This window comes from Phocoena phocoena, chromosome X, assembly GCF_963924675.1.
Source record: "Phocoena phocoena chromosome X, mPhoPho1.1, whole genome shotgun sequence".
NCBI classification, from domain to species: domain Eukaryota; kingdom Metazoa; phylum Chordata; class Mammalia; order Artiodactyla; family Phocoenidae; genus Phocoena; species Phocoena phocoena.
Window position 1 is genome coordinate 36,181,461 of NC_089240.1, and position 144,179 is coordinate 36,325,639.

The 144,179-nt window shown below is 37.9% G+C and overlaps 1 protein-coding gene and 2 pseudogenes across 5 annotated transcripts; 2 read left to right on the forward strand and 1 right to left on the reverse strand.

Annotated features, from left to right (window-relative positions):
- Nucleotides 1-15,865: 15,865 nt before the first annotated feature.
- Nucleotides 15,866-107,655, forward strand: USP9X (ubiquitin specific peptidase 9 X-linked). 5 transcript variants are annotated; one of them, XM_065901194.1, is made up of 45 exons: nucleotides 15,866-15,961; nucleotides 20,265-20,410; nucleotides 22,613-22,692; nucleotides 24,778-24,890; nucleotides 26,406-26,624; nucleotides 29,188-29,303; nucleotides 29,748-29,999; nucleotides 30,076-30,214; nucleotides 32,678-32,830; nucleotides 33,741-33,845; nucleotides 37,951-38,157; nucleotides 39,526-39,662; nucleotides 40,845-40,978; nucleotides 48,781-48,868; nucleotides 51,550-51,892; nucleotides 54,043-54,138; nucleotides 54,958-55,169; nucleotides 57,099-57,339; nucleotides 57,699-57,848; nucleotides 58,656-58,776; nucleotides 66,314-66,444; nucleotides 66,644-66,922; nucleotides 70,836-70,961; nucleotides 71,920-72,045; nucleotides 72,380-72,382; nucleotides 73,102-73,268; nucleotides 78,450-78,558; nucleotides 78,789-78,935; nucleotides 79,514-79,660; nucleotides 80,414-80,636; nucleotides 83,144-83,364; nucleotides 85,910-86,100; nucleotides 89,637-89,810; nucleotides 92,214-92,355; nucleotides 93,599-94,352; nucleotides 94,745-94,868; nucleotides 95,725-95,950; nucleotides 96,470-96,599; nucleotides 99,246-99,431; nucleotides 99,902-100,122; nucleotides 100,351-100,439; nucleotides 104,254-104,410; nucleotides 104,731-104,943; nucleotides 105,308-105,403; nucleotides 107,110-107,655. In XM_065901194.1, exons 1-45 carry the CDS (start codon nucleotides 15,866-15,868, stop codon nucleotides 107,245-107,247), a joined length of 7,668 nt encoding a protein of 2,555 aa, XP_065757266.1. In that variant the 3' UTR covers nucleotides 107,248-107,655. The 5 variants fall into 5 exon arrangements, with proteins under 5 accessions (XP_065757266.1, XP_065757265.1, XP_065757267.1 ...); XM_065901193.1 differs by lacking the exon at nucleotides 72,380-72,382 and having other exon boundaries at nucleotides 40,830-40,978; XM_065901195.1 differs by lacking the exon at nucleotides 72,380-72,382.
- Nucleotides 81,678-82,137, reverse strand: LOC136142701 (large ribosomal subunit protein eL33 pseudogene; annotated as a pseudogene).
- Nucleotides 107,656-143,163: 35,508 nt separating the features above from the next.
- LOC136142080 (GTP-binding nuclear protein Ran-like) overlaps nucleotides 143,164-144,179 on the forward strand; it is a 2,728-nt pseudogene continuing 1,712 nt past the window's right edge.

Genomic DNA, 144,179 nt, shown 5'->3' on the forward strand with positions numbered 1-144,179 from the left:
AGCGGCCATGGCTCACGGGCCCAGCCGCTCCGCAGCATGTGGGATCCTCCCGGACCGGGGCACGAACCCGTGTCCACTGCATCGGCAGGCAGACTCTCAACCACTGCACCACCAGGGAAGCCCTCTTCTTTTTAATTATTATTATATTTTTGCCCACACTGTGTGGCATGCGGGATCTTAGTTCCCTGACCAGGGTTCAAACCTGTGCCTCCTGCGTTGGAAGCTTGGAGTCTTAACCACTGGACCTCCAGGGAGGTCCAGTATGTGTCTTTTGATGGTCTCTTTGGTATACACCCAGAAGTGAAATTGCTGGGTTATAGGGTATATGTGTGTTTAGCTTTAGTAGATGCTGCCAAACAGATTTCCCAGAGTAGTTGGTTATATTAGTTTAGAATCCTATCAGCCCTGTAGTTTGATGTCATTGTTCCTTAGCAGCATTTAGTATTGTCGGGCCTTTTAAGTTTAGCCATTTGGGTGGAGATTTAGGAATATCTAATTGTGGCTTAAATAACCATTTACCTGTGTTTAATGCCGTTAGAACCTTTTCATATGCTTATTGGTGAATACATCTGGAAAGATCTTTGCACTTGAGAGATTCAATACTTCAAATTAAAATATGGCCTTTAGAAATAAACCAAGAAGACAAGATATAACAAGTGTTGGTGAGGGTATGGAGAAAAGGGAACCTTTGTGCAGTGTTGCTGCTGGGGTGTAAATTGGTGCAGCCACTGTGGAAAGCAGTATGGAGGTTCCTCAAATTAAAAATAGAAGCTATAGGGCTTCCCTGATGGCACAGTGGTTAAGAATCCGCCTGCCAATGCAGGGGACACGGGTTTGAGCCCAGGTCTGGGAAGATCCCACAGGCCGCGGAGCAACTAAACCCGTGCGCCACAACTACTGAGGCTGCACTCTAGAGTCTGCAAACCACAACTACTGGGTCCACGTGCCGCATCTACTGAAGCCTGCATGCCTAGAGCCCGTGCTCTGCAACAAGAAAAGCTACTGAAACGAGAAGCGTGCGCGCTGCAACGAAGAGTAGCGCCCGCTTGTCACAACTAGAGAAGGCCCACACGCAGCAACGAAGACCCAACTCAGCCAAAAATAAATAAATAAAATAAATAAATTTTTAAAAAGAAAGAAAGAAACTGGTATGATCTATCAATTCCACTTCTGGTGTTTGTCCTAAGAAAGGGAAAACACTAACTTGAAAAGACATATGCACGCCCATGTTCATTGCAGCATTACTTACAATAGCCCAAACAACCTAAGTGTCCATTGATAGATGAATGGATAAAGAGATTGTGGTATGTGTGTATATGTTACTCGGCCATGAAAAAGAATGAAATTTTGCCATTTGTGACAACATGGATGGACTTCATAGACATAAAGACAAATATGATCTCTTGTATGTGGAATCTTAAGCAAACCAACCCAAGTTCATAGATACAGAGAACAGATTGGTGATTGACAGAGGTAGGGGGTGGAGTGGGAGAAATGGGTGAAGTGGGTCAAAAGGTAAAAAAAAAAAAAAGTAACACGTTCATTATCAAAAAAGATATAAACCAGGGCTTCCCTGGTGGCGCAGTGGTTGAGAGTACGCCTGCCGATGCAGGGGACACGGGAGCGGCTGGGCCCGTGAGCCATGGCCGCTGAGCCTGCGCGTCCGGAGCCTGTGCTCCGCAACGGGAGAGGCCACGACAGCGAGAGGCCCACATACCACCAAAAAAAAAAAAAAAAAAAGATATAAACCAGGAAGCTTATTCCATTCTACATTCGTTTCACTCTCCAGGACTTTTTTTATGTATCCCAACAAATGTCTCTAAGCTTAGCTCTCATTCTTTTTTGTGTGAAATTCACGGTTATGAAATACATTTTAAAGAATATACTTGCTTTTCTGTTCCTTTGGTAGTGAGGGGGCTAGACAGGTGAATTCCTTAAGGGCAGAAACTGAGTGTTGTTTACTGTTCTATCTCTTCAGGGTCTGGTGCAGAATCGGTATTCTATAATGTCACCAAGATAAACAGGTTTGCATAGATTTTTTTTTTACCCTACCTTTAATTATTTAACTAGATTTCACCTATATAAACATGCTTTAAGGGATGGGCAAGGATAGAGATAACTATTGAACACCCTTAAGAATATCTGATTTGTTTAAATAAGATTGCATATGTTTTTACTACCAGTGAACTTTTTGTATAGGCCAATTTTTTTAATATGTATGTATAAATTTATTTATTTTTGGCTGCATTGGGTCTTTGTTGCTGCACGTGGGCTTTCTCTAGCTGCGGCCCACAGGGGTTACTCTTTGTTGTGGTGCGCAGGCCTCTCATTGTGGTGGCCTCTCTTGTTGTGGAGCACGGGCTCTAGGCACACGGGCTTCAGTAGTTGTGGCTCGAAGGCTCTAGAGCACAGGCTCAGTAGTTGTGGCACACGGGCCCAGTTGCTCCGCGGCATGTGGGATCTTCCCGGACCAGGGCTCAAACCCGTGTCCCCTGCATTGGCAGGCAGATTCTCAACCATTGCACTGCCAGAGAAGCCCCTAGGCCAAGTTTTCTTTGTTAATATTTTACACTTGGGGACTTCCCTGGAGGTCCAGTGGTTAAGATTCCTTGCTTCCACTCCAGGGGACACGGGTTCGATCCCTGGTCAGGGAACTAAGGTCTTAGATCCCACATGCACTGCGGCACCCCCCCCCCAAAAAAAAATAATTACAATGCCAGAGGTGGGAGAACCAAGGTTATGGATGCCACCCAGTTATGCATACCATCAACCTTACTTGGTAATTGGTGCTGGTCTTCTGTTATTTTGAACTACTGTCACATTGACTGCATTAGGCTATTCCATACTGTTTCTTATGCCTTTTTTGCTCCATCCCTACACACATTTACTTGGCGTACTACTCATCTTTATTCTGTAAGATGCAGCTCAGATATCGTTCTTCTAAGAAGCTTTTGTAGATATTCTCTACTCTCAACTAATTTATTTTCCCACCTTCCCAAACTTTTTATTAAGGAAAAATCAAACATACATAGATGTAGATAAACTCCCATCAACTGGCTTCAATTCATGGCTTTTCTTTTTATGTACCCCCTCCATTTTGAAGCAAATCCCAGGCAGAATTTCATCTTAAATATTTTAATATATTCCAGTTTAATTTAGATGTTTTTCCTTGGTGCTCACATTGCCCTTCTGTGTTGTAAATTATAGGTTTTTAATTTAGTTCTTAGATATTCTTGTTTTCTACTTTGTAAACCTCTCGTAGCAATAGCTAATACTTAGTGCCTATATATTATGTATGCATAAATTCTTTATGTTCTTACAGCAGTCTTGAAAAGGTAGCTGCTATTTTCCTCATTTTATATTTAAGGAAAACAAGATATAGATGTTAAGGAACTTGTCCAGCTTGGACACCTAGTAAGTGGCAGAACAGGAATTCAGACTGAGGCAGTTTATCTTCATTCTGTACTCTTATTAACCACTACCCTGTATAATGTCTGAGTAAATGAGTTCTGTTAGTATTTTCCCCTTGTTATTAATTCGGCCTTCTTTTGCCTTGCAGTTGCCAACAGCACGTAGACATTAATTGCTTTTTCATAAAACATAGCTAAAGGGACCTTAGCGTGCAGCTCTCCCATTTTAAAAACGAGGTTCCCTTGCCTTTAGCACTTCTGCTTCTCATTTCATTTGTGATCTGTCAAAAATACTGCTGATGTCTGGCCTCTTTTTTTTTTAGTTGTGTCTCAATATACTAAGGGGGGTGCCATAATTGAATTAGAATGTTTTAGTTTTATATTTTGTATACCACATTTAAAAAAAACAGTTTATTTCCTTTCCCTCCCTCCCTCCCTCCCTCCCTCCCTCCCTCCCTCCCTCCCTCCCTCCAGTCTTCGTTGCTGCGCCGGCTTTCTCTAGTTGCGGCTTTCTCTAGTTGCGTTGGTGAGTGGGAGCTACTTTTCGTTGTGAGGGGCTTAGTTGCTCCACAGCATGTGGGATCTTCCCGGACCAGGGCTCGAACGCGTGTCCCCTGCTTTGGCAGGCGGTTTCTTAACCACTGTGCCACCAGGGAAGTCCCTATATACCATATTCAAAGTTTTTAATGTTTTCATTTTCAGTAACTTCATATAGCTTTCACTTTTGATTTGAGCATCAGCCTTCATGGTATATTGTAGTGTTATTTTGAACCTTTAGGATTAATTGTACACAGACATACAGAGTTGGAAGGATAGCTCTTTTTCATACATCTCTCTTAATGGAGTCTACATATATAAAATCATATTGCAGAATAATGTAAATGTCCAGCTAATGAATGCCTAAATAAAATGTGTACCATTCAATGGAATATTTTTCAACTATAAAGAGAAATGAAGTGTACTGATACATGGTACAATTTGGATGAGCCTTGAAGATAGTCATGCTAAGTGAAAGAAGACAGTCATAAAAGACTCCATGTTGTATGATACCATTTATATGAAGCGTTCAGAATAGGCAAATCTATAAAGACAAAAAGTAGATTAGCTTGGGGCTGGGGGTGAGGGAGGAGGGAAGGGGGAATGATTGCTGCTAATAGGTATGGGGTTTCTTTTCTTTTTTTTTTTTTGCGGTACGCAGGCCTCTCACTGTTGTGGCCTCTCCGGTTGCGGAGCACAGGCTCCGGACACGCAGGCTCAGCGGCCATGGCTCACGGGCCCAGCCGCTCCGCGGCATGTGGGATCTTCCCGGACCAGGGCACGAACCTGTGTCCCCTGCATCGGCAGGCGGACTTTCAACCACTGTGCTACCATGGGGTTTCTTTTTGGGGTGATGAAAATATTCTAAAATTGATTGTGGTGATAGCTGTACAACTCTGAATAAACTAAAAGCAGTTGAATGGTACACTTAGAGTGTTTTATATGGTATGTGAATTATATTTCAAGACTTATTTTAAAACTATAATATGTAACTTCAAACATTCCTTCAACGACTAGAAGGAATTTCAAATTCTTGGTTTCCTTTTCAAATTCTTTACATTTGTGATTCAGTCTCATTGGAAGTTTCAGGCAAAAAGAGTGCCTACTGGATGCACATTGAAAATGGTAATTATCAATAATGTGTCTGCCTTGCTTAAAATATTGATTAAATGAAATGAAGTCTCTCTTTTCAATGTGTTAGATCAGCATTTCATGATTGGATTAGTTAACTTCTAAAAGTGTTAACTAATTTTGATAAAGATTGGTAAGAGCTATTAATAAATAACTGAGTTTATCTTAATCTGTCCTTTAACAAAGAGTAGACTGATAAGTAGGCATACCTTCTGTGACATTTGGTATGTGACTGTGTCTAATATTTTAAGTCAGTGTTGCTCCATTTTATGAGTAGGTTGCTTTGTTTAGGGACTAGAATTTATTGAGACCTTGCACCCTTTGTAAAGATTTAGTAAATAAAGGAATATTTAAGTAAAAGTATATCTTTTCTTGAAAAGTGACCTGGGTGTGTGTACACTATAAATCTCAGTATTTTGAAGGATTGTAATTTAGAAAGTGGTGGATATTAACTTTTGTTTCTGTGGGCAGAACTATAAGCTGTAGGTATCAGTGACAAGGGAAATAGAGTTTAGACTCAGTAAAAGAGAGACCTTCTTGCTGATAGCAATGAGCTTCACAGTGTTGTAACCAAAAACCTTTAAAGGGAAGATTTAAATGTAGAATTTCCTATAATTGGAGCAGTTAATTTCCAAATCTTAATAGTCTTTGAACACCTCTCCCTGATTGCCTCCAAGATTCTAGCCTTCAGAGTATCTCTGGTGCCCTTTTTGTGCTCAAGTTAGAACAAGTATTTTCTTTTTAAAACAAGTCTTTTCAATTTTATGATATTCATAAACGTTAGTACATGTGCTTTTGAGTACCTGGATGATTGTCTCATAATCAGGAGCCGCCACACCATTTCAACCACTGATGTTAGCTTTGTGTTTTTAACACGTTGATGCTCAGTTATACAATTTAACTTGTCAGATGAGAGCAACAGAAGCAGACTTAACACAAAAATGATGTGTTGGTATGAAGGAAAAATGATGTCATGGCAAACCACGTGTACAGAGTGATGTAGTAATTCAAGTAGGAAAGCTGTGTTTCCCACATGGTACATGATAGTAGTAGGTTAGCCGTGCAAAACTCAAAGGAACCTATACCTTAGCAGTCAGCAGTATGCTGCCATCTGTCACATATTATTAATATTAATAGTTTTGTTTGTATTTAGTTTGCAAATTTGTAGAAGAGCAATAAGCATAAGGAGTTGAATTCTGATTTCATTTATGCACATATTTAAGCAGCATTAAAATAGAAAGTAATTTAAGTTTTTAAAATGCTGTTAAGGTAGAACCAGGTTTGGCAAACTTGAGCCAGCTTAGTATACTGTTGATAGAAACCTGGTGCTTGGAGTCAGATGACTGGAACCAGGACTCCAATTCCATATTTACCAGGTTATTTCCCTATTTGTTGAATGAAAAATATACTTATATTTCTACCTAAAAGGGTGGTTCATTTGTCCATTCTTTTACTCAACAGATAATTAGTTTACTTACTGTGCAGCACTGCATAATTTTGATGTCTCTTTGTTACTGGTTTCTTTTTATTTTTTAAATTAATTAATTTTTGGCTGCGTTGGGTCTTCGTTGCTGTGTGCGGGCTTTCTCTAGTTGCGGCGAGCAGGGGCTACTCTTTGTTGCGGTGCGCGGGCTTCTCATTGCTGTGGCTTCTCTTGTTGCGGAGCACGGGCTCTAGGCACACGGGCTTCAGTAGTTGCGGCTCTCGGGCTCTAGAGCGCGGGCTCAATAATTGTGGTGCACAGGCTTATTAGTTGCTCCACAGCATGTGGGATCTTCCTGGAGCAGGGCTCGAACCCGTGTGCCCTGCATTGGCAGGCGGATTCTTAACCACTGCGCCACCAGGGAAGTCCCTACTGGTTTCTTTAGTCTTCCTATTGTCACGTTTTCTTTAGAGCCAGCACAAATTCTGATACGAACGCTGTGCTGTGAATCGTCTTACAGATGGTAAGATTTGAGTTGAAACTTTTTAAAAAGTAGGGCAAACTTTCGAGATATGGTAGGATTCTGTGTTAATGTAACAGAATAATAAAAGCAGCTATATTAATATAACTGTTGAGGCTGTTCATTCATTTTAAAGTTCAACCTGTGCAAGTATAATATGTATGTCAGGAGCATAGAATCCTGGTAATTTATAATTGGGAGAATACTTTTCCTCTGGACTGATTTGGAGATCATAGGGCGCCTGGGAATAAGAATTGTTGAGCATACATAGTAATCTAATTAGCATTTCAAGGGAGAAAAAACCAGCACTTGTTAGAATATCTATTATTTGTTGTGTGCCTTCTGTGTACGTGGCACTTCACATACATTCTTCCGTTGAAGCTTCCCAGCAATCTCTGAAGGTATTAGCCACCTTGAAAGAGAGAAGAAGATACTTGGAGATTAAATATGATCTGTTATAGGTATATCTGTTACATTTCAATGGCTGAAAAGCCTCATGTTCTGCAAAAATCATGCACCAAAAAGTAACAGGGCTTATGGGGGAGACAGGATTGAGAGCAAACTGATCACTCAGAAGCTATGTAACTTTGTAATTAGAGCACTAACAAAAACAATAAGAATTTCAATAAAATAAACAGCACAGTTTAAAAGATCCTAAACTCCTGACAAACTATGGTAAATGTAGGACTTTTTTTTTTTTTCTTTTTTAAGGTAACCTAATAAAACCCTTCCATATAGGGAATGGTTGAGGTTACTGAGTTAGGGACACAAGGCTGAAATAAAATTAAAATGCACAAAGGTCAGGAGGAACAGTATACATACTTACAAGACAGAGCATGCGGCCAGACCGAGCCAAGAAAAATGTAGGGTGATGGCTATCTGGTCCAGACCTTTATCCCCAACACTCATGCTGCATTCAGCTGCTGTTACTTGGTGCAAAACATTCATGTGTTGAGGGGGAAATTGCTTATGAAGTAACATGATTTGCAGGCGTGTTTACTGGCCAGTGAGCTAGCCATTTTTTTGTTTGTTTGCCAGTGAGCTAAATACCATTACAAAACTACAGGTATACCTTACTTTATCACGTTTCGCTTAATGCTCCTGGCAGATAATGTGTTTTTTGCAAATTGGAGGTTTGTGGACACCTTGCATCGAGCAAGTCTGTTGCCATTTTTCCAACATCATTTGCTCACTCTGTGTCTCTGCCACACTTTGGTAATTCTCAAAATATTTGAAGCTTTTTCATTATTATATTTGTTACGGTCATCTGTGATCAGTGATCTTTGTTACTGTTGCGAGAAGATTATGACTTGCTGAAGGCTAAGGTGATGGTTAGCATTTTTAGCAATAAAGTATTTTTGAATTAAGGTATGTACATTGTGTTTTTAGACATGATGCTGTTGCACACTTAATAGACTACAGTATACTATAAACATAATTTTTATGTGTACTGGGAAACCAAAAACTTGGTGTGACTCGCTTTGTGATATTTGCTTTATTGTGGTGGTCTGGAACTGAACCCACAGTATCTCCAAGGTATGCCTGTACATGTTTTGTAGCAGAACAGACTTCATATTTACCAAGTCTTTTTTCACCCAAAACCCTCACACATGTTCCATCCTCAGTACTAAATTACAAATAGTTGTCTTTAAAGTGTCTCCCCTCCAGTGGAATGTTATTTGAGAGGAAAGAGAACTAATACTTAACTGGACAGCTCTGTCTGACATTTAAAGATAATCATTACCTCATTTAATCATCAACAACCATAGCCTTGTATCCTCAGGTGAGGAGACTAAGTCCCAAAGAGGTTTGGGAACTTTGCCTAAAGTCACACAGTTAAGTACTAGAGTAGAAATTTAAGTTCATATATTTCTGGTTAGAAAATTGGTTTTGTATACCACACTGCTTCTGGCAAAATAAGTTTGAGATCTTTAACAAGAGTGGTTGACTAACACACTTAATAGGATTGATGAAGTACCTCTTTCTCCCCTCTATGGTCTCTCCTCCTATAGCACTGAAATAGAAAGAGCAATGTAGCATAGCAAGGGGATAAGCAGAACGGTTGGTACCAAGGTATCTAGATTTGAAATTTGATTTGCTAGCTTTGTCCCCTGTTAGTTACTTCATTTTAGTTAGATTATCTTTCTGTACCTCAGTTTTTTGTCTGTAAAATGGTAATAATGAGTACTTACCTTTTGAGATTGAGTATTAAGTGAGTTAATAGATGAAAACTTCTAAATGGTACCTGGCACATGGTGACTGCTCAATAGGTGTTAACTGTGTGTCACTCCTAATTACTTCTCTCATTTCCTTTTTGGTTCGTTCTTTTTCTACTGTAATTCTATACCGTTTTCCTCATTTCTCTCTTCCCCTCCCCATCTCTTCATATCATTGATTTGAAATAGATTAAATATAGTTTGTACTTATGACTATTGATGTTTCCATCACTTCCTAAGTTTTCATTGATGTTTTGGGTGAATATGTTTGGATGCCTGTTGTTTGTAGGGCTGGACAGTTTTTAAAAATAGTGATTGTGAGGACTTGTTTTGTTTCTTAAGGTAAGTGCCGTGGAGCTATTTTAGTCTGACCTTTTTGTGTGCCGACGTTTTTAACATTAAGCAAGAAAAGAAGCAGTGTTACGGTATATTTCAGTGAGAACATCTTACCTTAGTTTTGTTTTTGTTTTTGTTTTTTTGCGGTACGCGGGCCTCTCAGTGTTGTGGCCTTTCCCGTTGCGGAGCACAGGCTCCGGATGCGCAGGCTCAGCGGCCATGGCTCACGGGCCCAGCTGCTCCACGGCACGTGGGATCTTCCCAGACTGAGGCACGAACCCGTGTCCCCTGCATCGGCAGGCAGACTCTCAACCACTGCCCCACCAGGGAAGCCCCCCTTAGTTTTATCTTTAAGGAGAATTCAGAATTTTTATTATTTGTAGATGGCAGGATTTTATACCAGGAAAATCAACTGAGGAGCTAGTAAGTGATTTAAATGATTACCATGGCAAAATATATCTATTTAATTTTCACATGCTTGTGAAATTTCCTTTGGATGAATTCTAATTTCATTCCACTGTGTTCAAAGAATATACTTAACTTTCAATCCCTTAAGTTTTTTGAGACTTAATTTGCAGCCTAGCATATGGTCAGTCCTGGAGGATGTTCATGTGTACTCAAGAAGACTGTTTATTCTTGCTGTTGGGTAGAGTGTTCTATAGATGTCTGTATGATCTAGTTGGTGTATAGTTGTTAAAGTTTCCTGTTTACTTGGTGATCTTCTGCTTAGTTTTATCCATTATTGAAAGTGGGGAGTTGAAGTCTTCTCTTTTTTTCGGCCCGCACCGTGCAGCCTGTGGGATCTTAGTTCCCCAACCAGGGATCGAACCCGTGCCCCCTGCAGTGGGAGTGCAGTGTCTTAACCACTGGACTGCCAAGGAAGGCCCTGAAATCTTTTAACTATTATTGTTGGATTGTCTGTTTCTCGCTCCTCTGTCATTTTTTGCTTCATATGTTTTGAGGCTCTGTTAGGTTGTGTGTATATATATATATATATAATTGTCATATTTTCTTCATGAATGGACCCTTTTATTATTGTAAAATGTTCCTCTTTACCTTTAGTAATATTTTTTTGTCTTACAGTCTTTTTTCTCTGATAAACATATAGCCACTCCAGCTTTCTTATGGTTGCTGTTTTGCATGATGGATATTTTTCCATCCTTTTAACTTTCAACCAGTTTATATCCTTGAATCCAAAATCTGTCTCCAATTGACAGCATGTGGTTGGATCTTTCTTTTTTTAAAAAAAAAAATTTATTTATTTCGGCTACACTGAGTCTTAGTTGTGGCACGTGGGATCTTCATTGTGACATGTGTGATCTTTTAGTTGCAGCACGTGAGATCTTCTTTTAGTTGTGGCATGTGGACTCAGTTGTGGCATGCATGTGGGATCTAGTTCCCCCACCAGGGGTTGAACCCAGGCCCCCCCTGGATTGGGAATGCAGAGTCTTACCCACTAGACCACCAGGGAAGTCCCTGGATCTTTCTTTTTAAATCCAGTCTATCTCTGTGTTTTGATTGGATTTTATGAGCCATTCACATTTAATGTCATTATTGATATAGGTGGATTTACATTTGCCATTTTACTTTGTTTCTATATCTCATGGCTTTTTTCTTCCTTTCTTCTTCCGTTACTGATTTCTTTTGCCTTAAGTGAATGTTTTCTAATGTATTTTAATTCCTTTTAATCATTTTTTCCACTATGTTTTTTGTTAATATTCTTTTAACAGATTTATTGAGACATTCACATACCATACAATTCATCCATTTAAAGTGTACAATTCAATGTTTTTGTCCTATCATATCAATAATTTTTTTAAATTGTGTTGAAATATATATATATCACAAAACTTGCTACTTTAACCGTTTTAAGTGTACAATTTAGTGGCATTATTTGCATTCACAGTGTTGTGCAACCATCACAACTATTTCCAAAACTTGTTCATCACCCCAAGCAGAAATTTTGTAACTGTTATCCAGTAATTCTTCATCTTCCTTTTCCCCCAGCCCCTGGTAACCTCTACTTTCTGTCTATGAATTTGCCTATTCTGGATATTCATATAAGTGGAACCATACAGTATTTGTTCTTTTGTATCTGGTTTAATTCACTTAGCATGGTGTTTTCAAGGCTCATCCATGTTGTAGCATGTATCAGAACTGTATTTATTTTTATGACTGAAAAATATTCTTTTGTATGGATACACCACATTTTGTTCATTCATTGGTTGATGGACATTTGGGTTGTTTCCACATTTTGGCTAGTATGATTAATGCTGCTATAAACATTTGTGTACATGTTTTTGGTGTGGACATATGTTATTTCTCTTGAATATATACATAGGAGTGGAATGACTGGGTCATTTGTTAATTCTATGTTTAACTTTTTGAGAAATTGCCAAACTGTTTTTCAAAGGTGCTGTACCATTTTGCATTCTTGCTAACAGTGTATGAAGGTCCCACTTTCTCCACATCCTCGCCAACACTTGTTATCTGTTCTCCCCTTTTTTGGGTGGTAAAATGTACGTAATGTAAAATTTATCAGTTTAACTTCTGTTTTTGTTTTTTGGCTGCACTGTGCAGCACATGGGATCTTAGTTCCCCAGCAAGGGATCGAACCCGTGCCCCCTGCATTGGGAGCTTGGAGGCTTAACCACTGGACTGCCAGGGAAGTCCCCTCATGGCATTTTTGTGGGTAGCATTGTTTCAGTTTTAAAGACCTAGAAAATCAGAGTAGTTGTTACTGGCCTTTAAGATAGGGCAGCTTGTAAGTGGCAGAGGTGAGATTTTGAACAAGAGTTATGTTTGAATCCAGAAGTTATTTTTTCTTGCTCTTAATCTCTCAGCCTAGCACATTAAGGAAAAAGTATCCAATTCTTATGTGATGGTAGAGAGATGACTGTTAAAAACAGCAGAATAGAGCAGAGTATGCTATGCTGAGACCTGCTGTACCTTCCCAGCAGCATTGGATATCTAGAAATATGGGGAGCTTAGAGGTAGAAGAAACTGAGAAACCAAGAGACAGAAAGGTGAGAGTATATAAGGGATATGGATGGCAAGCAGCTTGAGGCTTTGCCAGTGGAATACTTTGCAAGAAGCAGAAGGTGATTTAGTTCTGTGGTCTGAGAGAAAGGTATTTTGTTTGGGGAGAGGTTTCATTTAGACTGCCACCTTTTCCATTTACTTTAATGTTATTTTGTTGAAAGGGACAGTCCCTTAGTTATCCACAGAATGCTTTTGTCTAGAATAATTTGTCCTTTGACTTTTGCCAGATATTTTTGATTTGTCTGTGGATGGAGAGTTATTGGGATGCATATAGATGGAACAATGTTGAGCATAAACAAAACAACACGAGAATATAATTTTAAGATGTTTTAACTCAAATAATCTAATGTTAAAGAGTGCAAAGCAAGAGAGCAGTTAGTGCCGTGTGTGTGTGTGTATGTATGTTTTTTATTGTGGGAAAAATATATAAACAATTTTCAATTTTAACCATTATTATGTATAGTTCGGTGGCATTAAGTGCATTAACATTGTGCAACCATCACCACCATCCATCTCCAGAACTTTTCATCTTCCCAAACTGCAACTCTGTACCCATTAAATGATAATTCCCCATTTTCTGCTCTTCCCAACCCCTGGTAACCACCCTTCTACTTTCCTTCTCTGACTGTAGGTACCTCATATAAATGGAGTCATGGAATATTTGCCCCTTTGTGACTGGTTTATTTCACTTAGCATTACATCCTCAAGGTTCATCCAAGTCAGAATTTCCTTCCTTTTTAACACTAAATACTATTACATTGTATGTATATACCAAATGTTTATCCATTCATCCTTGGGTTGCTTCCCGGAAATAATTTTTGAAGAGCGATAGGATTGGTTTAGTGGACAAAGTAATAGAATTAATTTTTTAGACTTACTTTCTATCTGTGCTTTGGTCAAGTCACCTCTTAGAGCTGTGGTTTTCTAATTTATAGGAAAATGCCACATTCTGTGTAAAGTGTAAGGATTTACCTTAAAAACACCACTTTAATTTTGGTGCGCCTCAGGGTTTCGTCCCCCCTCCCCAACTTGCGCGACACTTGAGAATATATTATGCTATTTCTTCCCACCCCCCAAGATTGTGACCCCCTCACTTTCAGAAGGAGGTGTGTATTCGGGGGGCTCCCAGATGATGCTAATGAATCCGTCTCCCACTCCTGTGAACATTAACGTTCTGTTCAAGACCCCCAAGTTCTCCTTCAATTCCTGACTTACAGAGTCGGTTGTCTAGTGGAGGTTTTCACCTCTGTTTCAGTATCGAAAACTGTATTTGTCACTGACATCACTACTACCTACTATTCTCTACCCTCCCCTTTGAAAAGAAGTAGAAAGGAAAGGGAACTTAAGTCCAGGATTGTATAAGCCAAGAAAGCTCAGAGCTTCAAGAAGGGAGGTGGGGGTAGTGGCAGCCAGTTGTGGCTAACCCTAAGAAGAGGGCAAACAGGGTGAACGGCAAGGGGCAGTCATTTGATTATCAGTTAATTGTCAATTAGTAGAGCATTGATGATCTGTGAAGCAGACCTCCCCCACCCCCAAATGTACATATTTACAAAGCTTTGCATGTAATTTTAGGGGAGTTAATCCTCAAACCCATCCGTAGACCTCAGTTAAGACCCAGTGGCTTAAAACAGTTTTGATAGCTTAGATACAGCTAGATGATGAGAGAGTGGAAGGAGTGAAAGGGAAGGGAGAAGTAGAGGCATTCTTTTTAAGATTTGGGGGGAAAGGGAAGGACAGAGGTTGGTGATTTTTCATTTCAGTAACAAAGATTCAAGCATATTTATAGGCTAAGAACAAAGTTTCCGGGAAAAGATTGAGGGAGTATCATTCACTGGGGATCATGAGCAGTGGGATCAAAAGAAAGAGATTGGAGCAAATTTGAAGTAGAGAGAATGAAGTTGAATTGGTTAGCTGATATTTTGAGTGGTAAGAAAAAAAAATTTAAACAATTTGCCAGCCAACCCAAAGTGGCTGAAGATTTTGATAGGTGGGTTTTTCTGGGTTTTAAAATTGTCTACTTCACATAAAATTTTTTGTTATTGTATGTAGGTTGTATAAAAATGGAAAACAAAAGTGAAAGGGAGGGTGTTCAAGCATGTTATCTTTTAATTGTTTTTCCACTTTATGTATTAAAGATTTTTCTGTTTTTAGCCTCCCCGGTACCGGATGTTATCAGTCTTAAGCTTTTTATTATGCCAATTTGATAAGTGAAACAAAATCTTGTTAGAACGTCATCTCTGGGTTAAGTGATTATATTTAAGCTTGAAGTAAATACCATGGACTAAATGGAAGTGTAGTTGCCTTATAACCAAAGATCTATAAATCAGTCAGCTGAGGTTCTCAATCTCGTGGTACATTAGAATCAGTCATGGGGGAGATTTTTTGAAAAGTACTGATGCCTAGGCTTAACTCCCGAATATTGTAATTTATTCAGTCTGGAGAGGGGTTTGGACGTCAGTGTTTTTAAAAGCACTTTGGATGATTTTACTACACAGCTAAGAATATAGAATTGAGGGTTTGGTGGTATTCCTCTATACACCTTTGCTAGATTTCCGCAAAGAGGAATTCCATTGTTAAACAGTTTGGGTCTGTAGCCCTGTCATGGCTCTGGGAGTGCCTGTGGCCAAAACCTTCCCAAAAGGGGAGAGTCAAGGTCATTTGACAAAATAGGTCGTATTGGAGGAGTAGTATACAGTTAACAGTCAGATTTTATTACTTGGTTTATGTCTTAAATACATTGTAGGAATGTGTATATTCAAGGCATTGGCAAATTGAAGACAGTTTTGCCACTCCATAATTGAATTGAAATGACAACTAAGTGAATACCTTGATAATGTCTTTGGAATCCCAGGAAGAAACTGAAATATTATAAAGCTATACTTGTATGTTTTCTTGACATAACTGCTGATGTACTATTTTATCAGTTTATTAAGTTAAATATAGTATTAATGAAACTTTTCAGCTTTGTCCTCTCTCTCATTTATATAGCCACTTTCTCCTGACTAGATTCACTGGTAATATTAAATTCGAACAATTCCTTAGTTCATGTTTTTTATGTCTAAAACAATGTGCTTTTTTTCTTCTACTTGTAGGTTATGCAATGGTCTCTGCAAGATGGTTTATTCTTGAATTGGAGCTTTTTAAGACTGACAAATGCTGGTACTTCATCTTCTATAAGTGGACTATAATTTCTTTTTTCAAGACAACTACATAAGCAGACAAAATTGCAAAGATCTGCCCTGTGTCGAGTATGACAGCCACGACTCGTGGCTCTCCAGTAGGAGGGAATGACAGCCAGGGCCAGGCTCCTGATGGACAGTCTCAGCCCCCCCTCCAACAGAATCAGGTAGGATGTTTAAGATACTAGTTAAAGCTACATTGGTGTGTCTATTATGGGATATTAAATAATGGAGCATGTTCTGAATAATTTGTGAAGTAACCATAAAACTGTTATTTTAAGAAATATAAACATAGGTCTTACATAGTAACAAGAAACTCAAGTGCTATAGATGGTGATGCTTGGGTATGCAGGTCTCCCCCCCCCCGCTTTTTTTTCCCTGGTGTCTCACACTATCAGTAATCATTAAAATCAAGTATTTAAGCCCTGTGTCAGTTCCAGAGCAAAGCATTAAATCATTTGATGTAGCCTATGGTTAGAGTATGGACTCAAGTCATATTGCTTGTGTTCAAATTTTAGCTTTGCACCATGCTAGCTTTATGACTTTGGGTAAATTATATGACCTTTACACCTCAGTTTTTTAGCTATAAAATAAGGATAATAATAGTGTAACTACTTCATAGGATCATTAAGAGGATCAAATGAAATAATGTTTGCAAAGAGCTTAAAATAGATTTTGGTATCTAGATTTTTATGCTGGCCTCAAAACTCATAATATTCTTTCTTCTTCTATTCTCTGGATGAATTTGTATAAGACTTCAGTTATTTCTTCATTAATTATTTAGATTTTACTGGTGAAAGCATCTGGCCTGGGGCTTTATTTGTGGAACGGTTGTAATTGCAGATCCAGCTTTTTTTTTTTAAATAGGGGGATTTTCTGATTTTTTTGTTTTTCTGGTGGATTTTGGTAATGTGTTTTTCAAGGAATTTGTCCACTTCATCTAGATTGTCAAATTATTGGAGTAAAACTTTATAATATCCTTTTTTGTTATCTTTTTAATGTCTTAGGGCCTGTGGTAACATCTCCTTTTTCATCTCTGATCCTGCTAATTTGTGTTCTCTCTCCTGATTACTCTTTCCTAAAGGATTTATCAATTGCATCAAACCTTCCCCCAAACTAATTTTTGGCTTTAACTCTCTTAGCCCTTCCCACTTACATGCTTTTTTTTTTTTTTTTTTTTTTTTTTGTGGTGCGCGGGCCTCTCACTGTTGTGGCCTCTCCCGTTGCGGAGCACAGGCTCCAGACGCGCAGGCTCAGCGGCCATGGCTCACGGGCCCAGCCACTCCGCGGCATGTGGGATCTTCCCGGACCGGGGCACGAACCCGTGTCCCCTGCATCAGCAGGCGGACTCTCAACCGCTGCGCCACCAGGGAAGCCCCCACTTACATGCTTTTAACTCTTACTTCTTGTTCCCTTAACTTCTTTTGGGTTTGGATTGCTGTTCTTTTTCTCATTTCTTGAAATGTAAGTTTAGATAATTAATTTTCAGCTTTCTATTGTATGTAATTTTATACTGGGACATATTAAACCACATAAGACAAACATTAAAACTTGTGATATGCGGCTCAAACAGCACTTAGAGGTGAATTTGTAGCTGAGGTGCATGCATGTGAATCACAAACTTGCTGCTTACAGTTGGTACATGTTTGTGTAGAATTCTGTATGGGTAAGTTTTTAGGCAAAAGTACTGTTATTGTAGAGTACTTACATTTGTCATTTGTGGTTAAGTTCTTATTGTCCAGCTATTATAGATTACGTATTCTCTCTCTTACAGGTATGATAGGAAAGAGCTGCGTGTGTGTGTGCGCGCGTGCGCTGGTGCACTGGTGCACTTTCCCTCCCTCCCCCCTTCCCCCCTTTCATCCTCTCCCTCTGCCATTTTAGAGAAGTGAGCAAGTCAGGTTTTAATGTTTTTTTTTTTTTTCCAAATAAATGTCAACTTTATTCCTTTTCCTCTCCAGTTCCCACTTTTGGGACATGTAATACTTAAGAATATGGCCACGAGTCTTGGACAGAGTTGTTAAGTCTTTCCTGTGTCATAAATTTGTTAGCCAGTACTCATGTTTCTTTAAACATAGTCTAAAGTTTGTGTTGGATGCCAGAGATTTATATTTTTAAACCAGGAGCTTGTAGCTTGAGTTCCAGTATCTTGCTCTCTTCTGTTTCATACCTGCATCGTGCATGGACTTTTAACATCTTCTGCAGTGTTTGTGGTTTGCATGGCTTTAGACAGAAATTAAACCTCTAACCTTACTTTTATTTTAAGGTGTACTTGATAATTCTAAGAGCTCTTAGGTTTGTGATACTCAGCTTAATATTATGTATCTGCATTATGTCCTCTTCCTTTAAATAGCTCTTTACATTTTTGAGGATGAATGATAATTAAAAGAAAAAAAGGAACAAACAAATTGCATTCTTTTGGTGGAGGGGGCACGCGCCACTCGGCTTGTGGGAACTTAGTTCCCCAACCAGGGAATGAACCCGGGCCCTCAGTGAGAGCATGGAGTCCTAACCACTGGACCGCCAGGGAATTCCCACAAATTGCATTCTTAACTATCTGTAGAATCCCTCTTTCACTTTCTTATTCTCTACTTTTTAATGTTAGGATTTTAGTTATTTCAGAAGATTTGACACTTACTGGACCAACAGGAAGCAACCATAGCATTAATCACTACCCAACTTACGGCTTACTTTGAAAATGCTTTTTCATATTGGCATAAAGGGAATTTCTAAAACCAATCAGATTTTTCACTTAATCTATAATAGTTTTTAAAAGAGTGTTCCCATAGGAGAGAATTTTAGGCTCTAGTATATATAATAGTAAAGCCCAGTGACAAATGAAACAGCCTTGGCAAAGGCCCTATGGGATGAACAATCTTGGGAGATGTTCATGGGAGGGTGCAGACTTTCTGGAATGGAATTTAGTAAAATATATGTCAGTAGCCCTAAAAGAAAAAATTTATACTGTTGTTGTAGTAATTATATTTCCAGGGTTCTGTCCTAAGGAAAAATTGAAGTTCAACACAAAGATTTATATATAAAAGATTCAGTATAGTTTTGTTTTATGTTAGCAATAAAAATTGCAGAATGCTAAATGTCCCTTAATTTTGTTTAATTAATACTATGTGGCCATTAATCAGCTCTTTAAAAAAGATTGTTTATGATGTGGGAAAATACTCAAATGTTGAATGGAAAAGGACACAGACTTAAGTATAATCCCAATTTTATTGAAAATTTATACATATATATAGACAGGATTTTGGGGGGGTCACATAGAAGAAAAACTGCAAGGAAATAACTGAAAATGTCATTGGTGCTTATCTGTTGGTGTGGTATTGCGGGTATCTTAATTGTTATTTTTGTCTTTAGGATTTCTGTGAGCATGTATATAATACATATATACCAGGGGAAATGGGCCTTTTAAAAAAGTAATGAAGCAGACTTCCTAAGTTACATACTTGAAATGCAAATATTTTTATTGGGCTTCTGAAAAAACTTGAATTCTGTTCTACAGATTTTTGCCTTGAAACTAGCCCTATAGCACCTGCGTAGTGTTCGCCATCTTAAGTAAAAGTTTGCTATTTACTTGCAAATTGGCTCTGAGTTCATATATAAACTTTGTAAGTAGAATATATTAATGGTGGTATACCCACCTGTCTTCAATACAAGTACTTATTTATGCACCTGTTCAATAAATGCTAAAATGATAGGGAAAGGGGCCTTCTTTAAAAGGGCCATCAACCTACAGTGGGTAGAAAATTCAAGAATATACGAGTAAAAGTCAGCTTAAAATTTAGATTAGTCTCAATTTGAAAGAGAAAAATACTATCTGCTTTCAAAATTAATAAGGGTCATAAAAGTTCATTCACTTAATTGTGGAAATATTGTACACAGCTAAAGTATGGGGGGAAAGAAAAAGAAGCACAAAGAATGAAGAATGAAAGAATAAAATGAGCCTTATTAGTTGAAAATGGTGTGACTTATTTAGAAACCACAATGAAGTTTTAATAATTATTTGGATAATAGTTGGAGACTAGGGGAATTGTGGAATAAAATCTATTTTTTCTCTTCAGAATGAAAAATACATGTTATATCAGAAACTTTTTAATCTGTAAAATGTGTACAATAATTTCTATCATGAAGGGCTCATATAATGGGAAATGTAGGCGGAGAAGCAGTATACACTGTGGATAAGAACTCAAACTTTAGAATTAGACCTGGATTCAGATCCTGACCACAGAATTGGAGCTCTGTGACCTAGGGCTAATTACTTATTGTCTGAGTTTGTTTTTTTCATCTGTTAAGTGGCAGAAGAATACTTCCTTAGGCTCTTGAGGATTAAATGAAATTATTTTAAAGCATAGTAGCACAGAGACTGCCTGAAACATCATAAACTTACAATGATCATATCTTCTTTAAAAGCTTACATTATTTCCCCCTAATCTGTGTTGGTGTTTGAATTTAATTAAGACTTCATCACCTGATTCTTCCAATGAAAATTCCCCGGCAACTCCCCCAGATGAACAAGGTCAAGTTGATGCCCCACCACAGCTTGAAGATGAGGAACCTGCATTTCCACATACTGACCTGGCAAAGTTGGATGACATGATCAATAGGTGAGTTGATTTTGTTTTGCTTTTTAATGTGTGTCATACACAGGAAAAACAAAAGTATTTCAGCTCAGTGATTAGTACTAAGAAAAGAGGAAGAGTGGATAGGAATATCCCAGTAACCATACTGCCTCCTTAAATAGCCTTAACATCTTAGTCATTGCCAAGTACTTTGCAACCCATGATTCTTAATGGATTTAAAAAATGAAAGGAAGTAACAGTGTCAATAAAGTGTTCAGTTTAATGATGATCACCCTAGCTGGTGTGTTACTGAAGTAGAACCGTATGTGTGATTTCCCGTTTTTTTTCTTATTAGCATGTGGGTTACTGGATGACTTTAATACTTTTTGCATGGCCCTGAGGTAAACCAGGTCATAAGAAGATTGAGTTCCTCAGAGCCTGCCCCTTTGTGAACCCTTGATTAGTTTGAGACATTTAACCATCTCAGCTATTTGTTTCTCCTGATCTTCATCTCATGGGGGTGGTTCAGAGTATACATTTTCATACTCATAGTACAAGCATTCACCCACACCCACCTCCCCGCCCCATGCTTTGATTATTTGGAGTAAGACTCTGAGAGTGTGAAAGTTTAAACTTGTGTGTATGGGAAGGAAAAGATTTAAAGAAGATAAGGGAAGAGCGTTTCAGGGAACCATCCTGCATGTCTGTGGTCTTCACCAGGCTGTGAGCTCAACAAGTGAGTCCTAGGGAGGTGTGACACCTCCCTCCAACCCCCCAAAAGAAAAGTAAGGAAAATACACTTATAGGCACTTACTTGCCTTAGTAAGTTTACTTTTTAAAAATCAGTTAACACCATTACATATATAATGTCAGGGGAAATAGAAACCCTTTGCGTTTTTAAAAAAACATTCTGATTACATAAGTAATATAATGTAAGTACATCTTGTTAAACATAGAAATATATTATGTCAATAATGTTCTTTGTAATTTCCTCTGTAGATACACACCTCCCAACCAAAAGTTGCTACTAACAATAAGGTGTACATTCTTCCAGGTTGTCTTTGTGTTTATTATCATATGTGCTGCTTTCTGTACAAATATGGAATTCTTACTATAATACCACTTTATAACTTGTTTTCCTCACTTCATTTATTTTAAATATTTTTCCTATTAATATATATTTAACTCATTGTTTTTAAAGGTATATTTGAAAGAACACATTAAATGTGATTCTTTTGGCGGTTGCCTGTAGTAATGGCATATAATGAATTAATCAAACAAACAAACAGTTGTATAAAGTTGTAATGTCCCTGCCCATTCTTTGTAGCAGAGTTATCATAGCAAAAAGTTGTACTGTTACTTTTCAATTTTTGTCTGGTGGTTGCTGATGATAAAGTGTACTTCTTACGCTCACTCAAGGGCAAAGTTGCATGTTAGCAAATCTGCAGGGGGAGAGAAACACAAGTGATGTTTTTTTATGTAAATAAAAACAATGAGAAAGGGTGGTATACATTGGTTTCTAATAGATTATGTGGTCATGGAGCACTTTTTATCAAAATGGGGTTTTTTGGAGCACTGGGTAAGTTGGGTGGTAGTGAGGGATGAAGGGGTGGGAAGAGGATGGACTCCCAGATGGTTGGGCCGCTGGCACTGGGAGCAGAGAAAGCACCACCTGGGTGTATGCTGCATCGTTGTTTGAGGGAGGAGGGTGCCTGTGGAGGCATAAAGACTTGGAGACCTATGTCTAACTTAACCTTCAGGAAAAGTTGAGGCAGAAATTAGTCATTTGCCACCTAGATTTTTTCTTCTTTGTGAGGAAGTGGATCGACAACTAAGAGGTTCATCATGTCTCCTTTAACCTGAATCCTGAAAGAGCACTTTCCTATGAACTCTAACAATAGGTATCCATTTAAGTGATACTTGATTATTATAGTAGTTTTATATTCTAGTGATACTTGATTATTATAGTAGTTTTATATTCTGTTATTAAAATAATTTTATTTTCCCTTCTCTCATTGCTATATCTTTTGATTGACAGTTCCTTAAAAAAATTTTGTTTGTAGAGACAACAGATGATGCTTAGTCCCACAAAGCAGATGTTCTGCCAACCTTGTGGTTTTAATATTTTAGTTTCATTTTAATATTTTCATGGTGCGCTAAGTGAGTAATTGTAATTAGTAACTCATTTATAGTGCCTCGTTCAGTGTTCAACCAATAAACATCTTTTTATGTTATTAAAACTCTTAGGCCTCGATGGGTGGTTCCAGTTTTGCCGAAAGGGGAATTAGAAGTGCTTTTAGAAGCTGCTATTGATCTTAGTAAAAAAGGTAAGTTTAAATGGTCTTATGCTTTCCATAATGTATGCTACTAGCTAATAGTTTCACTTCATGCCTGAAGACTTTTTCTGTGTATTCCTAGACTAGAACATTTAACTAAGTTTTCTTGCTATGGCTTATGATTTGTCCCTAGAGCAAGGGTTCATATCCTTCGGACAGCCTTCAAGGATATTTGTGAACTCTCTGAAGTTATACGTAAAATTTGTATATATTCATATTTAAACTGTTTAGCTTATGTGTTGATTATTCTTTAATACACAGAAAAGGTTTGGATTTTCTCTAAAAGAAAAAAAGACCTGAAAGATGAGGTCCTGTGTTTTTTTTTAAAAAGTAACCCAATTAAAAGGAGTCATGCTGTTATTCTTGTCTAGAAGAAAAAGCTTAATTTTGGAATTAATCATTTTTTTTTTCAGTGACTAGTTTTCTTTAGGTGCAATTGAATTCTCTTAGCAAAGGGCTACTATTGTAATATCTACTCATTTTTAAGGCATTGGAGATTAAAATAAACAGCAATAACATTTCAATTTCTGAAATAGGGTAGCCATGGATGTGTTCTAATTATCAATAGGAATCATCACAATTGAAATTAAATGTTGTAAAAATTATTGTCTTTAGTACCTTGCTTAAGTCTGTCTCATTCCACGGCAAGGGTAAAATTTCCTTTGTCTTAGAGTAATTACCCTCCTTCATTTAAGGAACATGTCGTTACACCTTACTAATCTTAGAAAACCAATCTAATGAGCTATGAAAATGCATTATGAGATAACCATTGTTTTCACCACTCAGATTTCTTTCGTTCATTTACACATTTATTCATCAATTCAGCAGATTTTTGAAGGCTTCTGTCCTAGACATGTTTTAGGTCCTGACTGTACAGTGATAGGTAAAAACACACAATGGTATTTCATTTAATATCATTGACATTCATTGGAAATGCAGTCCCCTCCTCCTCCCCATATTTCTTTGGGATAATGGTTTATTTTAATTTTAAGCAAGGTTCAGATTTTTTAAACTACAGTACTGGGCTTAAATGTCATGTCTGTTGTACAGCCAAAATCGAATAATACTCGTATGTTCAAACTGAATGGCTTTTCATTTTGTCATCAAGAGTTAAAGTTTATTTTGTGTGTCTGGGGGCATGTAGCTCTGTTGCCTTTCTGAAATCAGGTGAAATTAAAAGAAAGATATAAAGAAGCATAGATGTTGAGCCAGTGGAAGAGACTAATACGGAAGATGATAATTTATCTTTTATCGATGAAACTCTTCTGTAGAATAGGAGAATAGTATGTGATGTCAAATGGATAATGTACAACCAAAATGAGATTTTAATAATAGTTAAGAAACGTCATTTTTTAAAAAAAATTTATTTTATTTATTTTTGTCTGCGTTGGGTCTTCATTGCTGCACGCGGGCTTTCTCTAGTCACGGCAAGCCGGGGCTACTCTTCATTGCGGTGTGTGGGCTTCTCATTGGGTTGGCTCCTCTTGTTGCGGAGCACAGGCTCTAGGCGCGCGGGCTCAGTAGTTGTGGCTCGCGGGCTTTAGAGCACGGGCTCAGTAGTTGTGGTGCACGAGCTTAGGTGCTCTGTGGCATGTGGGATCTTCCCGGACCAGGGCTTGTACCCGTGTCCCCAGCATTGGCAGGCGGATTCTTAACCACTGCGCCACCAGGGAAGTCCCCGAGAAACGTCATTTTAAAAATTTTAAGATTTGTTGTCAGGGAGTAAAATACTGTGAAGTATTTAAATCCCCTATCACGTGGTACTCATAACCATTTTGTATTTAAGGTCGGTCCAGTGTCATAATTTGAAATAGTTTTGATTCATCTTAATATTACTTGGATTAATGTACTCTTATACAGTTAAGTATTTTTGAAATTCATTGAAGATTATTTTTGTTTCTGAATCTGTTACCTTTTTGACCTCTTATACATAATGCTGTGAGTTTTGTTCCAAATCTAGTCGGCATTTGTTAGCTGTTACTGAATATTTTACAATTATTTTTATCTTATAATTGGACACTGTAAGACAACCAGAGAAATACTTTGTTTACATTAATTTTTCTCTCCTTTTCTTAGGCCTTGATGTTAAAAGTGAAGCATGTCAGCGATTTTTTCGCGATGGGCTAACAATATCTTTCACTAAAATCCTTACAGACGAGGCAGTGAGTGGCTGGAAGTTTGAAATTCATGTGAGTCTTTCATTTAAATTTTGAAAATCAGATTTATATAGTGATGAGTGTGTTTTCTTATATAGTATATTTGGTTATATATTTGATCCATTAATTAAAGGATTTTAAAATGAGAAACTTTAAAAATTTATTAGTTATAATTTCTGTTGAAAGAAGCATGATCATTTAGAATGAGTGTGAGATTTAGAGTTAGAAAACATTGGTTTAATCTGTCTCCTTGGTTCTCAAGTGCCTTGTGACTTTTGACAAGTGACCGTATTTCACTGAAAATACGACAGTTGTGAAATGCACCACTCACTCACTTTATGTACCACTGAGGAAGGAAAACACCCAAGATGGGGAATCTGTTATCTGAGACACAAAGGGTCAATGCAGAGAAATAAACTTAACATACAGAAAGAAACACCAAAGAAACCTGCACATTTCAACCTTGGCACCTGGTAGAGGGGGAAAAATCTCTTAAAAGCTTAAACCACAAGCTAGTATTCAAACAGTTTTGAAGCCTGAATTCAAATCAGAGTTGTGATACAAAAAATATCAGGTGGGGAACTTAAAGTGGTCTCAGGTTGGTGGTGTCCCCAGATGACTGGCAGAAACCAAGACAGATCTCTACAAATACCTTCAGTCTAGGGAAATGCACTATACATTGATTATGTGATACAATCAGATTCCAGAGATCTTAAAAAGTGATAAGAAATGTGCATTTTTAGATTGAAGTACCATAATTACTCCAAGTCTCTGTTCTTGTTTATAATATGGAAATATGGTTATAAATTGTGAAGCAGGGCATATTTTTATGTCCTGTGAACTATTTCTCAAATATAACCATAGCATAAAGATACCAACATCTTCTAATTCAACATGTAAGTTTTTAAGTATAGAATGGAAAGTTTGGGAGTGGTATCAGACTTTTGCATTGAGGCGTAGATAGCAAACCTACTCCACCTGGGATATTTGATGATACATTGTTTAGATTTTAGAATTGTTGCCTCTAGTCAGAAAATTGCATAGAGAAAGCAGTGGTAATTTGCATCGTCTGGGGACATAGAGCAGTGCCTACTTCATTTTGTAAGTCATTGCAAATAGCTTTTGAAATTAGGTACTATATAAATTATAAAGTAAATGCTCATTTCTTTTTTGATATATAAATTTGATCCCAATATTAGTAAAATTAAACATAACTCAAAAATGATCGGTATAGCACAATTGAGAGGTCATTATTAAGATATAATTAATCAAGGGCTTCCCTGGTGGCGCAGTGGTTGAGAGTCCGCCTGCCGATGCAGGGGACACGGGTTCGTGTCTCGGTCCGGGAAGATCCCACATGCCGTGGAGCGGCTGGGTCCATGAGCCATGGCCGCTGAGCCTGCGCGTCCGGAGCCTGTGCTCCGCAACGGGAGAGGCCACAACAGTGAGAGGCCCACGTACAAAAAAAAAAAAAAGATAATTAATCAAGATCAGAAGATATTTCTGTTTGGGATGGTTTGATCTCATTAATTATTCTTTATATAACAGAGGTGTATTATCAACAATACTCATCGCCTGGTGGAGCTATGTGTGGCCAAGTTGTCCCAAGACTGGTTTCCACTTCTAGAACTTCTCTCCATGGCCTTAAATCCTCATTGCAAATTCCATATCTACAATGGTACACGTCCATGTGAATCCGTTTCCTCAAATGTTCAGTTGCCTGAAGATGAACTCTTTGCTCGTTCTCCAGACCCTCGATCACCAAAAGTGTGTTGGTTTGTTCTTTTCAAAGTTAAATATTACAGTTGTTTTGCTCTGCTATAGAACTTTAAATGATCTGAACCTACTGTTAACATGGAGGAGGGTAATTTCACATTGCTCTTAAAGGGATTTTGCATTATTTTGTAATTTTTTTTTAATTTAAAAATATTTTTGGCTTTCTCCATGTAGTTAGTCCCCATTGTCTTCTGCCCAGCCTCTTGGGAAATAGTCATAATTTGGGTTGGTATGAAACAGAGCATATTTTTCCTTTTAAATAAGAGTAGAGTAGGAGATTACTTCTTTGACCAAGGCCTGGCTAATGTGTCATAAAACTATAGAAATTACAAATGAAAGCAAAATAGCAAAACTTACAAATATCAATGAAATATATATAGTATACATAAACGTAAAAGTTCTCCAATGTAAATTTTCTATGCCAGCATAAACAGAATGTACATTAAAAAATGCATCCCTAAGCTGTACTTCTTTTAATTAAATAATTAACCATATATAATTTTTAAACTTTAGAATTTAGGAAGACTTTTTAAATATTGATGACCTTATTTTTTAAAAAAAGGAAAATTTGAACATATATATATATTGTTTGGTTTATTCTGTTAAAAGTGGAAGTCATCAAAACTTATTGAACTGCGAGCTGAGAGTTTCTGGTATTTCCCAAGGTTCCTATTGTTGCCACTTCAGGCTTTTTTTGTTTGAGTAAATCAAATTAATATTTAAATAATGGCAATCTCTAAAAGACACCTGTATTTTTTTTAAATTTTACCTAATTTTTTGCTCTGTAGGTCAATAGTAATCTATAAGAGTCTCAAAGAGAACAAGTTGATTTAGGATGGCTTCTGGTTGAAGACATTTTTAAATATCTTTCTTTGAAGCCTAGCTTTTCTTGAGTATTATTAATTTTTGAGTATTCCTAATTGCATAAGTGTACAATGCAGCTGAAAATATATGAGATTAGCTTTAGCCTGATTCTTTACTTTGTGCACATATATATACTGTGTTATATATACATAACTGTTGAGTATATCAGCCTAATTGTCTCATTCCAGTTACTGGAGAAATAAAAATACATTACATAGTAAGTATGTACTTTCTTAGAATTGCTGAATGCTAAAAGGGACCTGGTGAATTAAATGCTCAGATTTTTAATTTTTTTTTTTTAAATAGCTTAATGATTTATTGCAAAATGAGCATCCACGTAACCCACTCAGGTCAAGAAATAGTACATTGTCACTCCCTGGAGGCCCCCTTCCACACTCCCTCCCAATCATTGCCCCCTCTGGCCTTCCTAACGTTAAGTAATGTCCTAACTAATAAAATCATTTCCTTGCTTTTCTTTATAGCTGGACTCAAGCACATGTCCATAATCCCTGTAGTTTAGTTTTGTCTATTTAAAATACCTTATGAAAATTAAATTGACATAAATTCTTTTGTATCTGACTTTATCTCAACAGATTTCTTTGTAAGAATCAGAGTTTTAATTGTTTTGATTTAGCCTTTTAAGGCCAAATAAAAAGGAAAACATTATAATGAACTTACATAGAAATATATGGTAGTTGATTTATTTGAGAATTTAATTGATTTAGAGTCTCATAAAAATCATATCAAAACTACCATAGTGTCTCTTTAAAGCAGTTACCTTTTACTTAGCGTTTTCCCTTTGTCCTGAACACTGCTTTTTGTTTGTTTTTGAAGAGCTGTAGAAATTATTTTTGCTTAAGACTTAAGTAGAGAAAGTGCCCCTTTTTCCCCCTCTTGTTTTTCTTCCCTCAGTGACTTGCAAAATGTGGCCTTTTAGAAGAAGGCAAGGAATTAAACGTTGTCTTAAGTACGTGACTTTTTAGATACATTTGATTCTTTTATCCGTATAAGCTTTTGATTCCTTTTTAATTTGCCTATCCCAGCTACACTGTACTTGTGAGTTACTTGCTATCCCTTAGAGAAGAGGTTGAAAGATAATTCTTACTATTGTATTGTGGTACCTCTAAGATGAGAACTGGGTGTATTCACATGAGTCAAAACAAAGCATCAACCAGCATGTTCTAGTTAGGAACAAAAAATAGAATACCAGGGATAAGTTTTTCTTTGGCTTTAAGATTATTGTAGTTTTAGGGTGTTTGTAGTTATTCACAACTACAACAAAAAATAAATTCAAACAGTATCTTAGGTTACCAGATATCTTTTTTTTTTTTTTAAAGAGTCTTTTTACCCCCTTAAATGTTTTAAAATAGACCTTCAGATAATAAGGTATTCACCTATGGTGGAATCTCTGAGATAGAAGCGTGGCTTCTAATTCCTGTTCACCAGCTATATCGTTACAAACAAACAACTGTGCCCTAGTGATCTATACTACTACTTATGCTTTTCTCACAGACAGGATTACTGTGAACAATATGCAATATTCCGTGTCTTTTTTCAAAGATGGTTTTACATAATAATTTTATTGAATTTCCTGTTTCTAGTATGTTTCAATCAAGAAATTACTTCAGATAGCATTCCCCCCCCCCCCAAAAGCAGGAAGTTAACTTTTTTATTAACTGTATTGTTGCAGGGTTGGCTCGTGGATCTTCTCAACAAATTCGGCACTTTAAATGGGTTTCAGATTTTGCATGATCGTTTTATTAATGGATCAGCATTAAATGTTCAAATAATTGCAGCCCTTATTAAGTAAGTTATGTTTTAAAATTAATCTTCAGTGCATTATAGAAATTGCTACTTAATTGCTTGATTAAAAATTGTTGCTTTTTTCAAATGTGGTTTCTTCTCTTTAGCTGGTAACTTGGATTTTTTATTTTTTAAAGGAAATTACTCTGGTTTATTTTTTTATTATTATTATTTAAAAAAATATTTATTTGGCTGTGCCGGGTCTTTGTTGCGGCTCGTGGGATCTTTGGTTGCAGCATGCGGGCTCTTAGTTCCAGCATGCAGGATCTAGTTCCCCAATCAGGGATTGAACCCGCACCCCCTGCATTGGGAGTGTGGAGTCTTAACCACTGGACCACCAGGGAAGTCCCTGGATTGTTTTAAAGTAATAGGTACAGTCTGAGTTCAGTCCTAGTTGAATTGTAAGACATTGAATATTAAAAGAGATTTTTGTCTCTCTTGTTTCAGACCATTTGGACAATGCTATGAGTTTCTCACTCTTCATACGGTGAAAAAGTACTTCCTTCCAGTAATCGAAATGGTTCCACAGTTTTTAGAAAACTTAACTGATGAAGAACTGAAAAAAGAAGCAAAGAATGAAGCCAAAAATGATGCTCTTTCAATGATTATTAAATCTTTGAAAAATTTAGCTTCAAGGGTTCCAGGACAAGAAGAAACTGTTAAAAATTTAGAAATATTTAGGTTAAAAATGATACTTAGGTAAGATATTTACCTCTTGAAATAATTATTTATGTGAATGTTTAGAATTGTATTTAACACTGAATTTCTCTTACAGATTATTGCAGATTTCTTCTTTTAATGGAAAGATGAATGCACTTAATGAAGTTAATAAGGTGATATCTAGTGTATCATACTACACTCATCGGCATGGTAACCCTGAGGAGGAAGAGTGGCTCACAGCTGAACGAATGGCAGTAAGTCCTTTGATTCTACTTTCATGAATAAGAATCTATCTAAGGCAAAAATCAGAATAGCTCTACTTAAAGTTAGTAATGTTAACATTTTAAAGTAAACTTTGAAATTGGGAGGTGTTTGGATTGATCTACAATTCTGTTAATCCTGAGAACTTTTTGTGATAACATGGTTTATTATTTGGTATATTTGGTGATATGTAATTGTTTGATGATAATGGGTAGCTTAGCACATCTTTGATAAGCTTACTGCTGAATGTAGGTGTTCTGAAATAATTATTAGCTTGTCAGGTGGGGGGTTGAAATTGAGTAAATAAAGGTGATTTGGGAAACAGATTGGGTAGTATCTGGTAGCTATTGAATGAAGTGGCCTATTCATTTGATGAATTCAACTTAAAGATTTTAAAATAGGAAATAGAATTATTGGAGTAAGATACACATGAGTTAATGTTTTGTCATCATTGTAAGGACTTCGCTTAAGCACTTATATTTACATCATTTTGATGTTGAAGGTTTAGGAAACCTTACCCTAGATAATTTGCATATATTATAGTTTAAAAATGAATACGAATGCTACTTAAATATTGGTTGAATAACTTTAGTGCATACTGTCTGACAGTACTGAGGAGACATCTGTAAAAGAACCGTCCTTGACCTCAAGGAGGCCTCAGTTTAATAGGAAAACAGTGATTAGAATGTGATAAAAGGTATGTGGAGGATGCCTAGACACATTGGCCCTGTGTTAGGGGGTCAGGTGGTAGACATCTAGTTTTGTGTATCTGATTTGTCTGTTCACCTTGTGGAAAGTCGAGCACAGAGCTACTCCGTGTGGTCTGAGGTCTGGTTCTGGTCCTTGAGCTGTTGCCAAGGCTAGATGAATACGGCAGATGGCATTGAGTGTTTAGGAACTTCTGTAGCAATTTCATATTGCCACATTTTAATGGTATTCTACAAAAATATCTGTCTGTAATAGATTAGAAGTAAAAAAGGGCCTTTACCAGCTGAGAAGTGTACTTCTTTTCTCTAGCACATTTTGGGGCCAAATACTTTTTATTCTCATTAAATTGAATAGCGTAAAATCATACAGTGTGGACTGTTACCTTTGTATTGTATCATGAGTTAGTTTTCTTTTGTTGATTTAAATATTAAATAAATACCTGTCGAGCAATATAGCATAGTGTTAGAGAAACACAGACTTCGGTAGCTTTCAGCCTTGATTCAGATTCTGGTTCCAACACTTCTGAGCCTGTTTACTTTTCTGTAATAGGGTAATACAGCCCTCATTAGGATTGCTGAGAAGATTAAAAAGCTAATGGATAAGCAATAATAGTGTAATTGGTTAATAAATAAAAGTAAAAAGTACCTTTTCACCCAAATCAAAACTGGTATAAAAAAATCTAAAGATCCAAAAATAAGTCCTATAACCCACCATACCTAAACCATGGTGATCGCTACATTTATTTATTTATTTTAAAATTATTTTATTTATTTATTTTTGGCTGCGTTGGGTCTTCGTTGCTGTGCATGGGCTTTCTCTATTGTGGCGAGCGGGGTCTACTCTTTGTTGCGGTGTGTGGGCTTCTCATTGCGGTGGCTTCTCTTGTTGCGGAGCACCGGCTGTAGGTGCGCAGGCTTCAGTACTTGTGGCGCGCAGGCTCAGTAGTTGTGGCGCACGGGCTTATTAGTTGCTCCGCGGCATGTGGGATCTTCCCAGACCAGGGCGCGAACCCGTGTCCCCTGCCTTGGCAAGCGGATTCTTAACCACTGCGCCACCAGGGAAGCCCAATTACTACATTTAAATAATAATTTTCTGAGTAAATGCTGGAGTAAAATCTTTTTAATGATTTCACTGTTTCTAACTCATGGAAACATTTCTGTATGTGCAAAATTAAGTTCCATGAAATTATTGTGATTTTTCATAATTTTGTATCAAAAGAACACATAACCATGTTCCATTAGTGCATTATATTTTGAGTTGTTTTGTTTTGTTTTTTGTTTTGTTTTTGTTTTTTTGCGGTACGCGGGCCTCTCAGTGTTGTGGCCTCTCCCGTTGCGGAGCACAGGCTCCGGACGCGCAGGCTCAGCGGCCATGGCTCATGGGGCCTAGCCGCTCCGCGGCATGTGGGATCTTTCCAGACCAGGGCATGAACCTGTGTCCCCTGCATCGGCAGGTGGACTCTCAACCACTGTGCCACCAGGGAAGCCCATATTTTGAGTTTTTTAATTCCTGCTAATGTTTAAAAGTGTGAACAGGGACTTCCCTGGTGGTTCATTGGGCAAGACTGCGCTCCCAATTCAGGGGGGCCCGAGTTTGATCCCTGGTTGGGGAACTAAATCCCACATGCATGCTGCAATTTAAAAAAAAGAAAAGAAAGAAAAAAAAAAACCCTGGAAGCTAAAAGTGTGAACAATACTTTATGTATATATTTTTAGAAGCTTTGAAACAAGTGTTTGAATTCTATTTAGGAGTGGATACAGCAGAACAATATTTTATCCATAGTCTTGCGAGATAGTCTTCATCAACCACAGTATGTAGAAAAGCTAGAGAAGATTCTTCGTTTTGTCATCAAAGAAAAGGCCCTGACCTTACAAGATCTTGATAATATCTGGGCAGCGCAGGTAAGGAATTTAAGATGGTGGCTCTTTGGTTTGTAAAAGAAATGTACTAAAAACTAAAGAAATGGTAGTAGTTGTAGTTAAAAGGGATGAAGACTTACGCTGTTTGACTTTCAGTATAGGTAAATGCTTATTGTTTACAGAAGTCCTGTCAAGAATCCTTTTGAGATGGCCAGTAATATTTTTAAAATAAAAAATATTCCAACATCTACTGTATGTATTTGGTAAAGGTTGGCAATTTGTAGGTTTTAAATAAGAGGCAAACGTAAAATAATAAGAAATGTCTATTGAAAGAGTATAAGACATCCATAATTGGTTTCTTCATATACTGAAAACAAAGAACTCCGATGTCAGGAAAGTTAAATCACTAGATGATTTATAAAATCCTGTAATAATCCGAAAGATTAATAGCTTTTAGAAGGATAAGTGATCTTTGGTCTCAGAGATAGAAACTATGTGATTCCTTTGATTATCTTAATGACAAGTTTCTATTCATGGATCACTTAGGAAGTATTGATGAGTTCTAGATTACAAAGCTTTGTTCATTGAGTCTGTAGAAACCAAGAAAGCATTCAGTTTTGCCTTTGAGTGCTTAAGGTTCCAGTTTTGAAACAGTACCACTGGTGGGCCTTATTCTCCTATTTGCAATGTTAGAGCTGGCATGTTAAATTCAATAAACTGTAATAAAAGTTCACATGAATTCCCAAAGTCTACATTAACTATGTATGTCAAGAAATTGAGTTGTCAGGTTTTAGATGGCAGTTCTAAAACATGTAAAATATTAGGAATTTTCTTAGGTTACACAGTTAGTCGGAGATGGGAATACTTTATTAATAGTTTTCCACAGACAGTGTATGCTACTTATTGCTGTTCAAATTTTAGTATGCTCTGATTTTCTTTGGTTTTTCAATAGGCGGGGAAGCATGAAGCCATTGTGAAGAATGTACATGATCTACTGGCAAAGTTGGCATGGGATTTTTCTCCTGAGCAACTTGATCATCTTTTTGATTGCTTTAAGGTAATAGTTAACATAATAGTACAGTTTCATTTTTAATAGAATTAATTCATTAAATCTATGAATGGTTCTTACCCAGTAAGTACTTAAATGGAAATCATTAAACAGTTTCTAGTGTAAAGGAATTGACCACTGTTTTCTTTTTCAATGAGATCTTGATGTTCATTTTTATAATAATAGTCCTCATAAATAAGGATTTTTTTTTAATTCAGTTGTCAATTTGGATTCCTTTCCCCTAGCAGTTTGTGTTTTTATTATAGGTTAAAGTGAACTGTAGGACTGCAGGGAAGGATTAGTTGGTGGCAATGAAAAATAAAGAATCAACAGCAAGGACTACCAATACCTTAATAGTCTGGGGTGATATGCACAGGCGAATTGGAAATGTAATTCATGGACTTAATGGAAATGTAATTCAAAAGGTAGCCCAAGAGCTCCTACAGTCATATCTGCATTGGTGCCATGATGCACTTTTTAAAGCCATATTGTGTAGTGGTCTCTCTCCAGTTACTAGTGCTGGGTTTGTAAAAGCCAAGCGTTTGGTGAATTTGTGGATTAAGAACACAAGATGTTATGGCAGTGTTCACATAGGGGCATTCTGTTAACAACTGGCATTAGATCACGAAGGTATCTTGTTAAAAATAACAGTTATAACAGTTATACTGACTGCTGGTGGGAACATAAGTTCCTATAACCACTTAGGAAAATAGTTTGGTGTTTCTGGAAAAGTGTAAGATTTTTCATGACTTAATCGGTTTGACTTCTGAACGTATACTGTAGAGAAATTCATGCATATGTACACCAGTATACACCATCAACATTTGTGGCAGAATTATTTATAATAGCTAAAAATTGCTATGTAAGATGGATACATTGTGGAATGTTCATATAATGAAACATACCAATGAGAATGAGCAGATTTGAGCAGCTCAACCACAAGAGTGAGTCTAATAAAGAGAAGGTTGAAGAAAGGAATGAAGGCACACAAGAATTTCATATACCTTGATTGCATTAACATAAACTTCAGAAATAGACCCAGCTAGCTTCTGGAGTGCTGCTTACCATATTATATTTGACCTGGGTAATAGTTACATAGGTGTTCACATTATATAGTATAATGTGTATGTTTGTACCTTTCTTGATGTGTATTTCACAATTGAAGAAAAAATAATACCAATTACTGGCTTCTACCTAAGACCAATTAACTCTGAGTTGCTAGGAATGGGGCCTGGGAGTCTGTATTTTAAGCAAGATTCTCAGATGAATCTTAAGTACATTAAAGTTGTAAATCACTGCCTTATGGAAAAATTAAGTTTGAAGTACAACAAAAGCAGCTAAGGAAATAACAGAATCAGTTACGGTGGGGTACTCTAAAGTTAATTGCCATTCATTTTTAATTTTGAGATGACTTATGAAATGATGGTACATGACCAGTGATGGCCATGATGGGAGGAGAAAGAAGAGGTTGATTGTTATTACATTCTCTGGACCCTCCACCCCCTCTTCTAAGAGTGGTCTAAATACAATAATAGTCTAAATATAAAAATAATTCCATCATCTATGCTCCCCCCCTTTGGATTAATAGATGTTTATTGAGCACTTACTATTTGGTAACAAGCACTGTTTTTTGAGGTGTTGGTAAAACTAACGTTCTTATGGAGTGTGTCTTGAAACTTTCTACTAAAGATGATTCAAAAGAAGCATGAAGTCCAGGTCACTTTGCAGTTCTTTATAGAGTGCAACCAAATGATCTCAAAGCTTATTGATTAGACTTATGTACTTGCCTGGTCTAGCTGGTCTAGTTTTTCAATGTTTGAGTTCTAATTAGGTCTTCGTTCTTCAAAGTGGTTATACCAGTTTACAGTCCCATTGAGATTTTCACATCCTTGCCAGCACTTGTTTTTGTCAGAATTTGGGAGTTTTGACAGTCTGCTTGGTATGAAATGTTACTTCATTGTCGTATTGGTTTTTATATCCTTGATCACTAATGAAGTTGAACATCTTTTCATATGTTTCTATTCTCCTTTTATGTGTGTGTGTGAAAAGCCTGTTCAAGTCTTTTGCCTAATTTTTCCCTTTTGAGTTGTTTGTACGTATTGGTTCTTAGGAATTCTTGACGTATTCTGAACGCTAGTCATCTTTATCAGTTCAGGTGTTGCAAATTGTGGTGGTTGTTTTTTTTTTTTTTTTTACTCACCTTATGGTGGCTTTGGATGAACAAATATTTATTTTTTTAAGGAAGGAATTTTTATTTATTTATTTGGCTGCGTTGGGTCTTTGTTGCTGTGCGTGGGCTTTCTCTAGTTGTGGCAAGTGGGGGCTACTCTTCATTGTGGTGCGCAGGCTTCTCATTGTGGTGGCTTCTCTTGTGGAGCATGGGCTCTAGGCGTGCAGGCTTCAGTAGTTGTGGCACGTGGGCTCAGTAGTTGTGGCTCGCGGGCTCTAGAGCGCAGGCTCAGGAGTTGTGGTGCACGGGCTTAGTTGCTCCATGGCATGTGGGATCTTCCCAGACGAGGGCTCGAACCCGTGTCCCCTGCATTAGCAGGTGGATTCTTAACCACTGCGCCACCAGGGAAGCCCTGAGCAAATGTTCTTAATGGATTCTCCTTTTCATATTTAATGACTCTAGTATATGTCTGTTAGAGATAAGTACATGAAGAAAAACTTGACAATATCGTTGTCATACCTAAAAACTAATAATTCCTTAATATTCTCAAATAGTGATGAAACTTCAGTTGCCTCAGATTATACCTTATTTTTGGAGTTTGTTTGAGCTAGGCTCCATAGTTTGTAATCAGTTGCATATGTCTTCTAAGTCTCTTTGAATCTACAGTTCCCCCCTTTGTCTTTACTTTTTCCTTGTAAATTATTTGTTGAGGAAACTGGATTGATTATTGCTTTGTTGTATATCAAAAGTATGGTACAGAGCCTTTTTTGTTGTTGTTTTGCTAGAATATATCATAGGTGGTGATGTGCTCTTCTTTAGGAGGCACATAATGTTTGCTGGTCTCTCTCTAAAATGTTCTTAATTGTAATACAGTCTAATATTTCAGTCTTGTCTTATATTCCTAGCAGCTTTCTCTTATTCCTTTCATAATTTTAAGGCGTCTAGGAGGAATTAGAAGTATGCACTCCAGTTGACTTATGACATACCCTGTATTTATCACATTGTAAATGTCTGAGTAATAATTCCATTAAAAGGATCCTCTGTAATTTACTTAATCATCCTTCTGCTATTTGCCATTAGGTTGATTTCAGTTTATTTTCCAATAAACACTGATTATCAACTTTATACATACACCTTTTCTCATGTTTAGCAACATCCCTGACCTCTACCCACCAGATGCCACCAGCCTGCACACATACCCCATTGTATAAACTGGGCATTTAAAAAGTACCATTTTAGAGAGGGTTTGTTTTTTTGTTTTTTGTTTTTCCATTTTAGAGTTTTTAAGTGAGTATTCTGTCTTCTAAATTGAAATAGCATTGTATCATTTCTGTTCTGTGTAAGTCTTGGATAATAACAGACTTTGTTATAGACTTCTGTTTTTAAATGCGTGTAATGCACATTGCTCTATAAAAGGCTTTTTTCATTTATTATGAAAATCTTTGTATATCAAGTTGTCTTTAACATCTTTTAATATAATTTTAAAGGTGCAAATGACAGACTGAATCTAAGGCAGTAGTTTTCAACAGGAGGCTGTTCTGCTTCCCAGAGATGCTTGGCAATATCTGGAGATATTTTTCGTTGTCACAGCTAGGAGGAGGAGTTGCTACTGGCTTCTAGTGGGGTAGAGGCCAGGGGTGTTTTTAAACTTCCTACAGTGCACGTGACAGCCCCCCACCAAACTGGAAAAAGAGTTTTCCAGTCCAGAATGTTTGTAGTACTCATGGTTGAGAAACTCTGATCTGCGGTATTTAACTGTAAATGGAGATTCTTTTGTTTTTCCTGGAATTTAAATCTGTCCTGTCTTATCGCTCAGATACCACTTGAATAATGCTGTGCTTAGCTGTGTTGTTTTTCTGATGAATATAGTTTATCCAGTGACAGTTTTAAGCAGTGACCAATAAATATGTGTTGTTTCCATATCATTTAAAAATTTTTTTCTAGGCCAGTTGGACAAATGCAAGTAAAAAGCAGCGAGAAAAGCTACTTGAGCTGATACGTCGTCTTGCAGAAGATGATAAAGATGGTGTGATGGCACACAAAGTGTTGAACCTCCTGTGGAATCTGGCCCATAGTGATGATGTGCCTGTAGACATCATGGACCTGGCTCTCAGTGCCCACATAAAAATACTAGATTATAGTTGCTCCCAGGTGAGGTTGTGCTGCCTTGCTCACTTTTTGTGACCCTTCTCGTTCACCATGAGGATGGCTTAGATATAGAATAGTTCCAGATTTTTCTGACATTGTTATTTTTGAAGTGATCTTCAAGAATTGACATACTTTGTTCATGTAAGTCCACCTTCCTCTTAGGTCTCTATGTCTAAGTTTTGTGCATCATCTAAAAGCAGTTTAGTCTTCTTAGTAGAAAGACAGTATAAACAAAACAAGTAATATAGTGGTGGTAGTGTCAGATGTATGGTGCTGAAATACCAGTTTCAAATATCAGTAGATCATATAAGATATTAAAGTTGATTGTGGACTTTAGAGGTAAGAGAAGTTAGGTTTTCTTTGCTTCTTACAGAAGTTAAGAATTAGTAGAACTTGCTAAACACTAAAACATTTAGTGCCTTCCCTATGAGCAGATCACACAACAGCTTCCCTACATTCTAACTTCTAGCATGTGTATCTTTTTAATTCATGGTAAAATGAATATTGCTGAGTAACTAATTTCCTACTTGTTAAAACTATTTCCTATACTAATGAACTGAAATTTAGATAAGAACTAATAAGCTCACATAGGTGTTTCTTTTTTTTTTCCTGCACTTGTACTAGTAGTTCATTAAGTATTTAGTATACCAAATAGTAATAAGAACCTTGAGTTTAAATTATTTCATTAAAGAGAGACACAAACACAAAATAAAAATAATCTGTACTTAAAATTGTTAGGTACACAAACCTACATTTCTGATTATTATTGACTCAGGGAAGGAGTAAAGTGAAGTATGAGAAGTAAAATATATCTGAAGTTATTTTGATTTTATAACATTAATTTTTAATTGCTTATACCTGTTTCTGTCTCTTTCTCTCCTTGTGTGTGAATTTATTTTTGGTGAATTTTTTTCACTCGGTTGCCGTACTATTTTCTTGGTAAAACATAAATTTTCAATGTTCCTTACTATGCTAAAAACAAACCCATACAGAGTAACAATTGGAGTTACACGTTATTGCTGGATTTTATTATGTGGTAGACTCTCTTAATACATTGGATAAAGCTAAATGTCTACCTCCTGGCAACTTAAAATCAGACTTTTCAGTGTGCTTAATACCTTTCTGTAGATATATCTGAATCCATGTCATGTTGAGTTTTTATAATAGTGTTTTACTTTTGGGAGTTTTGGTAGTATATGTGGAATAAAAATGTACTTAAAAGCAGCTTTTTATTATTATTCTTTACTGCAGTTACAGCATAATGTGTATGATGCTAATCTTAAAAGCTCTATTTTGTAATTCTCAAGCTAATTTGAAGGTGGAATTCTCCTGAGTATTGACCTATATAAAACATTGAAATTGTTTTTTAAGGACCGTGACACACAGAAGATACAGTGGATAGATCGCTTTATAGAAGAACTTCGTACAAATGACAAATGGGTAATTCCTGCACTGAAACAAATAAGAGAAATTTGTAGTTTGTTTGGCGAAGCACCTCAAAATTTGAGGTAAGGCTTTTAGCAGAAAATTTCAATACTTTTATTTATGTATTTTCTTGAAAAGAAACGGCATTGTCAGTTGGTGAAAGCGAGTTTTAAAAAAGAAAATTACAGTGGGGTGACAGGACGCTTACACATGGATTAAATTTGAACAAAAGAAGATTCCTTTATAATATCCACCTCTTTTATTGATGAGGAAGTAAGACACAATTTAGTGATAAGTATCAGAATAAAGATGATAATATTGCTTTCATGTTATCTTTTCCAACTCTTATAACCAGAAAGTACAAGAACAGGTTATTCCAGTAACTAAAGTTTGGCATGTAAGATATTTAAAGTCGGCTATTTAACAAACTTTAGCTAAAATAAATCAGAAAGTATTTTTAAACTATACTTGTCATCTTTCATCATTTGAACATACCTGAAATCTAGTGTTTGAAATTAACTTTAAAAACTATTTAAAAAGCCAATAGGTTTATTTTACTGTGAAAACTTCTGTAGTATGACATTTCAAAGTTAATAAAACGTTAAAACATTGCAAAGTAAACCAATTACGGAAATATAATGTCTGTAAGAAATATATAATACGGATTAGGATAGATACAGGCAAAAAGGGAAACAAAGCAGGAAGGATAAAATGCAGTGAGGAATGAGATTAATAGATACAACACATGCCACTGAAATTATCTGGCATACTTGATGGAAATAAGAGATAATTCTGTACTTTGAATGCCTAATAAATAAAATTTTAACAAAAGCACTTTCTTTGATTAAATTCTCCACTACATTTACAACATAATCTTTGTGGTGCTAATGTTACAAGAAATGTTTCTATTTTATAATTCTGGAAATAATCATGTAAACTTGTAAGTGCTTTGGTACTACTGTAGTATGGGAGAAGAAATCAGTCATTGATTTTCCCATAGTGTGAAATTGGAGAATATTAATGCATAGTTTTTGTATGAAGGAAGAATAGTGGAATTAATGTCTTATTTTTGAGGCATTGATTATTTTCCTTTAAATAGCTTAATATTGTCATTAAAGAAAATAAATGGCCCAAAGTTAATTCTCTTATAAAGGAAACCATTTTAAGTGTTTAAATTAGTATCTTGGAATTTAGATTGTATAAGCTCTTTCAATTACAACAGAGTTTAATTGCCTAATTATATTGTTAAGTTCTTCTCGTTTCAGTCAAACTCAGCGAAGTCCCCATGTATTCTATCGCCATGACTTAATCAATCAACTTCAGCACAATCATGCCCTAGTTACTTTGGTAGCAGAAAACCTTGCAACTTATATGGAAAGCATGAGACTATATGCTAGAGGTATGTATTGTAAGCTAACATGAACTATGAAAAATAACAGCAGTTTCCCTTACCAGCGTTTTTTTTTTTCATCAGTTACCTTAGAAGTGACAACAAATGTATTTTTAAAGATGCGAGGTAGTTGATTCTATAAACTGTATTCCTTTATGAACTTGTGATCCACTTTTACTCCCAAATCTTACACACTCTAAACTCCAGGCCAGCATTTCAAGGCTCTTTACTAAGTGCTTGCCTTACCCACTCTCCTTGTTTAAATTGATTTATTTTTCTTCCCTGCCTGGGAGCTCTGCCTGCCTATACTACAATTGGTTGTTACCTTCCTAGGTATGTACCTGACTCATTTTCATCCTTTGTTTCCTTACTACCACCACCTTTATCTTTTCAAGAAAACTTTTGTCTAAGTCTGTTCTTGCAAATACTATAGTTCTTTCGTAATCCTAAGTCCATGTTTCATAAGTTCTTCAGACTTTACGAATTAAAAGTTTATAAGAAAGAGATCCGAGGCTACTAGAATCCACATGTTTACATTGGTTTCAAAGTGTGAATTTGTTTTAACATGTTAAGGTAAAGATTTCTGTGGTGTCAACAGTCCGTTTTTAAGCGCCTGCTGTATGTGGAGCTCTGTTTCAATGTGCTTTTGCCCTCTGACAGTTGTGTCTGAGTCTGTGTGCTAGGGTACAGATGGGTTCTTAGTACATATTCCTCTGTCTTATGCCAAACTCATAGACCCCAAAATAAACCCCAGAACTATCTTGTAGGTTTAAGTTTCTTCACATTGCCATAGAAAGAAAACTTTATATTACCACAGAGATAGAATTGAACATAATGGTTACTGAACATACCACTCCTTTAACATGTTATAGTAGAGTCTGCAGAAGCCAATATACGTATTAAAAATGAGGATATTTCTAATACTCATTATTTGAAGAGTTAGACTCTTGGCATTGTTGAATAAAATCCCAACCAAGGTGCTTATAAATCACAAGGTTTTTGCTTTGCTTAACACTTAAGGTACATACATACATTCCCATATATAAAACTCAGATAAACATAATTGAAAAACTAAGCAGCTCTCAAGATACCTGAACTGATTTTGTTGACTCTGTTCTTCCATTTACCACTCTGGGCCAGCTGAGTCCTCCTAGTTAATAGATTGCATAGCCAGTTTAAGCATCAGGCAACTGATAGGCACCAGGCAATAATCTTTTATCATTTCAGTCCTAAGTTCCATCTAAGTAGCATGATAGAATAATCAGGGCAACATAGGCATGCAACCATATGATTTATGTTATATACCAAATGCAAACAAAATCTGAGAGAGGCAAAAGAGGTTTGCATGTAGTACTCCCAAGCATTCAAACATCTTGGCTCAGTTTAATGTAACTCACATTCTGTTATGATGCCACCTCTTCTTGATGGTACAAAGCCCTCACAGATGCCAATGCAGGCCTTCCCCCCAAATGAAGCCTTAATATAAACCACATGTGTTGCATTGCTAATTTTTACTTAATTTATTTGCATGTGGTATTTCATTTAATTTCATTGTCAGAGGTTGAGAATCCTGCTCTCGAGGCTATCAGGAGATGATACATGTACAGTTCAGCCTCACTAGGGTTTTCTTTTCCTTTGTAGTCAAATTCTACATGAGTCATTGCTTCATCTCAATTTCATGGACTGAATGTCTTCAGGCTTCAGTTTCCCTTCTTATATTGTCTGTATCTTCACAAAGTAAGAGATGTGAATCTGCATAGTAAGATTGCCTAGATTTGAAACATGACCTAACATATTAGGTGTATGACCTTGAACAAGTTATTTATGCTAGAATAATGCCTGGTACATAGTAAGCCCTTGAATTCTTGTTGCTACTGATATGTTCCCCTGACTTAATTGACACCATACCTTCTAACTATCTTTGATACTTTTTCTTCCTCTATTGTAGTAATCTTCTGATTAATACTGATCAGTCTCTAGATACTTAAATATGGGGGAGAAAGTAATTTTTAAAGCTAGTAAAATTTTCCTTGTTAAAACAAACTTTTCACACCATTTGGAAATCGATCAACCACCGATTTCCAAATTTGCAATTCAAAAATAAATTACGTTTTAGCCTCTATATAATAAAAGTGTTGCATGGATCCCATTAGGTATGAGACATTATTCAGCAGGATAACATCAGGCTTCTAGTTTACTGATATTCTCAATTTCTGATAAGTATTTCACCAGTAGTATTTGTCCTGCCAGTGTTTCATCTGTACTAGTATCTTAAGCTTTGGCGGGGTGGGGTGGGGTGTGTGGCGACATTTCCTCAATAGTATGGTCAGCCGATTCTGCCTCCTGTTTTAACATTATTTAGATAAAGTAATGAACTTACTAAAATTATCTTCAATATTTACTCATGTGTTCTTATTGCCTTCAAGCATTGGTGCTTACCAAGTCATTTTTTAAAAGTTTTTTATATGCATACAGCACAGTATAAAACCATCTCTCAGTTTTCACTTAAAGTTTACCTTATTGGTAGGATAGACTTTGTACTGGCTTGAGCACTTATAAAAGTTTTATTTACCATTTTTCCTGGTTTCTGGATAGAGTTGGAGGACTTGTCTTTATTGTAGATCACATTTTTGCATTCTGTCTTCTGAGGACTGCCACTTTCAATTACCTCCTCATATACAAGGAAACCCCAATAAAATTGACAACTGATTTATCAGAATATTGGTGGCCAGAAGGCAGTAGGACAACCTATTCAAAGTGCCAGGGGCAGGGAAGGGACTTGACAACTAAGGACCTTACATTCAGCAAAACTGTCTTTCAGAAATGAAGGCAAAGTAAAGACATTCTCAAAAGTTGCGATAATTTGTTGCTAGCCAACTTGCCTTTGAAGAAATATTAAAGGAAGTAATTAGGCTGAAAGCAACTGACAGCAGACAGTAATTTAAAGCCATGGGGGGGTGGAGGGGGGAATAGAAGACCTGAACAGTATAAACCCATAAACTACCTAAAAGATATCTGTAGAATACTCCACCCGAAAACAGCAGAATGTAAGTTCTTCTCATGTATACACAGAATATCCTCCAGGATAGACCATACTCTAGGCTATAAGCAAGCCTAATTAACTTTAAAAGCATTGCAATTATACAAGTAGGTTTTTTGTACACAGTGGAATTAAATTATAAATTAAAAATAAATTTGGGAATTTCATAGGTGTATGGAAAGTATACATTCTTTACTAACCAGTGGGTCAAAGATGAAATGCTAAGTGAAATGAGAATATGCTGAGATGAATGAAAAAGAACAAAATGTCAGAACTTACGGAGTGTTCCGAAATCAGTGCTTAGAGGAAATTTATACTGCAGAATTCCTGTATTAAAGAAGAAAGATTGCAAATCAGTAACATTTCACCTTCAAAAGGTAGAATAGAGAAAACTAACCCGAAAACAAAAAGTAATTAATAAAGGTTAGAGCAGAAGTAAGTGAAATAGAGAAGAGAAAATCAATGAAACTGAAAGTTGGTTCTTTGAAAAGATCAGCAAAATTTACAAACCTTTAGTTAGGCTCAGTTGTGAAAGTCAAGAAGGAGAGGCCATCAGATCACTAACCTTAACAAAAATTTAAAAAATAAGAGAATGCCAGATTACTGAAATTGACTCAAGAAGCAATTGAAAATTTGAATAGATGTATAACAAGTAAAAAGATTGAATTAGTAATCAAAAAACTTCCCACAAAGAAAAGCCCAGAACCAGGTTTAGTGAATTTCATTAGTGAATTACTGAATTTACTGAATATTTAAAGAAGAATTAACACCAGTCCTTCACATATTCTTTCAAAAAGAGGAATACTTCCAGGCTCATAGTATGAAGCCATTATTATCCTGCTACCAAAATAATACAAAGACATCAAAAGAAAATTGCAGATCAGTATACCTTGTGATATAGTCAAAAGTTATCAAAAAAAACAAGCAAACAGAATCCAGCAACGTATAAAAAGGATTAAGCACCAGGGCCAAATGGAATGTATCCCTGTAACACAATGTTGATTTGACACCCCAAGTCAATTGTAATATACTATATTAATAGAATAAAGGGCCCAAACTATGAGATCATCTCAGTAGATGCAGAAAAAGCATTTGACAAAATCCAACACCTTGGATTATAAAAACATTCAGCAAACCAGGAATAGAAGGAAATTTCCTCAACCTGATAAAGGGCATCTCAAAAAACCTACAGCTAACATCATACTTAATGGTGAAAGACTGGCTGCTTTCCTCTTAGGATTAGGAATGAGACAAGGATGTCCACTCTAGTCCCTTTTATTTAACATTCTACTGGAGATGTTAGTGAGATCAACTAGACATGAAAAAGAAATAAAAAGCATCCAGATTGGAAAAGAAATTGTAAATTATGTCTAATAGATAACACCATCTCATATACAGAAAATTCTAAAGAATCTGCTAAAATCTATTAAAACTAATAAATGAGTTTCCCTAGATTGCAGGAATTAAGATCAATATACAGGAACTTCCCTGGTGGTCCAGTGGTTAAGACTCCATGCTCCTGGACTTCCCTGGTGGCACAGTGCTTAAGAATCTGCCTGCCGATGCAGAGGACACAGGTTTGAGCCCTGGTCTGGGAAGATCCCACATGCCACAGAGCAGCTAAGCCCGTATCCCACAACTACTGAAGCCTGTGTGCCTAGAGTCCATGATCTGCAACAAAGAGAAGCCACCGCAATGAGAAGACTGTGCACCGCAACGAAGAGTAGCCCCCACTCGCCACAACTAGAGAAAATCCACACACAGCAACAGAGACCCAATGCAGCCAAAAATAAATTTTAAAAAATAATAATGACAAGAGCCAGTTCATGTTAGCCTTAGCCATAAGCTAACTGATCTCTTTATTTATTTAGAGCTGAATGTTTATGGGCAGAACCACCAACCATCTTGTTTATGTTTTATAAGCCCGGAAACGCCTCTGTGGCGAAGTGTAGGGCTCCTCTATTCCTATTTAGCATAGAGGGATCTTCTTACTTCTTGACTTTTCTTGATTATTGTTTGGCTTTCATTGAATGTTTTCAAATCTCTTCCCTATGTTCAGGGTCCCAGCTCTTGATAAAGTGCTGCCACCTAAATAAAAGGGAGAGGATGCTAAAACTAGTGGGTAAAAGTTTGATAGACAAGCTATTTACATAGTCTCAAAGTATCTCCCCACAAATTAATTAAAAAGGAAAATAGTAACTTTACAGTGGAGAAAGCTGGTGGAAACCGCATTGACCAGGTGATCAAAGTTGACATGAATACTGCCGCAGAATGACATACGCTGTTACTCCTGATAATGATTCTTTGAGGAGGATGTAGGGTTACTTCTGTGGTACTCTTTGTTGCCAAAATGCCTAGCCTGAATCTAATCATGTGGAAGCATCAGAGAAGCCCACATTAAGCAACATGCAACAAAATTGGCTCATAGTTTTATAAAAGGTCAAGAAATAAAAAGAATGTTGAATTCTCCAGATTAAAGAAGAATTAGCGTGACAGCTGAAAGCAGTGTGTACTTAATGGATTTGGGGTAAAGAAGGCATAAATGGACATTACTGGTAAAATTGGAGATATTTTTTGGTTATCTTAATTTGGGAGAGGGGCAGTTGGGCAAGGATGCTCCTGGAATTTAGTGGGTAGAGGCCTGGGATGCTGCTAGATATCCTACACTGCTGCATAGGGCAGTTCAACACAGCAAAGAATTATCCAGCCCCAAATGTCAATAATGTGCTGTTGAGAAGCCTTGGGTTAGATAATACAATACTATTGTATCAGTGTTAATTTGGTAATTGTGTGTGGTTATGTAAGAGAATGTCTTTGTTATTCAGAAATGTTTATTGCTGTATTTAGGAATAAAGGGACATGTTGCCAAGTTACTCTCAAATGGTTTAGAAAAATTACACACACACACATATACATATATGTGATGATTAGTTAAGCAAATGGGGCAAAATGTAAACAACTGGTGATGCGAGTAAAGGTCATAAGTGTTTCTTATATTATTTTTTAAACTTACTTTTGAAATTATTAAAATTTCCCCTAAAGAAGAACCTGACAAACAAAACTGTGTGTAAACTCCTTGTTAAGGAAAAAAGTCCATCATTTATTCAGGTACTTTGACTGATGCTCTGAAAAAGAAAATTGCTACATAGTGGAATAGAACTCTACTCCGTTTCTTGAGAAAACCTCTTGAGAAGTAGTGCTTCAAGTCCTGAGCCCTGATGAAATTGACTTTTTTTGGGAGTAGACAATATGTGTTTAGGACTTGGGTAGATAGCAGTATTATGTGGAAGTATAAAGCAGGTAGTCATAATACATTGGGCTGCTTTTCTTCACCAAAGCATCAAAAGATGTTTCTAAACATTGTAAGCGGTCCATCTTTACAACATGTTAAGATTTTGTTCAGAGAAGAAACCTCACTGTATTGGAAGACATTTATTGGACTTCCCTGGTGGCGCAGTGGTTAAGAATCCGCCTGCCAATGCAGGGGGCACGTGTTCGAGCCCTGGTCCAGGAAGATCCTATATACCGCAGAGCAACTAAGCCCGTGCGCCACAACTACTGAGCCTGCGCTCTAGGGCCTGCATGCTGCAGCTACTGAACTGAGTGCTGCAACTACTGAAGCCTGCACTCCTAGAGCCCATGCCCCGCAACAAGAGAAGCCACCGCAACGAAGAGTAGCCCCTGCTCACCGCAACTAGAGGAAGCCCGCGTGCAGCAACAAAGACCCAATGCAGCCAAAAATAATTTTAAAAAAAATTAAGACATTACCATTACTATGTCTAAAGCGTCACACACAACCAGAATTCTTTGGCACTAGCATACACATACCATGAGATCCAGGGTATGGAAATACCAATAATTAATGCTAATTAAATTATACAATTTCTTTTTTAAAAAATTACATAATTTCTTATTCCTGCATAACTTGCATCAACTTTCTGGAAGAAATGTCACTGATTCCCAAGTAGTTGAAAGCACGTGTTCAGAACGTTTGCTTCAGCTTTCTTCTGCTCTAAGCCACAAATTAACTTGACCATTTCCAGATCATATATGGCTTTTTCCAATAAAATAAAAACAAAAAAACACTGTCCAACGTGTTTTTAGGACCAGAGGTGCTTTTAAAGATTTTTTTTTTGCTCTGGTCTTTTCATTGCAAACACTATGAGACTTTTTTCTTCCATTGTAGGGTATACTCTAATGAAAGTAAAACCAAAGGGTTTACTAGCTTTATTTTATTTAAATTTTTTTAAGGAATTTCCAAATTAAGCTAGGCCTAGTGACCAATATATACCCATCATCGTGCTGTGATAGAAGGGTAGGTTTTCTTAAATTTATCTGAGAATGTTCAAGGCTTTCATAACATGCTGGTGGTGATTATGGTATGATAACTTCATTATGTAGAGTAGCATCTTGTGTTAACTCTAACTTCCTAGATAGAGGTTGGTAATATGATTTTTTTATAACATAGGCCACTCAGGTCAGTCTTAGGCTGTAATCAGAAATTCATTATGTATGAAAATTGGGCGAAGGGGTTGTATGAAGAATTATTTTTGACAGCACATTTAACAGACTATTTTCTTTTGGTTATGTGAAAGGAAAGGTTATTTTGGTTGGGAAAAAGGAGATGGGTAGAAACTACCAGTAATTAGTAAATTTCATGTTGCCTTTTAGTGATAAAGGATTAACGACTTTTTAACTGACTTCCTTTGATTAAAGTCAGCAATGATATGGATAACCATGTGTATAATGCAAGATTTTTCTTAATTTGCAGACCATGAAGACTATGACCCACAAACTGTGAGGCTGGGAAGTAGATATAGTCACGTTCAAGAAGTCCAAGAACGGCTTAACTTCCTTAGGTTTGTTTTAAACAATTGGTGTTGCTCTTTTTAAGACAAATAAAGAATACCAAGTTGACATGCTGTATGACTAGGTCTTTGTTAGGTGGCTCTTGCCATATTTTATTTCCCCATGTGGAAATCATTACATGAAAGTCACAGGACATTTCCCTATGTGTTCATTATTAAATATTTTTAAATTATTGGCTGAGTTTTAACTTTTCTTCTTTGACTGCAAAGACGTATTTTGAAGAGAACACATTTAAACCTTTTGTATATAGACTTCTGGTCTTCGTATTTGTTTATATTTATTTTTAAAGAAGAGATTTCCATATTTTGACAGAACCAGGTAGAGAACCATATAATGATATCATAGACAGTAAGGAAATGGGGAGAAAAGGCTGTTCGACCAGCACCCCAAAAGAGTGATTGAGTTCTTTGGTGCCTCGTTTATCCTAACAGTGGCTGACAAAGGCAGTCTGGAGTCATAGGTTAACAACGTTATTCTGATGGGGATGAAGAAAAGAGGTTTATTCACTTAAGCCGAAGTTAAATGTAGTCCAAGGCTTGATTTACTCATTGATGTTTAGCTTTTAATGATTATACACTTGTAGATTTGAAATAGTTAAAATTTTTCATAATGAGAGGTTTCTTGTGAATTCAGAAACCACATCATATAGCAGAAGAGCTTATTCAGATCATAAGCATGCTGAAGGAAATGCCCAGATTATCAGTGCCTCAGAAAATCTATTGCATTTATTATTTTGATACACTGGGGAATTTTCTCCTGGGCTACATTAATTATAGGCTTACGTTTATTGAATTATGTGCTTACTTGGAAGCATTGACATAAGTAGGTACATTAAGATTTTAACTTGAGGGAAAACTCTAGACACCAGATTTTAAGAAATTTGGTATTTGTTTAAAGTGAAGTGGTTTTGTGTGTGTTTTGTTTTTCAACCATCTAGATGGAAGGACCTTCCTCCCCAGATTGAGAATCATTGCCATAGTGAGCCATTGTTATTGATTGGTGTGTGTTGTATCTTAGATTGCCTAGAACAGAAGGGTGGTTATCAGCTCTTTTGCTAAATTAAAGTTTGGGATCAGAGAACTTATTTTTAGTCCTTGCTCTATTAGTACCTATCTATATGACCTACAGCAGTTCTCTCAAGGGATGGGAACCGAACTTGACTATGTATTTGGCTTGTGTTAAATGCTTTACATAGCAGTGCAGGGAGGCAGGTATTATCCCAGTTTGATTAATAAGAAAACTGAGATTCGCATGGCTTAAACTAGCTTGTTTGAAATCACACAACCAGTATATCATAGTGCTGCACTACTCAACTAGGTGTATCTGACTTAAGTCTATGCTCTTTCTATTAGACCAGTGATTTTTCAAACCTACGTTGGAGCCTTAGGGCTTTTGAGGAGCTTCCTCCAAGATTTCTGGACAGGCAGTAGAGGTTTTATCCCCATTTCTCACTTCTTTCCTCCTCTTCCCAACAATTGAAACATCTCTGCTTTTATTTTTATACATTGGCCTTCCAAATGGAATTTTTGCTTGAAGAAAGTTTTCTGCTGCTGTTTTTAAAAACCAAAACAAAACAAAATACAACTCAAAACTGAAAACAACTGTATTTTATCATATTGGACCTCAGTTTCCTATCTGTAAATTAGAGGTGACAGGGTTAGGTGGGACAGGTGCTAGAAGCCCTGTTTAAGCTCAGCAATACTATGAAAATATCAAAGACACTAGAATTGATAACTCAAAATGCTTTGAAATGAAGAGGGAACCTTAAATACATTCACCTTGCTATGTAATTGGGAATGGAGCCACCATTACATTAGCTAAAGATTGTGTTAAGTTCTTCAGAATAAAATGAGATGTTTATTCTCTTGTCATTCAGAGATATGGCAGACAGGGTGGGTGGATGAATGCTAAAAGAAAAAGAAAGCTAACTGAAGAAACTAGTTGAAACAGAATTCACTTGAACTAAACCTATAGTCCCAAAACTAAAAAGACCCTCGAGAATGCCACTGAATAATTAATAAGCATCCTGTTGAGTTTTGACATTAAAAAGTTTAAAATATGTCAGTTATTCTGTTCAGTGTGGCCAAGTACTGAGTGATGAATATTAGATCATCATCAAATATTAAAATTTAAGCAATTTTAACTCTTCAGCGTTGATAAGTTGGTTATCTATAAAGTCACATAATAGAATATCTCTTTCTCCAATGATACCATATAAGCAAAATGCTAAATCTCAGGTAACCTATTAAACATACTTTCAAAATGGCTGGTTTCAAAGATGAAACTGTTTAAGTTCAGGGAACAAATCTTTTTTTCTCCCAATGTGTATCCTTTTATTTTATTTTTATTGAAGTATAGTTGATTTACAGTGTTTCACGCGTAGAGGGAATAAATCTTTTTTTCAGTTTAGGTCCAGTGACGTAGCAGAGTTCCTGGCACATTGTAGGTGCTTAATATGTGCTTGTTGAATGAATTAATATCTAGTATTTTTTAGTAATAGATAAAAATTAAGAAAGAAGTTATTTTAAGATGTTGATAAAAACTGACATCTTTTTACCTGTAGTTAAAATATAATTGTGATAAATGGATTATTTCCCATATATAGACACAGATTGCCTTTCAGGATAAAAAATTATGTAGATCTAATTGCTAATTTTTTATGTTTTTTAAGATTTTTATTGAAGGATGGCCAATTGTGGCTCTGCGCTCCTCAGGCAAAACAAATATGGAAATGCTTAGCAGAGAACGCAGTTTACCTTTGTGATCGTGAAGCCTGTTTTAAGTGGTATTCCAAGTTGATGGGTGATGAACCAGACTTGGATCCTGATATTAATAAGGACTTCTTTGAAAGCAATGTACTTCAGCTTGATCCTTCTCTACTGACTGAAAATGGAATGAAATGTTTTGAGCGATTCTTCAAAGCTGTGAATTGTCGAGAAGGAAAACTAGTAGCAAAAAGGAGAGCATATATGATGGATGATTTGGAATTAATAGGATTAGACTACCTTTGGAGGGTAAGTGAAAAGTAGGAACTTCGTAAGCAGTGTATCTGATGTAGTTTTTCAAATAGGTAAGAAATCACATTTGTACAAATGAATTATATGTATGTATGCTGCTCTGATGCTTGTCGCAGGAGGTAGTGATAGTTCATCTTTATCTTACTTTTTTCCCTCCCTCCCCCTCCCCCTCCTTCTGCCACTGTTGTTCTTTTTGTCTTGGCTTAGAATCTGTCTGTCCCAGATGTGTTTAGAAGTGAATGCACTGACCGTACAGATCTTTCATGCCCCTCCATGAAAGTTATTTTCTTCCCTTTTTTAATTTAAAGTAGACCTCTGTTTCTTCTTCAGCATTAATTTTAGCTTACCCATTTAATGCTAAAATAGAGGACAGAAAAAAAGACTTTATTTAGAAAGGATTATGAATGTACACTTTATCAGCACTGTTTAACTTGTGATATTTTTAGATACCTGAGTAAAATATTATCTACTTAAGGCTAATTTTTCCACTAATTTTTCCACCTTTCCACCTTTATAGTATATATATATATATATATATATATTTTTTTTTTTTTAGTTGAGATATAATTGACATACAACACTACATTAGTTTCAGGTATACAGCATAATGATTTGATGTGTACGTATTGCAAAATGATCACAATAAGTCTGGTTAACATCTATCACTACACAGTTACATTTTTTTTTCTTGTAATGAGAACTTTTAAGATTTACTCGAATTTCCTGGTGGTCCAGTGGTTAGGACTCGGTGCTTTCACTGCTGTGGCCTGGGTTCAATCCCTGGTTGGGGAACTAAGATCCCAAAAGCTGTGAGGCTTGGCCAAAAAAAAATTTACTCTCTTACCATTCACTCTTTCAAATATGCAATTACAGTATTATTACCTATAGTCACTGTGCTCTGCATTACATCCCCAGGACTGACTTATTTTATAACTGGAAGTTTGTACCTTTTGAACCCATTCACCATATGGCAACCATTAATCTGTTCTCTGTATCTATGAGTTCATTTTTTTGTTTGTGTTTTTTGGTTTTTTTTTTTTTGCGATACGTGAGCCTCTCACTCTTGCAGCCTCTCCCGTTGCGGAGCACAGGCTCCGGACGCGCAGGCTCAGCGGCCATGGCTCATGGGCCTAGCCACTCCGCGGCATGTGGGATCTTCCCGGCCCGGGGCACGAACCCGCGTTCCCTGCATCGGCAGGCAGACTCTCAACCACTGCGCTACCAGGGAAGCCCCTGTGTTTTTTATTTTTTTAGATTGCACATATAAATGAGATCACACAGTATTTGTCTCTCTCCGTCTGACTTATTAGCACTTAGCATAATGCCGTCAAGTTCCATCCATGTTGTTCTAATATAGTATTAATATATTATTCCTATCTTTAAAAATCTGATCTGTTCACAGCAGTTTATATTGTTTTCTGGATATGAAATATTTTTCTGCAGACAGACCAAGTTGTTTACTTTGGTATTTGAGTATTCAGACTTTAAGTACGTGGTTTTCAATATTTTTAAACAGCAGAGACCCTTTTTAAAAGTCAAAATTTAGATAATACTCCAAAATGTAAAACTAGTTGAAGTGAGAAAGGAAAGCGTGATTTTTTTTCTTGTGACTCGGTCTCCCTATGCTTCACTCCCTTCCCCCTCCCAAGCCTATTACAGGGTTCATCCCTAAAACTCGTTATCACTTCTAGAGTTCTCTACATAGTTTGAAAACCACTGATATGATTAGATGAGTGATGAAGATCTATACAAATGGGGTAGGGGTGGGTAGCCTTTTATGGTAAGCTGTATTTCATATAATCTTTGTTTCCTTTAATTAATTTGAATTCCTTCCTTAGTATCTCACTGCTTGGTTACCAGGGTGTTGAATTGCAGGGTTAAATAATACTAATGACAGCATATTTTATTCTTAGTAAAATGTGTCTTTCTTTCTTAACTTGATTTTGATTTATTCAAAGACTTGAGTTTTGCATATGTTATTTTTTGGTCTGTTTTCTCACTTTAATTTTACTTGATTATCAAAGTCGATGTTCCCTTTTAAATTATTGAATGCTGTATTAAAAATAATGGAAGGTATGGTTAGAATGGAAATGCCCAACTAAAATATTTCTTGAAAAGTATTTACACTTGAATCTTTTTGAACCTAGGTGGTGATTCAGAGTAATGATGATATTGCCAGCAGAGCTATAGATCTCCTTAAAGAGATATACACGAACCTTGGTCCAAGGCTACAGGTCAATCAGGTGAGGATTGACATGTATTAAAACTTACACGAATTTGAATTCTGATTGAAGAACTGTTGCTAATAAGAATATTTTTCTTTACTTCAAGATTAACTAGAAATTGTTTTTGTTTCAATTCGTATTATAAAAACATACCTAAAATATTTAGTCCACGTTTCTCTCCTACAAAATGCTGTCTAAATGAGTTTCATCTTGATATAATTATCTTGAAGTGATTATTTTGAGTATAGTTATGGTAGGAGATTTCGGCCGAATTTCTTTCCATTCTGACACCTAATCCTGAAGTTCATGTTTTGTTTATCTAGTTTATACTTGTTAACTTAAATAATGTTAGCTTCCTTTGACAAAACATAGTGTGTGTTTGTTATTGTTGTTTCTATTTTATTGATGTATAGTAGATTTTACCATGTTGTGTTAATTTCTACTGCACAGCTAAGTGATTCAGTTATATATACATTCTTTGTTTATTTTCTTTTCCATTATGGTTTATCAGAGTACGTTGAATATAGTTACCTGTGCTATACAGTAAGACCTTGTTTTTATCCATTCTGTATATAGTAGTTTGCATGTGCTAATCCCAAACTCCCAATCCATCCCTCGCCCACCTTCTCTCCCCCTTGGCAGCCACAAGTCTGTTCTCAAACATATTTTATTATCAATTATCAACATAGATTCTCTCGTTAAATAGGATCATGGTTAAATGAGATCTACCTTTAAATTGTTGCCATCTTTAATTAGATTAATGTTTTATTAATATATATGAAACACTTTATATACATATAAAACTTGAACTGTCTTTATTTGGCCCATTATTTGTAGGTGGTAATCCATGAAGACTTCATTCAGTCTTGCTTTGATCGCTTGAAAGCCTCCTATGACACACTGTGTGTTTTGGATGGTGACAAAGACAGTATTAATTGTGCAAGACAGGAAGCTGTTCGAATGGTTCGAGTATTAACTGTGTTACGGGAGTATATAAATGAATGTGACAGTGATTATCATGAGGAAAGAACAATTCTACCTATGTCAAGGTTTGTGAATAACTGATGTACTAGTGCTACTTCTTAATTATTTGACATTTTCCTAGCCATTTGATTTTAAAAAGTGATGATGTACAGGAAGAAGGAGAGAGGAAATTTTTCATTTTTTGATAAACGCTAGTGTCTTGCTTTAAGACAGTATTTGTATCTTACAGATTTTTTTTTTTTTTTAATAGTAGGCCTTTTTTGTTTTCAGGATCTGTTTTTTGCTTGTTTTTGTTTAGGGCATTCTCAATTAAATCTAGTTTCTTCTTTTTTTTTTTTTTTTTTTTTTTTAACTTAATGGCTTTCTTTTTTTCACTGCGTTGGGTCTTCGTTTCTGAGCGGGGGCTGCTCTTCGTTGCGGTGCGCGGGCTTCTTACTGCAGTGGCTTCTCTTGTTGCGGAGCACGGGCTCTAGGCACGCAGGCTTCAGTAGTTGTGGCTCGCGGGCTCTAGAGCACAGGCTCAGTAGTTGTGGTGCACAGGCTTAGTTGCTCCGCGGCATGTGGGATCTTCCCAGCCCAGGGCTCGAACCCGTGTCCCCTACAATGGCAAGCGGATTCTTAACCACTGCACCACCAGGGAAGCCCTCTAGTTTCTTCTTTTTATTCTGGTTGGTCTTCTTTTGTTTGTTTGGGGGTTTTTTTGCCATTGACTTTGTTGCCTGTTAAGTGTTGCCAGGGGTATTTTGCTGTTGAAGTGCTTTGATGCCATTCATTTCCACTGTTAAAAATAATAGCATAGTCTGGTTGCAAAGTAATTGGAGAGAACTCTTAAAAGCTGCTTTGACAGATAGCCAGTATAGCAAGAGATATTTTAAAATGGTCTACTAACATTTCTCTCTTTTTTTTCTTCCAGTTTTATTGAGATATAATTGACATACAGCCTTTATAAGTTTATAATAATTTGTCTTGGTACATCATGAAATGATTACCACAATAAGTTTAGTGAACATCCATCATCTCATATAAATACAAAAGAAAGAAAAGGAAAAAATACTCTTCCCTTGTGACAAGAACTCGATTTATTCTCTTCCCAGCTTTCATATATAACATAGAGCAGTGTTTATTAATCATGTTGAGCATTACATCTCTAGTACTCAGTTATCTTATAACTGGAAGCTTGTACCTTTTAACTGCCTTCATCCAGTTCTCCCTCCCCTGTCCCGCCCCCCGCCCCCAGCCCGGTAATCACAAATCTGATCTCTTTTTCTGTGAGTTTGTTTGATTTTGAAGTATAATTGACCTACAACACTATGTTAGTTCCTGGTACACAACATAGTGCCTGAATATTTCCTTATATTACAAAATGATCACCATGATTAGTTACCACCTGTCATCCCATGACTCATTTATTTTCTAACTGGAAGTTTGTACCTCTTAAAATTTCCCTTACCTAATTCACTCATCTTCGGGTCTATTAACGTTTCTCTTAAGATTTCACCGTTTAGTATACTCAAATAATACGTATAATTTAGAGATATTTATAGAATGTGAGCCATTAGTATTTGAGTTCTCTTTGAAATTATTAAAATTGCTCCTTGAATATGTTTTTTTTGTATCTTACCTGCAGGAAGATAATATGCCAACATAAATATCATTTTGGGGATGACTTGACATTAGTTGGGCTTTTATAGCATTAAAAATAAATGAAATGTTACTCATGTCTGTTGTAATGTCTTATAACTAGATACCTGTAAACTATAGGTCCAAGAGTAACAACAGTGAAATATGATTGTTGTGTTTTGAAGATTACTATAATATTTGTAGTTAAAAGGAGCAGTAAATATTTTCAAGTTCCTAAAAATAATGTGTCTTTAACTCACTTTCTCTTGTTTAGTAAGAAAATATTCAATTTTAAATTGCTAGCTTTATTTTCTTTGCAAGAAGATTTGAAAATCTGCTGAATATGATGATGGTTTCCCTTTTTTTTCCCCCAGAGCTTTCCGTGGTAAACACCTTTCTTTTATAGTTCGATTTCCAAACCAGGGCAGACAGGTTGATGACTTGGACGTATGGTCTCATACAAATGATACAATCGGTTCAGTACGACGATGTATTCTCAATCGTATCAAAGCCAATGTAGCTCATACAAAAATTGAGCTCTTTGTAGGCGGTGAACTGATAGATCCTGCAGATGATAGAAAGTTGATTGGACAGTTAAACTTAAAGGATAAATCGGTAAGTATCTATAATTACCAAACTTTTCAAGAAAAGCAAACCGGGGACTTTCATTTTTGTAGTCAACATTTCACTCAGTAAATGTTAATGGAGCGTCTGTTATGTGTGAGGCTCTGTATTTTCTGTATTAGGTGTTTGAATTATAACACTAAATAAGACAGGCATTATGGTACCTATAATATAGTAGAGGAAAAGATTTCTGAAAACAAAACTATTTAAGTGATTATGTTAGACAACAGTTATAAATTATATTTCTAAAAATATGATGTGTAGTTTTTTGGTTTTTGTTGGTATGTCACTAACTTCTGTTTTGTGTATTTTTCCTTGTCTTTGGTACTAACATAGTATATCATTTTCAGCTAATTACAGCCAAACTTACACAAATAAGTTCCAATATGCCTTCAAGCCCTGATAGTTCTTCTGATTCCTCAACTGGATCTCCTGGAAACCATGGTAATCATTACAGTGATGGTCCCAATCCAGAAGTGGAAAGCTGTTTGCCCGGGGTGGTGAGTAGATAGTTTTGAGCTATTGTATGCAAGGCATTTTGCTAGGTTATTTAAGAATAAAGTATACAGAACAGTTCATTTTTCTTGAACTTACAATTAAATGTGGCAGAATATCAAATAATTGTACATTTAACCATAACTTGAGAATGGATCCCTTTGAAAGGTGATTGTAACCTGGTTGAAATTTAAAACCACATTTTGTATAGATATAGTGTTGTTATATTTACATAAAACTAGCCCATTATACAACTTAATTATAACTGTTGAGTTTATTGAGCAAAATAACCACTGTATTTTGTATTTGTACCACAAAAATGAATTCTTCAGAACTGTTTCTGTAGGAAAATATCTGCAGTCTTTCTTAGATTGTCAGTAACATATCTTGTTTCTAAAGAAAGTGATTCCTGCCTTCCTTACCTCCCCACAAAAATTTTAATGGCTACAATAATACCAGCCACTCCAGTGTCAGAAGGATTGGCTTTCTACAACAGTTGCATTAGGAATTTAACTGTTAGCGGGCATGGCAGCCGTTTGTTTATACAGAGTCTGACTTGTATGTACAAGAGGAATAGTTTAACAAAACAGTAAAAAAGCTGTCACACACAAAGTACAGGAGGTGGCTTGGATAATGTATTCAGTCTACATTAGGAAGGATTTCTAAAAGTGAGATGATGGGGTAGGCAGACCATTTCAGGATAGAAATGACATAAGCAAAACTGTGGAGATAAACCAACACATTTATTTGGGGACTCTTCTTTTGGGGAGGTGTAATTTACAGGTAAATATTTTGTGTATTTTGTATTCTAGATAATGTCACTGCATCCCAGATACATCTCTTTCCTTTGGCAAGTTGCAGACTTGGGTAGCAGCCTAAATATGCCACCTCTTAGAGATGGAGCAAGAGTACTTATGAAACTTATGCCACCAGGTAAGAAATTTCTTTTTAAATGATAATAATGTTGATAAAGTACATGTTGGACAGTAAAGGGGTATGTTAGCAAATTTTCTTCCTAGATGGAAAATAACAGGAGTTGGCAAACTATAGCTCACTGGCTACATACAACCCACTGTGTGTTTTTGGTACAGCCCAAGAGTTAAGGATGGTTTTTACAATTTCTAATTGCTGAGGAAAAAATCAAAAGAATAATATTTTGTGACTTATGAAAATTATATGAAATTTAAATTTTGGTGTCCATAAACAAAGTTTTATTGGTGTACAAGCCATGGTCCTTCATGTACACGCTGTCTTAGCTGCTTTTGTCTTAGCACAGCAGCAGTTGTGGCAGAGACCATATGGCCTGCAAAGCCTTAAGTATTTACTATCTGACCCTTTACAGAAAAAATTTTCTGGCCCCTGGACTGTGTTTTGGGTCATGTGTCATCTATAGCATTGTTCCTTTTTTATTCCTGGGAAACAACCACTTTCAATTGGTAGCTCTTATTCTTATCTATGTCTATACTATCTGTAAATAATACCCTCATACAACTGTTTGTCAGTTTTAGATACCTACTGATTTTCTGTTGTGTAAATGAAAACTTAACTCTTACTTCCACGTTCTTCCAATTTTTTCTTTTCTTTTTTTTTGCCACACCATGTGGCATGTGGGATCTTAGTTCCCCAACCAGGGATCAAACCTGCAGCCCCTGCAGTGGAAGCGTGGAGTCTTAACCACTGGGCTGCCAGGGAAGTCCCTCTTCCAGTTATTTCTTAAATTCATATTCAGCATTTGTTTTTTCAAGGGTGTGTGAAAAGTAGTTTGCTGGATTAATGGCAACTTTTTTTTCAGGGTTTAATAATTTCCCCTTTTTATTTTCTTGATTTTCTATACACCTATTACTAATTCTTTCCACATATTCTCTAGTAACCTCTCAAAATAATTTTCCATTATTATGTGTATTATATAATCTGTCGGCTCCACTGTTGTCCTGGAACTTTTCGTCTGCCTCCTCTCATCTGGTTGTTCGCTACACAGCTACCATTTGGGGACTTCTTTCTTCAGCTTTCCTATGGTGGATCCCTGTTCACTGGCTCCTATGTCTTGAGCCTTTCTTGAGGGGCTCTATGTCATTTTGCTGAAGCACACCCTCCTGCACTTATCTCAGAAAGGGTACGTGGCAGGTGGTTTTGTTATTCGTTTCTGAAACATTGCTAATCTGAATGCTTAACCTTCACATTTGATTAGTAGTTTGGGTATTGAATTCTAGCTTGAAAATTTATTCAACTGTCTAGCTGGTAATGTTGCTTGTGTGAAGACCAAAGCTCTCCTGAGTTCTATTCCTTTGCCTTTTTTTTTTTTAATAGTTACGTATGCTTTTTTTTTTAAACATCTTTATTGGAGTATAATTGCTCTACAATGGTGTGTTAGTTTCTGCTTTATAACAAAGTGAATCAGCTATACATACACATATATCCGCATATCTCCTCCGTCTGTCTCACTCCCATCCTCCCTATTCCACCCCTCTAGGTGGTAATAAAGCACCGAGCTGATCTCCCTGTGCTATGCAGCTGCTTCCCACTAGCTCTCTGTTTTACATTTGGTAGTGTATATATGTCCATGCCACTCTCTCACTTTGTCCCAGCTTACCCTTCCCCCTCCCCGTGTCCTCAAGTCCATTCTCTATGTCTGCGTCTTTATTCCTGTCCTGCCCCTAGGTTCTTCAGAACCATTTTTTAAGATTCCATATATATGTGTTAGCATACAGAATTTGTTTTTCTCTTTCTGACTGACTTCACTCTGTATGACAGTCTCTAGGTCCATCCACCTTGCTACAAGTAACTCAATTTCGTTTCTTTTTATGGCTGAGTAAGATTCCATTGCATATTTGTGCCACATCTTCTTTATCCATTCATCTGTCGATGGACACTTAGGTTACTTCCATGTCCTAGCTATTGTAAATAGAGCTGCAATGAACATTGTGGTACATGACTCTTTTTGAATTATGGTTTTCTCAGGGTATATGCCCAGTAGTAGGATTGCTGGATGGTATGGTACTTCTATTTTTAGTTTTTTAAGGAACCTCCATACTGCTCTCCATAGTGGCTATATCAGTTTACATTCCCACCAACAGTGCAAGATATTCCTTTGCTTTTGATCTTTGTTTCTGGAAGTTTTGGTTTTATCATTGAGTTTAGAACTTTCCTGATGAAATGCCTTGCTTGGTATAGGTCTGCTTTGTGATGGGTTTTCAGTGGGCCTGGAGATTCCTAATTTGTGAGAGATTTCTGTTCTTTCTTTGCTAATTTACTTCTCCGTGTTTTGCTTTTTGTGGATCTTTGAGATGTCTTTGACTGTGGTGTTGAATCTACTAAATCTGATTTTCTTGCCTTTCCTTTCTCCTCTCATTAATTTTATTCCAGCTTTGGGTGGTATCCTTAACTTTTTCCAGCTCTTCTGTTGACTTTTTGTCCCCAGATATTCTAGTGTTAAATTTTCAAGACCTTCCTCCAAGTGATCATTTTCCGTAGGATTTTTTCATGAGCCACATTTCAGTGTTTCTACTCTAATATATGTGTTTTCCTCTAAAACTTAACATTCTACAAAGTTATGCACTAAAAATAACACAGCTTGTGGAAAGAGAGAATTCAATCAGATCATTCAATCCTATACAACTTAAAAAAATGTTTTTTAATTTTTTTTGGAAACATTTACAACCTTACAGAAAAGTTTGAAGTACAATTCGAGGACTTCAAGAACCATTTGAGAGTAATTTGCTGCTGGTCTGATGTCCCATCATCCTTAAATACTTTATTGTGTATTTCCAACAAACAAGGATATTGGCATTCTACTATAAAGTAGAGCTTTGCCTTCTCCCCTATTAATTATGTGTTATCACTGTTTACTCATGGATTCTTATTTTATCTGTTGGGTTATAGCCATTATAGTCATTATTTATTTTGATGCTCAGTTGTCCCAGGTATGGTCAGTGGATATGTACCGAACTCTCTTTTTTACATAAACCCAGTGCTTTTTTTAATATAGCTTCATCATCCTTTGAGTACTTCTTTCTGGCATAAGATATTTAAAGTTCATCTAGTACTTTCTCTATTCCAGCCCTAGAATCAGACATTTCTCCTTTTAAGTGAGGGAAGATATTTAGAAACCAGAATGTGAGGGCTAAATTGTTCTCATTACTACTGGGGTGTTCTTGTGGTCTAGGCATTTTCATTGGACTTAGGAAGTAATACACACTTAAACACACACACACGTATGTAAACACATTTATATCAAAAAACAAACATGGGTTCATACTGGTACTAATCCAGCTTTTTAGTCTTTTGCATTCCATATTTGTATCTATTCTCTACATTAGTGAGATATCTGCTTCCCAGCTTCATCGATCTATTGGGGAGGGAGGTAGAGTAGAAATTTGCCTCTTAGGCAGATTTCAGGCACTGTTTTTAAGTCTTTGATTCATCTGTACCTTCTCAATTATGTTCTGTTTTCATATCCTTAACTTTTCCAGGACTTGGTGGAGTGCTGATTTATAGGTACCCTCTCCCTCTTTCTCTTACCCCCCAAGAAGCACTTCTTGGGTTCAGCTAAGCCAGCTATCTTCCATCCCCTCTACACCTTCAGTAATTTGCTGACATCTCTAATGTTCCTTCAGCTTTTAACTTCTTTATCCTTCTGAGTTTATGTATTTTATATTAATTTATTCTCATTTTAGTGGGGTTTATGGATGCGTTGCTGACAAATGCAGTTCAATAATTGGCCCAGATAATTTTTTAAACTGTTGTGTTTACATTATCTCCTTTTTCTAAAGTAGACACCGTCTGACCTTTCCCATTCGATCTCACTTTCTGAGTCATGTGGTACAGAATCGATTCAGATGTTAATTAGATTCTTAAATAAGGTTTTTCTTTTTTCTTCTAATTGAGTTTTTATTTGCTCTGTTAAGAAGGCTTTTCTTAATGATTTAATTTGATCCTTATCTGTTGTGTAGTTTAGAATTTGTATTGTTTTACTTACTAGTATCTGAGTAACAGCTGTTGTTGCTTTATGTACACAGATTCAACATTTGAAAAGGAAAACCCATCTCATAATCCCTGACCTTGTGATTTGAGCATAGTGCCACTAGATGGCGAGAGGGAGCTCTTGCCAAGCAGCTCAAGCAGGAAACTTACGAGGGTGCTTTTATCTTATTTTACATAATCGAAGTATAGTACCTAAATTTGAAATAGCCAGCTTTGTAATGATTGTATGACAGTAGACAAATCATAGGCTTCGGGCTCAAATGGACTTGAGTTCAAGTCCTGCTTCTTCAAGTTGCTACTCCATGGCCTTAAACATGAGTTTTCTTAGTTTCTCAGAGCTTCCTTATCTGTAAAACTGAGCTACTAATAACTATTTCATAGAATTCCATGGATTAAATGGGGTCATGTATGGAAAACCCCTAGCCTAGTGACTATTCAACAAATGTTAACCTACTCTTTGTCACTGTGGTTGTTACACACATGGGCGCGCACATTCTTCTTTAAGTTAGGAAGCAGGAGCTCTAAGAAAAGGAAGTAGTTATAAATTCTAACATTTGGGTAATCGTTTAGTGTTTGTGCACACGTGCACATATTTTAAAAGGAGGAAAAAACAAGATGGAATTAGAAGCTTTTTTATTAGTCATTGACTTTACTTTTGTTTATTCTGAATCTTTGCCTAAAGTCCAGTGCCTCCAGTATGATTTGCTGTTAAACTTAGAACTTCTACAGTAGTCTCTGTAGGTAATTTAAACTCTTGTAATTTAAACTCCTCAGGAGTTCTTGTGACCTTTATACGCATCAGGAAAACAGGTTCTTGCTTGATACAGAGAAATTAAAATGTATATTGCTTTACTAAGCAGAATGAGTTGCTTTTCCTCTTCAGAGCTTCCTTTTTCCCAGGAGTTTGGTCTAACTCATATCTTAAAATATGGCAAAATCTGTTATGAGCACTTCACACTTGTTAACTCATTTAAACCTCACAACATTCCTAGGGAGGGAATTACTATTTTTACTTCTATTTTAAAGATGGGGAAACTGAGGCACCGAGAGATTGTTCCTTTTGACCAGAGACACACAGCTTAAAGGCGGTTCTAAGATAATGCATGCAGTTGGGCTCCAAAGTTTGTACTGTTAACCTGTGTGTTACTGCTCAACGTTTTCTAGACTTTCTTATACTGTGTTGCTATAATCATTTAATTGATTAGGCTTATTAGGTATCTCTTCAAAAAACTAGAAAGAAATAAACTAAAATCCAGGATTTATGGGCAGTTTAAATTTGTTGTCTCTATTTTCCATATTTTGTTAAATGAGCATGTGCATAATCGAGGACCTAAGATTATTTAGGTTCATGAATGCTGAAGCTGGAATGGCCACTAGTGATCATTTGGTTCAGATCCCTCAAATGAATAAACTATAATCCAACAACATTAAATGATTTGCTTAAAATTCAGTGCTTCCTTTTCTTAGAGCTCTTGTTTCTTTTCTCCTATTCCCTTTGCCCTCCCTCCTTAACTCAGAATTTTTTTTTTTTTTTTTTTTTTTGCGGTATGCGGGCCTCTCACTGTCCTGGCCTCTCCCGTTGCGGAGCACAGGCTCCGGACGCGCAGGCTCAGCGGCCATGGCCCACGGGCCCAGCTATTCCGCGGCATGTGGGATCTTCCCGGACCGGGGCACGAACCCGTGTCCCCTACATCGCCAGGCGGACTCTCAACCACTGCGCCACCAGGGAAGCCCCACTCAGAATATTTTTAAACTAAGCAAGATATTTTCAGATACAGCATATGAATTGGTTTCTTTTTAGAGAGTAACTTGGATCTTTATTGTTTAAAAAAAAAATTGAGAAAACCTAAATACCCAGTGTTAGAATTAAACTAGTGTACTGGCAAAAGGACTTGTCATTTTAATCATCAATATAAAATGATATAGGGGATGGGTATTTAATGACAGGAGAAGATATTCACAAATGTTTTATTATTAAAACTGAATATTTCATATAGTTATATGTCACTCTCCCTTCAGAATAGGGAAAGCCAACAATTTTAACACAAATTGAAGTTTTTTTGATATTTCCAGGCCTGTAAAAATTAGCTTACCCTAAGGAAATTATAGTAATTTTCAGTTATCTTTATTCTTCAAGAAAAGCTTTTACTTAAAAAGAAAATCTTATTTATCGAGTGGTAGGTACTTTAATCATAGGGCATTTACCTTGGAAATAATTTGATTATTGAAGTACTTTCTGAAGTAAGTTTGAGTGTTTGGTAGCTAATGGATTGTTTCTTTTTTACTATATCTTTTTAGTGTGATTTAAATGAAACTCATCTTTTAATATTATCAAAAAAATCTTCTTACTTGATGTGCACATTAGGCACTGTTCCCTTTTTTTTTTAATGTTTGCTTTTTAAGGTTCAGTTTCCAAGGATACCAGTAAGCTTCTTTCATTGTAACAAACCAGTTAATACAGGGGTCCCCAACCCCCAAGCCATGGACTGTGGTCTGTTAGAAACCTGGCCGCACAGCAGGTGGTGAGCAGCAGGCCGGACCAGTGAGCACAGGAAGCTTCATCTGTATTCACAGCTGCTCCTCATCACTCTCATTACTGCCTGCGCTCTGCTTCCTGTCACATCAGCGGCAGCTAGATTCTCATAGGAGCCCGAACTCTACAGTAAACTGCGCATGCGAGGGATCTAGGGTTGAACGCTTCTTAGGAGAATCTAATGCTTGATGATCTGAGGTGGAGCTGAGGCAGTGATGTTAGTGCTGTGTGGAGCAGCTGCAAACACAGATTATCGTTAGCAGAGAGGTTTGACTGGACAGAGACCATAATAAATCAGTTGCTTGCAGACTCATATCAAAACCCTATCAGTGGGTGACAAGTGACAACAAGCTCAGGGCTCCCACTGATTCTGCATTATGGTGAGTTGTATAATTATTTCATTATGTTACAATGTAATAATAATAGAAATAAAGTGCACAATGAGTGTAATGCGCTTGAATCATCCCCAAACCATCTCCCCCACCCCGGTCTGTGGAAAAACTGTCTTCCACGAAACTGGTGCCTGGTGCCAAAAAGGATGGGGACTGTTGAGTTAATACACAGTGTCATGGAAGCTAACATAAGTTGGAAGGAAGAGCTTATCATATTTCCGGTTTTTTATTTTCAATAAGAACTACTTCCTTTTGAAGTGTGTTGTAGTTTTTTGGTCTCTAGTGCCTGAGGAAGACATGTTGATTTAGGTCTCCGTGTAGGAGGAGACTGCTTCCTTCGTGTTTAGGTTGAGTGATTAAAGAGCCCTGGTTGATTGGGACTTTTTTTTTTTTTTTTTTTTTAAACCAATCCAGATCTGGTTACGTCTTGTGAAGTTTGAGCCTGTAACTCAGCTGAATTGATTCTTTTTCCATACTAAAGTAGTCTTCGGAATATCAAAAGTAAAATACTATGAATGCATGAATTATGTTCTATTTTAGACTATGTATCTTTTTTTTCTTACAGATAGCACAACAATAGAAAAATTAAGAGCTATTTGTTTAGACCACGCCAAACTTGGAGAAAGCAGCCTTAGTCCATCTCTTGACTCGCTTTTCTTTGGTCCTTCAGCCTCACAAGTGCTATACCTAACAGAGGTTGGTTTTTACTTTTTGAATTTATTCCATGTTCTTGAAATTTGACCTTTTATATGATAATGTGAAGAACATGGATAAAATTGTAATGAAATGTTTTTGAAAGAATTTCAAAATATGGGAAAATTTTAAACCAATGATGATGAGGAAAATAAGAAATTATCTTAAAATCTTTTAATACAGTTCTTCTACTTTTTTCCAGGTAGTCTATGCCTTGTTAATGCCTGCTGGTGCACCTCTGGCTGATGATTCCTCTGATTTTCAATTTCACTTCTTGAAAAGTGGTGGCCTACCCCTTGTCCTGAGTATGCTAACCAGAAATAACTTCCTACCAAATGCAGATATGGAAACTCGAAGGGGTGCCTACCTCAATGCTCTTAAAATAGCCAAGCTGTTGCTAACTGCCATTGGCTATGGCCACGTACGAGCTGTGGCGGAAGCTTGTCAGCCAGGTGTGGAAGGCGTGAATCCCATGGCGTCGGTAATACAGACTTTTTAAAAATCTTTTTGTAATAATAGATGGCAACTTTTAAAGTTAAACTTCGTAGAAACTCTTAAGAGTTGCTTATAGAGTTCAGAGTTGATTCAGAATGTTTTCGGTTCCTTTCCAGTGGTTCCTCATTTTAATGGTTTCCTTCTATTGAATTATATTTGTATTAAAATTACAAATGCTTTTCACTGACTCTACTCTGAGAGGGCAGTTCTTCCCTGTTCCCTTAAATCCTGTTTGACTTTTAATTTTTTTTTTTTGACGTGTAGTTGACTTACAATATTATATTAGTTTCAGGTGTGCAACAAAGTGATTTGATATTTTTATAGCTTATACTCCATATAGTTATAAAATATTGGCTATATTCACTGTGTTGTACCTTACATCCTTTTTTTCTTTTTTTAATTTGTTTATTTATTTATTTTTGGCTGTGTTGGGTCTTTGTTGCTGCACGTGGACTTTCTCTAGTTGCCGCGAGCGGGGGCTACTCTTTGTTGCGGAGCACGGGCTCCAGTAGTTGTGGCTCGCAGGCTCTAGAGCGCAGGCTTAGTAGTTGTGGTGCACGGGCTTAGTGGTTCCACAGCATGTGGGATCTTCCCGGACCAGGACTCAAACCCGTGTCCCCTGCATTGGTAGGCGGATTCTTAACCACTGTGCCACCAGGGAAGTCCCCACCTTACATCCTTATAGCTCACTTATTTTATACCTAGTAGTTTGTACCTCTTAATTCCCTTCACCTATTTTGCCTCTCTCCCCTCTGGTAACCACCAGTTTGTTTTCTGTATCTGTGGTTCTGTTCCTGTTTAGTTATATTTGTTTGTTTTATTTTTTAGATTCCATGTATACATGAAAATATACAGTATTTGTCTTTTCTTGTCAGACTTATTTCATTCTTTTTATGGCTGAATAATATAATATTCCATTGTATACACACACACCACATCTTTTTTGTCCATTCATCTGTTGATGAATACTTACATTGCTTCCGTATCTTGGCTATTGTGAATAATGCTGCTGTGAACACTGAGGTGCATATATCTTTTCAAATTAGTGTTTTCATGTTCTTCAGATATATACCCAGGACTGGAATTGCTGAATCTCTGTTTGCAGGTGATCATGGTACTATTCTATACGTATAGAACCCTAAAGACTCCACCAAAAAACCATTAGAACTAATAAGTGAATTCAGTAAAGCTGCAGGACACAAGATTGATATACAGAACTCTGTTGCATTTCTATACACTAACAATGAACTATCAGGGAAATGAAGGAAGCAATCACATCAAAAAAAAAAAAAACCACCTAGCATCCAATTTAACCAAGGAAGTGAAAGACCTATACTCTGAAAACTATAAACGTTGATAAAAGGAAATTGTAATACAATACGAAGAAATGGAAAGTTATCCTGTGTTCATGGATTGGAAGAATTAATGTTAAAATGTTCATACCCAATGCAATGTATAGATTTAATTCAATCGCTATCAAAACTTGTGACATTTTTCACAGAACTAGAACAAATAATCCTAAAATTTGTATGGAACCGCTAAAAACCCCAAATAGTCTTTCAATTATCCTATTTTATTTTTCGGCCTCACTGCACTGCTTGAGGGATCCTAGTTCCCCAACCAGGGATTGAACCCAGGCCCTCGGCAATGAAAGCACAGAGTCCTAACCACTGGACCACCAGGGAATTCCTTCCTTCATTTATTTTAAACCTACTAAAAACTCCATGTGACTCTCTTCCTAGCTCGTATCTGGCATATATATATATATATATATATATATATATATATATACACACACACACACACACACACACACACACACGTGGTAATAAAAAAGATGTACAGTTGACCCTTGTACAACACAGGTTTGAACTGCTCGAGTCTGCTTATACATGGATTTTTCAATAAGTACTACAGTACTACATGATCCTAAATTGATTGGAACCATAGACACCCAGGGCCGACTGTAAAGTTATGTGCAGATTTTCGACTCCTAGAATGTCTGTCCTCTTAACCCCCATGCCGTTCAAGGATGAACTTTAGTTGATTTAGCCTGTTGCCAGCCTCTTCCCACCTTGACAGTCTTAACCTCCAATTCTGAACTTATTTTGACTCTGTTTTTACCTTGATCCATTTTACCAAAGGTTCTCAAGACATGCCAGAATTCAATGCCTATTTATGAGAAGTCAAACTACACATTTGACTTGTTTTATATGCATCATAAGTGATGGTTTACTAAGTTACCAATAGAAGATAAAAGCTTCAGGAATATAGATTTTCTATTTTAAGAATGAATGGCTTAGGCCTTGAGATTAGAATATTGATTAGATATGTGATACTATAATAATCACATATAATTGAGATAATAGCATTTATAATTGTTTTAGGTGTGATGATGATACTGTGGTTATGTTTAAAAGGAAGAGCCCCGGGGCTTCCCTGGTGGCACGGTGGTTGACAGTCCGCCTGCTGATGCACGGGTTCGTGCCCTGGTCCGGGAGGATCCCACGTGCCGCGGAGCGGCTGGGCCCGTGAGCCATGGCCGCTGGGCCTGCGCGTCCGGAGCCTGTGCTCCGCAGCGGGAGAGGCCGCGGCGGTGGGAGGCCTGCGTACCGGCGAAAAAAAAAAAAAGGAAGAGCCCCCTCTTTTAAAAAAAAAAAATGTTGAAGTATTTATAGATGAAATTTTATTTAGGATTTGCTTCAAAATAATCCTGGGGTGGGGCCTGGATGGAAAGTGAGGGGAGTGGTTAGACAAAGTAATTTTGGTCCTTTGTTCATAACTGTTGAAGCTGGGCGGTGGGTACATGTGTGTTCATAATCCTTTTCTCTCCATTTTCATTAAAAAGTGGCCCAAGTCTTAAATTGTTTTGCATTAAAGGTACCACGCTTACTAGGATTTTTTAAAAGTGGTGTTCTTCTTAAGATAAAAACAGATTATTATCGTAATCCCTGACACAGGAGCTTAATGAAGAACACAAAATATAAATGCTCCCCTCTTTCACTTTTCTCTTTTATTCAGAAAATGTGCCACTGTGTATACAGAGGTACATAATAGCCTCTAATCTCAAGGAGCTCACAGTCAATAGGGCGCTAAAGGCAAAATTAGTAAAAACAGACTTGTCTTAAATACTGTTGTAGAAATACTTACAATATGGAGAAGAGTTAGGACTTGAAAGGCAGTCAGAATTGCCTGGCTAATAACGACTTAAAAGTAATCTTGGGCTTCCCTGGTGGCGCAGTGGTTGAGAGTCCGCCTGCCGATGCAGGGGACATGGGTTTGTGCCCCGGTCCGGGAGGATCCTACATGCCGCGGAGCGGCTGGGCCCGTGAGCCACGGCTGCTGAGCCTGTGCTCCGCAACGGGAGAGGCCACAACAGTGAGAGGCCCACGTACCACAAAAAAAAAAAAAAAAAAAGTAATCTTTTTTCTTTATGGGCTTAAAAATTTGGTCTGGTACCTTTTATACATAGTATTTTTATTCTGTTATTGATATTCCTTAATTTTTCTTTTCTAAAAAGAGTTTGATGATCAGGGTGAATGGGGAGCAAGGTCTGCCCAGGAGCATGTATGTGAAGTACTTTACTGAGTTTCTAGATAGGACTGCAGTTTATCACTCACCTCTACAAGTTATGCTGAATGCAGATGTAGATACACAAGTTGGATTAATCTAGAATGGGGGTTTGCAGAGGGATATGTGGCACTCCACTACACAAGAAAAGGAGGAAGCCCACATTGTTGCCAATGCAAAGAACTTTTTGTGTAAGTCACACGGATTCTACAGTGTACTGAATATATACAGAAGGGAGGTCATCCTGAGGGAGTGATGATGAGTGAGGAGCAAATGATTGGATTTGGTTATGTATGCAGCATTAAAGTAAAATATTTATCTTTTTTCAGGTCAACCAAGTTACTCATGATCAAGCAGTGGTGCTACAAAGTGCCCTTCAGAGCATTCCTAATCCGTCATCTGAATGCATGCTTAGAAATGTGTCAATTCGTCTTGCTCAGCAAATATCTGATGAGGTTAGTATTAAATTTGTAAGGCTGGAATTCTGGAAGGTTCGTTTCTTTCACTTTTGACCCTCTCTTTATGTAGAAATAACCCTTATCACATTTTGGGGCTTAATTTTCCTAGGCCCACTCACTTTAATCACTGACTCAGTCTAGATAAAGTTCCCTTAACATGAATTTTACCTAATGATAATATTAGTGCTTTCTGGTTTTAACCACCTTTATGTACAATGAACAGCACCCTTTTAAAGCATATAATTAAGTGAAATTTGGCAAATACATATTTGTGTCACACGTCCACCATAGTCGAGACACAGAATGTCTCCATCACTCTTTCCGTATGCCCCTTTGAAGTCTCTTCTTCCCTGTCTACCCCTGGCCTCAGATAACCCCTGATCTTTTGTTACTATATAGTAGTTTTCATTTTCTAGAATTTTACACAAGTGGAATCATACAGTGTGTGTTCTTTTATGTCTGGCTTCTTTCACTCAGAATAATGACTTTGAGAATTATCTGTGTGGTGTGGACCATTAGTCCATTCCTTTTTATTGCTGAGTAATATCCCATTATGAATATTCCACATTGTGTTTATCCATATACTTGGAAAAGGACATTCTCTTTCTTAGCTATGAATAAAGCTGCTGTGAACATTCTGTACAAGTGTTTGTATGGACCTAAGTTTTTATTTCTCTTGGGTAAAAAACTAGGAGTGGAATGGTTTGATCACCTCTGTAGTCTTTTTAAGGTTCTTCTGAAAGTAGTGTAGAGCCAGATAATAACTTGGAGAACATACTTTGTGGTATTGCTGTTAAACGAAATAATGGGACAAAGGCAACTTGGGAACCTAAAGACAGTGGTACTACTTCACAGCCATTCCTGTTTCCTTTACAGGGAGAAACATTTTTGCTTTTCTAGTGATTATTCCACTCTGATACTGTGTCAACTGTTTTGATTACTCATTATCTTGCAGGCTTCAAGATATATGCCTGATATTTGTGTAATTAGAGCTATACAAAAAATTATCTGGGCATCAGGATGTGGGGCATTACAGCTAGTATTTAGCCCAAATGAAGAAATCACTAAAATTTATGAGAAGGTAAGAATTATCGCAGAAATATATTACCTTTAAGAAAATGTTTAATTGTGCATGAGGCTGAATTATTATGTCTGCCATCTTAATATAAAACTGTCTTTTTCTACTTCTCACTAAAGTCAGGTATAATTATTTCATACTGAATTTGTTTTCTCCTGTTCTCTTTATTCTTCTTTCATCATCTTTTTGTCCTATGTATTTTGGTTTAGGTAACTGTCAGTTGTGATATCATGGCATTTAAGTATTTTTGACTCTCTTAAAGCATTCAAGAGTGTCAGCCAATTAGGTATCATCCTTGATCTTCCATTAGATTAATCAAGTTATTTACAGAAGAGAGACTGTGTTTGACTCTTTGATTTTCTGTTATATATACCTGCCCCTGATAGCCACTGCTGCATATTTAGAAGGGGAAATTAAGTTATAGGAGCTTCCCTTTTATGGCCAACATAACCGTGATTTGCCTGGGATATATGTTGATGTCCTATACTGTTGGTTATTCACTCAGCTAATATTTGAACGCCTGTTCTTTTTCAGGCATGTACTATAAATATTACTTATTGATAACTTCAGTTTAGAATTTATTAGCTACCTACCCAAGCATATTTTAGGTTGTAAAACCTTCAGACCTTTCCTGAACGGTTGTCTGAGACAATTGCTTTTGAATAAAATGGCACTATAGGTAAGCTACATAATGGGACTAGTCAGAAGTTGGGTACTCTGACTGCAGTGCCAGAGTGGTTCTTGACGAAGGAATGATTGTTGGTGCAGAAGTACACAACTTAGAAGGTCTCTAAGAACTTGGGGGACAAAGAAGCAGGTAATATGCTCAGTGTGCTCCTTCAGCCATCCTTGGGACGTAGCAAAAGAATAGAATTAGACTTTTATCATCTGTTTATACTCATTTCCATGCTATTTCAAAGGGGCCTCGAGTTGTAGGTAAAGAAGCTGAGGCCAAGTGGTTTAAGTGACTAGGTAAGTTTTAAGCACTAACTTGAAGTTTGTATGAGATTTTTCTTAAATATATCTCTAGGTAATTTGTCTTTGACTATAATTTTACAGACCAATGCAGGCAATGAACCAGATTTGGAAGATGAACAGGTTTGCTGTGAAGCATTGGAGGTGATGACGTTATGTTTTGCCTTGATTCCGACAGCCTTAGATGCTCTTAGTAAAGAAAAGGCTTGGCAGACATTCATTATTGATTTACTGTTGCACTGTCACAGCAAGTAAGTGTCTTTTTTAATTGTAAGAAATTTGATCTTATTTTTTTAAGCAGAGATGAATGAATTTATGTTGGCAGAATTTATCCCAGGAATCAAATATTTATTGTCTCTATAGCACACTAATGTTTAGGAAATTTTTATTTAACTGTGTTTTGCCTAGACCTGAATTTGTTTGGTTTTACTGTCTACAAAATGTGAACATTAATTCTCGAAGTAAAATTAATTTTTCTGTAATTCCAGAATTTAGTTTCACCTAAATGGTGTGTGTTTTAGCCCATTTAAAAAATCTGGCTTACAAGATTTAAATTAAATAGGACATTTAGCTTCCTTTCTTAGAAACCTAGGGCCAAGTGTTTTTTTAGTGAAGTTGTTAAGTCAATGTGGAATTCACAAGGCATGGTTATGGTAACCATAACTTTTGCATTTTACACTGAGAATAAAGACCAATTATAAAGTCCTAGTTTTTCATTTTTAGAGCATTTATTCAATGACATTAATTTTGTTTTGGGCTTCTTTTTGTGCAAGTCAATCAAATTTGTAGAAAATTTAGGTTTTCCATCCTCTTATGTCAGTCTAAATCTTGACCTTCATAAGGTAACTTTTTAAACATGAGCTCTAATCAGTATCACTGTTATATGTAATTAATCTATCTCGTGTACATTTTGCAAAAAGACACAGGAAATGTTCGCTTTGTTTATTCTTTCACATTCCATTCAACAATGACAAATCACTGATGAAAAGTTAGTGTAAAGTCAGAATAAGCACTTTGCTGACATGAAGCCTAGTGGTAAAGTTTTTTTCTTTTTTGTTTGTTTGTTTAAGTGTACGTGGTGTGATGGAGTAGTAGGTTCAACTCACTCCAGGGCATGCTGTAAAGTAATTTAGTGGTCTCCAGTGGGAATCTCTATTATTTTAGAAGCTCCTTGGTAATTTCCTTGAAGACATCTAGTTCAGCCTATGTTCTTTGATGGGATCCCCCCCCCCCGCCCAAATAAGCTTGAGCTTGCTATCTCTTTGAGAAAACTTTATCATCGTTGGACAACTCTGTATGTTAAAGATAAATAGGTTGAATAAGTCTGGAGGAGAGGAAAGATGATTAGCCATGAGTTTTGATGAAGTCAGACCTGGAGGTACAAATTTCTTAATCTATGCTCATTTTTTTAAATTTTAAACTAAATTAGGAATTTATGTCACTTTCTTTGCTACTAAATATCAAGGAACTTTGTTTAATAAGTTTTCTGCCCTCTACTTTTATGAAAATCCCCATTATAGGAAGTTAGAACCATTTGACTCCTCTTCTTCCTGAAACTTGTGCACGATGAAGTAAAAAGTACCGTACACAGCACTTCTTCTCATGCCTCTGTTATCTTGTCTTTGACAACAAGGGGGGTCTTCTAAGGTTAAGATCTTTTTTGAGCTTTAGGTATCTGACTTTCTTCCCTAGTACTGACTCTCACCCTGCCCTGCAGTTTTAGTTATATATGTATCTATCTCGTGTACATATATGTATGTATTTATTTTTGGCTGCTTTGGTTCTTCGTTGCATGAGCAGGCTTCTTTCTCATCACGGTGTTTTCTCTTGTTGTGGAGCTCGGGCTCTAGGCACGCGGGCTTCAGTAGTTGTGGCTCGTGGGCTCTAGAGCGCAGGCTCAGTAGTTGGGGCGCACGGGCTTAGTTGCTCTGCGGCCTGTGGGATCTTCCCGGACCAGGGCTCGAACCCGGGATCTTCCCGGACCAGAGCTCGAACCCGTGTCCCCTGCATTGGTAGGCGGATTCTTAACCACTGCACCACCAGGGAAGCCCTGCCCTGCAGTTTTAAATCTTCATATTATAAATATCAGAGTACCGGGCTTCGATACTTGCAGAGTATATCTTGCAAAATATGATCGTGTTGTTTTCCTGCTTTAAAATCTTTCCATGTCTTCCCATTGTCTTTGAATTAAGTGTAAACATTTAAATTTGGTTTATAAGCACTCCACAATTTGGCTCTTGCTTCTACGCACTTGAAAATTTCAACTTCAGGGCCACATTTTCCAGTAAGTTTTCTTTATCCCTAGAGGTCTCCCAGACCTCTGTTCCTATTAGAAGAGGTCTGCTTCCACATAACAACACTGATATTTTGTTGTAATTGCTCGTAATTGGATTTGAATTCCTTTAAGTGGATTTGTTTTTGTTTTAAGCCTCCTCCAGCACCTGTTGCTTTATACTCTGCCTGTTTAACTCCTTTATGTTACCTTGATGATCCATGGAGGCATTTGAGTTTGCCACTCCTGGCATAGTGCTTTCAAGGCACAGCTGAGTATTCTGGTAGAAGAAGAGAAAGGGATAATGCAGAAAAGGAGATTAGTAGGCGTCGGTTTACAGAAGGCCTTTGATGCTGAGATCCAAGTAGTGTTAGATTTTAATATTGTAGGCAGTCTCACTGATGAATAATTTATCAAGTACCCATTATGCACCAGGCAGTGTTCTAGCTACTGGGAATATAGCAGTGAAAAAAAACGGACAAAATGTCAGCCTTCTTGGAGTCTGTATTAAAGGGGATGGGGAGTGGGAAGAGAAGACATATGGGAAAATATATAGTATGTTATATTAATAAATGCTATCAAGAGAAATAAATCAGGAATAGGGATGAGTGGGGAGGCAGGGTCATTGGAGTTCAGTTTTATGTACGATAGTCAGAGAAGACTTCCCTGAAGTCTCTGGGGCTCTGAAAGAATGAGGTAGTGATCCATGCAGTTAATGGGGGAAGTGTGTTGGGGTTTTGGGTGGGGTTTTTTGTTTTTCATTTTAAATTGTATTTTTTATTTTGTTCAGCTTTATTGAGATATAATCAGCATATAACTGTGTAACTTTAAGGTGTACAAAGTGTTGATTTGATAGTCATATCTTGCAGTATGATTACCACCATAGCCTAAGGTTAGCTAACACCTCCATCATATTTCATTTTAAATTTTATTTCATTTTTTATATGAGAAATACATTTTGGTCATCTGAATGACCAAATATATTTTTTTTTCAATTTTTATTTTTTAATTGAGGTATATATAGCTGCTTTACAGTGTTTCAGGTGTACAGCACAGTGATTCAGTTATACATATTTTTTTTTCAGATTCTTTTCAATCATAGATTATTACGAAATACTGTATTTCCTGTATTATATAGTAGGTCCTTGTTGTTCATCTATTTTATATGTAGTAGTCTGTTAATCCCAAATTCCACACTTCCACACACTCCCCCCCCCCCCCCCCCCCCCGCCCCGGGGGAAGTGTGTTTTAAGCAGAAGAAACAACAGGTGCAAATGTCCCAAGGCAGGAACATGCCTGACATGTAAAGAACAACATGGAGCCGAGTGTGGCTAGGACAGCAGAGGTGGGGGAGTTGTAGGAGGTGAGGCCAGAGAGGCAATAAGCAGCCTGTGAGGATTTTATATAGATCATTGTAAAGACCTTAACTTTTACCCTAAGTGAGATGGGAATCCATTGGGGTTTTTTTTGGTTTTTTTGCCGCGGCATGCAGGATCTTACTTCCTTGACCAGGGATCAAACCTGTGTCCCCTGCATTGGGAGCACAGAGTCTTAACTACTCGACCACCAGGGAAGTCCCCCATTGGAGGGTTTTGAGCAGAAGAATGATATGCTCTGAGTTAACATTTTAAGTTTATTCTGATTGCTTTGCAGAAAAGGCACTTAGACTATTTTATTAATCCAAATAAAAGATGAGAGAGTCTGGAAGTATGGCAATAGTAGAAGTGGTGAGACATGATCAGATTTTGAGTATGTTGTGAAGATACAGGCAACAGGATTTTTTAGTAGATGTGTTTCTTTTGAAGCATGAAGTCTGCATGTGTGAGGGAGGGTTCATCAGGAACTGACAAGCATCAACTCTTTATAGACCCTCACTCTATTTGGGCCGCATACCTTTTTAAAAAATAAACTAGGGCAGTATGAATGACATATACCTCTGAAAATCTGGTAAAAGTTATGGACCTTCTCCCCAACAAAACCAAGTACTCCTGATGTCAGTTTACTTGAATTTCACCAAACTTAACCCACAAAGCTTCTAAAGGTCCCTATGGTTTATAGGACCATGTACAGGTTTCAGAAACCTAAAACATATCCAGGAGGGAGGCCAGTACACAGAATGTATACTGTCAAGTTCTTACATTGAACTAAAAATTTGTTTCTAAGCTGTCTATCAGCTAGCACATTGCCAGAAACAGTTATTCACCGAATGTAGTTTGTACGATAGACAAATGCTTCGTTAGCAGATACTTTTTGAGCATCTTCCATATGTCAAATGTTCTAGGTTCCAGGAACTCATGCTTCAACAAAGCAAAGCCCTGCCCTGAAAGAGCTTACTTTCTAATGGAGACAGACCTCCATTTTGTAAACAAACAGTATTTATACATCTGGTAACTGGTTCTTAGCACCTGTTATATGCCATACATCATTTTTCATTCTGGAGGCACAGTAGTAAACTAGATGATGTCTTTGCCCTCTTGGAGCATTTATTCTGGTGAGATCTGTATAGTATACATATTTTTTAAGAGACCCATGATGCTCAGGTAAAATTCCCAGTACTGTGACCAGAGACAAGTTTTTCCCATGGGTAATCATAGAATATTGTATAATACGGTGGTTCTCAATCTTTAGCACATGTTAGAATCACCTGAAGGCTTTATTAAAACGCAGGATGCTGGGGCCTGAGAAATTGCATTTTTAACAAGTTCTCAGATGCTGCTGATCTGGGTAACATGCTTTGGGAATCACTAGTATAATATCAGGGACATCTGTAGCAACATCCTTATTGTGTAATTGTAACAGAATTTCTACAGAGTTGTTCACTCCAGAGCACAATGGAATAATTCTGTGGAATGCCCAAAAGATGCTTAAGGCTTACTGTACAACTCTTGTACCTAGAGGAACATTTCCAGCCTGTTCCAAGAAAGGGGTGTTAGAAGGTATCCCTTGAACTCTTCAGTGACAATTTGAGGTTTTAGTTCTTGACACACAGCCTAAGTTCATCTGTTAAACGTTGCTGCTTAAAGGGGTGTTACGTATTCTTGTATTTTTACTTTTAATTTACTTAACACCCCACCCCCACCCCAAGAGGCAGCGTTGGAATCTTTTTTTTTCTTTTTCTTCATGACGATAATATATTAAATGTGAAACATTTTTATTTCAGAACTGTTCGCCAGGTGGCACAGGAGCAGTTCTTTTTAATGTGCACCAGATGTTGCATGGGACACAGGCCTTTACTCTTCTTCATTACTCTGCTCTTCACCGTTTTGGGGGTGAGACATTTTTTAATATACTTATCATTGTGATTCATTCTTGTACATGGAACAGTCAAGAATTCATGGTTTTAGCTTGTATTAAAGTTGGAGCAGTCTATATTTATTTTTAAAATATTAGTAATTTCCCATCCTATGTTAGTCCTTTACTCTAGTTAATTCTGGGTTTTTAAAAAGTGGATTCTGAACATGGACATGTAAATTCATATTATTCTACTTTATTGTTTCAGAGCACAGCCAGAGAGAGAGCTAAACATTCAGGCGACTACTTTACTCTTTTAAGGCACCTTCTTAATTATGCTTACAATAGTAATATTAATATACCCAATGCTGAAGTTCTTCTCAATAATGAAATTGATTGGCTTAAAAGAATTAGGGTAAGTTGCATTTAATACTGTGTTTATCATCAATAAATAAGATATTTTATTAATAGTTCATAGTTTTGAGCATTTTGGTTAAATGAAAAACAACAAAGAGTAATAAAAAGGACCAAAGAATATACTCTGTTGGTGGATATTACTAACCCATGATTCCCAGAATGAATGCGTAAGTAGTTTTGTCAAATGCCTTGCTTTAAGACTTGAGACACTGATATTCCGCTTCTTCCATTTTCAAATGGGCCCATTTTGCAAATTTTCATTTTAAAAAGTATTCTTGAATTGTTTTCATCAAAAAATGAGTCTGATAGACTAGCACTTAATTTAACTTTTGATCTTAACACCTGATACTTTTTACTTAGAGGTATGAGAATTTATTTCTGAAGAGATTGGTATCATTTAGCCTTCAGGTTAGCATTTCTTCTACTAGTTTGTAAAGCCTACTTCTAGAAAGTTCTGAAGAGAAAAAATCTCTTAGAATGGAGAGGTTTGAAGCAATTGCCTCTGTCTAGCTCACTCTTGTTCTGACATCTCACCGCCCTTTTGTAAGTTAGGCATTTGATATTTTTCTTTGGCAGGATGATGTTAAAAGAACAGGTGAAACGGGTGTTGAAGAGACAATCTTGGAAGGTCACCTTGGAGTAACAAAAGAGTTACTGGCCTTTCAAACCCCTGAGAAAAAATATCATATAGGTTGTGAAAAAGGAGGTGCTAATCTCATTAAGGTAAGTTCTGTCGGCTTGGTCCTAAGCTATGTATCATTAACATTCTACATGTTCATTAGCAAATCTGTCTGGTTAATTTATGGTATCATGTCTTGGGTGTGTTTTCTTGATCATTTCTCTTTTCTACTTTTAAAGAATATAGAGGTAACAGTAACTTTTAAAATCGTTTCTAAATTTTGTACATGAATAAAATTTCAGTACTGTGTGAAGTAAGTAAGCACTATTTAATTTTTCTGTTTGGAAAATCTGAACTTTTTACTTCATCAGACTATTCAGAATGAGACAGACTTCTATTATGTAAGACTGTGCATATTTACCATGTTTCTTTGATGAGTTTTTTCACATAACATGGTAACTCAAGGAAACAAAAAGTATCATTTTAGGACATTTCATTTTTATTCAAGATGAGCTTTGGTATACATGTGATTAAAAGAGTAAATTTACTTAATGTGAATTTTTGTTAAATGCTACAGTCAACTCATTCTTGATGAGTTTTTAACCTGAGAAATTAGGTTTGTTTGTTAATTGTAGTAAATAGTGTTTTGAAGTGGGATCTTTTTATTAGAAAATCTTAGTTTTCTGAAATGTAATGAAATCTTGAATTCTGACAATTAATTTAACATTATTTCCTTCCAAGAGACATTTCTTTCTTTAAAAAAAAAAATACACACACATACGCATATGAAACTTTACATGTATTTTTATATAAATATGTATCATTGCTAATACATAATCCGTTTTTCACCTTTGTAGGAATTAATTGATGATTTCATCTTCCCTGCATCCAATGTTTACCTACGGTATATGAGAAATGGAGAACTGCCAGCTGAACAGGCTATTCCAGTCTGTAGTTCACCAGCTACCATTAATGCAGGCTTTGAGTTACTTGTAGCATTAGCTGTTGGCTGTGTGAGGAACCTCAAACAGATAGTAGATTCTTTGACTGAAATGTACTACATTGGCACAGCAATAACTAGTAAGTATTTTAAAATACAAAGTTCTGATGACAGTTCTCTAATGTGTTCAAATTCTGTTTTCCTTTTTTTTTTTGCGGTACCGGCACACGGGCCTCTCACTGTTGTGGCCTCTCCCGTTGCGGAGTACAGGCTCTGGACGCGCAGGCTCAGCGGCCATGGCTCACGGGCCCAGCCGCTCCGCGGCATGTGGGATCTTCCCGGACCAGGGCACGAACCTGTGTCCCCTGCATCGGCAGGTGGCCTCTCAACCACTGCACCACCAGGGAAGCCCTGTTTTCTTTCTAGTAAACATCTTCAACTCATGTTTTCCTTTCAGCAACTAGTATAACGTTTAAGACCATTACAAGCAATGAGTCTTAAAGTAGAAAAGTTTTCAGATGTTTGTTAAATGTCTTCCTGTAAGTGGTACAAGTATTGAGCAACAAATTTCATTTCAGTCAAATCTGGACTGAAATCCAAACTCCAGAATAATAAACAGTCAAAATAAATTTCAGAGTTCAAACTTAAAAATTCAAATTACATGCATTGGAAAACCTTTCAGGCCCCCACTTTAGAAGCTCTTTAATGTTATTTTCATATGAGTTCTAAGAAAATCTGGTTTTAAAGAGAAGAATGTGAGAAGATAACATTTTAGTGCCCTTGGTCCTCAGCTAATGCTCACATGAAGCCCATGAGACTATAGATCTTACTGATATAGAACTGAAGCTCAAAAGGGATGAGGGCAATATGAAATGACTAAGACAGCAGAAATAAGAAAGCAGACCACAGTGGAGGCTCTTCTGTTTTAGGAGAAAACCATTTATCTACAAAGCTTAAGAATATAATTGATTATGGTAAGTTTTTAAGAACATGTCAAATTATTTTTTGATATGTTATATTTTAGAATATAAGGACTTTTTAATAACATTTTAGGAGATTCTGGTTAAAGTTCTTAAAACGTTAGACAGTTATTCTATCAAGTTTGTATATAGTAGGGTGGGGGTTTTTGTTTGTTTGTTTTTAAACAAATCCACAGTTTTATTTATTTAATTTTCATAAGTTTAAACCCTCAAGGGGTACAGCAGCACACAGATTCTGTGGCTAGTGGCCTTAGCAGGAAGGTTGCTTTGGAATTTGACACGAACCAAGCCACTGTTTCCATGAGCACAAGTTACCTTTCCCCAGATTCTTCTGGTTTTGTTCAGTTTGCCACCAGGAGTCACTGTTGTTCTTTGCTTTGTACACATGAGCATATCTCTTGCCCAAGTAGAATTCAGTTTCATCTTGGGCATAAACACCTTCAGTTTTAAGAAGAGGAACCCTCTGGTTTCACAGGACCCTGCTTATAGCCAGCAAAAATAGAGCCTTGGACCACAGCCTTCCAGACCTATTTGCTGTTTTAGAAGTCCTGTTCCCAGTGCTCCTCCACAGGCTCCAAGATGGCAGAAAGAGAAAGGCCACTTGTTTTTTTGTTTTTGTTTTTTTTTTTTTTTTTAGGCCACTTGTTTTTAAGTAGTACATTTGTGTGGTAAAAATTTCAACTACCAGAGAAGGATGTATTCTAAAACATTTTTCCTGCCCATTCCATTCCCCTGGTCCCCTTCAATAGCTGTAACCGTTATCTTCAGTTCATGTCTATCCTCCCAGAATCTCTGAGTGTGCAAAATCCACATACAAAATCTTTTTTTGTTTGTTTAGTTTTTTAACCACAGATTGGTGTGGAGTGCACAGTGTTCTTCACTTTGTTTTCCCCTTAATATATCTGTGATCATTTCCTATCAACACATAAATATTTATCTAAATCCGTTTATTAGCTATATACCTTTCAGTTCAATATACTATATAATTTATTTAATTGGTCTTATACATGATGATGTTTACATTGTTTCCAGGTTTATACTAGGTAGAGGGAGATAGGCAGTGATTTACAGTTCTCACAGAACTCAAATCCACTATCTCGTTTGCTCCTCAAAATAACATGGTGATTATAGGCAAAGCACGTCTTACTACATTTATTAAGAAGGAAACAGAGGCTTGCCTGAAGATGAAAGAGTTGGTAAGCATCAGAACCTGGATGTGAACCCAGGTGATATCTTAGGATTATTTAAAACTTAGTAAGCTATCATATGTTGATATATTTGTATAACATTTCATGCCGGAAGGAGTTTGAAGGCACTTGAAAAAAACATTAAAGTAGAAGAAGTTAAAGTTCATAATGACTAAATTATAATAAAGTTAAAAGTAAAGTTAACATGTAGAAATTAGCCTTGTATCATCTTGTGAGACTGCCATAGAAGCAACATCAGATAAAGCATGGGTTCATAGATGGTGGGGTAAGAAGCTATATAGTGGTATGTGTTGCTGTGTATCTTCAATTTGTTGAGGGTGAAATGCATACCTAGAGCACTATTTCAGGTGGCTATAGGAGTAGTGGAATTGTTGGTAATGTTAATTTATCAGCTTAATAAAGTCTAAAGTGGGCAAAATGTTTTTATTTGTGCTGCAAGAATCTTTTGTCTTCTCTCAGCTTGTGAAGCACTTACTGAGTGGGAATATCTGCCACCTGTTGGACCCCGCCCACCAAAAGGATTTGTGGGGCTGAAAAACGCTGGGGCTACTTGTTATATGAATTCTGTGATTCAGCAACTCTACATGATTCCATCCATTAGGAATGGTATTCTCGCAATTGAAGGCACAGGTAGCGATGTAGATGATGATATGTCTGGGGATGAGAAGCAGGACAACGAGGTAAATTTTATTTAGCATTTTTGTTTTCTGTGTTTGAAGTTCTGATACGAGATACCGTTGTTCTCTCTTAGAAAGCGTTAGACTTACACTGGACCTGTTGGCAAATATTTGAAAATAAAGCTAGAATCTCCTGGCACAGACTGCTACCTCGACATAGTGCTCACTACCTAACAGACTTGCAACTACAGTTAATGTTCATGATAGTTTATACGTTTTAACGCAACAGTTAATGTACTCACTTTTGGGGGTTTGGTATAATTTAGAGTTTGTATAATTTTAAGAATCTTCATTTTTAGTAATAGTCTAAATTATACTTTTACTTTTCTATTTGATATTTTAATTGTGTATCTCCATTTATTTATGCCAAGATATGTGCTATGCCAGTTTCATTGTCTGTGTTTACTTTTAGATTACTTTTGCATTTCTCCCAGATCATAACTATTTTTGCTTAGGAAACAAACTTCTACTTGTGACAAAATTTAGACTCCTACCAAGTATCCAATGCAGAATAAAGCTGTGAAAAAATTAGGTTGTAGTGGTGGATCAGAGTTGACATAACTATGGCATCGTTCTTTAAAGAAGAGACTATGGCCAGACTTAAGCTGTGGTCATGTTTGTGTCCACGCTGTATTTCTTTGTTTTTATTTGACCTTTTCCTACTCATGGTGTTGTGTTGGTGAGAGCTGAAGAGAGAAGCCAGAGCATGCTCTGATTGTAGTAAATGTCTTAAATGGTTCTTTTCTCATTCCCTCTCTTCAGTCACCGAACTATTTGCTCTGAGGTAGTTTATCACTTACAGGGAGGGCTTCTGAAACATACACTAGACCCCAACTCTTCCCTAGGTCTACTGAACCGCATCATCCAGGGTTTGGGGTCTGAGCATTTTTACTTTTTTAAGAAGTTTCATAGGCATTGCTCACACCATATACCTAGTTAAGAACCACTGCTCTGGGTGAAAATTGGAGTTCAGATTCTAGTTCTGTGATTCATCACATCTCTAGGTTGTTGAGTTAAGCACAGTAGAGATAGCTAATTGTACCAGCAGACAAAGTATGATACAGTTCAAATAAGGTATCTCAACTTTGCTCTCATGGTACCCTCTGCTCTGTGTTGTCTCAGCACCCCATTGCACTGTGGGGTGTTTTGGTTTTGGTTTTTTGCCTGTGTGCTTTTTTCCTTCCCTAGACTAAGTTTCTCATGGGCAGGGACTGGACATTGTCTATTTCTACATCCACGTCCCACACAGAGTTCTGCAGCCACCATTCTCTTTCCATCTCTATAAATTTGACTATTCTAGGTACCTCATATAAGTGGAATCATACCGTATTTGTTTTTTTGTGACTGGCTTGTTTGACTTAACGTAACGACCATTTCATAGCATGTGTCAGAATTTCCTTTCTTTTAAAGGCTGAATAACATTCCTTTGAATGTATATACCACATTTTGTTTATCCATTTATTCATCAGTGGACATTTGGGTTGCTTCCACCTTTTTGTGGGCGGTGGTGCACACGGCGTGGCCTGCGGGATCTTAGTTCCCAACCAGAGATCAAACCCGCTTCCCTTGCATTGGGAGCATGGAGTCTTAACCACTGGACCGCCAGGGAAGTCCCTGATTCCACCTTTTGGTGGAATTCAAAATTGTGAGTAATGCTGCTCTGAACATGGGTGTACAAATATCTTTTCAGGACCTTTCTTGCAGTTCTTTTGGGTGTTTTACCCAGAAGTGGAATTGCTGGATCATTTTATAGTTTTATTTTTAATTTTTTTTAGGAACTGTTTTCTACAGTGGCTGCACCATTTTACATTTCCCACCAACAGTGTGCAAGGGTTCCAATTTCTTTGCACAGAACTTTATCATTTTCATGAGGTCCAGTATGTCTCTGTTCTTTCGTTGCCTGTGCATTTGGTGTCATATCCAATAAATCATTGTCAAATCCAGTGTCGTGAAGTTTTTGCTCTATGTTTTAGGAGTTACATAGTTTTAGCTCTTACATTCAAATCTTTGATCTGTATTGAGTAAATTTTTGTGTATAGTGTTAGGGAAAAGTCCAACCTTATTCCTTTGCATATGGATATGTAGTTTTTCCAACTAATCTTAATATGTATATTGTATTGAATGTTTACAAGTCTGAGCACTCTATATACATTGTCTCATTATAATTCTCACAACAGCTACATGAAGAATATGTTAACCCATTTACACATGAGGCACTTAATTGCTCAAAGTTACTTAGCTTATAAGTAGCAAAGCCTGCATTTGTATCCAGTTCAGTCTAAGTTAATCACTCTACTGTATTTTGCTATATTACCTACCTCTGCGATACTTAGTGAGGGTTATTCCTTTATGACAACTCTTATGTGAAAGGGGTGAGGATATAAACACTGATACTGTAAACTAAAATTTATAAATTGAAAGTTAAGTGCTTTGGAAATAAATAGAAGTACAGGTGATTTGTTCACTAATCGTATAGCATTTGTCTCAACATATTTTTACTATACTTTGAAGTTAGGTTAGCTCATTAATGATAACTTTTGGTTTCTAGAGCAATGTTGATCCCAGAGATGATGTATTTGGATACCCTCAACAGTTTGAAGAGAAACCAGCATTAAGTAAAACAGAAGATAGGAAAGAGTACAATATTGGTGTTCTAAGACACCTTCAAGTCATCTTTGGTCATTTAGCTGCTTCTCGACTACAGTACTATGTACCCAGAGGATTTTGGAAACAGTTCAGGTAAACTATGGATGAATAGTAATTGGGATACTGCTTAAACCTTTATGACTATCTCATGACACTAACATTAAACTTCTAAAACCTATACTGGAAGGCACTTTTATGTTTAGTATTTAAGCAGTAGTAATAATCAAACTTTACTTCGTAGTTAGGTTTGTTTTCTCATTGTCCCCAAAGGAGGTAGAAAGTGTCATAGTAAGAGGCAGCATTCTTTAGTCTCTTCAGATGTTAATAATTTTTTATTTTGAAAGCTTCTAATATTTACATAAGTAGGGAGAAGAGTATGAACTCTTATGTATTCATCACTCAACTTCAACAGTTGTCAACTCACGGCCAATCTTATTTAATCTACACTGCCATCTACTTTTTAGATTGTTTTGAAGCAGATACATAATTTCATCCATAAATGTGTCAGTGTGTATCTCTAACGTCTTTTTTTTTAACGTGACCATGATACTATTACGTCTTATAAAAATTCCTTAATATCCTTGTCAATGTCTGATTTTACCCAATTACCTCATAACTTTTTTACTATAAATTTTTTGAAATCATGATCCAAGTGAAGTCCATATGCTGCAGATGTTGACATGACTCTTTAGTCTCTTCTAATCTTTTTTCACCCTTGTAGTTATTTGTTGGGGAGAAAAAAAGTAGTTAGCTCTGTAAATTTTCCCATCTGGATTTTATTGATGGGATCCTTGTGGTGTTTTCTGTTTTCCTCAGTCCCCTGTATGTCATATAAATAGGTAGTGAGAGCCAGAGGCTTGATCAAATTCAGGTGTGATTTTTCTTTTTTTGGAGCAGATAGACAAGGCTTGCTTCATAGGTGATAACGATGACCTCAGTGAGAAGTACATAATGTCTGTCTGTCTGTGTCTTATAACAGCCATTGATCATCATTGCCTAAATGCAGCATTTCATGAGGATTACAAAATGGCAACATTCTAATTTTATCATTCTTTCATTTTTTAGAGGAGATCTATAAAGGAAAACTTCCCCATAGCAATTCTTTGGCTATTCTAATGTACAATTTTATAGGAAAGGTGCGATAAATACGTTGGGTTTTGTTGTTGTTAATTTTTAAAAAATCTTCGATTATGTCTTGATCTTATTTCTCTGGCTTCATTTATTTCATTTGTTTTTATCATCGCCTGTCATGTCGTGCACTGTGCTAAAATACTGTAGCACAACCACATATCTGTACTGTGTATGAGAATGCTATAATCCTTCATAGCATTGGGTTTTTTAAATACTACTACTTTTTTTTTTTTTTTTTTTTTTTTTTTCTGTTTTTTGGCCACACTGCACGCTTGTGGGATCTTAGTTCCCCAACCAGGGATTGAACCTGAGCCCTTTGCAGTGAAAGCACAGAGTCCTGACCACTGGACCACCAGGAGATTCCTGTAAATAATACTCCTTAGAATCCCTTCAAGGTATCTCCCAGACAGCTGAGAGCAGGGGAAGCAAAGGGTCACCTGACACTGCCACTCTTGTCCACCTTCCCTGCTTCGATCAGAGCAGCTCAGCTCCCCTTTTGCCTACAAGGATACTACTTAGATTTCTTTTGAAACCACTGCTTTATAATACAGTGACTCACCGTATAAATTCCTCTAACTAGGCCCCCTACTTAATCCATACTTATTGGCTTGCATGCACCACCCTCCTTCCCAGCTCTGCTTTTGCTCTTTTGGTCCCATCACCTCTCAGCACCTCTCATCTTCCTCTCTGACTATTCCCGTTCTTATTCTTTCTCTAGCTTGTCTCGTCTCTGCCATAAGGCTTTTAGCATTTCTGTTCTTCCTCTTCCAGATTACTCTCAAGCTTTTTGAGCTTTTGTCTTAAAATTTGTCATTCAGTTATAGTTATTGCTTATCTTATAATGCCCTTGCATTTTTGACTTCTCAATTAATTACTCCCTATGCTAGTGGAGCTCGCAGTTTGTCTAGACTAGCACTTTTGGATTATCCACACTTTAGACACATAATATACTCTATACATAGTATACTCTAGATATACATGTGGGTTAGTTAACCACATTTCCCACCCCCGATTTTTTATATTGAAGAATTTCAAACCAACAGAAAAGGTAAAGTAGTATAATAATCACCTTTATGATATATACTCTTTACCCAGATTTACCAATTGTTAACATTTTGCCATATTTGCTTATATGTATACTTGGGTTTTGGTTTTTGTTTGTTTTTTCTAAACGAGTTGATAGTTGCAAATATGACACTTTAACTCCCCTACATGCTTCCAAATGTATCCTCTAAGAATAAGGACATTTTCCTACGTAATGTTTAATACAATTATCACATGCATGAAATTTAATATTTAGTAACGCCTGATATTCAGCAATATGTATTTCCATTTCCCCAAAATATTCTTTTTTTTTTTTTTCCAATTCCAGACTGGTATCCTAGAAGGAATCACAAGAATTAGGTTGTTACCTCTTTAGTATTCTCTAAAATAATCTCCCTAACTTGTCATGACCTTTATGGTACTTCCTTGATTTGTATGATTATTTCCCCATGTTAGATTCAGGTTAAACTTTTTGGCAAGAAAACTACATAGGTGATGTTATTATATGCTTCTCATTGCATTCAGAGGCACATGGTATCAGTTTATCTGATTATTGGTGATGTTAGCTTTGATCCCTTGGTGTCTTAACAAATCTCTCCATTGTAAAATAGCTTTTAACAAGTGATATATTTGATTTCTAACTCACTATATGCAAATTTAACAGCTGAAATATAATTAGGGTGAGATTATTTGCTACGTAGTAAAAGTGTTACAAAGGAATTTATTAAAAGACAGTTCCTCTTGCATACTTAAATGTGTCATATCTGTTGCTTGAATGAATTCACTTATATTCTCAATGTATATTACGTTATAAATACAAAATTAGATGTCATAGTTTCCAGCAGTGCCTAGGTTTTATTAGTATCACTTCTCATTTTATCATTCACATAATTGATATTTTCTTTTCTCAGGATTGATTTACCGAATTTAAATCCTCAGATTATTCAAAAGAGATGAACTGTAAAACAAGTCAAACCTTTCTCTTTTCGATCGGAAAAGTGAATTTAATTAAGAGTAAATATTATCTTTGCACTGTATCTGTAACCCAAAATTTAAGCAAAATGAAAGAAATGAAGTAGTAATTACCTGCGTAAGAGTGAGATCAGCCACCCAATTTTAACAGCGTCTTCAGTTGGATTCAAAATGCATGCTTATACTATATTACCTACAGAAACCATCCTTCTTGGAGCTATACTGTCCATCCAGCCACACCAGTAGTTTCATGGTATTTCTTCCCCACTGAAGTACCACTTTTACTATGAATCTCACTTTCTTCCCCACAGCAATTGATACATAAATGGCATTTGTTTTTTTCTACTTCCTGTAGTTGAGGAATAAAATCTCAGTTTTTGTGGTGTCATTTGTGGTTGTATTGCTTTTTTCCTGAAAAATATATTGTATATATTGTTTTGGGAGTGTCGCACATTACATATTTTACTCCATTCATTTCTTAGGCTTTGGGGTGAGCCTGTTAATCTTCGTGAACAACATGATGCTTTAGAATTTTTTAATTCATTGGTGGATAGTTTAGATGAAGCTTTGAAAGCCTTAGGACACCCAGCTATGCTAAGTAAAGTTTTAGGAGGTTCCTTTGCTGATCAGAAGATTTGCCAAGGCTGCCCACATAGGTAAGTGCTAATTTCATACTTAAAGTGTATGTTGTACTGTTTATTTTTACTATTAGTTATGTACAAAAGTGAAGTACGCTACCGCTTACTAAATACCTGAGGCTGGATGAATTACATATTGCGCATACCTTACTACTGTGGCGGGGGGGGGGGTTGTTTGTTTTCTCATTTTATTACAATGAAGTCTAAGAGTACAGAAAAGTCTCATGAACTTTATGGGTCTGTTTGTTTTTGTCAAATAATATTTGGTTCCTTTAACTCCACCTAAGCTCTTACTATTTCATACTCTTACGTGTTTTTATGTATGATCATGCCTAAGAAAATAAAATGGCATTTTGCATAGCTACAGGTATTACTTATGAATTTGCCCTTTATCTTAGAATTAAAATAGTTACAATATTGTAAATATGTTAAGTTTAGAAGATAACAGGCATGGAGCACTATTTCCTATACAAATGAAATACTGACTTTTTGAAAATAGCATTGATTACTGTCATTGTCTTTAAGGTATGTTTCCCACACAAAATCTTTATAGCAAAAGTTGACTAAACAAATTGGGTTTTGGTTTTTTTTGGTTTTTGGTTTTCTTAACGGGGAAGTTGATTAAGGGTTCTTATTGAAAATAGTTAAATAACTATTAAAGTTCATTACTGATAGATACACGTTTATGCCTATTGTATGGAAGTTTTACTTTGGAACTTCTCTTGTATGTTGTCATTTAATGTTGGTTTGAAATCCCTTCTCACCAGACAATCACAGTAGGATAGTATTTTCTGCAAGTCTAAACAGCATTATATACAGTCATAGGTTGTGTGTGTATGTGCTTTATTTTTGAACACAGGGAAAATGATTGAGGGAGTACTAATACTATATGTAAATGCTAAACTACTCATTCTGGATAAGGCCATAAAATTGTTTGCATAGACTGGGCAACTTTTTTTTTTTTTTAATGTCTTCATTGGAGTATAATTGCTTTACAATGGTGTGTTAGTTTCTGCTGTATAACAAAGTAAATCAGCTATACGTATACGTATATCCCCATGTCCCCCCCCCCTTGCGTCTCCCTCCCACCCTCCCTATCCCACCCCCCTAGGTGGTCACAAAGCACCGAGCTGATCTCCCTGTGCTATGCGGCTGCTTCCCACTATCTGTTTTACATTTGGTAGTGTATATATGTCCATGCCACTCTCGCTTCGTCCCAGCTTACCCTTCCCCCTCCCCGTGTCCTCAAGTCCATTCTCTATGTTGGAAGGTTACATAAAGGGTCCTGAGACAATCTGTTTTAGGGTATTTATTTATCAAGAGCAGGGGTTAACAAACTATGGACCATAGGTCAAATCCAGCCCTGCATCTGTTTTTGTAAAGTTTTATTGGAACATACCCACTCCTTTACTTACTGTCTGACCGCTTTCACTATAACAGCAGAGTTGAGTAGTTGCCATAGGGACCTCATGGCCCCAAAAAAGCCTGTAATATTTACTCTCTGGCCTTTTACAGAAAAACTTTGCTGACTTCTCAGCTTCAAATGTCGTAGTTTTTAACTGGAATCATAAAATCTAATTTCTCTTTTCTCTTCTATGGGCTGTTCCCCAGTTATAGTAACAGTTTGCTTAATACTTCATATTCCATTCATGTCACTTATAAATGCCTTTATTTGTGTACCTTTTTCCCCTAACTAAATTGAAAAGCCCTAAATATGAGGGACTGTCTTAAACATTGACTATCCACAGGGCTTTAAACATGGTAGGCACTCAGTGTATTTGTTGAGTGAATGAATTTAATGGTTGAGAATGAATTCCTCACATCCCATGTTCTAAATGCATGAATATGTCTCACCAGAAATCTGAAAATTCCTTTGGTAGAAAATTGCCACAAGGTGGGATTGTGGCTCCTATTCAGATTGCTTATCCTGTATTCATTTGTGTTTAAACTTGTGCTTTAGTAAGGTTTCCATTACAGAAGAGGAGAAACATTTAAAAATTCAGCTCATTAATAGATCTAAACAGATGATGGTGGAAGCAGCATGGTAGACTATAAAGAGATTGAGATGTGAAACCAGACAGACCTAGCTTGAAAACACCATTTCACCTAGTAATCTTGACCAAATTCACATTCTGAATCCCACTTCCCTCATTTCTGACGTGGAGATGGTGATAGAGAAATATTTGTCATGAAGACAAAGCACCTGTTATATGTAGTGTGTAAACAACCTAATGTATGCCCAGCAGAGGATAAGTGACCCATAAATGGTAACTCATTTATTGGTAACATTTTATGACTTAATGGGTTTTGTGTTATGTTATAAAAATTGCAAAAGTAGTTTTCATTGAGTCCATAACTAAATAAGATGTTTAGAAAACTAAGGAATAAATTCTCTGATCATTTCTTAAATAATATCTTTAGATACGAGTGTGAAGAATCTTTTACGACTTTGAATGTAGACATTAGAAATCACCAAAATCTTCTTGATTCTTTGGAACAATATGTCAAAGGAGATTTATTAGAAGGTGCAAATGCTTATCATTGTGAAAAATGCAATAAAAAGGTATGAATTGCCCAGTTTTGTTTAAAATAATTATGATTACATTTAATGGGTTTGGAAGAATGGTTGTTTTTGTTTGTTCTCAAAATTCACCCTCTTTATTCCCTACCCTGCTTTGTTATAGTGGTAACAGAGAGGTAGTTAAGATAACTGACTTAAAGGTTTGTCAGGTAAAGATGATTGAGAGAAAGGTTTGTCAGGTAAAGGCAATTGAGAGAAAATAGTGCCAGAAGGGCTAGGGAAAACAGGTAAAGATAAGAGTGAATCACTTTAGAGGTCATAGTAGCTTAATATCAGTCTCTTGTCTGAGTTACACAGGCACTTTTCATCCATATTCAACCCACCTGCTCTTGAACTCCTCGAAGCTACAGAGCTCATAGAGGAAAACACTTCTCTCATGTCCAGAGTTGCTACCCAAGACCAAGAAGTTTGCTGAAGCCAAACCGTTAATTACTTTAGCCACAAAAGATTTCTTCTACCACCTGTGTTTTTTAAACCACTTGGATCAGATTTTTAGACTCACTTGATTGGTTTATGCCTGTGGGCATTTAACAGTTCTTTAGGAGAGACAATTTACGCATACATATGGTAAATAATGTGTATCTTTCTGGGTTCCCAAGCCCTCTCACCTGTAAGTCACCTGTATTGTTTTGACCTTACATACCACTTAGAGAGGTATTAAAATCTAGAGATTGAGATCATGAGCTATAAAGCCATACTCCCTGCCGCTCACAGCTCTAAGACTTGAGGCAAGTTATCTCTTACTACTCCTAATTCTCATCCTTAAGTTTCAGGGTTGGGAGCGTTGGGAGGATTAAACATGTTACTACTTGGACAGCACTTAGCATCATATAACTTGGTACCTAATTGCCCAATAAATATTAGCTGCTACTATTATATTTCTGTAGTTTGCTCACAGCAAACTTCATTAAAATAACAGTAAATATCAAACAAGTAATAATGGTTAGATAGCACTTCCAATATAGAAATCAGACAGCGAATGATGTCTATATCACTAATTTTTGCAAGTTGTAGCAAAAGGCATCAGCTACTTCGTATTAGTTTTAGTGAACATTTTAAAAATATCAACTGACAGAAATGCTCTGATTATGTTCATTATCATGTATTTGTTTATACTTAAAATTTCAGATTAATCCTGAGAATTTAATAGTAGAGTTTTAAATTTTGTGGGTTTTTTGCAGTGGATTATAAGAGAACATCTAGTAATTTGCTGTGTTCATTTTAGGTTGATACTGTAAAGCGCTTGCTTATTAAAAAATTACCTCCTGTTCTCGCTATCCAACTAAAACGATTCGACTATGACTGGGAAAGAGAATGTGCAATCAAGTTTAATGATTATTTTGAATTTCCTCGCGAACTGGACATGGAACCTTACACAGTTGCCGGTGTTGCAAAGCTGGAAGGAGATAACGTAAACCCAGAGAGTCAGTTGATACAACAGAATGAGCAGTCTGACAGTGAGCCAACAGGAAGCACGAAATACAGACTTGTGGGGGTGCTCGTACACAGTGGTCAGGCGAGCGGGGGACATTACTACTCTTACATCATTCAAAGGAACGGAGGAGATGGCGAGAGAAATCGCTGGTATAAATTTGATGATGGAGATGTAACTGAATGTAAAATGGATGATGATGAAGAAATGAAAAACCAGTGTTTTGGTGGAGAGTACATGGGAGAAGTATTTGATCACATGATGAAGCGCATGTCATACAGGCGCCAGAAAAGGTGGTGGAATGCTTATATACTTTTTTATGAACGATTAGACACAATAGACCAAGGTGATGAGTTGATAAGGTATATATCAGAGCTTGCTATCACCACAAGACCGCATCAGATCATTATGCCATCAGCCATTGAGAGAAGTGTGCGGAAACAGAATGTGCAGTTCATGCATAACCGAATGCAGTACAGTATGGAATATTTTCAGTTTATGAAAAAACTGCTTACGTGTAATGGTGTTTACTTAAACCCTCCTCCAGGTAAGTATCAAGAATTTAGCTTCTTAGTAAGAAAGCATACCTCTTCTTTTACCTGCAGGGTTTCTTAGCAGGCATCAACATGTTCGTTTTCTTTCTTTTTGGTTGTTCTAAAGTCATGTTTCAGATGACTGTTAACCTTTGAGTGGTATATATTGTCTTGCCATTTGGAGACAGAGGAGCTTTTGTTCGCTACAACAGTTTGGTTTTTTTACTCAAGCATTAGTTGAAGGGTGCCTTACTGAACTACTAAGAATTATTTCATAAGTAGCCCAGGGGTTTTAACATAGTACTTGGAAAATTGTTGATAATGCAGATTTGTTTTTGGAAAATGAAAATGGGGTTTGAGCACAGAAATTTGTTTGACTATTTTTTAATCTACATTTTATTTTTAGGGCAAGATCACCTGTTGCCTGAAGCAGAAGAAATCACTATGATTAGTATTCAACTTGCCGCTAGGTTCCTCTTTACCACAGGATTTCACACCAAGAAAGTAGTCCGTGGCTCTGCCAGTGATTGGTATCATTGCTTTGAATTTTCATTCCTATTATTACTGGCATTTAGTTTGGTTCTTTAATGTACTGCTTTATTTTTTCCAAGCCATGATAATCTCATTTCAGATTTGGAATGCAGAATTTAAAAAATCTTGGTAGCGATAGTGAGAGAAATCATATTTAAATAATTACTGAGTGGTGGGATGAATTGGGAGATTGGGATTGACATATATACATTAATATGTATAAAATAGATAACTAATAAGAACCTGTATAAAAAATAAATTTAAAAAAATAATTACTGAGATTAAATACCACCTTTTATTATTCAGAAGTTGGCTTCTGTTTCTGTTACCTTGTATCATTGACATCTCTGTACAAAACATTACAGGATGATACTTAAAAGTCTAAGCTATCTAATCACAAAAGTATTAACATTTTAGCTTCCCTAGATTAAATTCAGCCATAGATTAAAAAGGTAGAAACTTAAAATGAGTTTAAGTTTCTAATTGTATAAATTTAGAGGCCATTATAATACCTCGATTTAACAATATTTACTTACTATTCTAGTAGTAAGATGTTAAGGGAATGGGGATTATTGTTTTGTCATTGAACCTAGAAAGAGTTTGGTCATGGATTTGTAGAGGACTGTATAAGTTTTCGTCTATTTATTTTGTCACTCTGTGAGAATAGACCAAGTCATAGTATTTATCTTTTTAATATTAGTACTAGAAGCTACCATTGCTGGTTCTCTCCCTCCAGTAGTAAAAGAAGTTCTTTGATGTTTTTTTTTTGGTTTGGTTCCTAGAGACCCATCCCTATACTACAGGAAACATGTTACTGAATCGATATTCATAGATTTTTGTTTGGTTTTGTCTTAGGTACGATGCATTATGTATTCTCCTTCGTCACAGCAAGAATGTACGTTTTTGGTTTGCTCACAATGTCCTTTTTAATGTTTCAAATCGCTTCTCTGAATACCTTCTGGAGTGCCCTAGTGCAGAAGTGAGAGGTGCATTTGCAAAACTTATAGTTTTTATTGCACATTTTTCCTTGCAAGATGGGCCATGTCCTTCACCTTTTGCATCTCCAGGACCTTCTAGTCAGGTAATTGCCCAGTTAACAGAAATAAGTTCTGTTTCCTGGAAGTTGAAGTCACAAATATATGTGCATCTGTTTGATATATTTACCTAACGAACGTGCATGAGCACGTAAACCAGATAGTCCGATAACTCAATGTTTATATGAGTTCCATTAAAAGTACTTCCCAGCAGTGAATAGTGACTATTGGCTCTTTAAAACATAGCGGAATTTTCTGTTAATTCAGTTACATTCAGTGGCTTAGTTATACACTTAACTGTTACATAAATTGTATATAAATTTAAATGGACTTCCATTTGTTAAAGCTTAGAACAGTATGAAGCCTCTATAATGAAATCTACATTGGATCTTCATCCCCTTTCCTAAAAAGCAACCCTTTTTAATCATTTCTTGTGTGATCAGTCCTTCCAGAAATTTCTGCCTATATTTAACATGTATATGTGCATGTCCGTTTTTCATGCAAAGAGAATTATATTGTACCTGCACCTTGTTGCTGAAACACAACCAATGTTTTATCCTTTACAGGCTTATGACAACTTAAGCCTGAGTGATCACTTACTAAGAGCAGTACTAAATCTACTGAGAAGAGAAGTTTCAGAGCATGGGCGTCATTTACAGCAGTATTTCAACCTGTTTGTAATGTATGCCAATTTAGGTAAGAATTTAAGTTTTCATAATTCTCTTTTAATATATTAAGTAATGAAGTCATGTAAGTCACATGATGAAATATAACCTGGTCTAAAATAGAAACAGTGTTCCATAAAACCTATTGTGAATTTTATTTGAAACTTTTTTTTTTACACTGCACTTTTCACCTTGTACTTTATCATTATTTATGCATGTGTCTTATCTCTGCACCAGACACAGGTCAAAATCTGTATCTTAATCATATTTTTATCTCCTAAAGTAGTGGTGCTAGACCTTTTTTTTTTCTTAAATACTGATGCCTGGGCCCCATCCCAAACCAACTGAATAAGAATTCTCAGAGCTAACACAAGGAATCCACATTTTCAAAAGGTCCCTGGATGTGTAATACTCACCAAGTTTGGGTAAAGGACTTAGTCTGTACGTAAGTTTTTGTTGACGTAAACTAAATTAAAATCGGGGATAATATAAATATTCACTTAAATTACCTGTTATTTATGTTAAGTTCTAAACCCAAACATCCCTGTCATTCCAGGTTTTTTGTGCATGAACTTACCAATCGCCAGTTGATCCATGGCCCTTTTAACATAAGCAACATTCTACTTTGCGTTTGTCGTCTTTTCCCTTACCTTCCCATACTGGAGATGCTTGCATATTTGTAGTTGAAAAGAATATTTACGCAAACAAGCATAAGGGGAATCTGTATTTCACACTTAGAAATGCCAATTCTTAGGTATTTATAAAAATCTCACTCTTCAACTCCCTTTTTAGGTATTCCCTGTTCAGAAAACATGCATCGTTGGTCCATAATCTAATCTAATTAAAATTTCCCTGCTAAAAGCAAATATGGGTCTATAAACTTGAATACGAAATCCTTAGGACCAGATAGATATGCTTTGTGGTTCAGACTGTTTGGTTTTAAGAAAGGTAAAATAGCCCATATGCCCTGAATTATGTAACATCCCTAGAGCAGGGTCTGAAACAGCACTTTGTAATCATACACGTGAATATTCACACTGAGAGGGGATGATTGAAGACTGTGCATAGCCTCTTGTCAGTTCAGGCCAGATTTTCACAGCAAGTTTATGAATGAACTTTGTTTATATTGATGTTAAGAGCTGTTTGAATCTTAGGATTTCAGATAAGGGATTTGTGGATGGACCTGTATTTATTATACTTCTTGGAACATGGCAATAAATAAGACACCTATTTTCTAATGGAGTATAGAAGCAAGTTAAAAGGTACTTGCCATAAAATATGTTTGTGGCTATAATGGGGAAAATACAAAGTGCTATGGAAGTACATCATAGGGGGAGTGTGGGGGACTTAGTGGGGAAGATGTGGGAATTGGTCGGTTGAGTCTTTCCATCCAGAGTGAACAGCAGGTGCAGAGACTTGGAATAAACTCAGCATGGCTCATTGGAGGAAATGAAAGTTATTCAGTCTGACTAGAACTGATGTAATATGGGGATGGCAGGAGTGGTGAGCAGAATTTTCTAATTGTGCTATTCTGTCAAGCCTTGTGAGAGATTCTGGACTTTATCCTGAGAGCATTGATGAGCCATTGTAGAGTTTTGAATAGACATGGCTTCTAGAAAGATCCAGGCTGCAGTGTGGAATGGATTATTGGGGAGTAAGACCAGAGATTGTTAAAGTAATTTATAGATAGAAAATTGTTGTGGCTTATACTGAGGAACTGGCAGTGAGCGGGATACAAGTAGTCAGATTCTGGTGCTTTTTATTGGAGATAAGGACAGTAGGATTTGGTGATTGGATATTCAGGGAAGGGGAACACGGAAGAGATGTTAAGAATGATGCCCAGAATTCCAACTTGACAAACTGAGCAGGAAGTAGTGCCATGTACTGAGAGGGGAAACACAGGAGGAAGAACGTGGACAGGGAACTTGAGTCTTTGTGACACCCAAATAGAGATGTCCAGTAGAGCGGTGATCTATTTGTCTGGAAATATTTTGGAATCAGCTGAATGAAAATAGCTGGAACTTGAAGCCATTAGAGTGGGTTTGATCGTCCAGGGAAGGCATATGGTGTGAGAAGATAGCCTGACGTGGGAACTTTGAGGACCATCACTTTTGAAGACAGGAAGGAGGACTCACAAATAAGAAGAGGTAGAAAGAAAATAAGACTGGAACCCAAGAAAGGAAATGGTTATGGTTTGAGAACTGTTCCTTAGCTTTAAACCAGAAAAGGGGGCAGAAGCCAAATAGGCATGGGTTTAGGACTGGGAAGACGAGAAAGTAGAGGGAACAAGTTTAGGCGTCAAGAAGCTTGGCTGAGGAAGAAAGGCAGTTCATAAAAGAATTCTTATTTCTCAGTTTTCGTCATTCACCTAATGATGAGGATTGCAGACTAGGCAGTTCCCGAGACTCCCCAGGCCATAGAAGGTGTTTCTCTTCCTTATGCCCAGTAGGATTGGAATGTCATAGTCACCGTTTAACCATTTCAGTACTTAAATCCAGTTATACTAACTCAGTAGATTTTTGGTTCTGATTAAATAATACTCTGAATGCTAAGTAAAAGTGATCTTCTGATCATAAAAGTTGTAGAAAAATATTTTAATATGAAGCCCTTCCGTCCCAGTTCTTTGCTCTCATATAATTCTTCCCCTCTCTTCCTGCTTCTCCCTTCTTTATTGTAGGTGTGGCGGAGAAGACACAGCTTCTGAAATTGAGTGTACCTGCTACCTTTATGCTTGTGTCTTTAGATGAAGGTCCAGGTCCTCCAATCAAGTATCAGTATGCTGAATTAGGCAAATTATACTCAGTAGTGTCACAGCTAATCCGATGCTGCAATGTCTCGTCAAGAATGCAGTCTTCAATCAATGGTAAAGTCAAATACTCCATTCTTTACGTTGGTTTTAAAGTACTGCTGGCCATATATAGTACCTGATTCAAAGTAATTCCAAAGATATTTAAAAATAAAATGAGAGTCTGAAAGTCCATGCTTTGGAATATTTTATAATATTTTGAGTCCTGCACCTTTTTCTCATATTTAAAGGGAATTTTTCTGTCTACTTGCTACTGAGGTTGGTACCTTGTTTATGAAGTAGTTTTAAGAATTAACTTTTATATAAAGAAAACGCCAGTGTTGGCATTTCAATTTTATATTTTATCATCTTGATATATGTGATCATTATAATGCTTAATATTACTTTCTTTGTTGTACTCAGGAAACTTGATTTAAAATATTATTTTCATAAAATAAAAAATTCATAAGCTATTTTCTGTGGTGAAAGCTGAGTATTATTGTAGAGAAGCCGATTAGTTTTTCATTGATGACAAATCTGTATTCTAGGTAATCCTCCTCTTCCCAATCCTTTTGGTGATCCTAATTTATCACAACCTATAATGCCAATTCAGCAGAATGTGGCAGACATTTTATTTGTGAGGACAAGTTATGTGAAGAAAATCATTGAGGACTGCAGTAACTCAGAGGAAACCGTCAAATTGCTTCGTTTTTGCTGCTGGGAGAATCCTCAGTTCTCATCTACTGTCCTCAGTGAACTTCTCTGGCAGGTTAAAGGAAAATATACATTCATATGTCTCTATAATTTGATTTGTTATTCCTTTATTTTATATTTTTATTTTTTAATAGTTTTTTTAATATAATTGACTTTACAATTATATTAGTTTTAAGTGTGCAACATAGTGATTTGATATTTTTATACATTACACATTACAAAAGGATCGCCACTGTTGCTGCTTTAAAATAAGTTCTTCACCATGTCTTACCTGTTTTTAAAGGTTGCATATTCCTATACTTATGAACTCCGGCCCTATTTGGATCTGCTTTTGCAAATCTTACTGATTGAGGACTCCTGGCAGACTCACAGGTAGATACCCTTTTTTGTTCCTTGCCCAGCTTTTAGAGTAACTGAAATTACCAGTCGGCACATATTTTTTTTTTTACCTCTTGAATATCTAATAAATGTATCTTAAACAAAACATAAGACAAGAATGAATAAAAAGGTCCCCCCTTCCTCACAGTTTTATTTCATTTTTTACTTTTTGCTCTCATTGCCCAAGCTGCATACTTAATATATTAACCTTTCTCTTTCAATTGTTGTGTTTTTTGTTTGGGGGGATTTTTTTGTAAATGTTTCAATTTCATTAATGATGCTCTAGGGTTATTTTAGGATTAGATTACGTTAGTTTTAGAATTACAGGAGATAACATTTGGTTATCTAAATATAGTGCCTTCAGTAAGTACTGTCAGTTCCCATTATTCATGGTAGTTACGGTCTGAAAGTCACTGTGAACACTGAATGAGCAAATACTAAATCATTGCTCCTGGGGGAAAAACAGGGTTAGGTTCTTGCCAGGCTCTGGTTACTTTTTTTTTTTTTTTTTTTTTTTTTTTTTGTGGTACGCGGGCTCCAGACGCGCAGGCTCAGCGACCATGGCTCACGGGCCCCGCCGCTCCGCGGCATGTGGGATCCTCCCGGACCGGGGCACGAACCCGCGTCCCCCGCATCGGCAGGTGGACCCTCAACCACTGCGCCACCAGGGAAGCCCTGGTTACTTTTTTCTTTTTCAACCAATCAATACATAACCTTTTTTTAATGTGTGTTTCTGTTTAAAGACACCTTATTTACTGTATATTGCTGACTTATTAACGTTGAATTCACAATAAATCGGGTCTGAACAAAGCTTATCTGACATATATTTTCTCTGCAAAGCACATCACGGCCTTCTTGGGCTTAGAGAACATTAGACAGCACTTCAGCACTACACTTTTTTTTTTTTTTTTTTTTTTTTTTTGTGGTACGCGGGCCTCTCACCACTGCGGACACGGCCCACGGGCCCAGCCGCTCCGCAGCATGCGGGATCCTCCCAGACCGGGGCATGAACCCACGTCCCCCACATCGGCAGGCAGACCCTCAACCACTGTGCCACCAGGGAAGCCCAGCACTACACATTTGAGGCCCTTTCTAAACAGTGAGATCAACACAAAGCACAAAAATGTGAAAAGCTGTCACTGAAATAGATGGGAAAAAGGATACTTGTTTACAGTATGAGCTAAAACAATGCCGAATATCACTTTGTTCCACTTCAGATGGGAACGTGTGTTGGGCAACTCAGATGTTTTTGCTACTCTGCATGTGACTACAATTGCAAAGAGTTGATTTTTACCATTACAGATAAAGTTTAGCAAGTAGGCAAAACTGCAGATATGGAATCCGTGAATAAATGAGCATGAACCATAACTAGTTTTTCAGTATACGTACATGAGGTTTAGGAGTTAGCAATTTTTTATTTATTTTATTATTTAATTTTTAAATTTTATTTTTAATATTTATTAATTTAGGACTAAGGTTATCCAGCTTAGCTGTCCCTTAAGCTTCCTCCAGAATTCCTCTTTTTACATAAAAGCTTAATACATTATCCTTAATCCCAAGAGCAATACAGATGATGATGAACTATGGAATTAGTTGGCAACTTTGCCAGATTTTATAACTTCCCTCCCTACATGGACAATAGTGTAAGAGTTTATGTTGGGAAACAATTGACAATCTGTATAACAGACTGCCTCCTATCTGTCAGTGTAATAATTAAAACAGAAACCTGGGACTTCCCTGACAGTCCAGTGGTTCCATTACAGGGGACAAGGGTTCAGTCCTTGGTCGGGGAACTAAGATCCCATATGCTGCACAGCATGGCCACACAAAAAATAAATGAATAAATACATTCATACATACATACCTACAAGTTTTATAACAACAAAATGCTTAAAGAGAAATTAAAATCTTGAGTCTTGGGATTGCAAATGCCAGAATTTATGAAATAATATTTTCAAATTATTCACCAGAATTACCATCATAGATTTCCAACAGTTGAATTAATATTGTAAAAATAGCATTAAACCAGAAATCAATTTTCATTAAGCACAAAATTTAGTAGTTCTAAAACTATAGCTGCTTATTTTGCATACTACCAGTACTCTTCTCAATGTGATCAGAGGATCTGAAACTTAAGAGTTGGTTGAAATGGAATCTAACTTTTCATTATTTTCTTTTGAAAATATTGTAAGCATTTATAGCTTTAAGCCAATTAGCCACATCTTAGTTCTCTTGTTTCATTAGAGCAAGTAATAATGCTAAAGGCATGTGTGCCGAATTAAACATGGGAATTTGACTTTTGTGTAATGATAAGATTGTTGTTATGAGTCCCTGGCACCAAGCTTGAAAATAATTTTCTCATAGTGGGCTTTTTAGGTAATTTAGTAAGCAGTGTGTATTTATGGAGCATCTCCCGTGGGCCTGGCACCGTTAAGCATTGGGGAACAAGGGAGGGAAAGGTAATATTGATAAAAACGGCATTTGAAAGCAGTTGATTCATTATCACTTGACAAAACTGAAGGTAAAAGCAGAATATACACTGCAGTGTTTCAGATTAAATAGCAGGAAGCCTGTACATGGTTGATTGTGTGGTCTGAAATGATTAAACTTTGCAAAATTACAAAGTCATGATTTCCAAACAAAACAGATTTTATAAATGCATGTAATACAAAAAAACAAACTTGAATTTTGATTTGGAACGTTCTATTAAGTAAAATATAAGGTATACAAAAGGTTTTTTAGGTATTGTTTCTTTATTGAGGTAAAAATTCACTATTTTAACCATTTTAAAGCATACAATTCAGTGGCTTTTAGTACATTCACAATGTTGTGCAACCATTACCACTGTCTTATTCCAGAACATTTTCATCACTCCAAAAGGAAAATCCAAACCCAATTAAGCAGTCGCTCCCTAGTCCTCCCATCCCCCAGCCCCTGACAACCACTAATCTGCTTTCTATCTCTATGAATTTGTCAGCGCATAGGCAAAATATCCAGGACTTGCCTGGACATCTCATATGAACGGAATCATACAATGTGTTCTTTTGTATCTGGCTTCTTTCACTTGGCATAATGTTTTCACATTCATCCATGTTAGAGTACATATCTGTACTTCATTGCTTTTTATGGCTGAATAATATTCCATTGTATGGGTACATTACATTTTGTATATTCGTTCATCTGTTGGTAGATATTTGGGTTGTTTCCACCTTTTGGCTGCTGTGAATAATACTGTTGTGAACATTCATGTACAAGTTTTGTATTTCTTTTTAAGCACCTGTTTTCAATTCTCTTGGATATATAACTTAGAGTAGAATTGCAGGCAGGTGAATTTTTAAATATTTTTTGAAAAATTGTAAAATATTCATAACAAAATTTACCATTTTAACCATTTTTAAGTGTACAATTTGGTGGAATTAAGTACATTCACAATATTGTGTTAACTATCACCACTGTCCATCTCCAGAACTTTTTCATCATCCCAAACTGAAACTCTGTACCCATTATTCTTGCTTTCTCTGATTTTTGCCTATTCTCTAAATACCTTGTATAACTGGAATCATATGATATTTGTCATTTTGGATTGGTAATAAGTTGGTACTAGGAGGCCATATGACCTTGGGTTGCAAGCCTTTTAACCTCTCTGTTTTTCTTATCTGTGTTCAAGGGTTTAAGAAGAGGACTTACTGTCTAGCATTAGATTACATAACTACATCAAAGACATTTATTGAATGGCACATAGTAGGCACTCAGTAATGTTAGCTGCTATTTGATTTTAGAAGTTTTTATTTATCTGGTTCTCTTTCAGAATTCATAATGCACTTAAAGGAATCCCAGATGACCGAGATGGGCTCTTTGACACAATCCAGCGCTCTAAGAATCACTATCAAAAAAGAGCATACCAGTGTATAAAATGTATGGTAGCTCTCTTTAGCAATTGTCCTGTTGCTTACCAGATTCTGCAGGTGAGGGTCTCTCTCCCTTCCTCTCTCTCTCTCTCTCTCTCTCTCTCTCTCTCTCTCTCTCTCTCTCGCTTTCTCACTCTCTCTCTCTCTCTCTCTCTCTCTCTCTATATATATATATATATATATATATGTGTGTGTGTGTGTGTGTGTGTGTGTGTGTGTATATACACACACACATATAATTTTGTAGAAATCTGAATCAGAATTAAGGATTCTGTTTTAAAAGAAGAGAATTACGAGAATTTGGAGTTGTCGTTTAAAATTACCTTTGAAAAGCATTCCAAAACCTTTTACATATATAGTTTTATTTTCTTTTGAAGGGCAATGGAGATCTTAAAAGAAAGTGGACCTGGGCAGTGGAATGGCTTGGAGATGAACTTGAAAGACGACCATACACTGGCAATCCTCAATACACTTACAACAATTGGTCTCCTCCAGTGCAAAGCAATGAAACATCAAATGGTTATTTCTTGGAGAGATCACATAGTGCTAGGATGACACTTGCAAAAGCTTGTGAACTCTGTCCAGAGGAGGTAAAAAAAGCCGCCAGTGTGCAGCAGATAGAAATGGAAGAAAGCAAAGTAATTCTTCACTTTATAGGCCAGTGTTTATGTATTAATGATAACGGTAAAAAAAATTATGTTGAAGTTTGTTTATATGTGGTCTTAATGAGGGAGCCTTCTTTTAGAGCAATATTTGTGAAATTGCCTGAATCTAGTATTTCTAAGAGAACCCAAATCAGGTTCCTTTCAGTTACTTTGTTTATCTGTAGTAAAAGAAAAGTTGTTAGTGGGTCAGTTTTTTAGATTTTAAAGATTTTATTTCAAATAGAAAAAAAAATAAAACTAAACTTGAATTTGGCTACATAATTCTTTATCTTTAAATATTTAAAATCAGGAGCCAGATGACCAAGATGCCCCAGATGAGCATGAGTCGCCTCCACCTGAAGATGCCCCATTATACCCCCATTCACCTGGATCTCAGTATCAGCAGGTATATTGGGCTTGGTTCGTGTTTTTATTCCCTAGAACCAATCTTTATGCTTTATTTAAAGGATGGCTAAGTGTTTTTTTTGTTGTGGTACGCGGGCCTCTCACTGCTGTGGCCTCTCCCGCCGTGGAGCACAGGCTCCGGACGCGCAGGCTCAGTGGCCACGGCTCATGGGCCCAGCCGCTCCGCGGTATGTGGGATCTTCCCGGACCAGGGCACGAACCACTGTGCCACCAGGGAAGCCCAAAGGATGGCTACGTGTTTTGTTGTGACTGTAAAGTAATAGAGGGATTATCTAGACTAGCTTTGGCGGCACGATCAAAAGAGGAATGGTTAGCATGGGGTCACAATGTGGCATGTTTGAGCTTGCCCCTGTGGTGTTTTCCTGGTCAGATATGTGCCCTTACTTGTACTAGTAGATGACGTTTGTAAAACTATGATTATTCACGTCAATATAAAATGATAATATTTAGTATAATGGATTAAGACGACATTTCTTGTTGGGCTAAGTGTGCGAGTGGATTTTGAAGGCACTAAGATATGACAGTGAAGGAAGAAGTGTTTGCTTATTACTTAGCATAACCAAGACTTCAATGACAGTAAAAATTGTTGGAAAAAAATCAGGGATTTGACAGATTTCCATGAATTTTTCTGTGAAATCAATAACTAAATAAATTTAGACGAAGAAACGTTCTAAATGAGAGTGTCTCTTTCTAAACCCCAGATGTGACTAATTCAGATCTTTTGAGGCAGTGGTCCTTAAACTTGCATAAGCATGGGAATCCCCCGGTGGGCTGTTGCAGCAGAGTGCTAGGCCCCACCCCAGCGTTTCTCATTCACTACATTTCTAACGAGTTCCCAACTGCTGCTGCTGCTGCTGCTGCTGCTGCTGCTGCTGCTGCTGCTGGTCTAGGAACCATGCTTTCAGAACCATTATTTAAGCATTCTGTCTTATATTTCAGGGTGGAAATAGAAGCATGCTGACTAGAAATGTTGAATATGACTGGAAAATGCATATTCAACATGTTAATTTTTGTAATAGAAATTACAGAAAGTTAAAGCCTATGATCTTCTTGGCTTAACTGGTGGGAACGTACAGAAAAATGAGTTCAGGGTTTTAAAACATTAAGGACCCAAATCCACAAGGAGAAGAGTTACTTTCCTCGGCCGTGAGAAAACTCATATATTAATCATGCCTGGTTAATCCATTCTTTTCAGTGTTGTTTTCTTTTCATTAACATCGTCCTGTGTTCAGGGTTGTTGCTCATGCAGACCTCATATGATCATTCAATCAGATTTCTCATATGGGAGTTTCAAGGTGCTCAGGAGAGTGAGGATAGAGGTGTTCCAGCTCACAGATCCCTTTTCATGAATATTTTTTACCACGAGCAATAATGGGCTGTGTTATCCCTTATTTGTCAGACTTGAATCTAAATAATTTTTGGCACTTAAAATCACTTTGGCCAAAGAATTAAACAAACCTACACTGCTTTTATTTGGGGCTTTGGGGTTTGAATTTAGGCTACCTTTTCTCTTTCAAACCACTTTTTTTTTTTTCTTTTCCATCATTAGCCCAAGTGTATTTACTCTTTCTAAGTCCTAGGAATAAAAGAAATGTTTACATTTCTACAAACTTCAGCCTGTGATCTTTAAAGTTGAAGTTTAATATATGAAAAGTTTTAACATGCAGATCTCTTCTCCCCTCCCAGAATAACCATGTGCATGGACAGCCGTATACAGGCCCAGCAGCACATCACATGAACAACCCTCAGAGAACTGGCCAGCGAGCACAAGAAAATTATGAAGGCAGTGAAGAAGTATCCCCACCTCAGACGAAGGATCAGTGAAATGCACATGATTAACTGGTTCCATCAAGACTGTGCACCCAGGCCTTACAGTCCAACCTTTTTCTGTGTCTGGCTAATATTTAAAACTAGAAAAACTATTCCTAATCAACATGGAGTGGAAAGTTTATTCACTGTCTTACCTGCAGAAATTTGCTGTCAATATATAACCCGCCTGCAGTGGAAAGTGTATAGTGTTTTGTAATAAATGGCCTGATGCTAATGTGTAAATGGCAAAGGTGTATATAGTATATTAATGTTTGACTGTTAATTCTTAAGCAAGAAACTTTTTTCTTGATGAGACTCACAGATCTACAAAACCTACAAAAGTTATTTCCTTGTTATACCCATTGCACTCTGCAACCAGTGTTGCCTGCCTTAACGGCAGTTGGATCAACTCCTTTACAAAAACAAAAAAGAAACCAACAGCAACAAACCAGAGCCCATCCATTTCAACCACACCAATAGTTTCATGTTAATTCTTTGCCACTGGAGTCAGTTTTATTATGAGCAGTGAAAGGCTGGTAACCTTTAAATTATTTGGTTGATGTGGAAAATTTGGTGATGTAACATTGTTTCTAGATCTTTTTCATTGCCTTTTTATTCTGAGGTTAGGTTAATCACTTTGAAGCTATAGTTACGCTGTAACATGTAGCATGGCTTCACACCAGGTTAGTGTAGCCAATGAGGAAAAAATTACCATAATGACAGCAGTTGTCCCAGTGCGACAGCTGTATTGCTCAGAGCTTTTCCGTCTTACACCTAGAATATAAAATATAAAACAAGGAGAGAAATGTGATAAACAGGTGGTTTTCAGTTACACATATGTTGCTTACATCTAATGTTTGACAGTTCAACCTCTGGGTGGGATAAGGAAACTTAAGTATCAGTAATGGGAATTTTAAAAGATTTAAAACAAATATGCAAAAATTTGCTATGCCAGGATGCTTGGAGCATAATAGAAGACTGTATTTGGTGTGCTTGTTCTGTTTCTTTGGTAGAGCTTATTAGGAGAACCTTTTAAAACTTTCCTTCTGCTGGATCCCAGTGAAGTGGAAGTCAGAATCCTACAATATTTGGAGTACCACTGCACCAAGATGTCTGGCTGAGCTTCTGCTCAGTCACAGTTTTACTTGAAAGCAAGAATTGTCCTAGCTCCTTTTCCATTATTCCAAAAATTTTAACATTTGAAGCAGGGTCTAATTAAAAAGGAAACTGGTTAGTTAATATAATTGAGGTATAATTTCAGAATAAGCATTTAATTAAAGATAAGGAACTCATCAGTTAATAGAGAATTGGTAACTTGAATGTGTGTAATTTTTTGGAACCTGTCTAAAAACCAAATACCCCTGCAAACAGATACAGTCCACCCTATTCTATTTAAATATTTTGCTGTTTTATTTTATAGAAATTATTTTGCTGAATTCACAAATAGAATTTGATTTAAGAAGAACTTTTTGTCCTGTGGTGTGTTTTGGTTTTTTGGTTAATTTTTTGTCTTTTTTTTTGTTTGTTTTTTAAGGACTGCATATTAAAAATAATTCTGTGCATAGCATGCCTAGGCATGACACTGAATTCAGGAGTTCAGTCACATTGAATTTTTGTGCACAGAAAGATTTGACCTTTGGCCCTTTACTAAAAGACTTAGAGAAAAACAGGATTGTTGACACTGTAAAAGTTTCCTAACATAATCAATCTTGTACTTTTTGTATGTTTTTTATATACATGTATATTTAATGAGCACAAGCTTGGTTGTATTTTTTACAATTCAGTTAATAGGCAAATGTTTTGTCAAAAAGGCTATAGTTGGAATTGAACAAAGCAGAAACAAAATTGAGAATTGTGTTGTTTTGTGATTAAAAGGGGCAGGTATTTAAGATAAAGCTTTGGATATCTTATTTGCAGTACTCTGTAGTCAATCTGTGCTTCTAGGTTTTCTGTAATATTAGGAAATTTTGACACCGGATAGATCCTGTTTTTACCTTAAGTATATTACATCTGAGTTTGTTAAGTGTGAGCCAGAGTCATACACACTGTGTGCAGTTCCAGTTGGTAATTTTAATTTAGAAGTTCCTCAATTCCAAGCCTCCTTAACAATGAGCAGAATAGGCTAAATTTATTTGGACAAGTTGCTATCATTAAATATACCATCTAACCATCTGAGATGATTTTTGTGTTTCCTGGTCCTTAACAAAAGTATGTAATATACTTAATTTTAAAATGAATGACATCCTAGACATGAAAAACCTGACATTTTAAAAGGCTGTGAATTTTTCTCCTTGGAGGGAGATCCCACTTTCCGTTGCTTTGAATTTACAAGTCCCCTAGTGCCAGGTGAGGGCTTGTGAATCCTTTCCCCCTCCATTTGAGGAAGAATGGTCTGTGTTGTGACCAGGATCTAGGAGAGGTGAATGGAGAGTCTTATTTTTGTTTGTTTGTGCAAATTATTTTCTATATTTAACTCTTAAGCAAGCATTAATGTATAACTGAACATTTTAAGATGCATGTTATTGTAAGAGCAACATAGTGGTGGATTTTGAGGTCTTTTTCTGAACATAAATGGCACATTTTAAACTTCCAAGTCTTCAAAGTGCCTAAAGATTATTTAATTCTCCCTCAGCTGATTTCTTGAGCCATATATATATTTCCTACTTTACATGTTTGTTGCGGAATCACTAGTCTTCCTTTCAAAGAAGTACCCCCGGAATTCTAAATGGCATGATTACTTTATAGAAGACAGTAGAATCTGTTAAAAAGACTGAAGATATTTTCATTGTTAATCTGTGTGAACAAGGGCTTTGCCCTATTGGATCTAAGTATTTCAGTGCACAACTTGGTAAGAACCATATTGCTGCTGTTTCTAAGCCCTCCACCAACCAAATTTTCATGTTCAGCATTGTAGAGGCAGAAATAAGAACATAATCATATTTGGGGTTTTTGTCTTGGTTCATTTTTCTCTCAATGATAATTTCCCAACCTTGTCTCTTTTAGCTGTTATATGTACAAATTTAGAATTAAAATGTTTTATATTTTTTTCATGATTAACTTTTATTAGTGAATGGTAACAACTCAAGTATTTAATCCTAGTAGTGGGTTAAAAAGATGAGGAGCCTTTTTTATTTGAATTACATTTGTAAATGAAAGCAAGTCTGTGAATACTCAGATGATGACTACTCCAAAATAGTTCCTTTCCGTTTTTTCTTAGTATTTTTCCAGCTTATGTTCTCCCGTGAACTCTTACTTTGCTGAATTTTGTGGTTACTTTGGTGGATATATCCTGCCTTATTTAGAATTATAACTGGATTTTTTTTTTTAATTGCCTTTTCATAAGTGCCCAATTTTGGTCTCTAGTTTGGGTACTACATACCGCCGAGAAAGTAAAACACCCCTCCCCTCCCCCCAGTTCTTGTGTTACTGAGAAAAACCATTCAGTACTGGTTTCCTAGCAGGGCTCAACCAAAATTGGTCCTGCGCCTATGTGAGTGTTTAGTGTTTGAAAATAAGGTTTTGGGTGTGGTAAATCACTACAGAAGTGCTAAATGTATTAAGAACTTGCTGCCGATTGTATTTTACAACGATTATTTTAGATTATTTTACATTTGCAGAAATGTAGCCCTTTTCCTCCGAATTTATAGGTGTAAGAAAAAAAGGGGGAAAGGTGCACCATGTTTTAAACTTGCAAATGAGTGAAAATTTTTTTTCATTTTGAAATCCAGATTCCCAAGAGGAAATTTCACCACCCAGATCACATACTTCTCAGCCTTTTACAAGCCAACAGACTGACTGAAGATTGTCCACAGTTCCTAAGATTTAGCACATATACAAAAATAAAACTTTATAAATTAAATTTCGGTTTCCCCTTTTATTTATTAAAATAAGATTTCTAAACGGAAAGTAGAGGTGTAATCGATTTAAAGGGAACTTTAAAGGGGAAGTGTTTACAAGTAGAGGAATTCAGCCCTTATTTTCTATATTCACATCTAAGCCTTTCAGAAATGGGATTGTGATCTAATTGCTGGCTTAACCGTTCATTCTAAGACCAAGATTTGTCAAACACTTTGGTGTTTCAAAGTTCATTTAAATCAGAAAGCAGGTCACGTATTTGACGAGAGTGATAGACGTGAAAATTCATTTAATTCTCTAGCAAATTCCATCTGCTCTGCTTTTGGGTATCTGAAAAGTAATTATTTGTTGCCACGTTCCAAAGAAATATAACTTCCATAGAAACCTGTCGGTGCTTCCCTACAGCTGGGTTACTGCAAGGATTACTGCTAAAGAAAAAAACATAATCTCATTTTCCTCAAACTCTATTATTATTTTTTTAAGAACCAGGAGATTAATAAACTAGTGTTCTGCAGTTGGAAAACTCCAGTTGGATTAAACTGTTTGAATTTTAAGTATTTTTAGCCACATGAACACAACAATGAAAATATGGCCACTAATATTTTGAACTGCTTCCTTGTAATCTGATAATTTACAGGTAGGTAGAAAATTGACAGTTTTTTATACCTCAAAGTTTAAAGTTGGGGTTATATCAAAGGTTTTAATAATTTTCTTAGGTTGTAAAGTCTCAAGGGAAATGTTCTTAAACCACACTAAAACTTTCCTCCACAAAACAAATTACAGACCCATACAAAAATCAGTTAATTGTTTTAAAGACATTCCACTGAGATTACACAGCTCAAGAGTAAAATGGAAATGCTTTTAGTTGTCACCTGAAAACAAGGTCGTCTTGTTGGGCTCCATCAACATTTATTTAGAGATAGATAGTTTTTCATTGTGGTGGGCTTTTCTCGAGTTGCTTATTTTTCCATTAACCTGCCGAAATATTAAAACCCTGTTTTTATGTGTAATTAGTGATAAACTTGTAAATTGGCCACTTTTATGAAGAAAAGGCTTGATGGAACTGAACCTTTGAGGAGTGGTCGGTACTGTCCAGTAGGGGCAGACCTCTGAGACGTTTCTGTGTCACAGGGCTTCCAGTTCCCTTTTCACGTACCTGACTTCAGACACCGGGCCGACTTTCTGGCGCCCCCCGGTGCGAATTCCCCAGCTGCCCCGGCCTCGCTGCCTTCCCTTCGCCACCCTCCTGCCCCAGAGTGAGCCCAGCGGGGGCCACCCTGCAAGATAGAAGTTATTCATTTTCTATTTCTCTTCAATTGTATAGATGTAAAAATATTCAAAACGGATGCTTTGGACACGAAAGTTTTTCCATGAGTCCTGCGGAGGGATTCACCTGCGTGAGGATTCGAAATGTATTCTTAAGAGTTCCCATTTAATTCTTCTCCACCCATTAAAACACTGGGTGCACCTTCTTTGGAATTCAGAAGTAAAGATACTTTGGAGTCTTAAATCTGGTGCTTTAGGTGGGACCGGGGAGAAGGAAGTATTCCTATCGTGAAGGTTCGGAATGTCCTTCCCATCTGACTGACTTAAGAACCGCGTGCACCACAACTGTCACCAAGGAAGAGTGTCTGCGGGATGCCAAGGCAATAGGTCAATGCCTAGGGCTCAGTGTGTGTTGAGGAAGAGCCCTCCGTAATCCTTTTTCCAAAGGTCTCTACGTTTAAGATGTGTCCCTGAAGGGGATGTAAATTACTGTGTTCTGTTGGGTGAACAGGGAAACAGCTTTTTCAAGCTTGTGTGTTTAAAATCTGCTAAAAGTTGGTGAGTACCTTCCCTTACTGGAAATACTAATCAGTAGTATTAGTAGTTAGTTCTTTCAGCCATCTACTTTGAGAATGTCTTAAGCATTTAGTATAAATCCTTTCTCAGCAAAATGGGCCTTATGCAGATTCCCATAAGGCTGTGTTAACCATATCTTCCTTAGGAAGTCTGACTAGGTCAAAGGCTAAGACGGTGAATTTACTAAAGAGACTTAACTTAAAAGCTTAAGTTACTAAGTCAGTTTTAAATACCAAGCTCTTAGGTTGTAGGTAGCCTTCTGTATTGCCCCAAGGTTGGGATTTTTAATTAAAAACCAAAAATTCAGATTTGCAGTAAAATATGAACAGATTTGCCTTTCTAATTTACTGAAGCTTGGTTTACTTAACTGTCACTAGTAATATCGGTGCTTAGATAAACTGGATGTTGAGTTTTTGTTTAGCACTTACCCACACAGCATTAGACACTTGAGATGATAGGCTTCTTACACTGAGGTTAGCAGATACTCCATTCTTACAGGGAAAAGAATCCAACAAACTGTTTTGGAAGGAGTGCAGGCTAGAGTAGAATGTAGTGAGTGCTGGAAAAACCTTACACTCATGGTAATAAACGAGAAATGGCTACAGGATGACCCTCTCATTGTGTTTTTGTCTTTAGAAAAGCATGATGCCAGGTAACCAAGAGCAGCAGTTATATTTTCAGGTGCTTTTCAGCAGTGATAACTTATCAATATGCAGTTCACATTTAAGTCTTTTTTTTTTTCTGGTTTTGTTTGAAAGGAAATGTTTTTATTTTATTAAAATTATTTAATGATAAAGGCTTAGAGTTTCTTAAGTATTGTTTACAGAATCAGCCTTAATTTACAACTTTAAAAAAATGACTATGCTTTTTAACAGTTTTATTGGAGTATAATTGCTTTACAATGGTGTGTCAGTTTCTGCTTTATAACAAAGCAAGTCAGTTATACATATACATATATCCCCCATAGCTCTTCCCCTCTTGCTTCTCCCTCCCACCCTTCCTATCCCACCCCTCTAGGTGGTCACAAAGCACCGAGCTGATCTCCCTGTGCTATGCGGCTGCTTCCCACTAGCTATCTATTTTACATTTGGTAGTGTATATATGTCCATGCCACTCTCTCACTTCATCCCAGCTTACCCTTCCCCCTCCCCATATCCTCAAGTCCATTCTCTAGTAGGTCTGCGTCTTTATTCCCGTCTTGCCCCTAAGTTCTTCATGACCATTTTTTTTTTCACATTTAAGTTTTTAATCGCTGTTCCCCTGTGCCGAAGTGTGACGGGCAACAGTCATTATAAAATCAGTTTGAGGCCGAAAAGAAGAGTAAGAGAGAAGCCGATTTAACTCTAGAATGTTTACATTTAAATGCTTTCTTTAGGGGCTTCCCTTGTGGCACAGTGGTTGAGAATCTGCCTGCTAATGCAGGGGACACTGGTTCGAGCCCTGGTCTGTGGGGATCCCACATGCCGCAGAGCAACTAGGCCCGTGAGCCACAACTACTGAGCCTGCGCGTCTGGAGCCTGTGCTGCGGCTGTGCTCCGCAGCAAGAGAGGCCACGGTAGTGAGAGGCCCGCGCACCGCGATGAAGATTGGCCCCCGCTTGCCACAACTAGAGAAAGCCCTCACACAGAAACGAAGACCCAACACAGCAAAAATAAATTAATTAATAAAAACTCTTACCCCCAACATCTTCAAAAAAAAAATAAATGCTTTCTTTAAAGTCAAGAATGAACTGAAAATATAAAGCTAGAACCAAAGGAAGACATAAATGTCATACCTGAATCTCCTAAATAGGTTCGAGGTTAGGTTGGTTTAAAAGCAGTCGTTAAAACATGACCTTCTAAATTTGGCTGGTGAATAAGGAAAAAAAAGTAAGGTTTTTTTGTGTGTTCTGAATTTGTTTACAGATGTATTAAATCTGAAACAATAGTGTTAAATTTTGAGTCTAGGTTAAAAGAGGAAATACAGCTACCTAAAATAATATCCTGTATTTTATTTTATTTTTGTGGTACACGGGCCTCTCACTGTTGTGGCCTCTCCGATATCCTGTATTTTAATTTAGTTTTGCAGTACACGGGCCTCTCACTGTTGTGGCCTCTCCGGTTGCAGAGCACAGGCTCCGGACGCGCAGGCTCAGCGGCCATGGCTCAAGGGCCCAGCCGCTCCGCGGCATGTGGGATCTTCCCGGACGGGGGCACGAACCCGTGTCCCTTGCCTCGGCAGGCGGACTCTCAACCACTGCGCCACCAGGGGAGCTCTCCTGTACTTTAAATTATTCTCTACATTAACTGTAGGTAGACCTTTGCCATGCATTTGGTGTGAGCTCCCATTGAGGAACAGCTTTAGTTAAGAATTTGACGTGGGGTTACAACTTTAAGAACTGAAATATGCCTTTTACTTTTTCTTAGCTCTGATTTGAAAATAAGTACACTTTGAAAAGCTATACTCACACATTTCTGGTAGCTCAGATGAGGGGTTTCTTGTAGCCAATTCTTGGAATGAGAAGAAAAGATGCTAACGTTCTCTTCAAAAAACGTAGGTCCCTGGGGAAAAGAAAATGGCAACTCATATTTCCAAGTGACAGCAGGATGTATCCTGACCCAGCACCGCTCCCTGCCATGTCCTCGGCAGCTCTAAAGTATGGATGTCATGGGCCCCGGTGGGTGACTTCAGTCCAACACCGAACAGAAGAGGTAGCCTGTGAGCTGTGTTCTTGCCCAGTCAAATGGCAATGCCTAGAACTAATAAAGCAGTCTTTGTATATGGTTTTTAAGTTGGATCTCAACTATGAATTTTTCCTCCATTAAAAAATAAAAAGCTTGTTTATTCATATTAAACCCAACCATGGTAATTTTGATTAAAGACGTACCTCCTTATAACCCTTTCTGGAATGGTCTGAATTCAAACTCCACATGGGTAGCCTCAGACCAGGGATTTTTCTCATTTGCATTTCACTCTGGTCTTTGTTAAAATGAGTTCCCATCATGGGCTTCCCTGGTGGCGCAGTGGTTGAGAATCTGCCTGCCTATTCTGGGGACACGGGTTCGAGCCCTGGTCTGGGAAGATCCCACATGCCGCGGAGCAACTAGGCCCGTGAGCCACAAGTAATGAGCCTGCGCGTCTGGAGCTTGTGCTCCACAACAAGAGAGGCCACGACAGTGAGAGGCCCGCGCACCGCGATGAAGAGTGGCCCCCGCTTGCCACAACTAGAGAAAGCCCACACACAGAAATGAAGACCCAACACAGCCATAAATAAATAAAATTTTGTTTAAAAAAATGAGTTTTCATCAGAAGTTAATTTTACTGTAACAGTCATTCCGAAATAGTACTTAGCAAACATGTTTTGGGCCCCGAAGAAATAAATGAATGTAGCCAATTAAGGAGGTGAGGGCGGTTATCAGAACGAACAGAGCACAAGCTCTGCGTGTCAAGCACACTTCTCTCTCAAACACAAACTCTTTCGATAATGCCTTAAATTGCATTGTCTCAGTTGCTCTCTTGATATGGGGGATTCAGTCCCAACTGCATCTCTGGAAAGCTCTGGTCTCTGTCACTAAGTGCATAGTCTTTAACCCTGTGTAAAGTCATTTGTGTTCGGTCCAGAAAAATGCTAGGGTCAGCATGTCCTTGCTGGGGGTTTTCAGATGTATTTGTGTCTTTTATAAGAAAAGCCAGTTTTCTTTACAGACAATGCAACCTCCATGTTTTAAGAAAGGCAACCAGTCAAATCTTTCAGCTTCAAATTAAAATTGAAAAAGTAAGTTTAGGATTTCTGTAAATAAAATCTTACGTTGAGCTTGGTTACCTGGATAGGTTCGATATGGCCCCAAATTGTTTGTATTGTTGGCTTTTTAGTTGCTTGTTCGTATTTACTTTTTAATATCTTATTCAGATTTTGAACATAAACACATTCAAGGAATATTATTTTGTCCAACTTTGTCTACTTTTCTTTGTATTTGTATTAATTTTCCGTGAAAATGATTAAGGAATTTCCCTGGTGGTCCAGTGGTTAAAACTCCACGCTTCCACTGCAGGGGGTACAAGGTTTGATCCCTGATTGGGGAACTAAGATCCCACATGCCGCGTGGTGCAGTAAGTACAAAAAAGAAAGAAAAGATTGAACTCTTTGCTATTCCAGTGCTCCCGTAGACTTGAACTTGCTTTCCTTTTTCCAATGTTATAAAATCAAGGAACCAGCAAGGGCTGCAGTGGCCCTTAAGAAAGGCCTGGAGCCAGCCAAAAAGAGCAGAGACACCTCACATGAGTACAGCCGGTCACTAGATCTCCGGCTCTGCTCTTATAATAAGCCTTTCCGGGGCTTCCCTGGTGGCGCAGTGGTTGACAGTCCGCCTGCCGATGCAGGGGACACGGGTTTGTGCCCCGGTCCGGGAAGATCCCACATGCCGCGGAGTGGCTATGCCCGTGAGCCATGGCCGCTAAGCCTGCGCGTCTGGAGCCTGTGCTCCGCAACGGGAGAGGCCACAACAGTGAGAGGCCCGCGTACCGCAAAAAAAAAAAAAAAAAGAAATCAGATACTGGACTTCCCTGGTGGCGCAGTGGTTAAGAATCCACCTGCCAGTGCAAGAGACATGGGTTCAAGCCCTGGTCCGGGAAGATCCCACATGCCGCGGAGCAACTAAGCCCGTGCGCCACAACTACTGAGCCTGCACTCTAGAGCCCGCGAGCCACAGCTACTGAAGCCCGCGCGCCTAGAGCCCGTGCTCCGCAACGAGAAGCCACCGCAATGAGAAGCCCGCGCAACGCAACGAAGAGTAGCCCCCGCTCGCCGCAACTACAGAAAGCCCGCGCGGCAGCAAGGAAGACCCAACGCAACCAAAAATAAATATAAAATAATAAATAAATAAATAAAAAGAAATCAGGTACTACAATAAAGCCCCCATTTCCCCATGATCCTCAGCCCCATTCCCGTCCCCTGCTTCAGAAGCCACCATGGTCGTGACTCAGGGCACGTCCTTCAGGCTCCGTTTGTGATGGTGCCCAGCCCTGCTGCCAGGTGGCCAGTGCAGGAGCCACAGCAACCTGACACTGGGCATTTCACAGTCAAGAGCTGAAGTCGGGTTTCTCCAGAGAAGGAGCACGAGGATCTTACTTAAAGAAACCCACGAAAAAAGAAAAAGATTTGGTAAATTCAGGAACATCGACAACGCATCGTGTGAGCAAAACGACCATAGTGTAGTATTTTCTAGGCAAAGGTGTCAGAGGCCCAAAGGAATTGACAGTGTTTCTCCAGAAGTGGTCACAGGGTTCTGGGTTAGAAATGGTTTTCTTCTCCATGGACGTGGGATATTACATGACTGCTGATGGAAGAAGGTTTCACATATTGAGGTACGGGGAAGTCATTCTGGCTTATACACGATTTAACTCGAATTTCATGCTAACTAAAACAGCCTGTTTGTGGCTTATGAAACATACATTGTACATCTGCTTTAATTATTACAGAGAAGGGCACATTGACTAGAAGTAAAGAAAGTCCATGTTAAAAATAAAGATTAAAGGCCAGCCTTCCTGGGATGCCCATGCTGGTACTCCTTCGTTGATAAGACTCCCTTCCCATGTGCTGACGCCATACTGACTTGCTGTGTATGTGCTGATCTGTTTTTTTTTTTTAAAAACCTTGAAGGAATGTATCCCTGACCCGTTTAATGTTCTTTGTTCTGACAAGATATAAAACTATGCTGAAAACCATGCTCCTCTGGAGTTATCTGAGAGGCTGTCTCCCGGGCTATAGTCCTCAGTTTGGCTCAAATAAAACTCTTTTCTATTCCTATTATAGATTGTTTATTGATTATTTTTGTCAACACTGCCTTCCCCCATTCATAGAAACAAGATTTCTAGTCATCTGATTTTTCTCACCATGGGCAAGAAGAGGATGGTTTCTTTGCTGAATGTTCCTTTTTAGAAAAGGAAAGTACTGAGCCCAAGCTTTGCAACTAGGGGCTTTGTTTCTCCCCAAGACAATTCCTCTAGCTGTAAGGCTGCAATCCCAGCAGCCCGACTTTGCAATATTCCCCGAACAAATAATGACGAACGAAATAGCACTTTAGCCATCTGTTCAAGTTGGTGCATTTTGCCTCTGGTGTTTATAAACCTGCTTCAATAAAAAGCAAAAACAAAGCGCAGAGTTTAGCAAAAGGCATGGTTGGGTAAGCAGCCAAAAGCAATTTCCATCTCAGAAAGAAACACAACTTAATTTATATTTAGCCAAGGTGTTTTGAGAACATGTAATTTGCTTTCGAGCAACAAATGCAGTGTGCTCTGGTGTTGCTTAGGTACCCCTCCTTTTTGAAGAAAAGCAAAGAAAACATGGGGGTATCACAACTTTGAGGGTATGCTTTTATGTTTAAATTTGGCTTTGTTGCTGAAATTAGCAGAAAGGATCTTCTGGAACATTGGCCTAACTAGTTCACCAAGCGATTCTTGGTAACGCTTGGGGGACGATTTTCATGGAGGACCAATGACAGCTAGCTTTGCTCTATGTCTGCATAACAAACATAAAATCCAGTTCTATGTTTGCATAAAATCCTGTGGGGATTTTTCCCTGTTGATTTGCTAAGTGATATCACAAGATAGTATTATGTTTATTTGCTCTCTTCTACAGGATAGGAAGACATGAAAAGATTGGATATTTCAACCTCAGCGAGCAGGACAGCCCTAATCCTCATAATCATATGAGGTAGACAGAATATTCTCATCATACACATGAAGAAATTTCAGCTCAAAGAGCTTAAGTGACTTTTCTGGGGTTGCTCAGCAGGGAGAGAGAAAAATGAGAAATTGCCTTCTTTGTATTAAACTATTGCTCAAATAAATAAACAGGAGGTAGCATTTCAAACGTACTCCATGGTTTATGAACGGTACTGATGGCTGTGGCTCCTGTGTCATGACTGTTGACTGCGTAATCTGTCAGCGTTTAACCATGAAATGTTTCATCTGCAGAACTGGGGACAAAAATACATGGTTTTATTTCTTTGAAGAGATCACTGGCGTCTTCATGGCTGTGCCGGATACTATTTGTTAACCAATTCTCTCCCCACAAGATTAATGCTACATACCCAGAGGAGAGAATATTGAAGATGTTTTTGTCCAGAAACAGGTTACACTATCTTCAAAGGAAACAAAGGAAAAATTGAGCTTTAAATTTGCACAATGTAATGTGTTAAATATATTGCAGTTAGAAAAACTGCGCTGCAGGGATTAAAGTTATTAATTATTGGCGAGTAAATGGTAATAAGGGTTATATTTTTAAATACGTGATTTTTTTTCCTTCTCCCTTCTAAATTCACTACCAAAGCAGAAAAATCTAATGAAATTGCATAAAACTAGAAATGCAGAAAATAAGATAAGGAGAACTTCTGTAGCTTTCATGGCCTCTGATAAATGGGCTCTGCAATGCTGCAGATTCCACAGAAAGCGCCACTTAGACTTTTTAAAGTCATTTTTTAACAATGAAAACCCATTTAAGAATTAAGCCCTGGCAGACAATTGTACTTAGTCTTGGAATATTCTCGCCTGAAACGACAAACATAAGGGAATGAATTCTGAAGCATCTCCTAGATCATATGGTTTCTCCAAGTTTTCTGTACCCTGTGTCTGTTCCTCCTCTGCTGAATCATTAATAAGTTCCCATATTTGACATCTTGCTAACCCCCTTACCCTCCTCTGGTCCTTTCTGTAAGTCCCTCTGTACTAGTAGCCGGAACACCGTGGTAACTAACAGTTACCACTGTTAGTTAACAGTGCTTTCTCAGGGGTTCCAACCTGGGCAGTTTGACTCCAGATGCAAACTCAGGCACCTAAGAATCAAAGGAATCAAATTCTTCGTATCATAGCTTTAGTCATCTAGGACACGAGTGATTTAGTTAATAGAAGTGTCAACCACACAGTAATTTAAGTTGCGATCTGGATGTAAAAATCTGCCTGATAACACATAAGCACTTATTTTTGTAATATTTTTTTAAAGCCCCCCAAAAGAATGATTCCAGTAGATCCACTCTGGGGTCCCTTAAGGACCTGTTAGGAAGCCCTCACTCCCTGGGGACAGCAGCTGTTTTGAGCACTGGCCTTTATGGCTACACCTTAGAAACCATCTGAGTTCTGACTGAAATGTACAGTTTGCAATATATTAACAAAAAGCAGAATTCTTAATAAGCTGGTTTCCTGTAGTGCATCAAAACAAATCCAACTGATTGATCAAAGGGGGAGAGATGAAGCCTACTGCTTGGAATAAATGGTTTTATGTTCTTCTATTTATCTATACCTTCAGCCTATCAAATAATTTTAGGATAAAAAAATTAGAAAGCTGCCTCTATGTGACCAGTTTTCAATTCTGCCGATATTAACAGGACTCAAAGTTATTTTCATTTGGAATGCAAATACGGGCAGCCCCTAAGCATTATTTTTCCCCATAAATTGGCTCTTGCAGGGGAAAATAAAGGTGGCTCACACTAATATACTAATGTAGAGATTTCTAGAAGCTATAAGATGTTCTAATTTGAGCAGTATGATTTCTCATTAGCCAAAGACCCTATGAATGCCTGACAAAGAAAAATGGGCAGAAGGAGGGTAAGGGGTGCTGTAGGCCAAAGGGTACAAATTTGTAGCTACAAGAAGAATAAGTTCTGAGGCTGTAATGTACAGCATGCTGACTGTAGCTAATAATACAGTACTGGATACTTGAAAGACAGCGAGGGTAGATTGTAAGTATTCTCACCACACACATACCCAAAAAGAGTTAACTATGTTAACTATGTGAGGTGATGGATGTGTTAATTATCTTGATCTTGATAATCATTCTATAATGTGTATGTATATCAAATAATCATGTTGTACACTTTAAATACAATTATTTTTGTCAATTATTCCTCAATAAAGTTTTTTTAAGAAAACTGGAAATCATCTATACTTCAATTTGAAAAAAAGCAAACTGGGAATACCAAGGCAATGCACAGATTCAATGCAATCCCTATCAAATTACCAATGGCATTTTTCACAGAACTAGAACAAAAAAATTTTTAATTTGTATGGAAACACAAAAGACCCTGAAATAGCCAAAGCAATCCTAAGAAAGAGAAACGGAGCTGGAGGAATCAGGCTCCCTGACTTCAGACTATACTACAAAGCTACAGTAATCAAAACAGTATGGTACTGGAACAAAAACAGAAATATAGATCAATGGAACAGGATAGAAAGCCCAGAAATAAACCCATGCACCTATGGTCAATTAATCTATGACAAAGGAGGCAAGAATGTACAATGGAGGAAAGACAGTCTCTTCAATAAGTGGTGCTAGGAAAACTAGACAGCTACATGTAAAAGAATGAAATTAGAACATTCTCTAACACCATACACAAAAATAAACTCAAAATGGATTAAAGACCTAAATGTAAGGTCAGGATACTATAAAACTCTTAGAAGCAAACATAGGCAGAACACTCTTTGACATAAATCGCAGCAATATCTTTTTGGATCCACCTCCTAGAGTAAAAACGAAAGTAAAAAAATGGGACGCATTTAAACTTAAAAGCTTTTGCACAGCAAAGAAAACCATAAACAAAATGAAAAGACAACCCACAGAATGGGAGGAAACATTTGCAAATGAAGCAACAGACAAGAGATTAATCTCCAAAGTAGACAAACAGCTCATGCAGCTCAATATCAGAAAAAACAAACAACCCAATCAAAAAATGGGCAGAAGATCAAAATAGACATTTCTCCAAAGAAGACATACAGATGGCCAAAAGACACATGAAAAGATGCTCAACATCACTAATTATTAGAGAAATGCAAATCAAAACTACAATGAGGGGCTTCCCTGATGGCACAGTGGTTGAGAGTCCACCTGCTGATGCAGGGGACGCGGGATCATGTCCCGGTCCAGGAAGATCCCACATGCCGCAGAACGGCTAGGCCCGTGAGCCATGGCCGCTGAGCCTGCATGTCCGGAGCCTGTGCTCCGCAACGGGAGAGGCCACAGCAGTGAGAGGCCCGCGTACCACAAAAAAAAAAAACAAAAAAAAACCTACAATGAGATATCACCTCACACCAGTCAGAATGGCCATCATCACAAAATCTACAAACAATAAATTCTGGAGAGGGTGTGGAGAAAAGGGAACCCTCCTTCACTGTTGGTGGAAATGTAAATTAATACAATCACTGTGGAGAACAGTATGGAGCTTCCTTAGAAAACTAAAATAGAACTACCATATGGGGACTTCCTTGGTGGTCCAGTGGTAAAGAATCCACCTTACAATGCAGGGGACGTGGGTTTGATCCCTAGTCAGGAAACTAAGATCCCACATGCTGCAGGACAACTAAGCCCACGTGCCACAACTACTGAGTTCACAGGCTGTAAACTACAGAGCCCACGTGCTCTGGAACCCGCGCACCACAACTACAGAGCCCATGCGCCCTGGAGCCTGTGTGCCACAACAAGAGAAAATCGGCACACCACAACTAGAGAGAAGCCCACGCACCACAACGAAAAGCCCATGCGCCACAACAAAAGATCCCGCATGCCTCAACATAGAACCTGTGTGCTGCAGCGAAGACCCGACAAAGCCAAAACTAAATAAAATTTTTAAATAAATAAATACATAAAAATGTAAAACCTGCTAAAAAAATTCTTTGGAAAAAACACAAACAAAGCTACCATATGATCCAGCAATCCGACTCCTGGGCATATATCTGGAGAAAACTCTAATTTGAAAAGATACATGCACCCCAACGTTCATAGCAGCACTATTTACAATAGCCAAGATATGAAAGCAACCTGAATGTCCATCAACAGAGGAATGGATACAAAAGATGTGGTACAGGGAATTCCCTCCTGGTCCACTGGTTAGGACTCTGTGCTCTCACTGCTGAGGGCACAGCCAAAAAAAAAAATGATATGGTACACATATACAATGGAATATCACTCAGCCACAAAAAAGAATGAAATAATACCATTTGCAGCAACATGGGTGGACCTAGAGATTATCATACTAAGTGAAGTCACACAGAGAAAGACAAATATCATATAGTATCACTTATATGTGGAATCTAAGAAAAAAAAGGTACAAATGAACTTATTTACAAAACAGAAATAGACTCACAGATTTTGAAAACAAATTTATGGTTACCAAAAGGGAAATGTGGGGGAAAGGATAAATTAGGAGATTGGGATTAACATATACACACTACTGTATATAAAATAGATAATCAACAAGGACCTACTGTATAGCACACAGAACTCTACTCAATATTCTCTAATAACCTATATGGGAAAAGAATCTGAAAAAGAATGAATATATGTATATACATAACTGAATCACTTTGCTGTATACCTGAAACTAACACAACATTGTAAATCAACTATACTCCAATATAAAACAAAAATTAAATTAAAAAGATAAATAAAAAAATTTAAAAGCAAACTGGGAATCATAATTGAAGAAGGAAACAAGATAACCAGATGAGAAGATTCCAGGGGTCCTGGTAGGGAGGTCAGGGAAGAGGTTTCTAAACCTTAGGCTGGTCCCCAAACCTCATACTCTGAGCACTTCTCTGGTCAAACTGAGGAAGAATGAGAGAAATTGGGACAACATAGTAAGATTTTCATAAGACTGAATTTGCTCCATTTGGAAGACTGCCCTATGAGATTATAGGATCCTTGGATCGTTTATTGGTAATTATTTTTTAACTTATTTAAAATTTTTATTGAAATGTGTATGTGTGTGTGTATATATCTATATCTATCCCTTTTTTACATTCTCTTCCATTATAGGTTATTACAAGATATTGAATGTATTTCTCTGTGCTATAGAGTAGGTCCCTGTTTGTTATCTATTTTATATAGATGGATCTTTTGAAATTTAAATCTCCATCCTTATATGGTGAAGACAGCAGTGGGTGGTTGTGTTTTTTTGGTTTTTTGGTTTTTTAATTCTCTAATTGGTTCAACACAAAGTTGGCAAACACCTTCGAGATGACAGTAAATAACTGTTTCTCCTAAATTCATAGTCAGACAAATGTAAGTAAAATGAAGCAGAGGAACCACTCCCAATTAAAAGAACAAGAGAAATCCCCTGAAAGAAAAAACAGTGAAACAGACCTCTCGAGTCTACTAGATCCTGAGTTCAAAAAGGAGGTTATAAAAATACTGAAGGAGCTATATTGGTTCAAGATGGCAGAGTAGAAGGACATGCTCTCACTCCCTCTTTCAAGAGCACCGGAATCACAACTAACTGCTGAACAATCATCAACAGGAAGACACTGGAACCCACAAAAAAAGGTACCCCACATCCAAAGACAAAGGAGAAGCCACAATGAGATGGTAGGAGGGGTGGAATCAAAATAAAATAAAATCCCACAACTGCTGGGTGGGTGACTCACAGACTGGAGAACACCTATACCACAGAAGTCCATCCACTGGAGTGAAGGTTCTGAGCCCCACATCAGGCTTTCCAACCTGGAGGTCCAGCAACAAGAGGAGGAATTCCAAGAGAATCAGACTTTGAAGGCTAGCGGGATTTGATTGCAGGACTTCAACAGGACTCGGGGAAACAGAGACTCTACTCTTGGAGGGTACACACAAAGTAGTGTGTGCATCGGGACCCAGGGGAAGGAGCAGTGACCCCATAGGAGACTGAACCAGACCTACCTGCTAGTGTTGGAAGGTCTCCTGCAGAGGTGGGGGGTGGCTGTGTCTCAACATGAGGACAAGGACACTGGCAGCAGAAGTTCTGGGAAGTACTCCTTGACATGAGCCCTCCCAGAGTCTGCCATTAACCCCACCAAAGAGCCCGGGTAGGCTCCAGTGTTGGGTCACCTCAGGCCAAACAACCAACAGGGAGGGAACCCAGCCCCAACCATCAGCAGACAAGCGGATTAAAGTTTTATTGAGCTCTGCCCACCAGAGCAACACCCAGCTCTACCTGTCACCAGTCCCTCCCATCAGGAACCTTGCACGGGCCTCTTAGATAGCCTCATTCACCAGAGGGCAGACAGCAGAAGCAAGAAGAACTACAGCCTTGCAGCCTGTGGAACAAAAACCACATTCACAGAAAGATAGACAAGATGAAAAGGAAGAGGGCTATGTACCAGATGAAGGAACAAGAGAAAACCCCAGAAAAACAACTAAATGAAGTGGAGATAGGCAACCTTCCAGAAAAAGAATTCAGAATAATGATAGTGAAGATGATCCAGGACCTTGGAAAAAGAATGGAGGCAAAGATCGAGAAGGTACAAGAAATGCTTAACAAAGACCTAGAAGGATTAAAGAACAAACACCTAGAAGAATTAAAGAACAAACAAACAGAGATGAACAATACAATAACTGAAAGGAAGTATACACTAGAAGGAATCAATAGCAGAATAACTGAGGCAGAAAATGGATAAGTGACCTGGAAGACAGAATGGTGGAATTCACTGCTGTGGAACAGAATAAAGAAAAAAGAATGAAAAGAAATGAAGACAGCCTAAGAGACCTCTGGGACAACATTAAACACACAAAATTCACATTATAGGGGTCCCAGAAGGAGAAGAGAGAGGGAAAGGATCCGAGAAAATATTTGAAGAAATTATAGCCAAAAATGTCCCTAACATGGGAAAGGAAATAGCCACACAAGTCCAGGAAGCACAGAGAGTCCCATACAGGATAAACCCAAGGAGAAATATGCCGAGACACATAGTAATCAAATTGACAAAAATTAAAGACAAAGAAGAATTATTGAAAGCAGCAAGGGAAAAACAACAAATAACATACAAGGGAACTCCCATAAGGTTAACAGCTGATTTCTCAGCAGAAACTCTACAAGCCAGAAGGGAGTGGCATGATATATTTAAAGTGATGAAAGGGAAGAATCTACAACCAAGATTACTTTATCCGGCAAGGATCTCATTCAGATTCAATGGAGAAATCAGAATCTTTACGGACAAGCAAAAGCTAAGAGAATTCAGCACCACCAAACCAGGTCTACAACAAATGCTAAAGGAACTTCTCTAAGTGGGAAACACAAGAGAAGAAAAAGACCTACAAAAACAAGCCCAAGGGCTTCCCTGGTGGCGCAGTGGTTGAGAGTCCGCCTGCCGATGCCGGGGACACGGGTTCGTGCCCCGGTCCGGGAAGATCCCACATGCTGCAGAGTGGCTGGGCCCGTGAGCCATGGCCGCTGAGCCTGCACGTCCAGAGCCTGTGCTCTACAACGGGAGAGGCCACAACAGTGGGAGGCCCCCCCCAAAAAAAAAAACAATTAAGAAAATGGTCATAGGAACGTACATATGGATAATTACCTTAAACGTGAATGGATTAAATGCTCCAACCAAAAGACACAAGCTTGCTGAATGGATACAAAAACAAGATCCATATATATGCTGTCTACAAGAGACCCACTTCAGACCTAGAGACACATACAGACTGAAAGTGAGGGGATGGAAAAAGATATTCCATGAAAATGGAAATCAGAAGATAGCTGGAGTAGCAATATTCATATCAGATAAAATAGACGTTAAAATAAAGAATGTTACAAGAGACAAGGAAGGACACTACATAATGATCAAGGGATCAATCGAAGAAAAAGATATGACAATTAGAAATATATATGCACCCAACATAGGAGCACCACAATACATAAGGCAACTGCTAACAGCTATAAAAGAGGAAATTGACAGTAACACAATAATAGTGGGGGACTTTAACACCTCACTTACACCAATGGACAGATCATCCAAAATGAAAATAAATAAGGAAACAGAAGCTTTAAATGACACAATAGACCAGAGAGATTTAATTGATATTTATAGGACATTCCATCCAAAAACAGCAGATTACACTTTCTTCTCAAGTGCGCACGGAACGTTCTCCAGGATAGATCACATCTTGGGTCACAAATCAAGCCTCAGTAAATTTAAGAAAAGTGAAATCATATCAAGCATCTTTTCTGACCACAACGCTATGAGATTAGAAATGAATTACAGGGAAAAAAACGTAAAAAACACAAACACATGGAGGCTAAACAATACGTTATTAAGTAACCAAGAGATCACTGAAGAAATCAAAGAGGAAATCAAAAAATACCTAGAGACAAATGACAATGAAAACACGACGATCCAAAACCTATGGGATGCAGCAAAAGCAGTTCTAAGAGGGAAGTTTATCGCAATACAACCCTACCTCAAGAAACAACAAACATCTCAAACAAACAATCTAACCTTACACCTAAAGGAACTAGAGAAAGAAGAACAAACAAAACCCAAAGTTAGTAGAAGGAAAGAAATCATAAAGATCAGAGCAGAAAAATGAAACAGAAACCGAAAAAAACAATGGCAAGCATCAATAAAACTAAAAGCTGGTTCTTTGAGAAGATAAACAAAATTGATAAACCATTAGTCAGACTCTTCAAGAAAAAGAGGGAGGGGACTCAAATCAATAAAATTAGAAATGAAAAAGGAGAAGTTACAACAGACATCACAGAAATACAAAGCATCCTAAGAGACTACTACAAGCAACTCTATGCCAATAAAATGGACAACCTGGAAGAAGTGGACAAATTCTTAGAAAGGTACAAATTTCCAAGACTGAGCCAGGAAGAATTAGAAAATATAAACAGACCTATGAGGACTTCCCTGGTGGCACAGTAGTTAAGAATCCGCCTGCCAATGCAGGGAACATGGGTTCGATCCCTGGTCTGGGAAGATCCCACATGATGTGGAGCAACTAAGCCCACACGCCACAACTACTGAAGCTGCGTGCCTAGAGCCCGTGCTCCACAACAGGAGAAGCCACCACAATGAGAAGCCCACACACCACAACGAAGAGTAGCCCCCACTCGCAGCAACTAGAGAAAGCCCATGCGCAACAATGAAGACCCAACGCAGCCAAAAATAAAATAAATTAAATAAATTTAAAAAATAAAAAAATAAACCGACCTATCACAAGTAATGAAATTGAAACTGTAATAAAAATATCTTGCAACTAATAAAAGTCCAGGACCAGATGGCTTCACAGGCGAATTCTATCAAACATTTAGAGAAGAGCTAACACCTATCCTTCTCAAACTCTTCCAAAAAATTGCAGAGGGAGGAACACTCCCAAACTCATTCTACGAGGCCACCATCATCCCGATACCAAAACCAGACAAAGATATCACAAAAAAAGAAAATTACCAACCAATATCACTGACTAACATAGATGCGAAAATCCTCAACAAAATACTAGCAAACAGGGCTTCCCTGGCGGTGCAGTGGTTGAGAGTCCGCCTGCCGATGCAGGGGACACAGGTTCGTGCCCCAGTCCGGGAAGATCCCGCATGCCGCGGAGCGGCTGGGCCTGTGAGCCATGGCCGCTGAGCCTGTGCATCCGGAGCCTGTGCTCCGCAACAGGAGAGGCCACAGCAGTGAGAGGCCCACGTACCGCAAAAAAAAAAAAAAAAAAAAAAAAAACACTAGCAAACAGAATCCAACAAGACATTAAAAGGATCACACTCCATGATTAAGTGGGATTTATCCCAGGGATGCAAGGATTCTTCAATATATGCAAATCAATCAATGGATACACCATATTAACAAATTAAGGAATAAAATCCATATGATAATCTCAATAGATGCAGAAATAACTTTTGACAAAATTCAACACCCATTTATGATAAAAACCGTCCAGAAAGTGGGCATAGAGGGAACCTACCTCAACATAATAAAGGTCATATATGACAAACCCACAGCAAACATCATTCTCAATGCTGAAAAACTGAAAGCATTTCCACTAAGATCAGGAACAAGACAAAGGATGTCCACTTTCGACACTCTTATTCAACATAGTTTGGGAAGTCCTAGCCACAGCAATCAGAGAAGAAAAAGAAAGAAAAGGAATACAAATTGGAAAAGAAGTAAAACTGTCACTGTTTGCAGATGACATGATACCATACGTAGAGAATCCTAAAGATGCCACCAGAAAACTACTAGAACCAATCAATGAATTTGGTAAAGTAGCAGGATACAAAATTAATGCACAGAAATCTCTTGCATTCCTATACACTAACAATGAAAAATCAGAAAGTGAAATTAAGGAAACAATCTCATTCACCATCACAAGAAAAGGAATAAAATACCTAGGAATAAACCTACCTAAGGAGGCAAAAGACTTGTACTCAGAAAACTATAAAATACTGATGAAAGAAATCAAAGATGACATAAGCAGATGGAGAAACATACCATGTTTTTGGATTAGAAGAATCAATATTGTGAAAATGACCATACTGTCCAAAGCAATATACAGATTCAATACAATCCCTATCAAATTACCAATGGCATTCCTCACAGAATTAGAAAAAATTTTTTTACGATTTGTATGGAAACACAGAAAACCCCGAATAGACAAAGCAATCTTGAGAAAGAAAAACGGAGCAGGAGGGATCAGCCTCCCTGACTTTATAGTATACTACAAAGCTACAACAATCAAGACAATATGTTACCGGCACAAAAACAGAAATATAGATCAATGGTACAGGATAGAAAGCTCAGAGATAAACCCACGCACATATGGTCACCTAATTTATGACAAAGGAGGCAAGAACATACAATGGAACATACATACACCACCTAGTGGTGCTAGGAAAACTGAACAGCTATATTAAAGAATGAAACTAAAACATTCTCCAACGCCATACACAAAAATAAACTCAAAATGGATTAAAGACCTAAATGTAAGACCGGACACTATAAAACTCTTAGAGGAAAACATAGGAAAAACACTCTTTGACATAAACCACAGCAAGATCTTTTTTGACCCACATCCTAGAGTAATGAAAATAAAAACAAAAATAAACAAATGGGACCTAATTAAACTTAAAAGCTTTTGCACAGCAAAGGAATCCATAAACAAGACAAAGATACAACCCTCAGAATGGGAGAAAATATTTGCAAACGAAGCAACGGACAAAGGATTAATCTCCAAAATATGCAAACAGCTCATGGAGCTCAACATCAAAAAAACAAACAACCCAATTAAAAAATGGGCGGAAGACCTAAATAGACATCTCACCAAAGAAGACATACAGATGGCCAAGAGGCACATGAAAAGATGCTCAACATCACTATTAGAGAAATGCAAATCAAAACTACAATGAGGTATCACCTCACACCAGTCAGAATGGCCATCATCAAAAAATCTACAAACAATAAATGCTGGAGAGGGTGTGGAGAAAAGGGGACCCTCCTACACTGTTGGTGGGAATGTAAATTGGTACAGCCACTCCGGAGAACAGTATGGAGGTTCCTTAAAAAGCTAAAAATAGAGCTCCCATATGACCCAGCAATCCCACTACTGGGCGTATACCCAAAGAAAACCATAATTCAAAAGGACACATGTACCCCAGTGTTCATTGCAGCACTATTTACAATAGCCAGAACATGGAAACAACCTAAATGTTCAACAACAGATGAATGGATAAAGAAGATGTGGTACATATATACAATGGAATATTACTCAGCCATTAAAAAGGAACAAAATTGGGTCATTTGTTGAGTCTGTCATACAGAGTGAAGTAAGTCAGAAAGAGAAAAACAAATATCGTATATTAACGCATATATGTGGAACCTAGAATAATGGTACAGATGAACCTATTTGCAGGGCAGGAATAGAGACGTAGATGTAGAGAACGGACATGTGGACACAGTGGGGGAAGGGGAGTGTGGAACGAATAGGGAGATTAGGTTTGACATAAATACACTACCATGTATAAAATAGATAGCTAGTGGGAACCTGCTGTATAGCACAGGGAGCTCAGCTCAGTGCTCTGTGTGACCTAGATGGGTGGGAGGGCTTTCCAAGAGGGAGGGGGTATAGGTATACATATAGCTGATTCACTTCATTGTACAGCAGAAACTAACACAACATTGTAAAGCAATTATACTCCAATTTAAAAAAAGATAAAAAACAATTCATCATTTTAGTTACATAAAAAAAAAAGTCTACAGGGACTTCCCTGGTGGTGCAGTGGATAAGACTCTGCGCTCCCAATGCAGGGGGCCCGTGTTCGATCCCTGGTCAGGGAACTAGATCCCACATGCATGCTGCAACTAAGAGTTCACATGCCACAACTAAGGAGCCTGCCTGCTGCAACTAAGGAGCCCACGTGCCATAACTAAGACCCAGGGCAACCAAATAAATACATAAATATTAAAAAAAAAAAAAAAGGTCTACAGAAAATAAATGCTGGAGGGGGCATGGAGAAAAGGGAATCCTCCTACACTGTTGGTGGGAATGTAAATTGGTGCAGGCACTATGGAAAACAGTAGGGAGGTTCCTTAAAAAACTAAAAATAGATTTACCATATGATCCAGCAATCCCACTCCTGGGCAAATACCTGGAGAAAACTCTAATTCAAAAAATACACGCACCCATGTTCATACCAGCACTATTTACAATAGCCAAGACATGGAAATAACCTGAATGTCCATCAACAGATGAATGGGTAAAGAAGATGTGGTACATATATACAATGGACTATTCAGCCATAAAAAAGAACGAAATAATGCCATTTGCAGAAACATGGGTGGACCCAGAGATTATCATACTAAGTGAAGTAAGACAAATATATCACTTATATGTAGAACCTAAAAAATAATACAAGTGAACTTATTTACAAAACAGAAACAGACCCATAGTCAGAGAAAACAAACTTATGGTTACCAAAGGGGGAAGGGGGAGGAGGGAGGGATAAATTAGGAGTTTGGGATTAATATATACACACTACTATATATATTGATAAAATAGATAAACAACAAGGTCCTACTGTATAGCACAGGGAACTATATTCAATATCTTATAATAAACTATAATGGAAAAGAATCTGAAAAAGAAATACATATATATGTATATATAACTGAATCACTTTGCTGTATACCAGAAACTAACACAACATCATAAATCAACTGTACTTCAATTTTTTTAAAAAAAGGATCTAAAGAAGAAAAAAACAAAACAAACTTGGGAAACAAATGTTGGTCCCCTTTAAAATAAAATAAATAAATAAATAAATAAAAGAAGGGCTTCCCTGGTGGCGCAGCGGTTGAGAGTCCGCCTGCCGATGCAGGGGACACAGGTTCGTGCCCCAGTCCGGGAAGATCCCACATGCCGCAGAGCAACTAAGCCCGTGAGCCACAACTACTGAAGCCTGCGCGCCTAGAGCCTGTGCTCTGCAACCTACAACAAAGAATAGCCCCCGCTCACCACAACTAGAGAAAGCCCGCACGCAGCAAAGAAGACCCAATGCAGCCTAAATAAATAAATAAATTTATCAAAAAAAAATCTTTTCATCTCAGTAAATGCTGAATCCCAAATGCGGTGCGTTGGGTGGGGCTGCTTGTGTTCACTGGAACAGCCGATTTAGACTCTAGCAAAGGGCAGGTGGATCAGAGAGGAGAGCAGAGGGTTTCTTTTCTGTAACTAGAGGACTCAATGGATCAAAGGATCCCAGGCCATTAAAATCCTACCTTGACGTAGTTTGTTCGTTGATCCACAGGCTTATGGAGGATTCCCTGCATGTGGATTTTTGTGGACTTTGGGAGAGATTTCCCCTGCCAAGGCCCACTGGCTACCTTTTCCAGAACTGGCGATCACAATTTGCCCATCTCCCTTGGTAAAGAAGAACCACCTGGGTCTGCTTGTCTAAGCGGGGTTGCCCCCCTGCTCCACATACACACACTGCCTCTCTCCTTCCTGCTTCATATCAGGGCCTGGGCAGACTGGCCCTGATGAGGGGGAAGAGGGCCCCTCCCGATCTCCCCTCCGCATTTTCCTGGGCCGTGGCTTCCATGTCCCACCTTGTCCCACCCTCCAATCATGTGTACAAGTTGTCATCAAGAGAATAAGTAAAAATGAAAGTAGGTAGGCTCATGTTTTCGAACTGTCACCTTTGTTCCCTCATGTCCCCCATCTTCTAGTGTCTTCCGTTTTCCCTGGCTGTCTTGCTCTCTGCCTTACGGATGTATTAGCAGAAAACAGAGAAAAAGGAGCAGATTCTGGTGTCTGAGTTGTAAAGGCCTAGGCCCTGAGAGGAAACAAAATAACTCCAGTGGACCCTCTCTGTTTGAGGTGGTGACTGGTGAGTCCAAGCCCCCCGCCAGACCACACAACGGTTCCCTGGGCTGCGGTGGGTTGGGAGGTCATGTAGATGCCGGAAGACCTGCTCACAGCCCAACATTCGCAGAGAGCTGCCCTCAGAGGGGCCCACAGATGACAGCAAGATGCAGACGTCCAGGTACACGTCACAATCACCAAAATGTGAAAACAGCCCAAGTGCTCATAGACAGCTGAATGGATACACAAAATGCGGACTATCGACACAATGGAATATTATTTGGCCATAAAAATGAATTAAGTACTAATGAACTTTAGAAACACTGTGCTGAGTGAAAGCCAGACACAAAGACCACACGTTGTATGATTGCATCTAAGTGAAATGTCCAGAATAGGCAAATTCACAGGGACAGAGAGTAGATTATTGGTTGCCAGGGGCTGGGGGGAATAGGAAGTGACTGTTAATGGGTGTGGGTTTCCTTTTGAGATGATGAAAATGTTCTGGAACTAGAGAATGCTGATGGTTGCATAATGCTGTGAATGTTTTAAATGCTACTGAATTGTATGCTTTCAAATTTTTTGGAGGACTTTCCTGGTGGAGCAGTGGTAAAGAATCCACCTACCAAGGCAGGGGACATGGGTTCGAGCCCATGCTGATCTGATAGGGTCCACAGAGCCCCCATTTGGAGGTCAGGCCATGCAGCGGGAGAGGAGCCCATCCTGCCCTGTGGCCCCCTTAGAGGGTGATTGGCATTGGTCAGGGACCAGTGGGCTCTGCGGACCCCATCAGATCCTGCCACCCAGCCCAGGGCAGTGTCACCAACACAGGCCCTCCAGGACTGGAGCCGGAAGAGCAGCAGCCTGGGAGGCCCTGAGCCTTATTCTCTAGCTGGTGGTCCCACCCGTCACAAGCACCCTAAGATCACTTAGTGAACACCCCCTCCCCGTCCCAGACACCTCAAATCAAGGAGTGTCCCATGCACTTCAGGAGCCTGAGGTATGGCAAAGTCCCCAGGGGAGGCCTGGTAGCAGGGAGGGCCCCTCCCAGGCCACGGCAGGGGTCACGGCCCTTTGCCCATCAGTAGGGAACCAGCTAGCTCTCTGAGGCTCCTGTCCCATCGCGAGCGGCCATTCAAAACCAAGCAGGTTCTGCACAAGGCCCTGCCTGGTTTACCATTTTTCTGTGGGTGTCGACGTTTCCCATGGAGCACGATTCGTGATTGTCGCACAAAGTATCTACAGTCCTGGGAAACTGGCCAGCAGCAGCTAGACTGCCGCTGCCGTCGCCTTGGCAACCCAGCCCCCAAGTCCCTCGGCCGCCCCGGCTCCGGGACGGGGGTGTGATGCCCTCTAGAGGCCGCGTGCTGACACGGCGCGGGACCCGGACTGGGCGGGCGCTAGGGGGCCCTTCGTGCGTGGGAGGCTGGGAAGTGAGGGACCAAGGCGAACAGAGAGGGGCACGATCTGTTCAAGGTCACGGGGAAACACAGATCCAAGCCTTCCGGAATCGGCCCTTTGGTATTCCGCTGCCGCTTGTCAATTCAAAGAAACAAACAAAAACCCCTCACAGGCTCATACCTATACAGAGCTGATGAAATTTAAGCGGCAGGGCCCCTCATTTGCAGAAGACTCTTGGCAGTGGCCTCAGAAATGGATTCACCTGGTCATACGTGTTGGTACAATCTGCAGAAGTGAACTGTAAATTAGTTTAAGATCTGCATTGAATTGTAATTGGCTAAGATGGCTCTCTCCCCACCCTGATTCTGTCACACTTCCCCTCGGGTCCTGAAGCATTAGAAGCTGCCTAAGAGGAAGTTGAGTTGGGGACACGTTTCACTGTGACCTTCATGGGATCTGTTTACATAGTTATTACTGACCATCCTGGGGCAGAAATGACTTCCAGGAATAATCCCACTGCCCACCTGGCATCATGACACTGAGCTCTAGAGCAGCTGGGATGTGGGAGGAGGCGGAGGAGAAACAAGGTTTGAAATGTACAGAGCCGGAAGCTGATCTGTGGGAAATTCTTCCAATCATCAAATGCCTAAACTTATGAGCAGCTCAAAACGGAAGTTTTTCTTGTTAAGTGTATCATCAATAATGCAGTGGAAAAAAAATGCAGTGAATATAATTGCAAACTCCCTATGAAATGAAATTATTTTTCAAGTATGCCCATCTGTAACCAACAGAAATGATTCTGGCATGGAGAAGTAAATTGTAACAAAATTTTTTTCAGATTATACCGAAAGAGAGAGATGAAATCCGAAAAGAGGCAATATATGGGTTTGGGGATTAATAATATACTTAATGAGAAGAAGTAAAGTATATGAACACACTGGGAAAAAAGTTCAATGTCTTGCTGACTTGACCAAAATACTGATATTGACAAAAATAACACAAATCTCATAATAGATCTCTACAAGACACTGAGATCAGGTTGCCTGAGTATCCTCAATTCAGAGTATTTAAGATGGGTCTCTGAACATGAAACCTTGATATGCCCAGAAAATTTACAGCTTTTATATGAAAGAAACTTGACAGAGGTTTCCCCCAATTTGACAGCAGTCCTAAAAATGTACACAGCATTACTAATAAACTGCAAAGCTGAAGTTTTTCTACGGTATCAATAATGAAAACCAAATTTCCATCAACCATGCTAAAAGAAAATCACAATGAATTATCTTTCTATCCTCTTGCTAGAAAATGATATTACAAGATTGTTGTCATATGAAAAGGCAAGCAAAGCATCTACAGACAAAAATTGTTGGGAAAAAAGTGTTATAGAGGTTTGTCAGGCAGTTAACAAAACGTTATGTCAGTTTTCTGAATTATGTGAGATTTGAGGTATTTCTCAGCTTTTAAAATGTTATGTACTGTGTTTTCTTTCTGATTCTAAAGAACATTCCTTTCCTAATTCTGTCTTCCTAATTTTCTGGGTTTTTTAAGTCCCCCCAAATTATATAATCTTCAAAAACCCACAAAACCTGGAGCCACCTCATACGAACACCCACGCACACCCACTCATCACATACATGAGAATCAAGAACTATAGTCTCATTAAGTAAAAAGAAGCACAAGACCCCTTTTCTAGAGACATGTGTGTGCTTTGGAGCAGCTCTTTTTATCAGTAAAAAGGTGCTGGCGAACATAAGTGCAACAGCTGACTTCCATTCTGGAAAATTCAGAGAATCACAAAATTACCACAGAGTTATTAAAAGCTTGATCCAATGAGAATGACTTTACTCAGTTAAGCTACTTTTGCTGTTGGTTCCCCCAGAGCCTTCCATTCCTTTAGTGTCACCCCCAAGGAAACTGCAGAGGACAGCTTGGGGCCATCCTGTCACCATTCCCTGAGACAGAAGGGATGGGTTTTCTTCCTCGTTAGTCTCTTGGGTATTTTAAGATTGTCATCATCTGTTATGCAAAAAAACCCCACCAAACTTTCATTTTTTACCTTAATGTTTCATGAGGTAAACTTCTTTCATCTTGTTCTACTGACATTTGTAGAAAGAGGATTTTTTGAAAGTCTGTTGCTCAGGCTGTACTAGAAGAAACATAGAGGCATAAGGGTACGCCAGATGGTGAAAAATAGGTTTACGGCACCAAAATAGTGTTGTTTTTATTAAAAACTAGGCTAGCACTGAATGCCAGAAGGTGTGAAACCCAGCTCTGAGTAACAACCTCCACATTTACGGTTAATCTTAGCCTGTATGAACCTCCCACCAGGTGAAGCAGGGTGGGCCCGCAAGCCTTGGGGGGGGGGGAGGGGGGACGGGGGGGGGGGGACGGGGGAGGGGCGGAGGAGGGCGGGGGTGGGGTGGGGGAGCGAGAGGGCCAGGGGGAGTGTTGCAGGGCTGCCTGCAAAGGATGCTGGAGGCACATGGGGGAGCCGGTGGGCCTGCTTCTTGGAGGGCCAGCCTGGCTCCCCATCCCTTCCTATTCCCATGCCCCACCATCACCGCACTGAAAGTCCTCAGCCAGGTGCTGACTCACCCACATCTCCTTCATATTGGATTCTGATGTCCAAGAACGGGTAAGGCTGGAAACTTGAACCTGGTAAGGCTGGAAACGTGACCTCCAAGCAGTCCTAGTCTCCTTCAGCGTTATTGAAGGTAACGGCCACGTCCAAGTTTTCCCTAAACCATTAGTATTACTGAACCAAACTTGGGTCCGGCTCGCCTCACCGGCGCAGTAAAGCCAATCTACTGACACTGGGTCGTGGTGAAGGGAAGTGCAGTGTGTATTGCAGGGCCCCAAGCAAGGAGTCCAGGCACCTAATGCTCAAAAGGCCCGAACTCCTGATGGCTTTCAGGGGAAGGTTTTTAAAGACAGGGTGAGGGAGAGGGTTGCTGGGTATGTGATCAGCTGGTGGACATTCTTCTGATTGGTTGGGGGAGACGTAATCAGGAGTCAACATCAACCTTCTGGTTCCAGCTGGTCTGGGGTCTGCGTGCCTGTGGGCAGCAGACAGTTAACTTCTTCCACCTGGTGGGGGCTTCAGTGTCTGCAAAACAGCTCAAAGGATTTGGCTCCGAAGATTATCTATAGCCCTTGAGGAGGAACTAAAGGTCCTGACTTTGTTTAATGGCCAAACTATTATTTTGTCTTGTTTGACTGTTTTCCTTTGTTTCTGCATTTTCTCACTTCCCTGATTAAATATATTCTTTGAAACTCAGGGAAGGCCTAGGAGACTAAAGTTTTCCTATAGGCAAGAGGCAGGTGGAGGACTTGGGGGGTGGTCTGTCCTGGGAAGGCCCGATACGGTCCTGCTTGGTTACGTTACCAAACGGTGTCCCTCAAACTCTCCAACTTAAGGGAAACCAGCATCTGAGACGGTTAGGCTCCTCATCAAAAAAAAATCCTTATTTATCTCCATTGCCATACTCTGAGTCAGTTAGCTGTTGCTACAAAACAACCAACCACAAAGCTTAGTGCCTTAAGGCACCAACTCTTGAGTTAGCTCTGGATCCTGCGGACTGGTGGTCTGGGCTGAGCCCCACTGATGCACTTGGCTCACACATGCGTCTGTGATATCTGCTGCCAGGTTGGCTGGGGATAGGCTGGTCTGAGATGGCCTCTGCTGGTCAGCTTGTCTTTCTTCTGTGTGGCCTTGCATATCCCAGCAGGCTAGCCTGGGTTTGTTCACAGGGAGGTGCCTGAGTTGCAGGAGAGCATGCTGAAACAGCAAAAATGCTCACGGCCTCTTGAGATAGGCCTGGACCGGGAATAACATTTTGTATTCAATTGGCCAGAGCAAGTCCCAAGACCAGCCCGGGTTCAAGGGCTGCAGCTCTTGATGGGAGCAGCTACTCTGTGTTGAAAATGGATGCAGGTACAGAGAGGATAATAACTGTGGCCACTTTTTCTTTAAATTTTTTTTATTAAGGTAACATTCGTTTATGTAAGTTTCATGTGTACAACATTATATTTCTATTTTGGCTTGCGGGATCTTAGTTCCCCGACCAGGGATTGAACCTGGGCCCTCGGCAGTGAAAGCGTGGAGTCCTAACCACTGGACTGCCAGGGAGTTCCCATATTTCTACTTCTTTATACACTACAACATGCTCACCACCAAAAATTTAGTTTTCATCCATCAACATACAGTTGATCCCCTTTACCCATTTTGCCCTCCCCTTCCTTCCTTCCCCTCTGGTAATATTGCGGGACTGAGGGAACGAAAAGTGCCCATGAAACTGAGAAGGTGTTTTTGTTTCCTTTGGTTTGTTCATTTGTTTTTGTTTTGTTTTTTGTATTCCACATATGAGTGAAATCATACAGTATCTGTCTTTCTTTGTCTGACTTATTTCATTTAGCATAATACCCTCAAGGTCCATCCATGTTGTCACATGGATGTGATACATATATATCACATCTTCTTTATCCATTTATGATCATATGCCTTATATTGTCATTGATATAGTGAATTGCCCTGATCAATTTTTGAATATTGAACCAGCCTGACATTCTTAGGATAAAACTCATTCAGATATGATGTATTTTTCTTATTATGTATTATTGGATTCGATTTGCACAAATTTTTTTTTTTTTGCACAAATTTTGTTAAGAACTTTTGCATTAATGTTCCTGAAATACATTGGTATATAGTTTTCTTTTCTTATAATATTTTTGTTTGTTTTTGGTATAGGGTAATGCCAACCACCTCATGAATGATTTGGGAAATAGTCTCTCCTCTTGAATTTCCTGGAAGAGTTTGTGGAGAATTGACTCATTTTGTCCTTAAACATATATTGGAATACTCCCATGAAGCCAGCTGGGCCTGGAGTTTTCTGTGTAGAAATGTTTTCAACAAATTCAATTTCTTTAATAGATATAAGGCTAAATAGGTTATCTCTTTCTTCTTAATTGAGCTTTGATAGTTTATGTCTTTCAAGGACTTTTTCCATTTCACCTAAGTTGTCAAATTTGTTGGCATAAATTTCATAATTTTTTCCAACAGATATTAAAAATACTATAAAGCCTCTAGAATGAAAACAGTATAGTACTCGTACGTGAATAGAAGAGAAACCAGTGGAATAGATCAGAGAAAGTCTAGAAAGAGACTTTATCCACGCATAAAATTGACCATTTTAACCAGGTGTACAGTTCAGTGGCATTAAATACATTCACATTGTGAGATTTCCCCGGGGGTCTAGTGGTTAAGACTCAGCGCTTCCACTGCAGGGGGCATGGGTTTGATCCCTGGTCAGGGAACTAAGACCTCACATGCCGCTCGGCACAGCCAAGAAAAAAAGAATACATTCACATTGTTGTACAACCATCACCACCATCCATTTCTGGCACTGTTTTTTAATAGACTTTTTCAAAAATCCTACCTTTCATTCATTTAGTATTTCTTTTTTTTTTTTTTTTTTTTTTTTGCAGTACGCGGGCCTCTCACTGTTGTGGCCTCTCCCGTTGCGGAGCACAGGCTCCAGACGTGCAGGCTCAATGACCATGGCTCACCGGCCCAGCAGCTCCGCGGCATGTGGGATCTTCCCAGACCGGGGCACGAACCCACGTCCCCTGTATCGGCAGGCGGGCTCTCAACCACTGCGCCACCAGGGAAGCCCTCATTTAGTATTTCTACAGTTAGTACAAGACCATTTCTTTTCAGTGACTCAAAAATCCTCTGTGCTCCTCCTTTTCCTGCCTCCCTCTCCCCAGCCCCTGGCAACCCCTGATCTTTTTAGTGTCTCTGTAGTTTTGCCTTTTCCAGATGTCATATAGTTGGAATCATACAGTTTGCAGCCTTTCCTGATGGGCTTCTGTCACTTAGTAATATGCACTTAAGGTTCTGCCATGTCTTTTCATGGCTGGATAGCTCACTTCTTTTTAGCATTGAATCATATTCCATTGTCTGGATGGACCACAGTTTATCCACTCACCTACTGAAGGACATCTTCGTTGCTTCCAAGCTTTGGCAGTTATGAATAAAGTGGCTATAAACATTTATATGCATGTTTTTGTGTGGAAATAAGTTTTCAACTCCTTTGGGTGAATACCAAGAAGCACAAGTAGTGGATCGTATGGTAAGTGTATGTTTAGTTTTCTAAGAAAACACCAAGTGATTTTCCAAAGTGGCTGAACCATTCTGCATTCCCACAGGCGATGAATGAGCGTTCCCGTTGTGCCGCATCCTTGCCAGCATGAGGTGTTGTCAACCCCAGAACTTTTTCATCATCCCAAACTGAAACTCTGGACCCACTGAACAATAACTGCCCTTTTCCCCCTTCCCCAGCCCCTGGTAGCCTCTATTCTCCTTTCTGTCTCTATGAATCTGACTATTCTCGATATCTCACATAAGTGGAATCGTGGCCATTTTTGCAAACAATCTGTCACCGCCTACTCTTAGGAACAGGTAGGTTTCTGGGACTCCAAAGTCTTCGTCATCCACTTGTGTCCCACATTCTGGGCATAGCCATCCTTCCCAGAATCACATGTAATCTCCTAGACGCCCGGTCTCCTAGGGTGTGGTGGTGGAAGATCTTCCTCTGCCTAAAGTTCAGGGTTCAGCTTGAACTTGGGAGTGGTGATCAGCGCCACAGGCAACTTAGCACAGACCTGCCCAGGCACCTCTCTCTGTCCCTTTGGTGTCAGTTCCCTCACACTCCAGGGAGCAGACGTGATGCCTTGAACACGCCTCAGATGACCAGGTGGTGGGGGATCAGGAGCTCAACTAGCTGCCCAGACCCACTGCCCTCTCCGCACTCACCTGCCGTCTCCCAGGGCTCTCCCGGCAGACAGCAACATGGCTGGCCTCTGCCACACAGCACCCTGGACACAAAGCTGTGGAGAACTGGGGAGTGAACTACTGAGGTGTCACATCCCTTTCATTGACCTTCAAACTCCCTATGATAACAGCGTGACCTCGCAGCCTAGGACAGAGGAGAGGTGGAAGGGAAAAGATGTGGAGAAGGGAAGAGAGAGAAAAAGCAGAATGAGGGTGTACAGTGAAGAATGAACCTTGCCCAAAGAAAGGCCTGGCCTTTGCCTTGGTTCCTGGAAGGTGATCTCTAAACCCTTAGAATGTCTTGCCTGATAAGAGTATCTTTGTTTACCTGGGGGCCTTAGGCCATGCCAGATAGGAGAACAACTTGATTTACAGTAGGGGCTTTGGGTCACATGGTATCAGCTCAGCCTTCAGAGGGTGGACAACCAACCACGTCTACACGACTAAGCTCCAGTAAAAACTCTGTATACCAAGGCTCAAGTGAGTTTCCTTGGTTGGCAATACTCCACGCATATTGTCACAGCATAGTTGCTGGGAGGAGTTAGCAGTATCCATGACGCCACTGGGAGAGGACAAATGGAAGCTCCGGGTTTGGACCTCTCCGGACCCTGCCCCCCTGCGTCTCTTCCCTTGACTGATTTCAATCCGTATCCTTTCACAGTGATAAACTGTAACCATGAGTATAAAAGCATTCAGTGAGTTCTGAATTCAGTGAGTTCTGAGTCTTTCTAGCAAATAATCAGACCTGAGGGTGATCTTGGGGACCCCTGAACTCTGCAGTTGGTGTCAGAAGTGAGAGTAGTCTTGAAGACTGTTGCCTAATTTTACAAAGGGGGTACACAGATGGGGCATGCTAACATGTTAATAGTAAATGCAAGAATAATGGTCATAGCACCCTCAGCATGGAGATGCTTCTGGAAGAAACACCGTGATGGCTGCCCAAGGAGAATCACAAGCTCCGTTCAAACTTGTATTGGTTGGTGATGGAAAAACTACATTCATGAAACGTCACTGACTGGTGACTGGAGAAGAACGTAGCCATGTTTGAGGTTGAGGTCCATTCCTTTGTGTTCCACACCAGCAGAGGACCTATTAAGGTCAATGTATGGGATATATTGAGCTGGTCGGGAGAAATTTGGTGGATGGAGAGATGGCTATTATATCCAAACCCAACGTAGAATTTTAACGTTTGACGTAACATCGAGAGCTTACAGGAATGTGCCTAACTGGCGCAGAGATCTGGTACAAGTATGTGAAAATAACCTCATTATGTTGTGTGGCAACAGGTGGATATTAAGGACAAGAAAGTTAAGGCAAAGTCCATCATCTTCCATAAAAGAAGACTCTTCAGTACTATGACAGTTCTGCTAAGAGTAACTACAACTCTGAAGAGCCTTTCCTTTGGCTTGTTCAAAAACTAATTGGATCACAGGGAACTATATTCAATATCCTGTAATAAACCATAATGGAAAAGAATTGAATTACTTTACTGTACAGCAGAAACTACCACAACACTGTAAATCAACCATGCCTCCATTAAAAAAAAACCAACAACAACTAATTGGAGCCCCTAACTTGGAGTTCATTGCCATGCCTGTTCTTGCCCCACCAGAGGTTGTCATGGACCGAGCCTCGGCAGTGTAACATGAGGCTGGCAGAGCAGGGTCCCCGCAGCGTGCCCTGAAACCCCATCTCCACATGTATCAGACACCTTTATCCTTTTGTGGCTGATGTGTGATTTTATGGTGTCCATGCCAACTGCAGGTCTACTGCTCTCATAATGCACATGCCTCCTTCAAATAAGACCTTCATCTTCATTTTCAAGTGTCTATAGGGAGAGATGTCTGGAGTCAAACATTCATTTGCATTACCATGAGAAATATCAACTTTTCATCTGCCCACTAAAGGAAGAGCTGCCAGATTCTTTAAATATAATTTCAATTGTTG

Excerpts from the sequence above, each read along its gene's own strand:
- USP9X (XM_065901191.1), top strand. The coding sequence starts at position 15,866 with ATGACAGCCACGACTCGTGGCTCTCCAGTAGGAGGGAATGACAGCCAG. Across the intron at positions 92,356-93,598 it reads GTGAAAAATGCAATAAAAAG|GTTGATACTGTAAAGCGCTT; the intron begins GTATGAATTGCC and ends TGTTCATTTTAG. Across the intron at positions 94,869-95,724 it reads CGTGGCTCTGCCAGTGATTG|GTACGATGCATTATGTATTC; the intron begins GTATCATTGCTT and ends GTTTTGTCTTAG.